The sequence below is a fragment of the Triturus cristatus genome, chromosome 8 (genome assembly GCF_964204655.1).
Source record: "Triturus cristatus chromosome 8, aTriCri1.1, whole genome shotgun sequence".
Taxonomy (NCBI): Eukaryota; Metazoa; Chordata; class Amphibia; order Caudata; family Salamandridae; genus Triturus; species Triturus cristatus.
This window is the reverse complement of record NC_140591.1, coordinates 1,441,982,353-1,442,126,531: the sequence shown is the minus strand read 5'-3', so window position 1 is coordinate 1,442,126,531 and position 144,179 is coordinate 1,441,982,353.

Genomic DNA, 144,179 nt, shown 5'->3' with positions numbered 1-144,179 from the left:
CCACCGCTGCAGTACTTTGAGTTTGATGGCCAACGCATAATTAGGCCCATAGCAACCTCAGAATGGCACAAAGTGCACAAGCAGCCTACCAGTTTCCTGTGCGTCACTTGTGGAGATATTACAAAGAAAACAGTCACAACAATCAACTGTCAAGACTATGGTCAGAAAGGAGATGCTGTACATTTAGCACTATTTTCGTAGCAGAAAAAGCATTCTCAAGTCCAATATCAACCTAAGGATAGATTTTGTGCTGCTAAAATAATGCTAAATGCAACAGAACATGAACAGCAGCAGAGAACCTTTGCTTGCTCTCTGTTCTTGTGCTTTTTTCCCAAATGACTTCAAATTATATAACCAGACACAATTGTCTACTTTTCAGTAATTTCGCTCCACAAAGAATAATATAAAACTACAGAAATTATGCTGATTATTCTGTCATAGGTAAAATTTCACCCAGACCATTTAGCACTTTGCCTCTTCCCTTTTTCTTTCATGGAAGGAGAGAAGAACCGTAATTTGTAGAGACTCTGCCCAAAAAGTAAGGTTCCAACCAAGACCTATTTTTTCATTGCTGCCATCCTTGCGTTGGGTGCTGTAATTAGTTGGCTAAGCAATGAAGGAGAGCACTATTACTTTTATTGACTTCTCAACAAACATGTGCACAAGTTGTCAAGCAGCAGAGTACATGTTCCTCACCTCACACTGGATCTTCTTCAGGGGGTGAAACAAAGCCTAGCTGTTGGTCTTACTGATGATGATGCTTTTTCAGGCATTCACCAGCATACAGCAGTTGTAAAGTTTTCCATGGAGAAATCACATACAACTGTCAACATAATTTAATACCAAAGTGTACGAATGGCTTCAACTTAGAAAACTCAGCACTGGATTCTATGGGCCCGATTCACAGAACTAACTTATGACAAAATCCTAAACTTACTACCATTTTGGTATTCACAGAAGGCACTTACTCATTTTGGTATTCACAGAAGGCACTTACTCATTTCGGTATTCACAGAAGGCACTTACTCATTTCGGTATTCACAGAAGTTAGGAGTCCTAACATTAGGACTCCTAAATGCTTTCTGTGAATACCGAAAGTCTTAAAATTAGGATCTTTCTCAGTTTAGTAGTAGTATAGTCAGGTCTCCTAACTTTAGGACTCCCAAATGCCTTCTGTGAATACCGAAAGCCTTAAAATTAGGACTTTTCTCAGTTTAGTAGTAGTATAGTTAGGACTCCTAACTTTAGGACTCCTAAATGCATTCTGTGAATACCGAAAGTCTTAAAATTAGGATGTTTCTCTATTTAGTAGTAGTAAAGTTAGGACTCTTCACTTTAGGACTCCTAAATGCCTTCTGTGAATACCGAAAGCCTTAAAATTAGGATTTTTCTCAGTTTAGTAGTAGTATAGTTAGGACTCCTAACTTTATGACTCCTGAATGCATTCTGTGAATACTGAAAGTCTTAAAATTAGGATTTTTCGCTATTTAGTAGTAGTAAAGTTAGGACTCCTAACTTTAGGACTCCTAAATGCCTTCTGTGAATACCGAAAGCCTTCAAATTAGGATTTTTCTAAGTTTAGTAGTAGTAAAGTTAGGACTCCTAACTTTAGGACTCCTAAACTGAGAAAAATCCTAACTTTAAGGCTTTCGGCTATTCACAGAAGGCATTTAGGAGTCCTAAAGTCAGGGCTCCTAACTTCTGTGAATACCGAAATGAGTAAGTGTCTTCTGTGAATACCAAAATGAGTAAGTGCCTTCTGTGAATACCAAAATGGTAGTAAGTTTAGGATTTTGTCTTAAGTTAGTTCTGTGACACTAACAATTGCAGTAATATTGACAAAGCCATGGCTGATGGAGGATACTTCAGAGTCTTGTGTTTCGAGCACTGCATCAACCAAATTGTTCAGGACTTCTTCTAAAAAGAAGATGTATTCAACAACGTATTGATCATCTATCATGAGATTTTCACTCATTTGTTCAAAGCCCAGAAGCAGGTGAGGGTTGGTTTGCATTATAATAGAATCCCTTTAAAAGGAAGTTACAAACAGGTTGCAACTCCACCCACTACATGCAGCAATGCCATTTTGAGCAGTATTGGCCTATCTATATTTGGGTACTGCAAAGGAGTAGGATGCAAATAACAAAGTCATGAAAATAAAGGTGGACAAATGGGGTCTAGTGGAGTGCTTGATCCAAATGCTATTGCCTTTTTGATCTGGGAAGTCAGCAAGGGGGACAATATCAGGAGTCAAGTAGTCTCATTGTTGCACCAGCTTCAGAAACATTTGCAAAAGTTGGAGAAAGTCTTTAGCAATGCCAAAAAAGAAGCAGGTAGCTTTTGTCAGTAGCTTAATCCTACGCTTGAAAAGAAATCAAAGGCTGCTAAAAGAATTTGTGTCCTCCCATGAATACATCTGTTTCATGATACTAGATCTACAGTACAATAAAAAACACTAGCCATTTTCATTGCTTTCTCAATATTGGATGTCTCACTTTACAAAAATTGGATCATCAAAAAAGTACACAATCTGGAAAATGAAAAAATTGAAAATTGAAGGCCATGGCAGAACTAAAGTCAGCGTTTAACCTCCAGGGAGGGTGGTGCTGTTGGCTGTGAGTTCTCCAGAAGTGTGCCATAAATGCAGCAGCAGCCTGCACCATAGCCGGCTACTACTAAACTGACTAAACATCTTTACTTCCAGCATTTGAAATTCATTAGTTTCGCATAGCAGAGATTAAATCAACTGCACTGGTACAAGCAACTCAGATACAGCAGGTGCCAACAATGACAGTTGAGAAGATGGACCAATATTAAGTGGATAAACAACAGAGTTATACCAGGATCAAGACCAATTGATTTACTGGCATGGGAGGAAGGAACAATGGCCAGATCTTAGAAGGCTTATAATAAAGTATCTAGCATGTTGATAGCCAGTGTAGCTTTAGAGAGAGTATTGGTACACCTTGGGCAGTTGTCAGAATCAGGAAGGCTAGTCTCTCTCCTCATAATATGGAGAGACTGTTGATGAGTAAAATTAATAAACATGTCATACCCAAAAATGTTACGGTTCTAGAGGAGACATCTGTAGATGTGGGTAACTGGTGGGATATCACAAGTGTGGCATGTGATCCTCCTCTGCACGATCGCCACCACAACCGAGTTCCAACCCCACCAACATAATGAACTACCTGCTCGATCTATATGTGGGCAGACCTTAAGTTGGGCCCCGGCAGAGACTACTCCATCTTTGCCATTTTTTACTGTCTTTCACTGCCAGGGTGAGGGACAGTAAAATGCAAATAATTCTCCCCCGCCATGGGAGATGGCTCCCATGCTGGGGCGAATATTATTTTTTTTATTTACAAAAAGAAAATCCAATTTCTGGATTCATTTCTATAAATAATAAAAGAATACTGTTGGGTACAGGGCTGTATCCTGCTGACATAGCCCTGTAGCAAAGAGTAAACTGCATTGTCAGGAGCCTGCCAACGCTTTTACAAATGACTGTGTGCTAGGTAATCATTTAAAATTAGGCAGGCAGCTCCTCTGTCATGGGAACGGCCCCTAAGACTCAATATCTTTTCATTTAATCAACCTTCACCCCCACTGGCTGATCTCTGGTGGCCGACACAGTTGAATCCCCCTCCTACCCCTGTCAGAAATTTAGGTTTCAAATTTGACTCAAAATTGTCGGCTAAGGCTCAGATTGGTCAAGTTTCCAGAGCATGTTTCTGGAAACTCAAAACCTTGCGAAGATTTCTTTATCTGTTGCCGATGGACTGCCAGGCCACTACAGTCCATGCCCTTATTACATCTCAGCTGGACTATGCTAACAGCTTGTACTTAGGTTTGCCAGCTTACCCATAGGCTGCAGACAGTCCAGAATGCCACAGCAAGGTTTATCAGAAATGTGCCCCTCCGACACCACATCTCCCCTCATCTGCGTAGCCTTCACTGGCTTCCAGTGAAAAGGAGTATTGCATTTAAGGCACTGTCTCTTGCTTTTAGAGCCACAAGAGATAGAGGTCCAGGATACCTGAAACAGAGACTTCAGAAATACCATCAGTCCAGGACCTTGCGTTCTAACTCTCAGATGCTTCTCCATATCCCTCGTTTCTCTAAAGCCAGGATTGGCAGGCAAGCCTTTGCAGTAACAAAAGCCGCTATCTGGAATGCCATGCCTTACCATCTGCGCAAAGCAGAATCTGAACCTACTTTTAGGAAGGCGTTGAAAACATGGCTGTTTGAATTGCCATAGTGTGTCTCTTCCCTCCCTTTCTGACCAATTAGCGCCGGGACACTGCCATTGGTGGTAGCCGAGCGCTCTATAAATTGCTTGGTATGCTATGGTATGGTATTTTAATTTAAACCTAAACAGGTAGATCTCTTTTTGGATCAAATGAAATCTGCAAGTATTGTTGAAACTATCCAGATGAATGAACAATGACTATCTATTTATATGGAAGCAAGAGGACTCAAAGAGTCATACTCCTGCAGATTGGAATGACATGTGTTGATTAGGAGAATGCAGACTAGTAGCTCAAGCGGCACATTCTAATTAAGTAGTTGTAGTCTACACATGTCACATGATGGGCACCAGTAAATTTGTGAATCATTCAAGTGATCAGCCCAGTACATGTAGTTAGCTGTCTGGCTGTCTGAGATCAGTAAGAGATTGACTCTTAATTCTCTGTATGTCACTGCACCAGTCTATGATTCACACTCTGACTCCTCATGTGCCATGCTTACCTTGACTTTCCAATATTGTCATTTATTTTTTACAGTTCACAGGCTTTCTCTTCTCCAAGGAACCTCCATGTCACACCAAATGCAGTTCAGCCCTGCACCCAAACAGGAAAATGCCAGAAGAAGATAGTTGCACCTTGCTTTTTTATACAATATCAATTTTCTTTTATGAGAAATATTTTTTTTACTGTGTGGGTCCTCCCTATTTTGCATTTGCTCTGCTGAGGTAATGCATTTCTAACTTGGGAGTCTGTGGCTGTTAAAGAGAAAGTCTATTTGAATTAGTGACCTGAACTGTCAACTTCCTTCTATAACAAATTCAACATGCTCATGGATATGCTGAATGGTGTATTTGTCTGTCTCCCCCTTTTTCTCATTCCCCCTACCAATCCCTTAATTCATCCCTAACTCACTCCCCATAAGTTGAGTGATATTTTTTACCACTAATTTAATTTCCACCTTGAACTGATCTCACATTTGGCGGGTAGATGTAGTTAAAGCAACACCAACCTTTAAAGGGGGAGGTTGCCCAAAATGCAAATCTGTCCACTCCTACCAAGGCAAGAAATGGACATGATAGTGCAGAGAACAAATTACAATAATGCTTGGCCAAGGATTGGTAGTGTTCACTTTTTACTGCTATCTGTGACCAAGGAAGTCTACTAAAGTAACCTGCCTCAGAGTCCAGTGAATTGAGAGTTTATTATACTTATTTAGTAAATTACTCTACAGAGAGGGCCTGATTCACAAAAGTAAACGTACACTTCTCTGTAAATTTATCTTTTTTGGTATTTACAAACAAATGATTTAATAGTGACTTTAGGACAGGCCTATCTATTTATGTGCCGAGGTCTCTGCCTGACTGCATAGTCTCCACAGTCCTATAGTTACTATTAAATTGTTTTTCTGTGAATACCAAAAAAGAGTAAACTTACACAAACAAGCAAGTTTATTTTTTGTGAATTTTGTGTATTATGATGATGTGAGAAAATGCAAATTTTTTTCCAAGTCAAGCCAATTTTTTTGTTGATTTTACTTGCTGGTTTTGAGACTCGCAGCTGTCCAGTACACAGTGAATGTTCTCTGACCCCTAAAATATAGAAACGTGGCTAATCTCTGATTGATATTTTTAACTTGACTATAAGACCATAGCATTGAAAGTTTAGTGTCACTTGTGGACTGTAGCACTCATTGTGTCAGCTACTAGTGTGACAGGGAAAACAAGGTCCTACCAGTGTAGCCTGTCTGTTGCAGTTTAAATAACCATTTTGACAGGGGGAAACCTGATATTTGAATATTAAGTGACTCCTATGTAGGCCTATGCGGGCCTTGTAGCCTACAAGTTAGGGTGCATAGTATCTGGAAATGGGACATTTAGAAATATAATGTTACCATGTCTCCGCAGTGACAACCCCAAAAACTATTTTTAATGTGGAAGGCTAAATTATTATCTTAACCCTGCTTTCTTGAGACCAACTACAAAAAATAATTACCACTCTTTTTTATAATCATTTAAAACCCAATTTAATGGTGAATGTTGATTTTTAATAAATATTTAGAAAAGCACATTTTAGAATGTTACTTTTTCCCTGTCTGAAACTCTTAGAGACTAATTTACATTACCTCTCCAGCAGCTGTCCAGCAAGAGCTTGACATTAATAAGCTCTGAAAAATGCTACCAAAGCAAGGACAATGGCTTGGGTGTGGGGAGATGTTTTTCTTCTCTTGTCAGTAAGATCAATTTGGATGAACTCAAGTACTTAGTCAAATTCAAAGGGGTCTGCCATGTCACAAATAAATGTTAGGTGACACCTGGAGAGGACCAGCCTTTGTACTTGTACACAGGCTGACACCAAGCCCAGTAGGAAAAGAGTTCTCCCCTGAACAGGTTTTGAATGACTGCAGAGGAGAGACCTGCTCATTACCCTGGCCACACTTCTGGTGGGTGTTGGACTGGGCCCTCTTTGCAGAGTAACCCTCAACCTTCTGCCTTCACCTCTTCTATGTTACTGAATTTGTTTTTAATGTCTTTAGGACTCTGTGCACTTTACCATTGCTAACCAGATTGACTTTCACCTTATAAGCATATTCATTTTACTTATAAGTCCCTGCTAAAGTGGTATACCACATATCCCTGGCCTGTAAATTAAATGAAATGCTACTAGTGGGCCTGCAGCACTCATTGTGCCACCCACTTAAGTAGCTTATTAAAGCTACTGACATTGCAGCCTGATTGTAGTTTTCAACTGCTAATTCAACTTGGTAATATAACCCCTTTGCCAAGAGTGATGATGTGTTAGATGAAGTGTTGATGCACCATGGAATGCAGCATTGTCATAAGTGTTGCATTCCATGAGTGTCAGTTATTCCTGCCTTAAACCCCCTATTTATTGCAAAGAAGTCACCCCTAAGGTAGGACAAAGAGAGCCCACAGGGTAGGGTGCATTGTAATTAAAAGGTTGGACATATACTGTTAAGTTTTATCCTGTCCTAAATACATTTTCCATTACTGTGAGGCCTATCTTTCAAGTAGGATAACATTAAGTCACTTTATTACATTTAATATGCTAACTTTGGTTGGGAATATGTAGACTTCTAGTGTCTGGGAAATTAATATTAACAGTCATCTTTAATGTAAAGTCTGAATTTAAATTACAATTTTGAAAATGCCACTTTCAAAAGTGCACTTTCTATTGCAATTTCATTTCCGCTGGCATTTTCCTGCCCTATTTGATGTCTGCTGCCTGTCCTGGGTGATATGACTGGGTGAAGCTGAGAGTTGAACTTTGCTTATTCCGCCCAGAAAGCCACATAATAGAGGGGTTTGTTGTGCCTGGATGGACCTTCAACGGACAGGTTGGGGGCAGAGCTGGACACAGCCAAACTTGCAGCTGAATAGGCTGTGCTTTGTCTTCACTCAAAGGACTTGTCACACCTACATTGCTCACGTAGCCAGGGTGGAGTCCGAGTAGGGGAATCTGGAAGCTTTGATCTTTTAGGCTGAAGTGTTTACCTTAAACAATGTATAACTCTGCTTCTACTAATTTAATTTTTGTTATGTTGGTGTCAAGTATTTATTATAATTTACTCTATTTTTCTAAATTGGTGTGGGATATTTCTTGTGCTATATTTTCACTTTATTACTGTATGAGTGCTAATAAATACTTTACACATTGACTTCAAAATTAAGCCTGACTGCTTTGTGCCAAGCTACCAGATTTTTAAGCACAGGTTAATTTAGTGTTTTTTGTGGTTCACCCTGGCACTCAACCAACAAGCCAATTACTCACAGTGTACACACCGATTCCCCAAACTTAGGGGCAGATTTACAAGCCCTTTGCACCACTTTTGCGTCACTTTTAACATGGGAAAAGTGATGCAAAAGTGGCGTAAGGGCCTTGTAAATCTGCCCCTTAGATTTTAGGAATAAGGTGCACTGCGGGATTGTTTGCAGTAGGGCAATCTGGACCTACTACAAAGGTGGATAGGGTTGTCCCTATGAACTTATTACCCATTAGTTAGAGAGGAGCCACAAGTCAGCCAAACTCGCTAGCTAGAGCCAACCATAAATGTTCCACCCAAGGCACCTTCCTCAGAACACTTTCTGGACCTGGAGAAGAACATTGGAATGACTGAACCTGTTACCTCTTGCACTCAGGAGAAAGAAATTGATTTCAATAGTCAGTTGGCTATGCTCCTTTGTGGCTACAGGGACACATCAAGCTGCAAGATGCCTTTTCCTGGAAGTATTTAGCTGACCAGTGGCACATGGACCGGATTTGTTGTCAGCCTCTGTCTGACACCCTGAGAGTCTCAAAGTGCCCTACCCTGAGGTCCTGAAAGCTTTAGCAATGTACTTCTGTGGTTGTTTGGGCCAAAGAAAAAAGTTTAGAAACTTTGAAGAACTTTTCCTCAGTAGCTTCATAGCTCTAAGGGGACCTGTGGTAAAGTGTATCCAACAGGCAGTTCCATGTGCGGAACTGAATTGCAGCTTCATCCTGGTCAAGGCTTCCAGCACCTCCGAAAAAAAATGATTGGGTCCCATTCGTAGTTAGTTGTTTTTTTTGTGAGAAATCCTAAACTCCACTGCTCCAGTGGGACTAACCTGCTTCAACTATCCAGCCTTTGGGTCCACCGTGTCATCTACAATTTTAGCTGTGGCCTAATCAAGCGGAATTTTTCTTCTCAAAAGAGTGACACAGTTCCTTTTTTCTTGTCACTTAGAGAAATATTGAACTTTTTGACTTCCAAACTTTCACCAAGACCACCCCCACCAGGGCTTCATCACGGTCAGCATGAAATTGCACCTAGGTCTTTGGTCTATCACTTCCTTAGACTATCATTGGTACTTTAAGCTTTTTGGCACTATGTCCACTTAAATCTTTAAAAAGTGATATTCCTAGTTCTCTGTACTGTACAATTGTCATTTTGGTAATGTTTTACACATACAATTTTTTAAAATATTTTAAAATTTGTTGTGGAGTTTTATTGTGTTTGATGGACTTTTTCTACTGAATACATACTGCTTAAATACTGTACTATTGCTTTGTAACCCATCACCAGGGATTGAGCAGAGGTTTAATTTATTTAATTTGTATGACAATAAGAAGGTCATAGGCTTAGTCTTTGAGGTGGACACTTGTAGGGAGGGACACGTCCCCTCTATTCAATACAGTCAAAACGTAATGGATGTCCCTTCAGAGGAGCGCTAAGCGTTTCTTAAGAAAGAGGAGTGGGAATCTTTGGTCTTTTTGTATATGATGGTTCATTTTCGAGTGAGATGCACTGGGAATTCCTATAACAACTCTGCAACCAACCCTTTTCTTTATATAACCCTCACTTTCTCTAATAGTGACATGATTCATCATTGGGCTCACCCCAACTCCTAAAGGTTGGGGTGGGCTCAAACATATTTCAAGGAGCACTTATGAAAAAGGTGTATGGGGCATAACTTTAAAGATAATATTCCACATCCACTCCTAAAGTATCCTTTGTTGTTGGAGTGGGAGGGAAGAGTAAAAACACTATAGTAGGGTACTGAGGATGTGATGGTCCTAAGACCCTAAGCTAGACACCAACATGTTTCAGTCCTTTCTAGTCTAGTGGCCTAAAAAAGTCCTGGGCTTTCATCAGGGTGGGATGCGAAGAGGTCACTTCCCCCAGAGACGTGAGTGCACTATAGGTACACAATTTGCATAAGGCAAATTCAATAATTTTGTATGAACAAGTCTAATTCTTGTCGCTGGTTTCTTAAGAAGATTTTCTTACAGAAAAGCAGAAACAAGAAAAACACATAGTACAAGTTGTAGTATCGTGCTGTAGAATAACAAGGCGTGTTGTTGCCTTTAAACCATCATTGTGTAATTCCCTTTGGGGAAATTCCATGGATGTGTTCAGTATTATGCGGGATTCACCCAAACTGGACAGTGTTTCCAGTCAGGTGATCATACGTGAGTCATGCTAATTCATACATCAAATCACATGCACGTCTGTTTCCTCACATGTGCTATGGGTTACAAATGTATGCATTCATTCTTCTACAATTAGCATACACATTTTGTGATTGTACATTTCTTCACAGATATACATTTACTCTCCTGGTTGATATAGATGGTATGAGGCTTTCACCCAAAGTAAACAGGGCGTCAGTTCCCAAGAGGGCATGGGGGAGGCCTTGTAGTCACACACTAAGGATAAATAAAAAGAGAGAAGCAGAGTACTCTGTGAGAGCCGACTTTCAAAGATAAGGAACGAAGGATGGTCCGAGGCAGTATAAATGAGTCAGCACCTCGGTTCAAAAAGGGATCAGACACTTACTTCATCAAAGGCCCTTTCCAGCTGCAACCTACTTTTTGCTCTGCTCCCATTCGTGTCTGAATTGTAAGTGGAGCCAGCATGCTACATCCGACGTGTGGGTGGCGATCGGCCACTCCTTTAGCTGCAAAGAGCTTAGGTATTGGGTGCAGTAGGGGGCTCGGCTCTCATGACGGCTAGAGCGCCCTGTCAGTTTTCCTATTAGTTTGGATTGGCCGATGCGCGAGGCGGCACATAAACGTCTGTCTCACACGTCACTGAATTAGCCCTTTGTCATTTTACAAAATAGGATTGCATGCTTTACCCCATAGATGCTCATATATATGGTGATATCAACTGCATATTAAAAAAGGTTTCTAACTCTTATTTATGTTGGTATGATGCCAGATCGTGGGGCGATCGGAGGATGGTATTTTTTCAGAAAAAGCATACTTTGGAACTTACTATGTGAATATGTTTCTCATGCGTCACTGGATTAACCATGTGCCATTGGGAAAGCCACAGTCTGTTTTTCTCCACAGAATGCTCATAAGAGGGAATATCACCTGTATGTTAGAATGGTATCTCACCCTTACTTATATTAGTATGATGCAGAGTAGTGGGGCGATCGGGAAGTGGTGTTGTATTCAATCGCAGATACCACATTCTATGGAATCATGCTGCACTACATTTTCATAGTTCGTTTTTTTATTCTGTTTTTTACAAACAAATTACATAAGTGGGGTTACCACATCGTTTAAGTGGGTCATATTAAAGGCAGTTGAGTGATGGCCCTAATGTTGGGATTTTCGTGAATCAGAGTTACCATATTGTTCCAGGTAGGTGTTTTTGGTGAAAAGAAAGGATTCAACTCATTCTGGGATACTCTCAGTTGGATGGGATCATATATTTACCATGACTGGGGCAGTACTGTTGAACACATGTGTATGAGATTTGCAGTTATATCATGACACCTGTGTGAAACCCTGATGGTGATCTGTTAAGGTTGTTGTGTTTGTTTCAAGGTATATCATCATTCAGACCCCTAATATGTGTTTGTAAGCGATGTTCTTTCAGGAGGAGTGTCTTATGTGCCCCATTGTGTGATGTGTTTTTTCTTTAATAGTCCACTGCATGTCAGTGTCTAAATGATTGGTTTCCAAAAAATGGGACCTCTGGTGGTAGTTCTTTTGCATTGGATGGTGCTACTGTGTTCGCTGATGCTGGTTTTTATTTTTCTGGTGATCATCCCTATATATCTCAAACCACATGGGCAGTTAATCATATATACAACACTTCCGCTGCTACAGTTTGTAAGTGACCTCTGTTCCCATGGGATTCTGAGGCCGAGATCAATGGTCCCAGTGTGTGAAGTAAGGGGACAAACAGAAAAATAACCACATTGGAAATTGGCACATGACCAGTAGAAGATTCCAAAGGCTGTTCTGTCTTTCTATTGTTCTGCTGGTAGTGTTGCTGTGAACCAGTCTGTCTCTGATACTTTGATTCCTTTTAAAAGAAAACATAGTTTTTTTAAATCCAGTTGATTTGATGTAAGTATGCGCCAGTGTTTGTTGATAGTCTGTTTTTATAAAATTAGAACCTGTACTGTAGGTGGTGACACATATTAGGCTGGTATTATACGGTTTGTTGTTTTTTCCAATAGGCTTTCCCTGGGGATGTTGTGTACTGTCTTTTTTGCTTTATTCACGATGCGGATGGGGTATTTGCGGTCCTGGAGTTTTTCTGATAGTTTTTCCGCCTCCTTTTTGCAGTCTTCTATCCTGGAGCAGTTGCGTCATATGCGCATGAATTGTCCTACTGGTGGATTCTCTCTGAGTGCTGTAGGGTGTGCACTTTCAAAATGTAGGAGGCTGTTCCGGTCTGTGGGTTTGGTGAACAAAGATGTACTGAGTTTACCATTGTCTTCAATGATGTTAACATCTAAGAATGATACCTTGGTGTTGCTGTGTGTCATAGTGAATTTGAGGAAGGCATTTGTTTCATTTAGCCATTCATTAAAGGAATCCATGGTAGTGTTATTGGCTTTCCATATGACGAGGATGTCACCAATATGTCTAACCAACAGTCGTATCTGGTTGGTATATGGGTTATTGGTCCAGATGTTGTGATCTTCAAACCATCCCATGTATAGGAAGGCCACGCTCGGGGCAAAGGTACTGCCCATTGAAGTGTTGTGGCATTGCAAATAGATCTTGTCCTCGAAGGTTAAGTAATTCTCAGTTAGTGATAATTTGGCCAATTGCATGATCCAAGCGATTGGTGCGTTCCATTTCCAATCTTGGGTTAGTAAAAGGTCTTAAATGACTTTTTAGGCTTTCATCTAGAGGAATACTCGTATATAGGGCCTCCACATCCAGGCACATCAGTGTTTCGGTATTTGGGTCAAATGCCATGTTTCTCAGGATGGTTAGGAGATGGGTGGTGTCCTTCACATAGGGTTTTGCCTTGGTAACTAGTGGCCTCAGGTACCAGTCTACAAATTGTGAAAGGGGTTCAAGGTTAGATCTGATTCCAGAAACTATTGGTCTACCATGGTAGAGGAGTTTGTCCCGTGTGTAATTTTGGAATCGTGTAGAATCGTGGGGTCCTAGGTTCCTTTGTGGCTCGAAATTCTCTCTCTTTTTTGTTGATCCAACTCCTTTCGCTGGCTTTGTCTAGTAGTAGTTCAATCCTGTTCTGAATGTTTTTTGTTGGGTCATTGTGGAGGATGGTGTAATTTTGTTCTTCCTGTAGTAGTAGTAGGCATGCTGTCCTGTAATCTTCCGTGTTCTGAATCACAGTGGCACCCCCTTTGTCAGCGAGTTTTATGACAATGTTGTCTCTTGTACTCAGTAGTTTGAGGGCAGCTTTTTCTCGTTTAGAAAGGTTGTGAAACGTATTAGATGTGGGCTGGTATTTTTCGATTTCTTTAATGACAGCATCTTCAAACGTAACAATCTCGGGAGGAATCATGGAGGGGGGCGGGCTGAAGGTTGATCTTTTTTTCAGATCTGTGAAGCTTCCTTCTGTTACTGGTTCAGGTCTGTTCATAAAGAAAGCCCTAAGTTAGATTTTCCTAAAAAATTCCGCAAGTTCACATCTGGTAGTGAATTTATCCATTTCCGTTGTAGGACAAATCCTAATCCCTCGTTGAGAACCCTTAGTTCATCGTCTGAAAGTGGTTCTTTTGACAGGTTAAATACCATGTTTACTGATTGCTTTGACCTGCTTGTGTCTGCTCCCTGGTACGGCTCCTGGTGTTGGCTCTTTCTGTTATGTCGTTGTGCCATTTGCCCCATCGTCCTCTCCGGTCTCTTCTCCCTCTCCGGCCACCGAACCCTAAAAAATGTTCATTTCGATGATTGGGTTGGAAAAACGGTATAGGTTGCGGCATCAGTGGTACCTGATATGGGGGAGGGATATATCCGCCTGCCCAGTACATCATCAGTTGGTTTTGAAAAGAGGGTTTAGCAAAGTTTCCTATTTGGTGTCTGCGGCATCCTCTTCTTGCCCTGTTGGATGTTGAATTGTCACTTGACCAGTCATCTGTGTCCGAGTGAGTTAATCCACTGTCACGTCTCCCTGAGGGTTCTGCTTCAGATTTGTCCTTTTTATTATAATCTTCTCTTGTGTATGGAGAATCACTTTCATGGGAGAATTTCGTAAGGTGTTTTGGGAGTTTGGTGATTTTGCTCTGGAGTAGAAATTCTTTGTGTTCTGAGATTTCTTTGTTCACTTCATCAATTTTTTTCTTAAGCATCGAGATCTTAATCTGGGTACTGAGGGCACCTTCGCCGGTTTTGATTTTTATCAACATGGCCTCTGAAATCCACTTTGCAGTGTTAATGATTAGTATCAGCTGATCCCAGGTACAACGCCACACGATTAGGGACCACTCTTTCCTAAATAGGGGATCTTATAGGAAAATGCGCAGTTCATTGGTTACAATGAGTCCAGTGGGGCTGCATTGCCGCACAGCTATTTTGTCATAATTACCCCATGTTATAGAGTCTTCCTTTGTTCTCTCTTTAGTTCATTAATTTCGTCCCAGTTCTGGGCCTGTGCCAGGCTCTGGGTAATGTTAGTGTCTGTGAGTAGAGAAGGAGCTGCTAATAGAAACAGACATGCATGTGGTTTGATGTATGAATAGGCATGACTCATGTATGATCACCTGATTGGAAAAACTGTCCGGTATAGGTTAATTCCGCATAATACTCAACACATCCATGGAATTTCTCCAAAGGGAATTACACTATGATGGTTTACAGGCAGCAACATGCCTTGTTATTCTACAGCACAATACTACAACTTGTACTATGTGTTTTTCATATCTATGCTTTGCTGTAGGAAAATCTTCTTAAGAAACCAGCGGCAAGTATTAGACTTGTTCATACAAGATTAATAAATGTGCCCCATGCAAACTGCGTACCTATAGTGCACCCACGTCTCTGGGGGAAGTGACCTCTCCGCATCCCACCCAGATGAAAGCCCAGGTCTTTTTTAGGCCACTAGAAGGGGCTGAAACATGTTGGTGTCTAGCTTAGGGTCCTAGGGCCATGACATCCTCAATACCCTACTATAGTGTATTTACTCTTCCCTCCCACAATAAACGATACTTTAGGAGTGGATGAGGAATTTTATCTTTAAAGTTACACCCCCATACACCTTTTTTCATAAGTGCTCCCTGAAATATGGTTGAGCCAACCCGACCTTTAGGAGTTGGGGTGAGCCCGATGATGAAGCCTGTCACTATTAGAGTGAGTGAGGTCTATATAAAGAAAAGGGTTTTTCTCCCTTCCCGCCCATACCCTACGGATTGGTTGCAGAGTTTTTATAGGAATTCCCAGTGTATCTCTCTGGAAAAAGAACCATCATATACAAAAAGACCAAAGGTTTTCCCCCTCTTTCTTAAGAAACGCTTAGCGTTCCTCTGAAGGGACACAAATTACGTTTTGAATGTTATTCTTAATTCTACATCTACCTTCTCCTCATTTCAGCTTATCTGTCCCTCTATCAATAATATTTCCTCTCCTGATCCCCCTTCCACCCTCACAGCTCCCATCAATGATTACTTTGCTTTCTCCCTTCCCAGTTAATCTCTCAATTTATTGAGGTATAATTCACTATGAATCCCTCTCCCCATACTTCCAAATAACCACTCTCCTCTCTAAGATGAGACTGTTGCCACCCCCTCGCTGCCCCATCAATTCATCTTTGTGTTCTCCTCCATCAATGTCCCTCCTGCTCCATTCTTCTCTCTGTTGGTTGGATCACAGATGATTCAGCAAGCCCCATTTTATGACCCTCTTCTCACTACGGTCACCTGCTTCCAGCTTCTCATCACCTACTACTAAGAAACCTCATCTCCTACATTCCATTCCTTTGCTCTTTTCCCTTATTCCAAACCAGTCCTTCTTCACATCACAATAACCTTTCGACATCAGTCTTCTAAGACGCCCTCTCTTACAATGTATTGGCTGGAAAATCTACCCCTCCTCTTTTTGTTTCTCTTTTTCACCTCAAAACCTCTCCTCCTGCAGACGTCTGTACCTTATCTATACCACCAATCCAGGACCTCATCTTTAGAAGAATGTTACAGCGCTACTTCTTATTCCTGGTGGTTTACTCCTGCTTTCACAGAACAACTGACAACTATAGAGGTTAGCCTCTGACCTCACCTGTTTTCTTCAAACTCCCTTGAGACCTATTCTAAGCTCAATCATTCCCTTACTTATCAAAACTTTCAATTACTCATATATATTAGTCCAACCTTTCCTGAGCCAAACTCTGGGAGTGCTATGGATTTCCATGACCTCTTGGTTTATCTGGCCTTGAAAATTGATCTTCCCATCAAGAGGTTCAATGGCGTTTCCAAATACCATGACCAGTGTCAAAGCTAACCCTTTCTCTTATAGCAGCCATATCGTAGTTGTAGGGTGGCCATGGGACTTGAAATGATGTCCTCCCACCTCCTGCTCCCAACCCTTGTCTTGACTTGCCCACTTTAGTTTTACCTCTACCAATGACCATTAGTCACGTACCTCCCTGTATCACACAGAACCAAGAAAGCGAATCACTTCAACTTGGTTAAGATTCCTTTTGAACCATTAGCTAGCCTTTCACCAGATTGGTGGATGCCTCTTTGCATAATTAGCCGCAAGTTTTTAAGCACAATCTGGATGTGGCTGACACCCTTATTCCTTTTACCTCAACCTCTTGGTTGTTACTGAAACCTGGCTGAATGATATATCTCAGGGCTTCATGGACCTCCGAATACTACCTAAGTACTCCATCATCAGAAGCAACCATGAAGAAGGTGTGGAGTCGGCATTTCTATTGTTCACAAGAGTTGATTTCAAACTGACCAGTGCTGCTGCTTCCGATACTGTCTCCTGGAAATGTGCTCATCTAAATCTCTTAAAATTAGCCTAAATGCAATGTATCATCCCCCAGATAATATCACCATTTTCTTGAAGGATTTTATGGATTTCTTCACATTTCTTCACTGACCAGTTGATGAACCCTGACTGTATTTCATGGAAACTTCAGTCTCAACTGGGGCAATCACAAGGACAGGATGACTAATTTGATATTCTGTTTCGTACAGTCCAGGTCAACAATCTCCTGTAAAATTGCTAAAAACAGACTCACATTGAAGTCATAATTCTTATTCTCATCATCTCCAAAGACTCTCTAGCGTTTTTGTGGGAGTGAGGTTCACACATTTTTGGTGGGGCCCAGGTCTCATGTCCCTATTATCAATATAAATTACCATGAATTATAGGCATGACAGAACTGTGTTGGGCATATCCACTTGTAAACAGAATTGTATCCATTTTAAAATCAAACTCACTTACTTATGCGTACTACCCCTCCAGGGGTATAGGCCATTAACCAGTACTCTCCAGTCATTTTTGTCCTGGACTTTTCTTTCAATCAGACTCCAGGTGTATTCTATCTTTTTGCAGTCACCCTTGAGGCCCGGCGCCCTGAGTTTCTTGGCCTTCCTCTTTTCCTTTGCCCATGGAGGTTCCAGGTCAAGATTTACCTGGTGGTGCCTACTGCAGGCCTAGGGAGACTCTGACATTTCCAGCCCCAATGTCTTTTCATGATTTCTCCATGAACAGGTAGTTAGAAAGTCTTCTGCCCTAGGTTGCTGTTGCTTATGGTATTTGGTCAGCAGATTTGGAGAATATTCTTAAGGCAGGTTTTGATGAAGGTCTGGACTTTGTTGGTGGTGGTCAAAGTTTCTGTTCCATACAGAATGATGGCTTTTAAGCTGGCATTAAAAAGCCTAATTTTTGTTTGCAGCATTAGGTCCTTTGAGCACCAGATCATCTTTAGCTGAATGAAGGCTGCACTTGCTTTCATGGCACTTCTCATGAGTTTGATATTTGTGTCACCCTGCTTGTCTATGACACTGCCCAGGTACTTGAAGGCCTCAACTTCTTCCAGGGTATCGCTTGCAAGAGTGACTGTAGTTGTACTTGGTGTATTACTCTTTAGGATCTTGTTTTTTTACCTATGGATGTTGAGGCCAAGTTGTGATGATGTGACTGATGCATTGTCAGTCTTCTCTTGCACCTGCAGATAGGTATGGGACAGGAGGTCCAGGTCATTGAGCTGCGTCCAAGGTATCCACTGGCTTCCATTTCTTCTCCCTGCTGTGGATGTCTTCATGATCCAGTCTATTGGCAGCAGGAAGAGAAAAGGTGAGAGCAAATGACCCTATCGAACTCCAGTCCTAACTTGGAGGCTTCTTTCAGTTGTCCTCCATGGACTAGTTCGTGAATTCCCTCTCCAACAACTCTAACCAAAATCTGGTCAAGTTCCAGTATAATATGGTGGCCATCGCAGATTGGAGGGCGACTTACTGCATGCAGCTGGATGCTCATAAATTAGATATCCTTCTTCTAGGAAGGGACACCATTATATAGAGCAATATTTTGTGGCCTGCCTCATTGGGCTCACCTCCTTTGCCTTAGGAGACTGTAAAAAATCTGGGTGTCTAGATAGATAGAACTTTGACTTTTCAGGCATAGACGAAATCTGTGGCTGGTGTCTCTTTTGGGCTTTTACGAGGATTTAAGCCTCTGCTTGGGTTCATTGATGTACAGACACACCAGATTATCATCCAGTCCACTATACGCTCTAGTCTAGATTATTGTAACTCTCTGTACCTGGGCATCAATAAAGCAGTGATCATTTGTCTTCAGAGGATGCAAAATGCAGTGGTGTGAACTGTATTCACTCTTCCGAAATTCTGCTCAGTCTCCAACTCTATTTGCAAGCTGCATTGGCTTCTGGTGGAGAAGAGAATCCACTTTAAGACACTGTGCATCTCACAAAGAATACTTAATTCTCAAGCATCCCCTATTCTATCTATCTACTAGTTCCTTTCGACCCCTGCCACATGCTGCACTCTGCAGATCAACATCTGACATGTGTTCCTCGAGTTAGAAGAGCACATGCAGGAGGTTGGTCGTTCCGTGCCTAGGCATCGGCCTCCTGGAAAACCCTCCCGGGAATCATTAGGAGTATCCAGAATCTCTGGGCATTTAGAAAGGCAGTAAAGACCTGGCTATTTCCGGCATAATCCTTTAGCCCCTGTCTCCCCTCTTGGTTTTGCGACCTAGAACCAGCGCTGGGACCCCTTGTTGCTGGGGAAGCCATGCGCTTTATAAATTTGGTAACATAACATAACTATCTTGCAGGTCATTTCCTCATAAGAGTTCCTGATGATTCTTATGACTGTATCTGGCAAGACATGGTGGCAGAGGGAATTCCAAACAGTCTCTTTGTCCACACTTTTGAATGTCTTCTCATATTCAATTAAGTTGGCATAGAGGGGAGTTCCATTCCATCAACTGCACAATGATGATGCACAGTGCACAATCTGGTCTATGCAAGATCTATCTTTGCGAAAGCCAGCTTGATGAGAGTTGACTTGTACCTTCATTCTGTTCAGGATGACTCTGTTGAACACTTTACCTGGAATTGATAGAAGAGTTGTCCCTCTCTAGTTTGCGCAGTTACTCAGGTCACCTTTCTTGGGGATCTTGATGAGATATCCCTCCTTCCAATCTGATAAAACAATTTCCTATTCCCAGATCCTGTAGCATGTCTACTGATATTTCAACATCTGCCTTCAGTGCCTCTGCAGGAATGTTGTCAGGTCCTGATGCCTTCCCATTTTTCAGATGTTTGATGGCTCCCAGATTCCTTCCTTGCTTGGTCTGCTGCAATCGATTGGCAAGTCCGTGACAGCTGGCTGTATGTCTGGTGGAGACTGTGACACGGACTGGGTTAGCAATTCTACAAACTGCTTCACCTGTCTTCCCAGCTTTGTCTTTAATAGATCTTACAAGCTTGCTGTGTCTGCCGGAGAGTTTCCTTCTTATGCCACAGAGTACTTTCAGGTTTTCATGGCTTGCTGCTTCCTGGGCTTCTGTGGCAAGATCATCAATGAATCTTCGCTTGTCTGCTCTTAAGCTTCTCTTTGCTTCTTTATTGGTTTGGTATATTCTCCTTGACTTTTCCATTTTGTTCTGCTCTTAGTCAGCGGTGTTGACTGCAGCTTTCTTTTCCTTTCTCCCTTGGATATTGTACAGATTCTCGGTGGAGATTCATTCTTTATGCTGGTGTTCTTAGGACCCAGTAAATACTAGCCGTTTAATGTCACTATTTCTTTGATCTTCTCTCACTTATTTTCTACTCGGACTCGGTCATCCTCTAGTTCCTGCAGGACTTGAAACTTGTTACTGAGGGTTACTGAGTATTCACTCCATGTCTGTGCATCTTTGAAGAGGGTGATATTACATCACTGGCTTTGGCTTGTCAGTTTCATCTATGCTTTCTTCAGCTTTAGCTTTAGCCTAGCCATGACACTGTGATGGTCTGATGACACGTCCACTTCTTTCAACACTCTCAAATCCTGCAGGGACCTCCTGAAATTCTTGCCACTGAAGACATGATCAATCTGATTCTCTTTTGAAGTGTCTGGTGACACCCACATTGTCTTGTGAATACTTGTGCGTGGGAATACACTCCCACCTATTACCATACTGTTCAGAGCAAAGAGATCTGTGATCTTTTCACCATTCTCATTTATGTCGCCAAGCCAACGGTTCCCATGAATTCCAATCTTATCATTGAAGTCCCCCATCAGTATGGTGATGTGTCTTACAAGACATATCTCTATGATGGACTGGAGTCTGTTGTAAAACTGATCCTTTGTCTCTTTGTTTGGCGAAAATATCGAGTTGGAAATATGGGATGTAGAAATATTGGTGAAAACAAATATTGTGACACAACAATATTGTGATGCAAAAATATCATTGTCAAGAACATTGATTTTTTTAAGTAAGCAATATATTTTTCAGGAATATCATTGCTGTAAATATCATTTTCCTCAGCATAGTTGTAAAATATATTGTTTACGCATGTGTGTGTATATATTAATTATTTGGGCTAATATTGTTTGTATATTGTTAATAAATATTTTTATATATACTTTGTGATGTTAAGTAATTGATAATGTTTTATTTAATTATAATAGTGATGTATATTGTCAGGCAGATATCTAGGTTTGTAGGGGTGTAGGGTGGGAAGTTAATTAAGTTGAATTAATTGATAAATAATGAATTATTAATGTATTATTTATTAATTATGTACATTGAGTACTAATTAGATTTCTTGAGTTATATATTAGGTGTGGGTTGCTGTGTTTGTAGAGGTATAGGGTGAGAAGTTAACTAAATAATAATTAATTACCAATTCATTAACAATGTATTAGATAATTATTTAATTAATTATTAATTATGTACACAATGTATTAATTATATATTTATACATTATTTATTAGGTGTGAGTTGGTTGGTTTGAAGGATTATAGAGCATAAAATTAATTATTAATTAATACTTTAATAACAAAATACTTATTTATTCATCAATTAATTAATTAATAATTAATGATTTAAATAATGCATATGTGTTCATTCATTTATTTATTTTAGTTATATTTTAAGTGTGTGCTGCTAGGTTTGTGGGGATATGGTGTAGTATGTTCATTAAGTAATAAATAATGGCCAATTTGTTATAATTGATAATTAGTTATTACATTTGTTGATAATCTGTTTTTAATATATATATATGTGTTTGGTTAATTAATAAAGTTTATGTTAAGAGTTTTATATTTTACTCAATTAATAGGGTTATGTTTCGTGTATGTAATGTGCTTGAAGTGAAGTACTTTCCCTACTGTTGCACAGACTGGGATGGGAATAGTAAATGTTACTACTCCGAAGTCCAGCTGATCCCCTACTGTTGAGTGGATGGGGAATACTAAACTTTACTCCTCCGAACACCAATGCTTTCCCTACTGTTGCAAAAACTGGAGAGGCAAAGTAAATTTTACCCCTTCGTGGTCCAACACTGCCCCTCATGTTGCAAAGACTCGAGTTGGAATAGTGAATTTTTCTTTTCCGAGATCCAACGCTTTTCCTACTGTTGCACAGATGGAGTGGTAATAGTAAATGTTACCCCTACGGAGTCCAATGCTTTCCCTACTGTTGCACAGAGTGGAATGAGAATAGTAAATTTTACCCCTCCAGAGTCCAATTCATTCCCTACTGCTGCAAAGACTGGTGTGGGAATAGTAAATATTACAATGCTGTAGTCCAACGCTTTAACTAACTTTACGCAGACTGGAACTGGAATAGTAAATTTAACCCCTTAGAGTTCCAACACTTTCCCTACTGTTGCATAGACTGGAGTGGGAATAGTAAATGTTACCTCTCCGGAGTCCAATGCTTTCCCTACTGCAGCACAGAACAGTAAATATTACCTCTCCAGGGTCTGTGACTTCCCTACTTTTGCACAGACTGGAGTGGGAATAGAAAAGTTTAAACCTCCGGAGTCCAACACTTTCCCTAATGTTGAAAACACTGAAGTGAGAATAGCAAATGTTACCCATCTGATGGCCAACAGTTTCTCTACTCCTACACAGACTGGAGTGGGTATAGTATATATATTACTCCCATATTGTAATCCTTTTTTTTTAAGTTGTTTAAATATGGATAAGATTATTATGTGTTTATTTGTTTAATTGTATATGTATTTATATATACATATATACGTGTGTGTATGCTTTCAAAAATGAAATACCACTCGCGCACTCAGAGTCTCCTGACGCAGATAAAACCAGACTTCGTTCAATTAAATTGGGGGTTTATTTCAATCATAAACCCGCCGTGATGCGTTTCGCCACCATAGTGGCTTGTTCACACACGTGGGTATATATATATATATATATATATATATATATATATATATATATATATAGATGTCTCTATATATCTATATATCTATATATATATATATAGATATTATCTACTGGCGGTCGCCAGTAGATAGTTATAGTTAGGACCATGTTTCCATAGGAAATCCGCAACATTCTATTTGGAATAACTTTGACGCCGGTTGACGAATCCTCGCAACATTTTCAAAACTAATGGGGCGCTACGCTCCGCTACGCTCCGCTCCTACCCTGAAAGTCTCGGGGTGATTCGTCAAGCGGGGGCTGAGAAAAAAGGGGGGTCCCAAAACGCGTTTTCCCCATGCATTTTTCCATAGGACCTTTAGACACAGCTACAGCCCGAACGGCTGAACAGAATTAATAGAAATTTGGCAGAGAGGTAGTCCGCAGGTCAAGGAAGTGCCTTTTGTAGGTCTGGTGTAAATCTGTTCAGTAGTTCCTGAGAAAATAGCAGTTAAATCAATATATATATCTGTAAGCGCGCTCCGTGCGCTTACCGTAAGCTTACCGTACGCGTACGGTGCCGTGCGCGAGCGCGGTTCTGATTGGCTGTTAGATCTTAGTAAACATTCGAATCGGTCGAAACCAGGAAGTGTCGGCCGCCATTTTCTCTCTCGCACTCTGAGGGGGGGAGGAAAAACAAAGTTGGATATCATGAAAAGGGGCAGGCTAGACAGCTTCTAACCACCTAGCCATGGTTAGGGTGTCCCAGAAGGCCATCCAAGTCTAAAAATTAAATGTTATTTTTTTTTTCAAAAACGCCGAATGCGCTTACCGTACGCGTACGGCCAAAAATAAATAAAAAAAAAACAAAATCCATATTTCCCCCCCCCCCTGTGTGCAAAAGGTGCCCGCAGGGCACCCTTTGTGCATGGCATATTATAAATTTGAACATTTAATAGATAACCTTTCACAACGAAGCTCATAATATGTCCTCTGTGTGCGGACGGTGCGCAAAGGGCATCGTGCGTACATGGCCCATCCAGCGTAACGTGGGCACGCGGTGCCCAACGTGCGTGCACGGCACTAACTGCGTTAAGTGGGCGCACGGTGCGCGAAGCGCACCGCGTGCTCACTGTGCGCGCAACGAACGTGGGAACGAACTGCGTGAAGTGGGCGCGCACGGCACGAACGGCGTAAAGTAACTTAGCATTTAAAAAAACATACAAATTCACTGAAAAAACCATAGGTTTCACACACGTTATAGTTAGGAATTAGCATTTAAAAAACCTTGCAAATTCACTGAAAAAACCATAGGTTTCACACATGTTATAGTTAGCTGGACATTTCACTCGTAAAAAACCAATGAAATTCCACGTTATAGTTAGTGCAGGCAACTATAACTCACGCGACCGCAATCCTCTGCTGATGCTAATACTGTATTTAGACACTTATTTGCCCATGTCTTCTTCCATTAAATTTTAGCTATACATATATTACAAATATTTTTTTTTCATAAAGACACATATGTCATCAGCAGAGGATTGCGGTCGCGTGAGTTATAGTTGCCTGCACTAACTATAACGTGGAATTTCATTGTTTTTTTACGAGTGAAATGTCCAGCTAACTATAACATGTGTGAAACCTATGGTTTTTTCAGTGAATTTGCAAGGTTTTTTAAATGCTAATTCCTAACTATAACGTGTGTGAAACCTATGGTTTTTTCAGTGAATATAGATATAGATATATATATATTAAGTTCTGAAATCATCCAAGTTGAGAAATGATGAGATGTGTTTCAGCCTTAAGCCTTTGTCAAGTTGACATAAACTTTAGTGCAAAATCACTTGGTGAGCCGTCTTATAATTTCTCAACTTGGATGATTTCTGAACTTGAAATATTGATGGATGTTGCTCCATTGACGGTATCGGCACTGTGAGGCTGATGGTGGCGTTGCAGCAACGTTGTTTTGGAAGTGAAAATATATATATACATATATTCTTTCTTCACATGTCCTACCTCTGTAGCCATAGTTAGAAACTAGCATTTGAAAAACCTTTGAAATTCACTGAAAAAAAACATAGGTTTCAAGCATGTTATAGTTAGAAATTAGCATTTAAAAAACCTTAGAAATTCACTGAAAAAGCCATAGGTTTTAGGGAAAGTTAAAGTTAGTTGGACAGTTCACTCGTACAACACCATAGAAATTCCCCCGTTATAGTTAGAACAGCTAACTATAACTCATGCCCCTTCAATGCACTGCTGATGACGTCACATATTACATCACTCATGACATGGTCAGTGACATCACTGATGAAATCTCAAATGACATCACTGATGACATCATCTGTGACTGTGTGTTTCTGTAAAGTTTAAATATTTATGATATATGTAGGGAAAGGCGTATTGAAGAATGAGTGGGTGTATACATGTCTGAATGGATGATTTAGTAGGTGTGTGACTGACTCTATAAGTGAGTGGTTAAACGTATCTTACTGAATGTATGGGTTAGTGACTAAACTGTGTGAATGTCTGTATCCGTCTGTCTGTTGGTGTGTAAGCAGCTGCATGGGTTTGTGAATAGCTACATGAGTGTCTATATGGGTTATTGATTGGTTGTCTGAGTATCTGTATTGGTGCCTGAATGTTTGTGTGGGTGGGTGGGGTGTGTGTGCATAGATGTGTGAGTGGGTGATTCACTGGGTGCATGGTTTCAAGAGTGCATCTGTGATGGACTGTATGGGTGGGTGAGTGTGAATATAGGTGTGTGATGAGTGAATGTATATCTCAGTGGTACATGTGTGAGTAACTACATATGTGAAAGGCAGTATTTATGTGTGTTGGAGTATATCAATGGCTATAAGTGAGAGTGTGTGATTGTGAGAGTGGCTGTATGGATGAGTGTGTGCTTGTATCAGTGGTTGTAATGTGCTAGTATTTTTATGAGTAATTGAGCTGGTGTGTGTATAACTGTATAGGTGAGTAAATGGCAGTGTGATTAATTATTTGCATGACTGACTAGGTGTGTGAGTACCTCTATGGATGAGTGGCGGTGTGTGAGTGTCTATATAGGTGTATGAGTGCATATGATAGTCCTCTACTGAGTGACCATAAATATGAGTGACTGTACGGGTGAGTGAGTGGATGTGTGTGTAAACCTAAGAATCAGTTTGTGTGTATGTAGTTATTGGTGATGGAGTGTCTATGGTTTTGAGAATGGCAGTAATTTAGAGTGGGTGTATCAAAGGTTATATTAGGGTTTGAGAAGATGCATCTAATTATCAGATGGATGATATCATCAGTGATGTCATTTGAGATGTCATCAGTGATGTCACTAACCATGTCATGAGTGATGTAATATGTGACGTCATCAGCAGTGCATTGTGGGGGCGCGAGTTATAGTTAGCTGTACTAACTATAACGGGGGAATTTCTATGGTTTTGTACGAGTGAAATGCCCCCCTCCCGGGCCTCTTCTGGCCCCAGAGACCCCATCCCTGTGGCGGCCCTATACGTTGGGGACCGTTGGGGGGTCCCCGATCCCCCATGGTCCCGCCAGCTCCCCGCGTCCTGCGGGAGCCGGCATTGCTTTTCCACAAGGGGAGCTGCTGGCATGCAGCTCCCCTTATGGAAAAGCAATTCTACTTTGCTTCATTGAAGCGAGAGAAGGTTTCCCTGCTCTCACTTCAATGAAGCAAAGCAGAGTTTGCAATGACAGGGCAGGAGCCGCAAGACTCCTGCCCTGTCATTGCAAACAGCAGTTTCCCGGGGGTGGGCACCCCGGGACACTGCAGGAACCGGCCCTGGGGGGTGGCGGACTCCAGGGCCATCACAGGCTCCAGGAGGGGGCCCGTGCGCCCCCTCCCATGCAATGTACAGCCCTGGGGAGGTGGTGGTCCCATTACAGACCCCCAAATTTAAATATTAGTGCCCTGGGGAGGTGGTGGTCCCCGGGGCATGTGGGGGGGCAGTGTACCCCCCGCAAATAATTCATGAAAGCCACGGGGGTGGCGGTCCCCAGGGCTTGGGGGACCATGTGCCCCCCGCAAATATTTTATCAAAGCCCCAGGGGGTGGTGGTCCCCAGGGCTGCAGGGGTCCCCCTGGGCCCCCGCAATTGTGTTTTAACATGCCCCCGGGACTTGGCCCACCTAGGGGCTAAATAATAGCTCTTCATTTTTTTTGATTTTCGCAGCCGGATCCTCCGCGCATCTCGCCGATTTGTTTTTTTAAAAATATGCTTTTTTGGGCCCCGGGGGTTCTGGTGGGACCCCCTAAGCAGGCCTAAGGGATCAGGGTGTCTCTACCCTGCCCCATTTTCTTGTTTTACGCATTTATTTTTCTGTTTTCTTGTGCCTCGGTTCTACCGAGTTACAAGATGGCTGCCAACACTTCCTGGTTTGGAGTGTTGACAGCCAATTAGAATAAAGCTCGTGGTCGGGAGGGTCCGCATATCCTCTGTGCCTCAAAATATCGAAACATTTATTTTTGATTTTCTCAGCAACTACTGAACGGATTTACACCATTTAAAAAAAGGTACCTTTCTGTGCCAAGCAGTACCTCTTTGCCAAATTTGAGTTAAATTCGTTCAGTAGTTCCGGCTGTAGCCTTGCATAAAGTTTCCTATGGGAAATTGATTTTTGACTCTTATTTTTTGATTTTCTCAGCAACTACTGAACGGATTTACACCATTTAAAAACAAGGTCTCTTTTTGAACCAAGGGCTACCTTTTTGCCAAATTTGGTGTAATTCCGTTTACAGTTCAGACTGTAGTCGTGTCTAAAGTTTCCTATGGGAAATAACATGGAGAAAACATGTTGTGGGACCCCCTTTTTTCTCGGCCCCCGCTTGCTGAATCACCCCGAAACTTTCAAGACAGCAGCTGACTAGAGCGGGCCATAAGTTTTGAAAATTTCGCGAAGATTCATCAACCGACGCCAAAGTTATTGGGAAAACAAAAAACAAGTTTCCTATGGAAAATAGGTCCTAACTATAACTACCTACTACCGACCGCCAGTAGGTAGTATATACCTATATATATATATACATATAACCATTTCTATTAATTTGTTTTTTAATATCTATAGTAATATTTTATATTTATTTAATATTTTGCTTTAGCTTTGTTAATTTCTTTCTGCTTTAAATAAATAAATGTATATAGATGTTTTTATAGTAGTATATAAAAAAGATATAATGTAAAATATACTTTTTAATAATAGTGCTTTATTATATATGTATATATAAATATGCCCAGAGATATACATTTAGCATTTATGTTTGTATGTTTAAATAAGTATATATTTATATATCTTGAAGATTTTCTATTTTAAAATATATATATATTATATATATATATATATATATTCAAAACCACAGTTGCCCAAGAGCGAGGCGCACTCCCCCTCGGCGTTGTCAGGTCAAGGAAGGTTGCAGGCAACACCTGCGTCTGCAGCAACCGACGCGTTTCAGGCTGACGCCCTTCTTCAAAGGTTAATGCTGCTCCCCACAGAATACCAACAAACAGAACATCCAGTGTACGCCCTTTATTATATCCACAATGTGACTCAGGTGAGTAAATGTTGCAATGAATTCTGGGACTGGAAGTTCTTTGTAAAATAACACCCAAGTGGGCTGTTGGCAGCTTAGAGGCAAATATCAAAGTTAATATCCAACGCCGAGGGGGAGTGCGCCTCGCTCTTGGGCAACTGTGGTTTTGAATATTTACGGCCGGTCCGGCCGGGAGGCGCACCGCCGCTTATGAGCGGTCCCGCTGCTGTTCTTGTGATAGCGCTGTGGGCCAAACAGGCGAAAGGCGGAATGGAGGAAGGAAGTGTGGACATACCGAGGATATTAACTTTGATATTTGCCTCTAAGCTGCCAACAGCCCACTTGGGTGTTATTTTACAAAGAACTTCCAGTCCCAGAATTCATTGCAACATTTACTCACCTGAGTCACATTGTGGATATAATAAAGGGCGTACACTGGATGTTCTGTTTGTTGGTATTCTGTGGGGAGCAGCATTAACCTTTGAAGAAGGGCGTCAGCCTGAAACGCGTCGGTTGCTGCAGACGCAGGTGTTGCCTGCAACCTTCCTTGACCTGACAACGCCGAGGGGGAGTGCGCCTCGCTCTTGGGCAACTGTGGTTTTGAATATATATATATATATAAAACTGCAGTATTTTTGTATGTTTTTAAACAATATTAGTGTAAAACAATATTTCTTTTAAATATTTTTGCTCACACCATTTTAAGGATCGGAGAAATGATTATTTTGTAATCTATATTTTTGGCTCAATTTTTATGTCCCTTGATATTGTTGTAATCGATATTATGTCAGAGATCATTTCTCCTCTTCTATGCTGTCATTTGTATAGCACTGGATAACATTCATGCTCATCCTCTTTTTTGTGGAAGGTTGCTGTGATGATTCTGGGACCGTGGGTGGGCTCAGTTGGCTGCTGGCATTAACACCAGTGCTACTCCTTGAGTATGTGGGGCGTTCACTTCCTCATGTCAGGAATATAGCAGCATTCCTCCTGGAGCCACTTTTTGTTGTTCGGACTGTGTCTATTTGGTTGTTGTGATGCCAAACAAGGCAATGTTGTAATTTTTCAACTCCGCTGCCACGAACGGGGTGTCTTGCCTGGCGCTGTCTTGCCTGCCTTGTACACGATCTTCACGTTGCATGTCCTGATGATGATTGTCTTGGTCAAAAACAGGTGGAAAGGCTTTGTGTCTTCCAGGGATTGCTGGCTTTCACCACAAGGCGTAATAGGAATCTGTGAAGGAGATTCCTCACTCCCTAAGGCTGGGATGTCTTCTGGTCTTTTCGTTGATGTTTCTGTAGGTAGGATTTTTTTTTACATGGTGGGAAAGCTAGGCCCATGCAAAAACCTCGCTCTTTTGCAGCTGGGCATGGGAGCAGCCACGGCGGATTTTGAAGGCTGAATATACCTGTTAATTTATTGTTCCCAATCTCTGCCCCTGCCACCTCAGGACACAGACTATCCTCTCTGCTGCTGCCCGATTTGCTTCAAAGTGGAGGCTGAAAGTAGAGGCAATTAATACTTGCCCTGAATTCCAGCAAGTGAAGTGAACAAGCAACATGGGTAAACCCCCATCCATTGTTTGCTATGGGTGCCCTCAGCCATAAGCCAAGAATTATAAACAGCATGCCACTGCCAGCTGCACAATTTGCCACTATAACACAAACTTGCACACACTCATTTTCACATGCAATTCATTCTCACAGACTCTAATGATTCAAATGCTCTTGTGGAGCAAAATTAAACTGTCAAAATCACCAAAATCCACACTGCAGGGAGTTCATGAAATTTGGGGTTCTACCTGGCTAGCAACAAACCACATGAACTGCAGGCAGGTCTGGGGACAGAGTGGACTAATGCGTCCACTGTAGGGGTCTACGTTCGACCTCATGATTACAGGTTCACATCCCAGCAAATCCACTAGGCCTTTCATCCTTTTAAGGTCAATAAAATGAGTACCATTGAGTTGTGTAGCAACAAACATCTGTTATTCAGCTCCGAGATACCCTTGGGTGAACGAAGGGCCAGACTGGCCACAACAGGCATCAGGTGTTTTCCCGGTGGTCTGGAAGGTTGTGGGCAGATTTTGGAGGGATGGGGTCATTTTTTAATACTGGGGGCCGGTATTGCAGCATTGCTGCAATATTGGCCCCCTGTAACAAAAACAGCAGCAGTGCTTCATACTAGCACCACCCCTTCCCCCCCTGGCACATGTGGCCCGTGCAGGTAAGAGCGGTGGGGCCGGGTGGGGGGCTTTTGACAGACGAGGGAAAATTAATTATTTACTTAATTTTCCCTTGTGGTCATCTGTCAAATCACCCCCCCAACCAAACTCCCCAACCCGGCCCCACCACCCCATGGCCAGCATGGGCTACGGATGCCCCCTGGGCCGGCCATACTGAATTGCCAGGGCTGGTTTGTGTTCTCAGACTGGCCCTGGGTGACCGTGTCATTTGCAAATACAAACATTATGTTATGCAGTGACTGGGACTATGAAAAGCACTGGGTGGGTGAAAGGCCTTTTACTCAAAGGTAAAGAGAGACACAAGGAGACAGAGCAAAAAAAAAGGTATCAGGAGCGTAATGTACAAAGCCATTGTGCAACTGCTAACCCTGCAATTGAAAAATCACAGAGTTTGCAACCGCAGAATAAAATGTAGGTATTTCATTAATCCATTTATTGAGTTGGCAAAGTCTTTCTCACTTGCAAAATGCGTGTAGTGATCCATACCAAATCACAATTAGGCTTGGTCGTGGGAGGGTGCCCCTAATTGTTCTTTGGTATCGCATGTAGCAATGGCTGAGCAATGGCTGAGCAAACCATTGAACATTACCAACACCTCAAAGGATGTGGTAACCGACTAGCAACTTGGGCACTTTCCCTATGTGAGTAGTGTCTGGTATGCTAATGAAGGATAGGCAGTGTTCTAAGGGACACTGTCTATCCCCTAGGAGGTTTTCCCAAACAGAAAACACTTTTTTTAAAGCACTGGTTCAAGTAAGGAAAATGGGTTGCTTTCAAAAGTAAAGGTTTGCAGTTTGGGAAGGCAAACACAGGAATGGTGGTCTGCTGTTCATTACAGGAGGACACCATTGGTGTGTTGTAACCAATCTCAAGGGTTTGCAAATAGTGACCTTCCTAATTAAGCAGGTGATTCTGAAGCCCCCAGGGACTAATCACTATGCAATGTGAACCTATTGGTGCATAAGTCACCACAAAATCAGAATCAGGTCACAAAATGTGTGCAATTTACGACCGCATCTTGCAACCAACCTCTTAGTAAACCTGCCTCCAAAAGTACAAAAGATATGGGGAAATAAAAAAAAGTAGCATAGAAAATAAACATTGCAAAAAAGCTAAAGAATTGTTGGTGCACTCGTATTCTGCAATGCGGCATTATGAGCTGCAAAAATTGCCCCTGCACATGCTGCCATTTGCCAACTTCGAAGGCATTTGGTACCATAGATGTGGTTTACTGGCATCCTATTTCCTTCTACCTTCACACTATCAGGCACAGAAGCCTCAGAAGAAGTGATAGGAAGTGCTATGAGTGGCGGAACTGAAGACGTGTAGATAGGCATATTCAGAATCTGCATTCAGAATAGCTGGAAAAAATGCACCACTTTCATGATTACAAAGGATCCAACAATAGTTGATGCATTTTTGTACCAATAATTTCCATTCTTGCCACTTAGTGAACATATTGTTTATGCATTATTCAGTGTGTGCAAACATTGGTACAAAAGTGCATCAGCAATTGTTAGATGCTGTATAATCAGGAAATAGTGGTGCCTTTCTAGCTATTCTGAATGCAGATTCTGAACAATTAGGAGGGCATCTTTTTAATTTTTCGTTTTACTTAAAGTGCGCTATGAAACGTATTTATGTATCTGGTCTTCTTTTTACTAAGAACTCTTTTCCCAAACACACAATAGCGTGGATTCACAGATTTTGATGATCCCAATCAATTGTCTAGCAAGGCAATGCCCTGTGAATCTAAAATGAGCAAAGATGTAGGTCTGAAAATCCTGTTTTTCCCTTAGCATCAGCTTGAGATATAATTTTCTTTGATTGTTGTTTATTTTATTTTCTTCCTTCCGGCTACCTTATCTGCTTGAAATATAATCCCATGTGAATATTCTCATATGCAAAAAAACAGTAAGTGACAAAACAAAGAATCATCCCTTTTCATTTTATCGCTGTTCTCTTGCAAAAATAAATTGCCTCCCTTCTTGAATTCTTGATCCTTGATCTCCAGCAGTCAAACATCATTCTCATTGACTGGAACTCTCTTCTGAGACAGGTGATAATTGGAATGGGACCTCCTGTCTTTTCTTAGCCGAAGGCCAGACCAACTTTGCAGCACTTTCTTGAGATGTTGTTTTATACAGTGTTACTTTTTGTCTGTGAGACTAAATGTTAAAAGCTAGTTTAAGGAAGTGCTGCGTATGCTCGATTTTTCTCAGCCCTGAAATCCCTCTTCAGAGGGAAGTTTCATATCAAACATTGGTTTCCACCACTAGGATTCTCTATATAGAATATTGATGTATGTAACAATATCGACGCCACAATATCGAACTACAGATACATTGTGACCATAATATCGAGGCCAAAAGTATATTCAAGGTAAGTGTACATTTGCGATTATTACTTTTCACTACAATAATATTTCAGGAAGTGATATTATATACTCTGTATCTCTGTGGTTCGAAATGTCGACCGTATTACTGTGGTGTAGCGCCCAAAATACCACTTTGTTAATGCAATGGATTTCTTTAATGTGACTTTTGTATGACAATTAATTATTATGAATTATGAAAATCCTACAGAAGGTGCAGGTAATTATACAGAAAAAAAGAATGCATTACTTGGCATATGCATGTACAAACCTATGATTTTAAGGTTTTGATTTGTTAATCAGGATTCCATTATGAACTGCAGACATTGTCCACCCCCTATTTAAATTCTGGTCTTGGATGACGCTGGAGTGAGTACATGCTTTTTGATTACATTTAATAATATTCGGCGGCTTTTGCCATGAAGGACCCTTCAGAAAAATATCTAGTTTATCAGAGTAGGCATTAATGAACTTTAAAGGTGATGGAGTGCTTTAATATGAGTGACATATTTTAGATGACTGTAAAGTCTAAGGTCCTTATTCCAGGGGAGTGGTAGAAACTGAAGTTTGCACCCGAATCACAGTTACAGTTTCTGCAATAAAACCATACTCCCTCCCCCAACCCTACGACCACACATATGTGAACATGGAACGCTTGGTTGCATGTGCAGGGTAAAATACCAAACAATATAATTTTTGCATCATAAAATTAGGGAACATATTCTATATCAGCATGATTTCCCTTATGACGAGGTGAGGAATTCAGATTGCTCCTGTTCAATTCCATATTCGGTCCTATTGGTTATTACAAGGTGCAGTATTAGGGTCCAAGATTTCAGACAACTATTAGTAGATGCTTTTGGGCATCAGTAAATGCAATTTCTTAAAAAGTCCTGCAGCCATTTACACTTTGTAAAGTTGCTTTCCACAATATTCTAAACTGCCTTCTTTGTTGTTCCTATGTTGTAACTTGCAGCACGGTTAAGGCCTCATAACAATAGTTATGCATTTCGTCTGATCATATCAGTAGTAAAACTCATTCTCAACACAACTTCCCTGATAAATCACTCAATGGCGTGTGGGCCTCCTACTTGAAAATGTGATGCTTCCTTTAATAACGAAGCTTACTATCACCTTTTGTTTTCCTCCAGCTGTCTGCTCTTCTCCTTGCTACAATCTTTTAGTACATTTCTCAAATGCCCTGTATTCAGTGGCGTTTTGTGCTATCGCAACCGCCACCAATCTGGTTTTCATGCTCTCCAATCTATCAAGAATGTCTTTTCTAAAATCTCCAACTTCATCTCCTCTTCTCATCATGACTACTTATTTTCCATGAATATCCTACTTGGCATTTCTGTAGTGTTCAACAAATCTGCCCACCCAACACCTGTGTGAAATAAAAGTATGGTGAAGGGGAACCACATACCTTTACCCGTACCCCCATTTATCACAACTGTGTGTGTTCAAGTTCCTAACTACTGCATTCTGCCATAATAACAGGAGTATCAGGGACACAATTAACATCAAAGAGATCAAAGGGCAATGTGACAACAGGCTATACCCAACACTGTATTCTACGTTATTAATATGCACATTTGAGTTTGAGGTACTGACATTGTGTGTTCTAGAACTCAATCTAAATTTAAACAGCCCTTAAGATGAAATTGTTTAGAGGTCAACTTTGCAAGCCATCTGCAGAGCTAAAATAAGATTTAATCAAAATATAGCAACTCAGTTCAGCAACAAAGATTGTTTTGCTCCATTGTAGTAGGGAAAGAGAGCAGTACAGAATCATATCTACTAAGATATGGTGTTGCTGCTATCTTCCCCAGCGCTCGCGCAAAACACACACTATTCCAACATAGTGCAAAGGTCTGTGTGTGATAGCCACTGTAGATTTCGCACTGGAAGGACCCCCTTCCAGTATAAAATACTCTTCTTAGACAAATGTTTAAAATGTTCACAAATTGTATACAGCAGTACAATGCAGAAAAGTTACAAGAACATTCCTATATGGCAATTGCCTCAAGCAGGCATTATTTGCTGTCACGAATCACAGTCTAACAATTTTTAGCATAAAAAATCATGGAAATGCCTATGTACCACCCATGGGACACACCTTGATGCAAATTAGCACAAAGAAGAGCAAAGCGCTATTTGCATTATTTTAAGGGCTACTGTCCAATGTACTGGAAAGTACATGCTTTATCTGGAGCTTTCGTTGGATTGTGTCACTTTTAGGCCTGGGCAAAAATTTCGTTCCGTTCGCGGAAATTGCGATAATTTGACATTTTTGCGTTCCGCGGAGAGCGCGAAAATGTCAAAAATTCCGGTTTCCGCAGCTTGGCGATAATTTGTTTCTTGCTCGCGCTGTAAAATGATACATTCTCGCGCGCGCGCGATCGCCTTACCTGAATCCCTGCGTTCGCCGACAAGTTTTCTTGATCCGGTCGCGTTCTCCATGAGATGTTGTATTGTTTTTAGCCATTTGCGCTGTCTCGCGACAGTTCGCGCCCGCAGTGACGTCATGCGTCGCGCGATCACGTCTTTCTTCTCGCGATCATGCACCGCGAGAACAACTCAAAACAAGATGGCCGCGCCCGCAAGCAGCCACATGGGTAAGTTGGCGACCCGCAACCATGCAGAAAATCGCGCGAACATGCCGGAAAAAAACTTCCGCATCTTCGCGATATTTCTGCTTGTTTGCGATAATTTTAAACATTCTCGCGATAATTTGCGAAGGTTAATTCCGCAAATTCCGCCCACCCCTAGTCACTTTGCATAGCTACCACCGGCTCAAAGGTTTTGTTAAATATGCTCCAAAATTTATTTAACTAGAAGTGAAGACATTGGTGCCGATCACGATCCGGTAAAAAACGGGTACGAACCGTCGGACGGAGCATATTCTCCGTCCGACGCGTACCCGGTCATCAAAATATACAAACATGGAATTACGATTCACACAGAAACACCATTTCCGTACGAATCGTACAAAACCCCGACCGACCAAAATAAACATACAAATGTGATCGGGAAAGCGCCGACGTGACGTCGGGACGCACGCAGCCTGCCATTCACGAACCAGGAATCACGATTCGCACCGACGTCATCCCGCACGGTGAATATTTTCCTGCTGCCAAAAACTGCCGGGAAATCAGGACGACGCGAACAAGGAGTACCTGTACGCGACGGACAGACATGGACCCGAACCTACGTGTCATCCCGGCCCTCATAGCAGTCGACCTCCTCTACAGGTTCGGACGCAGACGCCACAGAAGGTCAGAACAACAAAGGGAGGGGGGAAAGGGGGGGAGCAGGACCAGGGGCAGGCCACAAAACCCCCACCAAAGTCACACAGCACACATGCCCTGGACAAACCTGACCCCCAGGCCCTGGTCACTACGAGGGTGTGGGGGCGTGTCCAGCAAAGCCAGCGTCCGCCACAACGGAAGTGCTTGACGACGCGAACCGGCAACACAACAATACAGCTACGTCCCGTACCCACGCCTTAAGAGCGTGGGTACGAGTCGTACCCCGCCCACACCTACGTCATCCCAACAATGGCGGGATGGCTGTACCCACGTGGCAAAGGCCTGGGTACGGCCCGCACAAGCATCACATAGCGTGGGGACGCATATGTACGGACCGTACCCCCACCCCCGTATGCATGGAGCGTACCCCAACCGCAACAGTGTAAGTACGACCCGTACCCTCACCCGCGGACGTATGGAGCGTACCCCCACCCCAACAGTGTAAGTACGACCCGTACCCTCACCCGTGGACGTATGGAGCATACCCCCACCCCAACAGTGTAAGTACGACCCGTTCCCTCACCCGCGTACGTATGGAGCGTCCCCCCACCCCAACAGTGTATGTACGACCTGTACCCTCACCCGCGGACGTATGGAGCGTACCCCCACCCCAACAGTGTAAGTACGACCCGTACCCACACCCGTGGATGTATGGAGCGTACCCCCACCCCAACCGTGTATGTACGACACGTACCCCCACCCGCGTATGCATGGAGCGTACCCCCAGCCCAACAGTGTAAGTACGACCCGTTCCCTCACCCGCGTACATATGGAGCTTACCCCCCACCCCAACAGTGTAAGTATGACCCGTTCCCTCACCCGCATACGTATGGAGCGCACCCCCCACCCCAACAGTGTATGTACGACCCGTACCCTCACCCACGGACGTATGGAGCGTACCCCCACCCCAACAGTGTAAGTAAGACCCGTACCCTCACCCGCGGACGTATGGAGCGTACCCCCCCCAACAGTGTAAGCACGACCCGTACCCTCACCCGCGGACGTATGGAGCGTACCCCCACCCCAACAGTGTAAGTACGACCCGTTCCCTCACCCGCGTACGTATGGAGCGTACCCCCCACCCCAACAGTGTATGTACGACATGTACCCTCACCCGCGGACGTATGGAGTGTACCCCCACCCCAACAGTGTAAGTACGACCCATACCCTCACCCGCGGATGTATGGAGCGTACCCCCACCCCAACCGTGTATGTACGAAACGTACCCCCACCCACGTATGCATGGAGCGTACGCTCACCCCAACAGTGTAAGTACGACCCGTTCCCTCACCCGCGTACGTATGGAGCATACCCCCCACCCCAACCGTGTAAGTACGACCCGTTCCCTCACCCGCGTACGTATGGAGCGTACCCCCACCCCAACAGTGTAAGTACGACCGTACCCTCACCCGCGGACGTATGGAGCGTACCCCCAACCCAACAGTGTAAGTACGACCCGTACCCTCACCCGCTGACGTATGGAGCGTACCCCCACCCCAACCGTGTATGTACGACACGTACCCCCACCCGCGTATGCATGGAGCATACCCCCACCCCAACAGTGTAAGTACGACCCGTACTCTCACCCGCGTACATATGGAGCGTACCCCCACCCCAACAGTGTATGTACGACCCGTACCCTCACCCGCGGACGTATGGAGCACACCCCCACCCCAACAGTGTAAGTACGACCCGTACCCTCACCCGCGTATGTATGGAGCGTACCCCCACCCCAACAGTGTAATTACGACCCGTACCCTCACCCGCGGACGTATGGAGCGTACCCCCACCCCAACCGTGTATGTACGTCATGTACCCCCACCCGCGTATGCATGGAGCGTACCCCCACCCCAACTGTGTAAGTACGACCCGTACCCTTACCCGCGTACGTATGGAGCGTACCCCCCACCCCAACAGTGTATGTACGACCCGTACCCTCACCCGCGGATGTATGGAGCGTACCCCCACCCCAACCGTGTATGTACGACACGTACCCCCACCTCGTATGCATGGAGCGAACCCACACCCGTGTATGTTCTAAGCGTACATATCGTGAAATAGGAGGGGTGGTTGCAGAGTCCTCCCAGCAGTGCCCAGACACAGGAGGGGTGTGTGCCTATCATTCCCAGCAGTGCCCAGAGACAGGAGGGGTGTGTGCAAAGTCCTCCCAGCAGTGCCCAGTCACAGGAGGGGTGTGTGCCTATCACTCCCAGCAGTGCCCAGAGACAGGAGGGGTGTGTGCAGAGTCCTCCCAGCAGTGCTCAGACACAGGAGGGGTGGGTGCCTATCACTCCCAGCAGTGCCCAGAGACAGGAGGGGTGGGTGCAGAGTCCTCCCAGCAGTGCCCAGAGACAGGAGGGGTGTGTGCAGAGTCCTCCCAGCAGTGCCCAGACACAGGAGGGGTGGGTGCAGAGTCCTCCCAGCAGTGCCCAGACACAGGAGGGGTGGGTGCAGAGTCCTCCCAGCAGTGCCCAGACACAGGAGGGGGTGGGTGCAGAGTCCTCCCAGCAGTGCCCAGAGACAGGAGGGGTGGGTGCAGAGTCTTCCCAGCAGTGCCCAGACATAGGAGGGGTGGGTGCAGAGTCCTCCCAGCAGTGCCCAGAGACAGGAGGGGTGGGTGCAGAGTCCTCCCAGCAGTACCCAGACATAGGAGGGGTGGGTGCATAGTCCTCCCAGCAGTGCCCAGAGACAGGAGGGGTGTGTGCAGAGTCCTCCCAGCAGTGCCCAGACACAGGAGGGGTGTGTGCCTATCACTCCCAGCAGTGCCCAGAGACAGGAGGGGTGGGTGCAGAGTCCTCCCAGCAGTGCCCAGACATAGGAGGGGTGGGTGCATAGTCATCCCAGCAGTGCCCAGAGACAGGAGGGGTGGGTGCCTATCACTCACAGCAGTGCCCAGAGACAGGAGGGGTGGGTGCAGAGTCCTCCCAGCAGTGCCCAGACATAGGAGGGGTGGGTGCATAGTCCTCCCAGCAGTGCCCAGAGACAGGAGGGGTGGGTGCCTATCACTCCCAGCAGTGCCCAGAGACAGGAGGGGTGGGTGCAGAGTCCTCCCAGCAGTGCCCAGAGACAGGAGGGGTGTGTGCAGAGTCCTCCCAGCAGTGCCCAGACACAGGAGGGGTGGGTGCCTATCACTCCCAGCAGTGCCCAGAGACAGGAGGGGTGGGTGCAAAGTCCTCCCAGCAGTGCCCAGAGACAGGAGGGGTGGGTGCAGAGTCCTCCCAGCAGTGCCCAGACATAGGAGGGGTGGGTGCAGAGTCCTCCCAGCAGTGCCCAGACACAGGAGGGGTGGGTGCAGAGGCCCCCAGCATTGCCCATGGAAAAAAATAAGGGTGGAGTACCCACAGATCCAATTGCCACAATTGTCAGTCAGGTGCACAAAGACCCTGCAGTACATGTAACACATGTGTGCGAGGCTGGGAGTACACACATGCATACAGCCTAAAAGGGAACATGTCCACATGAAGTCATGTCAACAGACTACATACACAAGTACAGTGATCATCAAGGATGCCACGAATGATGCAGGTGGAAACATCGCTCTGCATGCATGGCCAAAGTTGAAGGGGTCCGTCACACACCCAGCTAATGTACACACAGCTCAGCGCTAAATATTGGGAACACCCTGCAGGGAAGATGTCAGGGTACACAGAGGAAGGAATACACCTTGGGACAATTTCACCATGCAGTAACTGCTTACATGAACAGAGAAACCTAGCTAACACCTTGTGATGGCACACAGATACCAGGGTCCCCCCTATGACCAGCACAATACTACATTTCCCACACACCCAACACATGATCACCACCCAAAATCATGTAGCAGCCCCACCAACAGCAACACCACAAAAGCAGTAGTGTTCTAAGGAAAAAAAGGCTTTATTCAGCATTTCCAAATAATGTGTGTGTGGATCAAGTTCAATATTTACAAAGCCCATAGGGCAGTCCATGAGTCACAGCTGGATGGGGGACACAGTGGGACGCGTGTCCCCTAGCTTGCCTGCACAGTCAGACTCCTTTGTCTTCCACAGCGGGGAGGGCATCATGTGGGGGGGAAAGGACCAGGCACCGCAGGGACATGAGGGCGAAGGGTAGGCGTCGTGGGTGCAGGGATGGAGGACTCCACCACAGGGGGCGGGGCAGGGCCAAAGGCGGAGGCCAGGATGTCGCTGCACACCTTAGCATGGTCCTCCAGTGTCTCCCCTGCACCCGAAGGAACCACAGGCCCCAAGGAGGGGGGGCCGAGGGATGGGTCGCAGCGCCACTGGGGGAGGGTGTGGACAGGGGGGGACTCAACCACCCTGACCGGGGACTCCCTTGACCGCTTGCGGGGTGGTGTCACAGTGGGGCTCAGGGACAGAGTGGCCATGAAGGAGTCCTTGCCGGATATGTGGCCAGGAGAGCTGAGGGGAGGGGATTTGGAGGGAGTGGATTGGGTGGAATGCGGACTCCCACTCTGGATGCGTGACTTACGTTTGCCCCCCGACCCAGTGGGTGTGCCTACTTCACCCTGTGTGTGCGTGCCAGGAGGTGTGCGTATGACCTTCCCTGCTGGTGTGGTGCGTGTGTCTGTTGTGGTTGGTGCATGCTGACGTCTGGGTGTACGTGGGACAGGCATGGGAGTGGGAAGTGTGGATGGGGCAGGGGTAGGGGTGGGACGTAGCGCTGCAGGAGACCCACTGCTGCAGTCAGTGTCGGGTCTATGGACCTCAGCAAGTTGCGTTGGTCAGCCTGCGATGAAAAAATGCCCTCCAAGTATGCCTCCATGTTGTGCAGCACTTGGCTGTGGCCATGGAGGACATTAAGGATCGCAGCCTGACCAACCTGCAACTGCCGCTGGATGTCCACAGACTCGGCATTGGCGGCAGCAGTGGAGACAGGGGCAGGGGGTGCGATGCCTGGCAGGAAGGAGACATGTGGTGACCGGGCATGCTGGGAAGGGACACGAGCAAGTGGGAGGCGGCTGATGGCAATGGAGGGGGCGGGGTGCGATGTTGTGCCGCTGTCAGCTGCTGGTGCAGCCTCCGCCCACTCGGAGAGATCATCCTCGGACCCGTCAGCTTCATATTCTTTCGTGCCAGTGGACAGGTCCTCGGCCTCACTCTCCTCCGCCTCAGTACCACTCAATGTGCCAGCCACAATGTCAACGCTGGCACTGGTGCTCGGTCCCTCCGCTCCGTCTGTGCTCATGTCTCCCTCCGTGTCCCCCGACGATGCTGTGGGCAAGGTGAAGAGACAGCAATTAATCACACACCTGTATACATATGTCACATGAGTCCAATCTACATAGGTTACAGTGCATAGCCTGCAAAGAAAGATCAGTAACATCTACAAAACAAGGTACAGATGTAGGGCATGCAACACACAGTTGGTTGACCCACCATGCCAATGAAAATCCATGGAGAGCATGACACAATAGCAAATGACATGAAATGGAGTTTGACATTGGAGCCAGGCCCTGGGGACAATCCAGCACTGCATCTGCACCACACAGCGTTGCCGAAAATAGGGATGAGGAGGGACCATGTCCATGAACTTGAGGCACATGCTGCATAGGTAATACTGAAAACATGCCCACCATGACTGGCTCACTGCACCTTGAGTGTATGTCCAGACAAACATCACACACTGGCCAGACCTAGCAAGGAGAATTCTGGTTTTGACATGTAGGCTTGGCCCGCACCAACCACCCCCTACATGAGACAATTTGTTGAGACACAGGTAGCACTTACATCTCTTAGTCTGGGTGAACTACACAGGGGCTGCATAAATGCAAGATTGGACGCCAAATACCCAAGGTGCGCCTGTCCAAATAATCATGTACAAATGGACATCATCAGATGATTGTAACAAGACACACAGGCACTGGCCACTGTGACTATGAACAAGGAAAATCAGGTCAGGCTGTACAGTGGACACTTGTACTACATTTCACGTCAATATACATGGTGCCAGGGGACAATGGCACAGAGCACAACCTATGCTGTAGACACTGAGAGTGTCCACGTTTTGTGATGATACACATGACACCTATGAAAATATGCCCCAGGGGACAGTAGTGGCCACACAACTCCATGGTCCTGAATGGGAATGACTGCCACACATGCCACCATCCATGCACTATGCGTATCGCACACTCATGCACATCATGTCACAGGCCACAACATAGGACATGCGCGCTGTAAGGCATGACACTTGAGAGACTAACTCCCATGTCTGGACTCAGAATCAGTGCCAACTGACATGGAACCCACATGTACAGAACTGGACAGGGCACAGGCAAGGTCCCCAAACCTGTTACACACCACCCCCACACATGATGCTACAGGCATAGTTCACGTGGAGAAAGCGCCAGCCTACATTACCTTGTGAAGGAGTGACTACACACAGACCAGGGAACACATTGAAAGGAGGGGAAGGGAGGCAGGAGAGCACAGCTATACTGTGGGTAACTGGATCTGCACAGCACCTTTAAACCCTGGCAGTGTATCCATGCAACTGTGCACTTACAAATGCTGGTGACACACAACAAACACACATGTACCTACCCCCTTCCTGCTGCTGCTTCTCCTGTAAGCACCTGTCCAAGTCTGGAAATACCACCGCCAGCACACACTTGTGGATGTGGGTCAGACGGCGGCGCCCGCGGTTCTTATGGGTCTCAGGTGAGTCCCCCAGCAGGACCCGTGCGATCCTCCGCGTCCAGCACCGGATATCCTGCCAGCGTTTCCTCACCTGGGCCAGGCGCCGCTTGCGACCATCCGCACTCCTCACGGCACTGACGGCGGTCAGCCATATCTGCTTCTTGGCAGAGGCGCCTACCTGTGAGGATGAACAAGTGACACTACATCAATACACCAGGCACATGTCACAGAGAGACATATTAGAACAAATTTGCTGTTTACAACAAGGCATAGTATGCATCGCACCTTTGTCATAGGGACATGATCCTCTGGGGAAGGGCAAAAGCAGTACGTGCCATTGAAAGTACACAGGTGGAATGAGGCCAATGACACAATCAATGATCCAGGCTCACACTGTGCATCACAAGCTACACCAGGATAATGTGCAGCACCTCTAAGCAGTCACATGCCACAGGCCACTGACGCTACTGCAGCAGAGTACACAGACACACACAGGCACAGGACATTCACCTGCCATTGCCAAATGCAGCGACAAACCTCACTCTGCACATGTGCCACTAGACGGGGGGGCTCACAGGTGTGGGGCTGGCTCTGCACGTCAGACACACAGCATTGCTCCATGCTCACATCACATGGGCAGGGTATATCCATCCCTCATGCAGCCCGGGTGCTACACTCCACATATGCACCCACCCACATGACAGGGGACTTACACACACACCGATGTCCAGGGTACGAACACATCATGTGGACATTCTCAGCACAGGTACACAGAACTAACACACATCTGTGGGTACAGTCACCTGTCACACTGGGCTGACCACATAATCACATGAGGACTGTAGAGGCTACATTCCCAGGAGGACAAGACAGGCAGAATGTGGCATGCACCATGCAGTGATTGTCACAGTAAACACAATGCTAGTGAGGACGGCAGAGATGCACCACAGCATGCTCTGGCTGGGAGACATCAGGCATTCCCCCCCTGGGACCCCCCCTACAGTACATAGCATGTGTGTCACACCTGGACACAATGGCAGAAGTCACACTCACAAAAAAGGGACACAGTCTGTGCTAGTGGACTCTGCACTCACCTGATACCCTGGTCGCCCATACAGCATGGGGTACTGTGGGAGGATCACATCCAGCAAAGCCAGGTTCTCCTCCAGGGTGAAAGGCTGTGACCTCTCCACAGACCTTGACATGGTTCCAGGGAATCAGTAGCAGCAGCTGGGTCGTCGAATACAAAGATGTGCAGGCAAGTGCTCCCTCATGGGACCTGGCTGCCTTATATCTGCCTTGCTGGCCTGTTTCATGCACAGGAGTACAGAGTGATTGGTCACTCACATTTGCATCCTATGTTTCCTCCAATCCCTTCAAACCTAGCACAGTCAGTGGGTTCTTATTGTGTTTTTTTCTTCAGCATGATGTCAACTCCAGAAGCACATTGCAACAAAGTAGTTTCATTCAAACTGACTACTGCTGTGCACCTGCTTACAAAAATTCAAACTTTAAACTTGGTCTCCATGACAACCAGCATGCATGTGGGCCTTTATACTTGTCCCTCATGTGTCCCCTATGTAATTTGGAGCTTCACACACAGGTACGGTGCGTCCCGGGGCCCTAGGGCACCCCAAATGCATATCAACGGCCCGTACAGGCGTGTGTACGGTCCGTATCACTATGGGTGTGCTCGCGTATGCGTACCCATAGTGATAGGGAGCGTACGCACACGTGTACGGTCCGTACCACTATGAGTAGGCATACGCGAGAACACCCATAGTGAAAGTGAGCGTACAGGCGTGTGTACGGTCCGTACCACTATGAGTACGCATACGCGAGAACACCCATAGTGATAGTGAGCGTACAGGCGTGTGTACGGTCCGTACCACTATGAGTACGCATACGCGAGAACACCCATAGTGATAGTGAGCGTACAGGCGTGTGTACGGTCCGTACCAGTACTCATAGTGGTACGGACCGTACACACGCCTGTACGCCCTACTATCACTATGGGTGTTCTCGCGTATGCATACTCATAGTGGTACGGACCGTACACACGCCTGTACGCTCACTATCACTATGGGTGTTCTCGCGTATGCGTACTCATAGTGGTACGGACCGTACACACGCCTGTACGCTCACTTTCACTATGGGTGTTCTCGCGTATGCGTACTCATAGTGGTACGGACCGTACACACGCCTGTACGCTCACTATCACTATGGGTGTTCTCGCGTATGCGTACTCATAGTGGTACGGACCGTACACACGCCTGTACGCTCACTATCACTATGGGTGTTCTCGCGTATGCGTACTCATAGTGGTACGGACCGTACACACGCCTGTACGCTCACTATCACTATGAGTACGCATACGCGAGAACACCCATAGTGAGACGGACCGTACACGCATGCGTACGCTCACTATCACTATGGGTACACATACGGCAGCACTCCCATAGTGATAGGTAACGTACACAGGCCCTCTTAGCGAAAGTACGGTGCCTTTCACACATCACAGTGGTGACAGGCAGCACACAGGAAGGAATAGGGCTGACATACTTGTCCATGGATGGACATCAAGGCATTGTTTGGGCAGTACTACATGTGTGGGGCACAGGTGTGAAAGGCTGTGATGTGGCACATTACTCCTGAGTGGAGAAGGCACCATATGTATGATGAGATGTGTACAGATATTATGTGTGATGGTGCAATGTGTGCCAGGCATGCCTTTAACTCCTTTGACATGTGTGCATGTCGTACTGCACACTTGGGATGAGCGTCACTGGCATGGCACGGTCAACAACACACGCAAGTGTCCCCTGATGCCCGCTACAGGGGTTACCACACCAGACATGTCACTACCCATGGTGCACGATGTGACTATGTCATGTATGTGTGGGGGGTTCCCATTAGGTTGATGTTGGAGCTCCCTCAAAAGCATCAGCTGTTGCAGCAACCAACATGTGTCTGTGTGTAGATGGACATGGCACACTGTTCCGCACACCTGGCCACATGTGGTATCGGATGTGAGGTGCGTATGTATGCATGGGACACGAAGTAGCGTAACAAGGACATGTCTGCATCCTCTCTATGAATGTGTGGTGAGTCATCACATGTACACCTTCATGGCAAGGTGTGTGGGCTGTCCTAGTGTAATGTCATGTGACCTGTGGCTCTAGTGTTCCGCTACCAGTCTCTGAAATCGACATCCTACTTCTGCTGATGTGTGGATGTATGTCACTCCTGTGTTGCGTCTGGCTGTTCACTTACACTGGGACACAGCTAATCCCATGCCATGGCATGTGGAGGTTCACATTCTCCGTTTGTAGCTGGGTCTTGGTAGGAGTGTCACCTGCCAGCCATACATGTCCAGGGCATGTGGCACATACCTGACTCCGTATGTCGCATATGTGTATTGACAGATTAACATGTGCTCAGCACCAAAAAATTGTTGTTGTAGTGCACTCACTCTTCCTTGTCACTTCCAAATTACTGCAGAGCGCCGCCTCTTCCCCGAGCAATTCCGGACTTGGCTGACATGCGGGAGAATGACTGTATCCGGTGCTACCGCTTCCCCCAACCGTTGATTCTGGAGTTGACGGCGAGGCTGGCACCACACCTGCAACCGCTGCACAGGTATCCTACGGCACTGACACCCAAGCTGAAGGTAATGGCAGCCCTACATTTTCTTGCCACGGGTACCTTTCAAAATACCATAGCTCATGTTGGTGGCATGTCCCAGAGCATGTTCTGCCGTGTGCTGCATAATTTCTTAGAGGCCATGTTGCTTCACCTGGATGAGTTCATCCATTTCCCAACCCCTGAAATGTTGACTGGTGTCAAGCGTGGATTCTATGCCCTGGGAGGGATGCCCCATGTCATTGGGTCCATAGATGGGACACATGTGGCTTTGGTACCACCACAGGCACAGGAGGTAGCGTACAGGAATCGCAAGCACTACCACTCCATCAATGCCCTTGTGGTGTGTCTGTCCAACATGGTGATTTCACATGTCTGTGCTCGTTTTCCAGGATCAGCACACGATGCCTACATCATGAGGCGTAGCAGGGTGCCTGAAATGATGACGCAGCTGCGCAACGAACGAGCATGTGCTGTTGGTGGGTACACTCTGTCCGTCCTGAATTTTGCGTAGACTTCCAGCACGACCGCTTCTCCTGTCCTACTTATGTCCATGTGGTTTCCATGTAGGGGACGCTGGCTATCCCAACATGCCATGGCTGATCACACCTCTCCGCAACCCCATCACGCCGGCCCAGCTCCGCTACAACACCGCCCATGGCCGGACAAGGCGAGTGATAGAGAGGACATTTGGCCTCCTGAAGAGCCGATTCCGATGCCTCCACAAGACCGGCGGCGCCCTCCCATATGCCCCGGCGAAGGTCTGCAAAATCTTCATGGTCTGCTGCATGCTGCACAACATGGCAGTTGAGAAAGCTGTGCCACTCATCGTGGATCAAGACGATCAGGACCATCCACCCGTGGAGGACGAAGGTCTTGGCAATGGGGCTAGTGATGTGGAGGATGTGGTTCCGCAAGAGGAGATCCGGACTCGGCTCATACGTGACTTCTTTGCTTAGTGGTGAGTACCAGTGTCTGTGTGTGCACGCATTGGTCCCCGTGTGGCATGTGTTGCGATGTGTGTGTCCATCTGCATTTATGCCACGTGAGTCAGAGGTGTGTGTGGATGTGTCACTGGAGTGATGGTGCCAGTGATGTGTATTTCCCCAGTCATAATTGTGACCTGGCATGTTGTCGTCCTTACATGTGTCGAGTACATGCACATGCAAGTGGCTGTGCTTTTTGTGGCTGACTTCTTGTGTGTCTCTATTCCCCAGGTACTTGCGCATGCCGTCTGCTGGTTGCATTGTTGTGGCACTGCTATTCCTCATGGACACGTCATCGTGTGCTGACTCAGCGTTACACGCACGGACAAGTTTGGAAGTCTCCTTAGGGTAAGGGATGCATCAGGGGTGTATTGGGTGTGGCAGTTGTTTACGATGTATGCACACTGCCCCTGTCGATGTTTGGTTCCTCTGCAGACATGTCGCATCACCATGGTACACATGACATGCAGCTGGGTACACCTGAATAGATGGTCAGACTTGTTGACAGTCATCAGTGATGGGATTGTGGAATGTGATGATGGCATCAATGTGTGTTACACTGCCCTCGGACACATACGGTTTGCATTGGCTTGACATGGTGTGGGACTTCCACATCAGCGGATCAATGGTGTATGGCAGTCTCTCCGTGAGCAGCAGGGGGTGTTTAGCTGTTATCCGACACTTGTGTGCCAGTTCCATGGCTATCACGCATTTGTGCTGCAGAAGGGAAGTGCCAGTGTTGGACCCACATATTACTCCACATGACCCGTTCATGTGTACTCCGAGTTGCCTCTGCAATCCCGAATACATGACTAATAAAGGTGTCCCTATGCCTCCAAGGTGCCTCTTCTCAGTCAATGCTGGTGTGTTGCCACGGTGCATCCGGCATGTCTGGCATGGTTTTGCGTGATAGTGGCTATGTGTCTATGTGTAGAGTAGCAAGATGCAAGCTGTTTGTGTGGGATTAGACTGTGTATTGTGCATGATGTCCATGACTGTGTGGGTATTGTGACATGTGCCATCCCCATGCATCCAACATTGGCCAGGCCACCATTCTCTGCATCCACCTGACTCAAGCTTGCAGGACATGGTTCTGCCACCTGTCCACACATACCTGGGTGCCCCACAGGACACTCCACATGATCCATGACCTCTGCGCATGGCTGTCGCTGTACTCAATATGTCTGTTGCCACGGTTGTGCGCCCCCCCCCCCAGCTGGTTGGGCCCATCACGGGTGTGTATGGTGCTCCATGTCTGTCTTGCCTAATACAATGTGACCCATGTGTGTTCTGTGCCAGACTCAGGCCCCAGGGTGTGGATGGTTGAAGTCAAATGAGAACTCAGGCATGGTTAGACTTTACAAGACACATGTAAGGTAATAATGCAATCAGTAGGCATCTTCTCTTTATGGTGTGACTTTTTATTTTGGTTGGGGTAGGGGGGGGGATTTGACATGAGGAGCTTTCCGGGTGTGTGGAATCCAAAGTTCACTAGGGGAGTTGGTGTCCTTGCCATTTGAAATCCTCAGAGTCCATGCCACAGTCTTTGTCAACATTGGTCAGACAGTGACCAGCAAGTCCATGTGGCAGAGAATGTCTTTTGCTGCTGTGCTGCTGTTGCTCCAGTGGGCCAGGTGCCAGGCCAGGTGTCCTGGGAGATGGTGCTGTTTCGCCGACCCTCACGGTATTTTCCGTGGACGACCCGCCCTCCTGCGGGGACCCTCAGAAGCAGGCCGTGACGATGTTTGGGATGCTCCGTCGGATGTCTCCTCCTCCTCCTCCTCCTGATCCCTCCCTGTGGGTGGTGATGTTCTACGCCTGATGGCACAGGGAGGGGTGCCCATGTTGTCGGCCATCCGACGGAGTGTACTGTGAATTCCCGTGAACACCGTCACGAGCTCAGCCTGTCTGTCCTCCATCCGCCGTTGGTGTCGCAGTAGACAGGCATGTTGCTCCGCATGTTGCTGGGCCTGCTGGGTCTTGATCTCCTCGAGGATGGACACAACATGGGCCATGCCCGTGGTGTCCTGCCGGTATGTGTCCAGGATGTTTCGGACATGGGAATATACCGGTTCCCCAGCCAACCGGGCAGGCTCGCGCCTCCGCCGTCCTCCACTCCCACCACCCCTGCCCACTTGCACCTGGCCTGCCCTTGTGGGCACATCGGGTCTCCGGGACCCCTGAGGGGTGGCATTGGCGTTGTCGCCTGCCTCCTCCTGGGTGCCCGGGACACCGTGTCCCTCCTGGCCAGCCTGGCTGCATTGTGGTGGTGGGGCAGGGATCCTGGGTGTCTCCTGGGATGTGGCAGGAGTGGGGGTGGTGGTTGGCCCAGTTGTACCTGACGCAGGTGCTGCAGGTCGTTGGACACCAGAGGGGCCAGGTTGGTCGGGGTCGGGTTCATCCACAGAGTGGTGAGAGTCGTCGCTGCCGGTGGCTCCGTCATCCCGCCGAGCCGGGTCCTGTGAGTCTTCCCCCCCAGTGTTGGGGGGTGATCCACGATGTTGACCTGTGTGTGAGAGAGACAATGTTAATTTTGTTCCATGCAACATCCATGTTTCATTGGTTTCAAAGTCGGCCCATTTCCTCTGGGAATTTGGAAATGTCTTGCATTCCACTCACAGTGCACTTGTGTATGGGTATGTCCCTTGGCCACAGCTTTTGCGACTTTACCTATGTGTGGCACAGTCTTACTTGCTGCGTCAATTGTGACTGCAGTCAGCAGTGGAGTGGGCAGGTGTGGCGAGCCATGCATTGGCGCCTTCCGTGTAGCACTGTACGTGGGCACATGGAGTTGTTCCACACACTTATATGATGCAGGTAGCTGTCGTTGTGCTCGTGCACAGGTTGTGACATGGCCCTGTGTTTTTCCATGGAGAAGAGGGGGGGTTCTGGCACTGGCCACCCTTGTCTACATTCACGCAGTCCACCTGCTGACGAGCAGACATTCCCACACACCACAAGGCTGATTTGCTCTCCCTGTGTGTCCCTTTCTCGCTCCCTCTCTGTCCCCCTCTCCCTCCCTCTGTGTGTCAGCCTCCTCCCTCTGTCCGTCTCCCTGTGTCTCCCTCCCTCTCTCTGTCCCCCTCTCCCTCCCTCTGTGTGTCAGCCTCCTCCCTCTGTCCGTCTCCCTGTGTCTCCCTCCCTCTCTGTCCCCCTCTCCCTCCCTCTGTGTGTCAGCCTCCTCCCTCTGTCCGTCTCCCTGTGTCTCCCTCCCTCTCTGTCCCCCTCTCCCTCCCTCTGTGTGTCAGCCTCCTCCCTCTGTCCGTCTCCCTGTGTCTCCCTCCCTCTCTGTCCCCCTCTCCCTCCCTCTGTGTGTCAGCCTCCTCCCTCTGTCCATCTCCCTGTGTCTCCCTCCCTCTCTGTCCCCCTCTCCCTCCCTCTGTGTGTCAGCCTCCTCCCTCTGTCCGTCTCCCTGTGTCTCCCTCCCTCTCTGTCCCCCTCTCCCTCCCTCTGTGTGTCACCCTCTGTCACCTCAGCCCAGCTTCCTGGGCACACACTGTTAGCAGATCTTTGAATGGCCCTTGGATTGTTGATGTGAGTTTGTTTCTGATCTCCAGGCACCCATTGGGTGTAGTGTCTGTGTCTGCACTGCTGCTGTGGTGGTGTGTGCTGCCACTCTTTCACAGTGTTGGCTGTTCATTAGCTGCTGTCATGTGCAAGAACGTGCCGTCACCCCCATGTGTTGATGCAAGGCGTCTGCCATTTGCTGGCGAGTCTTTCCTGTGTGGGGACACACTGTTTGTCTGGCTGTGACCTAGGCCATATGGGCAGGGGGCATTGTTGTCTGCTTCTGATTTGCACTATGTGATTTTTGGGGCCCACACTCCCGCCATCCGGGTTACCGTGTCATGTGTTGGTGTTTTCTGTGGCCTGTGACTTGACATTGTCCAGCTGGGTGCATGGGGCATGGTGGCGCCAGTGGCATGTGCGTGTTCATGGAGTGTGGTTGAGTCATGCGATAGCTTGGGGTGGTTGCGTGCCTGTTTGTGAGTTTGGTTGTGGATGACGTTCCCCCCATGTGAGGTGAGTTGTTTGTGTACTCACCCGGGTCTCGGAGTCCTTCTAATCCGTCCATTGCCACCACCGGCAGTATGGCCATCACTCTCTCCTCCCAGGGATGGTATTCTACGCATCTGCGGGACGGCCCTCCTCCAGTGACGTTGGCCTGGTTGTGTTCGTCGGTCATTTTGGCTCGGACCCTCCTCCGCAGATCGTACCACCTGGCTTGGCATTCAAGCCTGGTCCTTCTGGTGTCCGCAACAGCATTCACAGCATCGACGATGGTCTGCCACATGGCTGTTTTTTCTGAAATGCTGGTCTGTCTGACCAATGTTCCAAAGAGGTGTGGCTCAACTCTGAGGATTTCATCGACAAGGACCTCCAACTCTCAGCTAGTGAACTTTGGATTCTTGTTAGTGGGCATGGTGAGGGGTGTGGGTGTGGATGGGGGGGGTGTGGATGGTTGTGGGTGTGTGTGTGTGGTTGTGCAGGTGTGTGTGTGAATGTGATGAGGGGGTGTTTATGAAGGTGTGTGTGTGAAGGTGTGCAAGTGTAAGGTGTAGTAAAGGTTCTAGTATGGTGCTGTAGGTTGTCTGTGGGGTCTGGCAGCAGTGAGTCTGTTGCAAAGGCTCATGGTTTGTGTGTGTGGGCCCTTTTTATTGGTCCATTGGTGGGTGTGGCTGTGTTTGAAGTTTGGGTGGGTGTGTTATAAGGAGTGGTTGTGTTTTGGGCCTCTGTTTTGGATTTTGGCAGTTGCAGGTCAGTGAATGTGTTGTTTTTGTGGTTGTTGGACATGTTTTGTGGCTTTGTGCCTTTCGAATGGTGTATTCTTGTGTTGTTTTGCTTTGTCCTGGTTGTGTACGTGCGTTTTTAGCGTGTGTACGGTGTGTACATGGGCCATTTTGTTGTACAGTGCTGTCCTCGTGTCTGGCTTGGTACGACTCGTACATGCGCGATGTTGTGTGAAGGTGGTGATGTTGGGGCCTGGGGTGCGCTCCGTACTTAGAATGTTGGGGTGGGGGTACGCTCCATGCATATGCGGGTGGGGTGGGGGTACGCTCCATACGTACGCGGGTGAGGGTACGGTCCGTACATATACGGTTGTGGTGGGGGTACGCTCCATACATACGCGGGTGAGGGTACGGGTCGTACCTACACGGTTGGGGTGGGGGTACGCTCCATACATACGCGGGTGAGGGTACGGGTCGTACATACACGGTTGGGGTGGGGGTACGCTCCATACATACGCGGGTGAGGGTATGGGTCGTACATACACGGTTGGGGTGGGGGTACGCTCCATACGTACGCGGGTGAGGGTACGGGTCGTACTTACACTGTTGGGGTGGGGGGTATGCTCCATACATATGCGGGTGAGGGTACGGGTCGTACTTACACTGTTGGTGTGGGGGGTACGCTCCATACGTACGTGGGTGAGGGAACGGGTCGTACATACACGGGGGTACGACACGTACACGGGTGTACATACACGGGGGATACGACACATACATGGGGGTACGACACGTACACGGGTGTACATACACGGGGGTACGACACATACACGGGTGTACATACACGGGTGGGGGTACACCTTGAACGTACACGGGTGTACATACACGGGTGGGGGTACGACTCGAACGTACATGGGTGTACATACACGGGGGTACGACTCGAACGTACGGGGGCTGGGGGGGTGGCGCATACAAACGGGGGCTGGGGGAGGTCCACACCGTACATACACGGGTGGGGGTGCGACTCGAACGTACACGGGTGTACATACACGGGGGGTATGACACGTACACGGGTGTACATACACGCATGGGGGTACGACTCGAACATACATGGGTGTACATACACGGAGGGTACGACACGTACACGGGTGTACATACACGGGTGGGGGTATGACTCGAATGTACACGGGTGTACATACACGGGGGGTACGACACGTACACGGGTGTACATACACGGGGGGTACGACTCGAACGTACGGGGGCTGGGGGGGTGGTCGGCGCATATGCGGGCACATGTCTCCGTGGTTGATATGGGTGTTCGGTGCGGACGGTGTTTTTTCCATACGGTTGTAACATCGGACGCACGGGATGGATCGTGATTCCGCGGTCGGACTTCACTTTTCACATTTGTACGGTAAATCATCCAGGGACGTGTCGGACACATTTTCCGACCCGAGGACGTGTGGGGAATTATTCCCAATGCGATTCGTATGGTCTTTTTCCCATGCGAATCGTAATTGGCAGTTTGTACGGCACTTGTACGATTCGTACGGTAAAAAGACCGGATACGAGTCGTACGGGGAATTTTTTTACCGGATCGTAATCGGCACCAGAATTGGCAGACTACAAATATATAGCTCCACTCTCTTGGCGCTCTCATCATCACAAACTTCATCACTTGATTAAAAACTGGTTTTCCATCCTTGACATGTTTAATTGGTAGCTCTGAATTTCACTTTCTTTTGAACAATAGTCCAACTAGTGTGGCGATGCACACAAATCACTAGTTAAGAAACACTGTTTTCCAGTAGCTGCTTTGCTATTTATCAAATAGTATGATACAGGGAAAGTAATCATAATTCCCTATACCCTGGTTTTCTTATTTTCTAACAATGGGAATGTGTAGAGATGATTTGGTTTGCATTTGAGGCACTCAAGGCATAAATACCATCCCCTATGCAAAGCGCATGAGAAATGTGATGAGTCCTACTTCACAAACAATTGGAGAAAATAGGGCACAATTCTGGTTTTTACAGCATAATCTACCAAAGAAATAAGATAGTAATCTATAGGTTTTTAGAAACCATTCTGAATGGACATTTAAAGAATATTACATTATTTGTGGATCTGCCACAGTACCCTCAAGAATAATTTCTCGAAGTAAACCAATCATGTCTGTGCACCAAAGTAACCTGGTGCACAAAAGATAAATAATTGTGCCAACCGAAAAGTACTACATGATACTACATGTCCATTCTTCTTCCTTTGCAAGTTTTTAACCCATCAAAATGTGTGTCAGGAAATAAAATACAATCAGAGTTTAAGATATTGTAGATTAAATAATATGTTAGGATGTGGCCATCAATGCCAGATTATTTCCAATATTTTTGTGTTTTTTCAATAAAATCCAGAGCTGCTGAACTATCTGAAGGTACTGCTTATAACAAAATGCCCTAGGTCCCACATCTTTTGTTGGGGTTAATATAGAACGGCATACTCAGAAGGCGAGAGACACTGCTCAAACATGCCTTGATTGGTTTTTATTCATGGAGGGTGGGAGAGGTGTGGAGCAGCAGCCAGAGAAGCTGATGCTGGCACGCATGGATCACTGTTTGATCCCCGGCGGTGGTAACTCAGTTCAGCATCATGTGACTCTTGGCTCGCTTAATCACCCCAGCACCTTGAAACCTTAAGGGGTGATTTGTTTGTGCTTTACAAGTAAGGATTATTATTATTATGGAGGTGCTCATGCCGTTATTGCTTATCAATGTTATCCTCTCATGCAGGCCTGCCAAATGTCCAGTGACAAGAGTTATTTTAACACACTTTGGCCCAATACCTGAATCATCACAGACCCTACGATGAGGGCTCTCCGGGGAGTAACATGGGCCAGCAGGCCACATGGTGTGGGAGGGGGTCCAGGCTTCGTCTTCAGGGGCCGCGGGGGTGGAAAGGAGTGTTGGAGGGGCTCTCAGCTCCTTAATGGCTTAAAAATAGCAGCAGCTCCTCGAAGCTGTATTTCAACAGGGTGCAAATGTGCCCGTTTCATAGGTACACATTCTTGAAGGTCTTAGAAAAGTCAATGATTTGCTGATTGAAAGTCTTGAGATTGCAGACTGCCAGTTACCAGGCATTATAGGGGTATAGGCAAGGAAATTTGAATTATGTAGTAGGGGAGGGCCAAATTATACGGCAGTGTTGTGTAAAATATGCAGCAAGAAAAAGCAAATTATCTGGCATGATGCAACACATTTTCTAAATGTATTACTTCTACATGTTGTCATTTTTACACTTGATAACACTCTCTGGGGATTGGTTGCACCTTATTAGCACCAGATAACACCCATATATAGCAATAAGCAACAGAACGGTGACCAGTCAAGCTTTGAAAAGAACCTTCCACTGTGCTGCAACATGTGTTGCTGCGGGTTTAGTAACGTTTGAACAGTTTGAGCTACAAGCACCAAATCTGCAGATCATGCGACAAATGCAGCAAGTCTATAGTTATGTGAAAATGCTGCAGGCGCACAATTGCATAATTCCAGTGCCCATGGGTATACACCTAACAGCCAACTCAACTCCCATACTGTGACAAGCAGCAGTGCACGAGGAGAGAGTCATGGCAGAAGATGTTCTTTGACACAGAATCGACATCTGGTGAACACTCTGGCATGGAGGCGTCTACCAGAAGTCCTGTTTGAGGCCACTAATTAAAGGTCAGGGTAGAAACAACACTTTCAGCCAGCTACTGGAGAGGTGTCTGCTGCAATCTCAGTAGAGCTTAATTTGGGATGACAGTGGCACAGACTGGCACAGACTGCCTAGTTCTGGGCTACTTGTTGTGTTACCAAGGGTAGGTAAGCCATGGACCTTGATCGAGAAGGTAAAGTAAAAGCAACAGTTTAAATATTACAAACATGTGATGAGGAGGCATGTAGATGACATCTATCTGACGGAATTACTTTAACACTTGTGCAGGGGGAACAACATAATTGCGGGATTCGCCAATTTAGGCCACAAATTTAAATTTAAGAAATCTAAAATTGCCCATCTCAGCATCCTATTTTTGGGAGATGAGCTCTCAAGTGAAGGTAAGAGCCTGGTAGCCAACTTTATAGAAAAGTGCATGCTGCTCCAACCTCTAAAAACTCTCAAAGGTTTACAATCCATATTAGGATTTCTAAATTTTGGCAGAACATACATTCTAGATTATGCAGAAAGAGTAAATCCTTTCTACGACTTATTCAGACCCGATTTCCCAGCACATCAGTGGACACAGCAAAACACAGATACTCTCCGTTGAGTTCAGGCTGACATGATAGGTTCTAAACACTTGCACACATATGTACATTCTACAAACTTGTTGATCCATGTTTTCCCCAGTTTATCAGGATACACTTACATCACTTTCAATGAAAGTGAGACAGTCCTGATTGCAGGGGTGTCATCCTCGATGCAGAGATGGAATCCTTCGTTCTAAACCATTGGGTGAGGGGGTTAGTGCTTCCCTAGGGGTTTCTTGGCTGCCCATACACACATTTATACATATACATGCTACATATACAGATCTAGGCTAGGTACATTTAGGCAAATTACTTAGGGTGCACATTTTAGGAATATGCAAGTGCTATTGTTTTTATCTGAACTGCTTATGTTCATCTTAATAGCACTATGGTAGAAATGTATCAACTATTCACTATATTGGTACTAGCAATCCCTTTTGTATGCTTCTGTCTCCTGATTGTCGCAGCACATTTGTTTTACACAAGGCTGTTGATGAACCAATAGATACTTATTGAAACATCCTAATCGCCATCCTGTGTATTTTCTGAAAGAAAGCAAGCATAAGTGTCTAAGCGAAACATACTGTACTATTTTCCACGATCCCTGCGGAATCAGGGTTGTCATGTTCAATGGTTGCCAGAGATTACCTACACCATTGTAGAATACAGTGGGGTGGTAGTGGCCCTGTAGAGCTAGCTGGTCTAACTGCTGACATACCCTGTGTTGGTGTACAGGAAGCGGTCAGTTTAGGTCATCCAAAAAGCCCAGGTCCCAGGGGATTCCTCTGAACTATATGACTTCATCTTGATTTTATGTTCAAGAAAGTCCTCAACTTTTAAGTCTACCATTCTCTGACATCAATGGATATTGAACACAGTATGGGCTGCAGCCCTTTTGAGCAGTAATGTATGGAAAATATCCAAAATTAACAATTAATGAAATAGTAAAATAGGTGAATGTTTATAGGAAAGGTTAAGGAACAAAAGGGATACAGGGGACAAACAATAAACTACTGGGGAAGATAGAACATTGCGAGGTAAACAAATTCAATCCAATGCACACAGAGCATACAACTATTTAATAAAAGTAAACAAGCATCATTTTAGTTTATATTACCAGGTCAGAAATTGGGCGAGAGCGAGTACAAAAGACTAAGGGCCTCATTACGATGTCGGGCAGAAACGTTCCGCCCAAAACTGTGTCCGATTGTGGATCCGACCGACTCGCAGTCGGCAGTTCTTCCCAACCGATTATAATGCTTCTGAACACCGTTCAGAAGGACTCCCATTGACTCCAATGGGAGCTTGTTTTCTGACTCACAACACAGGCTACCAAGGAGAAAAAGGGCGTCTGCGGAAAACCTTGCTCCCTGTGGCAGGCACCCTATGGTGCCTGCCAAACTGTGCATGGTTTTAAAGGGGGGTCCCTTGGGTACCCCCAAAGCCCCCAACCGGAGGCCTCAGGATGAAGGGAGGCCTGCTATGCATTAGCAAAACAAAATGGACAAGTTTTTTGGTGATTTAGAGCAAACGTTTTTCGCTGTCACCTTATGGGAAATTTGAAAGGAGAGTGCACAACTGTTGTAGAAAAAAACCCTCACCCACCTACCTAGTAGGTGGCATGCTTCATCATTGGGGCCCAACTGGATTGCCTAATACAATCCAGCTGTGCTATGACGCCTGAGTTACAGCGGAGCAGGATTTTTGAAGTTGAGCAGAAAGTGACGTGCTATGTGGAGTGCTATAGGTTAAAAATGTCTCTAAGGAATGCCCTTTAGGAAAAAGTTTTATTGGAAGGGTCCCCGGACAAGTGTTAAAAATTATTCGGGATCTCTAATTAGGAATATTATTTTCCTTGGTATCCCTTGTAAATAAGGTCTACTATTTTCAGCCTACTAGATGTTTCTGGAGGCTTTCGTCAGGACCGAAAAGATGGTGACTGGCCGCAAAAACATGATGGAGGCCAGGTGAAGTGTAAATATCAGCACACACCGCTTTTGTGACTTCTATTTGCAACCACTGGTTCAATCAACTGCTGCCTACTTAAGAGATACCAAAGACCTACTGAACCAAATCAATAACCTTGCGTTCAACCCTACTACATCTATCCTAGTAAGCCTGGACATAGAAAGCCTTTATACCAGCCTACCTCAAGACGACACCCTCGAGGTTATCCGCACCTCCCTTGACAAAACGACCTGGGATTTCAATACTCCTAAATCCTTCGTAATGGAATGTGCTGAAATAGCCCTTAAAGACAATTTCTTTGAATATGAAGGCACCCTCTTTCTCCAACAATACGGTACATCTATGGGTAGCACCTTTGCTCCCAGTGTAGCGGGTCTATATGTGTCTAATTTTGAAGATCTATATATCCTCAACCATCAATCACCATATATCCAGGACATCACTTTCTACAAAAGGTACATCGACGATGTATTCCTGATATGGACAAATGAAAGCCAAAGACTCAGTGAATTCTTAAACTGGATAAACACACTCGATCCTAACTTAAGATTCACTCACACAACAAGTCGTACCAACATCACTTTTTGGACCTGGAGATTGAAGCACGAAATGGGGTACTCTCGACAAAAACCCATTTCAAACCAACGGCCAAAAATTCCCTTCTACATTTCCAGAGTTTTCACCCTAGGCCACTGAGGGACAATCTACCGTTTGGCCAATACCTTAGACTATGCCGAAATTGCAGTGAAATAAAAGAATTTAAAACACAATCAGAAGAATTGACAAAAAAACTACAAAACCGTGGATACCCTAATAGAATCATCCAAAGAGCGCAAAAAAGAGCAAGGAACCAAAACCGAGACAGTCTATTGGAACCCAAAGTGGATACGCCAACAACTATACCGCTCACATGTGTAACTACCTTTAATTCCATCTCAAACAAAGTAGCCAAACTCATTTAAAGCAATTGGAAAATGGTAACTTCAGGTAAACTACAATGGGACAAACCACTATTCTCCTACAAAAGGTCTCACAACCTCAGAGACAGTCTTGTGTCAACCAGACCTAAAAAAGTCCTGAATGCCCCCAATACAGTACGGAATGCTTGGGGTCTACCAGAAGTGACAGGCCACTACCCATGTGGCAACTGCAGCATCTGCCATCTTACTCAAACAACTAAAACCTTACATCTTGAACAAGGCAAAACCTGGACCATCATGAAACATACTAACTGCAATTCGGCAAATGTAATCTACCTCATTACATGCCCCTGCAAATTACGATATGTCGGGATGACCAGCAGAAAAGTCAAAATCAGAATCTGTGAACATCGCAGCAACATCCGTTGCAAGCGCAGCACGACAAAACTCACAGAACATTATCTAGCTAAGGGACATACCACCAACGACATCTCCTGGGTCATAATTGAACAACTTGAGTCTAATCAGACCAATATCCAGGAACGATTGTTCGAAAAAGAACAACGTTGGGTATATAGACTCTCAACCCATATCTCAGGACTAAACGATAACGTACCCTGGAATAGCATACATCGCTCATGAACAAATTCCAGAACCAATGTATGTAACACACGTTTTCACGGTTTCAACTGCACGTTCCCTAACAGACTAGAGGATATTTGCAGTTTGATTACCATTATAGACATATGCCCACTCTTAACTATACTGGCTTATTTGACACCCTGCCATTGGCACCCCAATCCCTACTCTCAGGACCCTATGTAGACGTCACTACGTCACATAAGTCCTCGTAGCATTGCCAGTTTCAATAATAATACATATACTGCAAATAAGTCCATGTAAATATTAAATTACATATCTGCGACCTCTCACTCCCATTTCCCGCCCGTTGCACTGGGACCATGGTGCTCACACAACCTGCGTGTAATTTCTACCTTTTAAGTTGTATTCATAAGTTAAATACACATAATAGGATTTTAATCTACTACACTTCGTAATACACATAACAGGATTTTAACCTACCAGAGTGTATATTCCCCGTCCTGATGCCTTGTACCGTTTGGTAACGCTATCACATCACACATGATCATATATATGATAGCCATCACCAAAACTTTATTGAGACACCCGAGCACTCTTTTAACAGGATAGCATCCAATTCATTCCTTCCTGTTTTATCCATCTCCACAACTTTATTGAGACACCTGAGCAAACTTGTAACAGGACGGCATACATTTTATTCCTTCCTTTATAGCCCATCCGGCTCGTGTTTCTTTACCAGATGATCCCCTGCACCGCAGCGGAACGACACACAAAATCTTGATCCATAACCACCTTGTACTGGACCGATCGTGTCATCCCCGTGACAGTTTCCCCTTCCAAGCACATCGCGCTCACGCATGCGCAGCTTCCACCCTTCGCAGTCACTACGCTCTAGTCTTTCAGAGCCGCCCACGTAACAGCCCACGTGACATCCCGCCTCTCTTCCGCTTCCTTCTTAGCCCCCTCCAACCATTAGTACGGGGCTTACCAAGCGGGCCCGATCGACGCTCTAGGTACTTCGGACCTGACTTTCCCTGACAAACGTGAGTACTTGGCTCCTACATGGAGCACGCCGGCATACTTGTTATCTTAGCCCCTTACAGAGGCTCAGACGAGCTCCACACATAGTAAGTGGCGCTTACACGCACAGAGAAAAAAAAACACGTAGCCTTTTATTGCTCAACCTTCCGATCTATCCATTATCTCTCTACTCCACTAGGGTCAAGAGGGGAATTCACACGTCGATCGGATACTAGAGGCATAACCACCTCGATACCCAAGTGAGATCGCTTTATCAGCCTTTATGTTGTCTGTCTTCAATGTTGTTGTCAGTGTGTTAGTCTTCACGCTAGTTTTACAGCAAGATACAACGCGCCACAAATAAACTAATGTTGAATGTTATTCACGCGTATGTCTCCAATATACAGCACTAGCCATTACGAGTGTCACCATTTGTCACAAAATAGTAGAGTGTGTCTCATGCAAGATATAATTGCACCAAACACACATACACTACCGATAGACGATAGAGATTATGATGAGCACTATGTGCCCTAGTATACTACGCTATTGACTCACCTGTTGTCTATCCACTTATGGACTCCCCGTGTATATCTACACCATTGGGGCACATTGTAGCCACGCAAGTTCTTTCTAGTGTTCGTGCATGCCCACCATGCTACAGGCATTAGACCACCAGCTACAAGTACAAAGGAGCATGCATTCTATAGCTGATGCATGTATACAACTGTTTTATGTGTCCTTACTAATTAACCTTTTATTTACAGGTACTCTCAAACGGAGATATTGTGAGTAAATCGCCACTACACTCACAGCACACTTTAGGGTGTGTGCTGATATTTACACTTCACCTGGCCTCCATCATGTTTTTGTTCGGCCAGTCACCATCTTTTCGGTCCTGACGAAAGCCTCCAGAAACATCTAGTAGGCTGAAACTAGTAGACCTTATTTACAAGGGATACCAAGGAAAATAATATTCCTAATTAGAGATCCCGAATAATTTGTAACACTTGTCCGGGGACCCTTCCAATAAAACTTTTTCCTAAAGGGCATTCCTTAGAGACATTTTTAACCTATAGCTACACTCCACATAGCACGTCACTTTCTGCTCAACTTCAAAAATCCTGCTCCGCTGTAACTCAGGCGTCGTAGCACAGCTGGATTGTATTAGGCAATCCAGTTGGGCCCCAATGATGAAGCATGCCACCTACTAGGTAGGTGGGTGAGGGGTTTTTTCTACAACAGTTGTGCACTCTCCTTTCAAGTTTCCCATAAGGTGACAGCGAAAAACGTTTGCTCTAAATCACCAAAAAACTTGTCCATTTTGTTTTGCTAAAGCTATTGGGGAAAAGGACAAGTTTTCTCTCTCTTTCCTCGCTCTCTTTTTGTTCTTATTTTTAGGCCTGCTATGCACCCAGAAAAGCAAGATTCCAACAGCCATTTCGTGTCGGACAGACCGAGTCGGAAAGGCTGTTGGAATCCGACATCGTAATTGGTTAGTCGGAAACACTGTACGAATTGGCTCCGAATGACACGGAATCTCCGAGAGCCATTTGGAACCGTTTGTGAATTTCCGAACGTGTTTCCTTCCGACTGCTTACATTGTAATCAGTCGGTCTGAATTGTTTCTGACTGAGTCGGGCGGATGGGTTCCGACACAGTCCAGGAAAATCCGACTGTCGGTCGTAGCCTTTCCGCTTGATATTATAATGAGGCCCTAAGCACACTAAGGGCCTTATTTTGAGGTTGGCGGTGAGGGAGCGGCCGGTCCCGCATCGCTAAACTCATAATAAGGCCAAACCCATGTGTGCACCGCCCGCCAGATCATTCCTTTTTTCGTCTCTGATCCAGGTGATTTTTTTGGCGGTCCCACAGCAGTGCCTATAAAAAAAGGCACAGCAATAGGAACACCAAAGCAAGTTCCTGCAGGGCATGGACTGTCAAGTCCATGCCCTGCAGGAACTGAGCATGCATGCAGACAGGGGGGCACACCATACCATACCCTGACCCAGAGGCAACCTTGGCTGAATCATCAGGAAAAGCAGCGGGTCGGCACAAAAAGTGCAAATAACACTGATTCATGAAAACCCCAAGTTTATTGCAATCCCCAAAAATCATTCTGGGACAGCCAAAGGAACTGGAACCGGTGTATTAACAGTAATGGCAACGGGTGTTGCACTACTCGCACTCTGACTACTTGTCCGATCAAACTGAAATGTAGCGGACCACCCCACCGTGAGTTTGGCAGTCCAATGGTCTGACAAGCTCATAAGAAGGCCCTAAATGGTCAAGGCCATGAATAAAAGGGGTGGCAAATGCATTTAATTTCCTAGCATTAAGAACGAGCCAAAAAATTCAGAGAATGTATTACATGCTGGAGGGTTCCTTTGCAGGTCCCACGCAGTGCCATAATGTATTGAGAATAATGATTTGCCACTGTGAATTAGCACCCAGTCAATAGTGAGACCCCACTTGTTTGAATCATTCCAGGAACACTCTTTGCTCTGATCCTTTCACAGCTCATGACACAAGATTTGGGGACATTTACAAGCATGATGTTTCTCGTGTATTCTATTAGGGCAATAATATTTTTGGTTCCAACCAGTGGGAGTTTCCATTTAAGGACGCCATTTCCTTTACAGGCACACTATCATTTTCACGTATAGTGCAACACTTACCATGCTCAAACCTCTATTTTCTGGGAAATGGGATTCTTGGAATTGAGAAAGGAAAACAGAAGAGGGGAGTAGGTTTTCTTGGGAGTTGGTATTATGGGTTACACTACTCCGTTTTAATTCTAACCCTTTGAACCTAATGTTAATTTCCATGGTGCAGATGACTTAGGTTACTTGGCGAACAGTGCCGGTCTGGTCTGGGTACAATGTACTATTGCAGCAAAGTGGTCAGTCAGTTCATCATAGATCGTCACCTTTTGAGTACTGGAAGCAGACCATTTATGAAGCTCTCCCTGGAATCACAAGGCATCCTACCTTTGCAAATCCACTATGGTTAGTAAATTTGAAAATGTTGTGGCAATTGTCATTATGAAGTCTATTAAATCAGGTTCAGCCCTGGACCCCTGCCCTTCCGCAGTATTTTCCATGGCGATGGACACTACCGCCCCTGTCATTACCCATGTCCGTAATACCATACTGACCTCTGGGATCTACCCCGATTGTCTTAAAAACACGCTGATTAAACCTCTATTGAAAAAACCCAGTCTTGACACGAAAGAGCTCAAGAACTATAGGCCCATAGCTAGTCTTCCCTTCCTAGCTAAGGTGGCAGAAAAGGCGATAAATCAGCAGCTCTCAGAACACCTAGAGACAAATTTGCTCCTGGATGACACACAGTATGGTTTCCGTAAATTTCATGGCACAGAAACTGCCCTCCTCAAAGCAGCCGATGATATTAGAACCACTCATGATCAGGGCATGACAGCGTTGCTTGTACTATTAGATCTCTCGGCAGCCTTTGACACGGTCGACCACAAGATCCTGGTCGACCGTGTCGGGAAGAAGGGAATTGACAACTTGGCTAGAGAGTTGCTCTCATCTTTTCTAGCAGATAGAACTCAGGTGGTCACCATGGGACCACATCAGTCAGCTAAGTTGTCGCTCCCATGCGGGGTTCCCCAAGGCTCATCCCTGAGTCCGACGCTATTTAATATCTATGTGTCGGACCTTGCAAGTATAATTAAGGCATCTGGGATGAGCCTAACTTCCTACGCTGATGATACACAATTGGTACTGGCCATTAAGGACAAAGGGACGGAAGTTGCAGAACGCTTTCAAAACACCATGGGCCTGATAGGAGAGTGGATGGCCGGCAACTGCCTAAAGTTCAACTCCGACAAAACGGAGCTGAAGAAAAATCATGCCAGTTCTTCCAGATGCTGCTGCCAAAACCCTGGTAACCTCCTTGGTCCTACCTTCCTTGTACTATTGTAACTCGCTTTTTCTTAATAGTCAAACCAGAGTTACAAAAAAATTACAAACTATACAGAATGCGGCAGCACGCCTCCTGACAAGAACACCCAAGTTTGCTCCCATCTCGGACACCATTAGGACACTCCACTGGTTAACTATCAAGAACAGGATCATTTTCAAATCTCTTTGTATAATTTACAAAACCCTACACGACCAAGGTCCACGCCCTCTTAAGGACCAACTTAAATGTTACAGACCAACCAGACAACTCAGATCCATGACTCTTAATCATCTATTTGTCCCACGCTCCAAAACTGCATCCTGGGGTGACCGCCGCATCACGGTAGCAGCACCCAAGATCTGGAATATGCTGCCTCAGCATATCAGATCCAGCAAATCATTACTTCAGTTTCGCAAGAGCATGAAAACATGGTTGTTTAACCAGTAATAACCCCCTGGTCCTTCCAACTATGAGGAGCTTCAGTTGTTAAGTCTAGCGCCGAGACGCCCACGGGTATTAGTTTGCGCTCTATAAATGCCAAAATAAATAAATAAATAAAAAATTGTGTTTAACAGAGTATTTTCCTCTTTATCCTTGGTGGCTGGTGTGGACATTTGCAGACGGACCATTTAATAACTTTTCCTTACTCTTTGTTTCAGAAATATAATCCCCCAGAGAGCTTTAGCCAGGCATTGGAATACCTAGTTCTAGGGGAGCCAGTAAAGTTCTAAAGTGGCTAGGGATATGAGACGAGTGACTCTTAAGGAATCTGTAGGCACATCCAATTCTCTCTGATGCTAATTAAATAGCACTGACACCTGTAGCTGGCTTTTTTTAACAATGCCATAAACAAATGCCACCTTCCCAAGGCTGTCTTTTCTTGCTTTTCAGTTTACTGGCTTTTCTCTTTCTGCTCTGGGCTAGAATTATCCACTGGGATTATCACAGGTGAGAGCCCAGAAACTGAAATCCCACCCACTTACATCCTAAGTAAAATGCTAAATGTTTTGGTTCAGATGTTTAGTTTTCAATGTCTGTTTTCAGATTCTGCACTATGAAAGACCAGTCTGCTAACACAGTGGAAAGTATAGCACGTATCACAAGCTGCTACGGTGCAAGCATTATATAGTCCCACAATCAGCAACTGTAAACATACTGCAGAGCAAGTGCACTAATGCTAACCGAGCCCTGTCACTAATAACTTCCTGAATCTGCCTTTGACCCCCAATGGGACGCTTTTGGATACTTAGACTGGCTTTTCTGACACCCACTGGGCAATTCCAGATCTGAGAGGAGCTGCAGGCAGTACTGCAGCCAGTGCCTCTCTCATTACCCCTCCCACACTGTTCCTCCCCCAGTAACAACATGGCTCTCCATGGCTCAGTTACAAAAGTCAGGGTGCTTCCAATGCCACCCAAAGGTCACAAAGGCTTTGACAAGAGGATAACAGCAGCCAACAAACACACAGTTGGATCAAATTGCATTGGGCAGTATTGCAGTGCATACAGATAAATCCCTAGTACAAGCAGCAAGCCGCAGCAGCAAGCCACACCATGCAGAATCACCAGAAGTGATGCTGTGGCCTTTAAAGGAATAGTATCAAGGAATCATTCTTATCACTTTGAATTCTCTCACCTTTGCCTCTCTCATTCTCTGACTATTATCTCGTTGGTTTTCCTACCTCATCCTCTGTTATTAACACATGCATCTACCAGTTTCTTTTATCCAACAGCCAGTTTAATGTCTCCCTAAGTTCCACTTATCTATACCTTGGCAGTTTTATTTTCAACTCACTAAATTAAGTTCATTTTTCTTCTCTCACTCCTCTCTAGCTCTATTTGCATGTATTGCACCTGCCCATCACCTTTCCGTCATCTCTCTTTCCCGTCCCATTTCTCCACTCACACTGTTCCATATCTATCTTCTCTCACTACTTTATCCACCTTGCACGGAATACCTCTGTGCCTCTTCCTCTTTCTGTTTGCCTTCTGCTTTTAGTCTCCAACTCGTAGGGCCCGATTCACAGAACTAACTTAAGACAAAATCCTAAACTTACTACCATTTTGGTATTCACAGAAGGCACTTACTCATTTTGGTATTCACAGAAGACACTTACTCATTTCGGCATTCACGGAAGTTAGGAGTCCTAACTTTAGGACTCTTAAATGCCTTCTGTGAATACCGAAAGTCTTAAAGTTAGGATTTTTCTGAGTTTAGGAGTCCTAAAGTTAGGAGTCCTAACTTTACTACTACTAAACTTAGAAAAATCCTAATTTTAAGGCTTTCGGTATTCACAGAAGGCATTTAGGAGTCCTAAAGTTAGGAGTCCTAACTTTACTACTACTAAATAGAGAAAAATCCTAATTTTAAGACTTTCAGTATTCACAGAATGCATTTAGGAGTCATAAAGTTAGAAGTACTAACTATACTACCACTAAACTGAGAAAAATCCTAATTTTAAGGCTTTCGGTATTCACGGAAGGCATTTAGGAGTCCTAAAGTTAGGAGTCCTAATTTTACTACTACTAAATAGAGAAACATCCTAATTTTAAGACTTTCGGTATTCACAGAATGCATTTAGGAGTCCTAAAGTTAGGAGTCCTAACTATTCTACTACTAAACTGAGAAAAATCCTAATTTTAAGTCTTTCGGTATTCACAGAAGGCATTTGGGAGTCCTAAAGTTAGGAGTCCTAACTTCTGTGAATACCAAAATGAGTAAGTGCATTCTGTGAATACCAAAATGGTAGTAAGTTTAGGATTTTGTCTTAAGTTAGTTCTGTGAATCGGGCCCGTAGTCTACTGCTTAAGCTCCTTTTCTCATTCTTCAGCGTTCCTCTTATTCACTGACTATATCCTTTCAGCTAGGGGTGGGCGGAATTTGCGTAATCGCGTTACGCAAATCTCCGCGAAACGGTAAAAAATCTCCGCGAACATGCAGAAATTCCGCGAACACGCGGAATTGCTTGTTCGCGATGCTTTTTTCCTGTTCACAGTTGCTGTTTGTGTGCTCGGGGAGAAATATCTAGCGAACACGCATTTTGAGAACGCGACCAAGAAAAAATTTCGCGAAGTCGCGGAAAGCAGAATTTTGGGCAATTTCGCGTTCTCCGCGGAACACGAAATTACAGAAATTCCGCAAATTCCGCGAGCGGAACGGAATTTACCGCCCAGGCCTACTTTCAGCCATCATTTCCTTTCAGTTCCTTCGTCCTGTTTCCTTGTTACATCTGTTCTATTTTTTTTGCCTGTCACTGGCTATTTCCGTTCTTTCAGCTATCTTCCCATTTTGCATTTATTTGTTGCTTCTACTTTTCTTACACTGCCTTCTTTCTTTCACTCTTGCTGTTACTGCTTTATTTTTATTTATTTTTCATTTTAGTTCTTCATATCCCTTCCACGTGTATTACATTCTGCTACTACTGGTGCTTTATTCAAAAGGTATCCGCAAACTCAACTTTCAGTCTAACAACATAAGCTTCTAAATGTTAAATGCAAAATGATTGAGGCTAAAAGTCTCTACCTAGGTTACATAGGATGCGGACAACACAGAACACTGATGGTACTTTTGATCTTTACAATGTTCGTCAAATGATTTAGGACCTGCCAAACTCATGGTGGCGTTGTTGCTACCGCTGCACCGGTGGTCTCACCGCCCTATACCAAGTAGGGTGGACGGACCGACATGGGATTGCTGCTGCCGCAAGAGATGTGCGATCCCTGGTGGTGTTGCGGCGTATTGAAGCCACAATATGCTTGGTGGGGCCACTGCAGCCCCACCGACCGAGTTTCCTCTCTACCACGGTTTTCAAGGCATTGAGCCTGTCATGAAAACCGTGGTGGAGAGGAAACAAAGTGGGTCCTACAGGGCCCCTTGTTGCCTCTGCGCCAGGGGATGCTTGCAGGGGGCACATGGTGTGCCCCCCCTGTCTGCATGAACCCCCATTTCCTGGAGGGCATGGAATTGAAAGTCCATGCCCTGCTGAAACTTGCATTGGCGTTCCCATTGCGGTGCCTTTTTTATAAACACCGCTGTGGAACCCCCAAAGCACCACCCCCTAATGATAAAAAAAGGTTGTGAGCTGGTGGAAGGTGCACACACGGGTTTGGCCAAACTCATAATAAGGCAGTTTAGTGTCCTGCAGGACGTTCATTTTAACATTTTGTCGAAAAAGGATCAATGAAACAATATTATGGTAAAAAATATCTGTGACAAACATATTGGGCCTAATTACGATGGCAGTGGGACCGCCATCCTCAGGCCGTCGGGGGCGTACCCACCGCCATTGGCCCCAGCAGGTCTGCCCACCGCATTAGGATGCGGCAGGCGGAGGCATCTGGCAGAGGGGCCGTCCGCCTCGCATCCGACGAGCTCAAGGTGCTTGTCAGAAGGTGCAGGGATGTTTACAAACATGCCTCTTAGCGGTGAGGTTTGTGCTGCATCACTTTTTCGGGCCGCAGCACAAGCCTCAATGCTAAGAGGCATGTTTCTAACCACCTCCATGGCGGGCAGATAGTAATTTGTCTGGAGGGACCATCGAACCCCTGTGGGCCGGTCCCATTCCCCACAGTATGGTGGTCGGACACTCGTCCGACCACCATCATAATCAGCCCCATTGTGTCAAAACCATCTTTTACCACAATATCTTGTTTCTATACATGTAATGAGAATTACAAAACTATCCCCCAAAAAAATCATGTATGTCATAAACATTGTGAACATTAGAATTGTCTAAAAACATGCAAAAATATAGCTGTTCTAATGGAAATACAGTTTAAAGTAGTAAATGTTAAATATTTTAATATATAAAATTAATATAGTGTACAATATACATACATATGTGTGTGTGTGTGTGTATATATATATATGTGTGTGTATGTAATTCATACACAAGTAAAACATGACATAAAAATATAAAGCAATTCAATAACTAAATCTAATAGAAATTCTCTTTCACCAACATTAGGAAAAGTGTTGGACTCTGGAAAGCTTAGATATAGTATTCTCACTCCACTTTAAACAACAGTAGGGAAAGTGTTGGACTTAATATGGGTTACATATTCCACTCCAGGCTAAGCACCAGTAGGGAAAGCGTTGGATTTTGGAGGGTTGAGACTAACTATTCCCACTCCAGTCTAACCAACAGTAGGAATCCCCGCACACCTTCTGAAGGGACTGCAGACCATTCAGAATGCAGAGGCTAGACTCATCCTCTACCTTCCCAGGCGGACCCACATCACCCATGACCCGAAGAAACTCCACTGGCTCCCAGTCCACAAGAGATCCCAATGTAAGATTCTGACTCATGCCTACAAAGCTCTACACAATAAAGGACAAGCATACATCAACCACCGCCTGAGCTTCCACCAACCCTCCAGACTCCTGCGATCTACCGCCCTCGCTCATACACCCCGCATCCACCGATGCAACAGTAGAAGACACTCCTTCTCCTACCTCGCTGCAACTTCATGAAACAGCCTCCCCCTCCATCTCCAGACTTCCCCTTCTCTTCAGGAGTTCAGAAGGGGACTCAAGACCTGGCTATTTAACTAATGCTCCAGAGCAGTTGAGATCTCAGTGCCTGGATACCCTTGAGGTTGATTAGCTGTGCTTTATAATCCTGTTCGATTGATTGAATTCAAAACATTACATATAGGATTGGTCCTATTAATTTAGTAACATTCATTAAACACTTTATTTAAAACATATTTGAACTATGGTGTATATATATATATATATATATATATATATATATATATATATATATATATATATATATATATATATATATATATATATATATATATATATATATATATATATATATATATATTTATACATATATATTATCTACTGGCGGTCGCCAGTAGATAGTTATAGTTACAACCTAGTTTCCATAGGAAATCTCAAAATTCTATTTTGAATAACTTTGGCGCTGGTTGACGAATCCTCGCGACATTCTCAAAACTAATGGGGCGCTCAGTTCAGCTCCTACCCTGAAAGTCTCGGGGTGATTCGTCAAGTGGGGGCTGAGAAAAAAGGGGGGTCCCAAAACGCGTTTTCCCCATGCATTTTTCCATAGGACCTTTAGACACAGCTACAGCCAGAACGGCTGAACAGAATTACTTGAAATTTGGCAAAGAAGTAGTCCTCAGGTCAGGCATGTGCCTTTTGCATATATGGTGTAAATCCGTTCAGGAGTTCCTGAGAAAATCAAAAGTAAAATCATATACATATCTGGGCGGAGCCTAACCACACATCTCATTGTGAGATCTGATTGGCTGTCAGCACTTCATCCAAGAAGTGTTGGCAGCCATCTTGGGACCAATATACATGATAGCACCTCATTAAAAAGCATTGCAGTTAATAGCAGGTTTTTAGACTTTAGTTACATTATAAATCATTTGTTGATGGTACCATACTCATTTTAGGAATTATAGTATGTTCTAAGGTGATTTTACCATGTGAAAAAGCCTTCTGCTGGGATATCATGAATCATGTTTGAGAGAAAACTATTTTCACATGCTTTTCCCACAGAGGTTTGGAAGGTGATCTATAAGCTAAACTGAGAGCATATTTTCTGTAAATTCACATTATCTTTCTCAGTCATGTGAGAATGAAGTCTGACATTCTCAGTAAAACATGTACATCCAACAAGGGCAGAGACTGTCAGTTGATTCCTTTGTGTTCTACTGCAGCTTCCCAGAGTGTTCCAAAGAACAACTAGAGCGCTAACAGTCTTACTTATGACAAAGGTATGGCACACCTGAAGCCATCTTGATTGGAATAAAGTGGTAATATTTAAAACATTTAATTTAAAAAGGAACAAAATGAGAGGGTTCATTTTGCCATAGAATGTATGAGCGCTACAGAAAGACAAAATTAGGGCACATTTTGAGTGACTTCTCAAATCCTCTTCTATTTCATTAAAGAATTCTGACATGCAGACTGAAACATGCACTTTCAATACCAGCAGCAGACTTCCCTGGTGAGCAGTAGCTTTACTACAGTGATCTAATGAGCAACTAGAGTGCTAACATTCTGAATTTATGGCAAATGTGTGACACATTGGAATGCCTTCTTCATTGAATCAAAGTAAAAAAACTGACAGTATGCCTACTGAGGAGACTGCAGTTAATGAGGAAATTAGGAAACTTCATAACAAGTCTCCCAAGATGGCCACCAGAGACAAAAGAGCCCAAATGTAGCACAAATATCACCGAGATGTAGCCCAAGTATAGCCCAATGACAGAAATCCCAGTGTATTTTGAAGAACAACTAGAGCGCTAACAGTCTTACTTATGACAAAGTTATGGCACACCTGCAGCCATCTTGATTGGAATAAAGTGGTAACATTTAAAACATTTAATTTGCAAAGGAACAAAATGAGGTGGTTCATTTTGCCATAGAAATTATGACTAGTGCTGCAGAAAGAAAACTTAGGGCACATTTTGACTTCTCAAATCCTCTTCTATTTCATTAAAAAGTTCTGACATGCAGACTGAAACATGCACTTTGAATACCAGCAGCAGACTTCCCTGTTGAGCAGTAGCTTTACTACAGTGATCTAATGAGGAACTAGAGTGCTACCATTCAGAATTTATGGCAAATGTGTCACATCTGAATGCCTTCTTGATGGAACCAAAGTAAACAAGTATTGAAAATGCAATAGGTCTCGCCCTCGTTTAAGTTAAAGCAATTCTGTTTGTAATTAGGTGGCTTTTTAGCTTTGCTTTTATTAGTGTTTTTCAAAATTTCATGTAAATAACATGCATATCTGTATATGTATGCATGCATTTATATTTGTATTTATATAGATATGCAGATTATATATATGTTTATATATGTATGTATATACATATATATACACATACATATATATAAATGCATATATGTGCATATGTGTGCGGGTAGAGAGAGGTAGAGAGGTAGAGAGGTAGAGGTAGAGAGGTAGAGGTAGAGAGGTAGAGGTAGAGAGGTAGAGGTAGAGAGGTAGAGAGTAGTAGAGAGAGAGGTAGAGAAAGGTAGAGAGGTAGAGAGTAGAGGATGAGTAATAGAGAGTAGAGAGTAGTGAGAGAGTAGTAGAGAGAGTAGTAGAGAGTAGTAGAGAGAGTAGCAGAGAGTGAGTAGGAGAGAGTAGTAGTGAGTAGTAGAGAGAGTAGTAGAGAGTAGTAGCGAGTGAGTAGTAGAGGGTGTAGTAGAGAGTAGTAGAGAGTGAGTAGTAGAGGGAGTAGTAGAGAGTGAGTATTAGAGAGTGAGTAGTAGAGAGTAGTAGAGAGTGAGTAGTGGCGACTGAGTGGCAGAGAGAGAGTAGTAGAGAATGAGTAGTAGAGAATGAGTAATAGAGTGAGTAGTAGAGAGTACTAGAGAGTGAGTAGTAGAGAGTAGTAGAGAGTGAGTAGTAGAGAGTAGTAGAGAGAGAGTAGTAGGGAGTGAGTAGTAGAGAGTGAGTAGTAGAGAGTGAGTAGTAGAGAGAGAGTAGTAGAGAGAGTGAGTAGTAGAGAGTAGTAGAGAGAGTAGTAGAGAGTAGTACAGAGTGAGTAGTAGAGAGTGATTAGTAGAGAGTAGTGGAGAAGTAGAGAGTGAGTAATAGAGAGTAGTAGAGAGTGAGTAGTAGAGTGAGTAGTAGGGAGTAGTAGAGAGTGAGTAGTAGAGTGAGTAGTAGAGTGAGTAGTAGAGAGCAAGTAGTAGAGAGTGTGTAGTAAAGAGAGAGTAGTAGAGAGTAGTAGAGGGTGAGTAGTAGAGAGTGAGTAGCAGAGAGAGTAGTAGAGAGTAGTAGAGTAGTAGAGAGTGAGTAGTAGAGAGTGAGTAGTAGAGAATGAGTAGTAGAGAGTAGTAGAAAGTGAGTAGCAGAGAGAGTAGTAGAGAGTAGTAGAGAGTAGTAGAGTGAGTAGTAGAGAGTGAGTAGTAGAGAGAGAGAGTAGTAGAGAGTGAGTGGTAGAGAGTAGTAGAGTGAGTAGTAGAGTGTGTAGTAGAGTGAGTAGTAGAGAGAGTAGTGGAGTGAGTAGTTGAGAGTGAGTAGTGGAGAGTAGTAGAGAGTAGTAGAGAGTAGTAGAGAGTGAGTAGTAGAGAGTGAGTAGTAGAGAGAGTAGTAGAGAGAGTAGTAGAGAGGGAGTAGTAGAGAGAGAGAGAGAGTAGTAGAGAGAGAGTAGTAGAGAGTAGTAGAGAGTGAGTAGTAGAGTAGTAGAGAGTGAGTGGTAGAGAGTAGTAGAGAGTAGTAGAGAGTAGTAGAGAGTGAGTAGTAGAGAGTGAGTAGTAGAGAGTAGTAGAGTAGTAGAGAGTAGTAGAAAGTGAGAAGTAGAGAGTGAGTAGTAGAAAGTAGTAGCGAGTGAGTAGTAGAGAGTGAGTAGTTTAATTTAAAAGGAACACAATGAGGAGGTTCATTTTGCCATAGAAATTATGATTAGTGAGGAAAAAAGAAAAATTAGGGCACATTTTGAGTGACTTCTCAAATCCTCTTCTATTTCATTAAAAAATTCTGACATGCAGACTGAAACATGCACTTTCAATACCAGCAGCAGACTTCCCTGGTGAGCAGTAGCTTTACTACAGTGATCTAATGAGCAACTAGAGTGCTACCATTCAGAATTTATGGAAAATGTGGGACACATCTGAATGCCTTCTTGATGGAATCAAAGTAAACAAGCATTGAAAATGCAATAGGTCTCGCCCTCGTTTAAGTTAAAGCAATTCTGTTTGTAATTAGGTGGCTTTTTAGCTTTGCTTGTATTAGAGTTTTTCAAACTTTCATGTACATACCATGCATATGTATGCATATATGTATATGTTTGCATGAATTTATATTTATATAGATATGCAGATTATATTTATATGTTTATATACTCACTGAAAAAACCATAGGTTTCACACACGTTATAGTTACGAATTAGCATTTAAAAAACCTTGCAAATTCACTTAAAAAACCATAGGTTTCACACATGTTATAGTTAGCTGGACATTTCACTCTTAAAAAACCAATGAAATTCCCCCGTTATAGTTAGTGCAGGCAACTATAACTCACGCGACCGCAATCCTCTGCTGATGACGTCAGATATTACATCTCTGTATTTAGACACTTATTTACCCATGTCTTCTTCCATTAATCTTTAGCTATACATATATTACAAATATTAATTTTTCATAAAGACACATATGTCATCAGTGATGTAATATCTGACGTCATCAGCAGAGGATTGCGGTCGCGTGAGTTATAGTTGCCTGCACTAACTTTAACGGGGGAATTTCATTGGTTTTTTACGAGTGAAATGTCCAGCTAACTATAACGTGTGAAACCTATGGTTTTTTAAGTGAATTATATATATGTGTGTGTGTGTATACATGCATACACATATATATATATACAAGTTTTTATGTAATAGACAATTAATAAACAAAGAAAATGAAAAAAGTATGTACAATTAAGATATTAATACTGATTTATTTAGTTCAATTAATACATAAAAAAATTAAGTACCAGATATCATTTCACAAACAAAATTTCACAAGCACTTACCATTAAAGAAATTACTTTTTTACCAAACTAGTGAATATAAAATATATATAATTGATTGCCAATTATTAAATCATTTATACATGCAAATTATAATAAAAAACTATAATACATTTATTTTCTTCGCAACCAACTTACCTAAAACAAATAACACAACACTTCAACATACAAATATAATAAACATATAAAAACTAAAATACATATGACTATAAATAAAACAATAAAATTACAAAGTCATTAATAAATTAATTGACATACATGATTAGTAATCAGATAACAATTAATTTAAAAATTGCATTAAATTATTTGCATTTAGTTTTATTTCACTTTCCACCCTTTCCCAACAAACTTGGCAACCAGCACCTAAAATACATTTTAAATAAATCAGTTTAAATGATTTACATAACTAACAGTCAATGAATTCAATATTGAATTCATTATTAAAAAGGTTACAATAATTTTAAATTATGTTTCACTTAATTTATTTCCCACACTATACTGATACAAACCAAATAACTCGCTACCTAAATATATCTTACTATTACAAATACAAATAAAAGAAAATGTAAATCTTAAATTGTAAATATAATATAGCACTTAAAATATTTGCATGATTCACATTCAATTAAAAAACTATTTAGCAATACAAAACAAATTAATATTAAAATAAGACTATTTCTCATCTACATAAAATTTCGCCCTATCCCCTTACAATTCAACAACCAGCTACAACATTACAACTCTATAAATTAGTAATAACAATTAAAAAAATACTTATTCACTTAACATTAGAAACTTTGAAAAAATGAATAACAACAATACCAACAATACTAACACATAAAATTGTTAAATTAACCAAAACACACTAAAATAATTAAAACATTATATTTTTTACAATTATATTACTAAAGTAGATATTTAATATATCAATATGCTTGAAAACTGCATTATTTTTTAAAAAATGATTGTAATAATGATATTGTATCTCACAACATTTTTCACTCATGATATTGTTGTACGATATTTCTGTTTTCTGATATTTTTAACTTAATATTTTTTCCAAACACAGTCAGAAAATAGGACAGCAATCAACATCATGGGGAGAGGATGTGGCATTACAGCCAGAACTGCAGACTCTGGAATTGAGAAACTAGATTTGAGTCGACATCAGCTCATTATCCTGTGGTTAAGGGAAAATCACTTAATCTCCCTGTGCCTAAAATAAAAAAATGTATGTGACCTTGTGTAATGTAACTGGTGCTCATTTAAAGCACTCCAAGACGTTTAAATTGAGTTTGCACTATATCTAAATATATCTATAAAAGACTACAAAAAAAGTTATGGTGCAAGGCATCAGGTCACTGGCTATGTTTATGAGCTCCTGCATTGGGCCTGGCACATGCCAAGCAACACAGACCTTTATCAGCACATAGACACATGAGAATGAGGTGAAGCAAGCAAAAGTAATTTGCTGGTGACACAAAGTTCACTTTCACCGAACATGGGTATTGAGCACCACTTCAGAGACTTCTCCCATTGCCCATTAAAGTCTACAGCCAGTACTGAGGTCTCTTGTAGTCCTGCCTAGTTTAGCAGGCTCATCCATACAGCGAGAACCCTTTGCCACTGATCATACTCTTGACTCTTAATAATATGAGTGTTAGCTTTGAACTGAAATTTATTTTTTTACTTTCAGGCTCTGAGTAGTTTGGCATCAGCCTTCTGCACACAGAACATTGGACTGTTAAAGAGAGAGTATCATAAAACCACTTAGTACCAAAATAAATAAGCTGAGAATGACAGATTCTTCTTATGAATATGGGGCTAGAAGGCCCCATACTTTGGTGGCTGCAGGTGTGTCTCATACACCCTTGTCTAACACTTTTTTAAACTCCCACCTCCGCTGACGTCATGAACACATCCCTGAGCTTGTTCTCCTGATACCTTGATGATCCCTTCTATTCTGCCTTTACAAAACACTGTCATTTATTTATTGGGTCATCTCTATACTAATAACAAACAAATATACTCCACCTTCCTGTTGATTTTTAATCCACCTCTAACCCTGCACCTTGGACAGTATAATAACTGCTTGTCAATGGCTGGCCATTCAATCGCTCACGCTAAGTTTATTCAAAACCTTGCTTCACTACCTTCTTGACACCACAGCACCACACTTTCTAGTTGACTCTGTATTGCTTCTTCTAGAGATCTTCAACCTCTCTTGCTCTAGCAGAAATTATAGTGCTGCATTCATCCCAACTAAGAGCAGTGAATTCCTCTTCTCCCACCACAGTGCAATAAGGTAGGAAATTGTGTTAGTTGTTGATGGGGGTGAAACCCTACTCAAGCAGCAACCACCACCCTTGTCAGGGTGATGTCACAAGAAAACCCTAAATTAACCAATGCTGAACCCTCTGGTAGCTTGAAACAGAGAAGTCAGGCTTCACTTAGAGCCAATATGTAAAGTATTTCTGCAGCAATTCACACAGAAATAAAGGGAAACAGACAGAAGAAAAATTCCACACCAATTTAGAAAAATAGAGTGAAATTAAATAAATAATGTAAGACCAAAATGACGAAAATCCAATTTTTAGAACCGGAGCTATGTGAAGCTTAGGTGATGCAGGGTCCTGGTGTAGAGGATGAGTCACACAGTGTCTGTTCTGGGGAGCTGCAAGGCTGTGATGTGGAGTCCTGCATCATTGTTGAGGATGCAGTCATAGAGGTGCTTGCGATGCGGAAGCCTGAGTGCAGCAGTAGTTCTGATGAGGCTGCAGGCTGCAATGCAAAGTCCTGAGTCGGTGATGCATCAGTACCCGGTGGTTCCGTTGAGGCTGCAGATTTAGATGAAGCATCCAGAGTTGACTATGCATCGGGCAGTGGCTCTGATGCTGAGTTTCTGGAAGGCAAGGGGATGCATTGCACTGCATCAGTTCCAGGGACCATATTTAGCAGAGCACCTTCAGAGCCACTTACAAGGGTCCAGGACTGGGGTGGCACCACTTGGGAGGGCAGGACTGACATATGGGAGAGTCACGGTACTCTGTTCAAGATGGAGCAAGCCTGTTCTGTCCTTGAGGCTTCGGATTCGGAGGATAGCTAACTAGCCCTTGAAGTCTCTCTACTGGTCCTGGGTTCAAGATGCAGAACCAGTCCCTCATTCAGGCAGCAGGGGAGCAGGGCAGTAAAGCAGAGAAGACGAGTGGCAGTCCTTCTTGCAGTAAAGCAGCAAATCAGTACTTCTTCTGAGTCTTCGACGAGTCCAGATGTATACTGTGGAATTGAGATCTGAGATTTAATATTTATACCTGGTGCCTACGTTGAAGTGGGAGAGGTTTCTAGAGGCTTCCACCCTGATGAGGTGTCAGGCATCCCCATCCTCCTTCCCTGGCCCCAGCTTGTCTGGGGACATAAAAGACTATTGACAAACCATTTGTGAAAGTGCTCAGGCATAGCCTTTGTGATGTACAAGTGCTATAGGTGACAGCTCAGCCACGCCATCAAGTCAGAGTGGCCCATCCTGCCAATACATATGTTCTTTTTTGTCTCACTGTCTAGAGCAACCCACAAACGCCAACTGTCAGCTACACCTAGTCATGTGACACAGGGACAGGCTGCAGGCACCAAATGGTTAGGTTAAGAAAATGCCAACTTAAAAAAGTAGCATTATTAGAATGTGACAAAAAATCAAAATCCACCTTTACCATTAAAGAGGGCTTTTAGTTATAATTCTGTAGACACCAAAATTGAACTGTCTACCTGCTCACAATTGAAAGTTGTCACTCATTAAATATAATAATGTTAACCCAATGTTATACTATTGGAGAGGTAAATCTTGCAGTAGTGACAACAAATGTAAGAGTTTTTCATTACTAGGACATGTAAAACTTAAAAGTACATGTCCAACCTTTATACTTCCCCCCAGCTCCCTAGGCTGTTCAGGGCCTACCCTAGGGGTGACAAATGTATTAAAAAGGAAGGTTTGGGCCTGGCGGAAGGTTTATTTTGAAAGGTCAAAATGTCAGTTTAAAACTGCATACATAGGCTGCAATGGCAGGTCTGAGACATGTTTGAAAATGCTACTTTAGTGAGTGGCACAATAAGTGCTACAGGGCCACTATTGCACTTAATTTACATGTCCTGGGTACATCAGTACCACTTCACTAGGAACTTACAAGTAAATTAAATAAGCCAATTTTACCATGTTTAAAGGAGAGAACACAAGCAATTTAGCACTGGAGAGCAGTGGTAAAGTGCACAGAGTCCTCCTAAGGCCAACAAAAATGAGATCAGCAAAAATAAAAGGGGTGAAGGCAAACATTTTGGGAGAAGACCACCCGAAGGCTCACAGGTCTAACAAATGTCCATTTATCCCTTCTCTGCTTTCAGTCTGAACACTATAGAGATAACTAAAAGCTCCAGTGCTGACTCAAATTGACTATTAAAAAAACCACAAGGTTGACCAATAACAGCATGCCCCTGATTATGGTGAAGAAGTGCACCACATGCACTGAATTCAAACTCCTTACCTAAACACTATTCTCCCAATCCCAACACCAATGTGGAATGGCTCTCACTAGGACTATCGTAATGCTGCTAACTTTGGAGTTCAAGGTCTTACACAGGGCTTCTCCCCAATACATTCCCTCCCTGTAACCTAAATTGTTAGATACTTGCACTCAACCTACATTATGATAAAGCAATTTAATAACAACCCTTAAACCACTGGTCCAGAATATGATTGTGAGACCTGTCATCCTTATGGTGGCTTTCCTCCATTTTGCCTTCTCCCCTGCTGTTTTGATGCATTTGTTTTTGTTGGTCTTATGACTTTGTGCACTTTTCCACTGCTAACCAGTGTGAAAGTGCTTTTGGTCACTCCCTAAAACATCGCAAAATTGGCTTACATCTAATTGGTATATTTAATTTACTTTTAAGTCCCTAGTAAAGTGCTATACCATATAGCTAGGGCCGGTAAATAAATTGGACTAATGGGCCTGGAACACTTATTGTACTACCCAGTATAGTAGCCCCTTAATACATGTCTAAGGACTGCCATTACAGCCTGTGTACAGTTTTAACCCCTTCGCTGCTAGGCCTTTTCCCCTCCTGTGCTAAGCCTTTTTTGGGCTATTTGGGGTAGTGCGCGCTTAGGCCCCTGTAACTTTTTGACCACATTAGGTATCCATGCCAAATTTGTGTCCTTTTCTTCCAACATCTTGGGGATTCTAAAGGTACCCAGGGTTTGTGGATTCTCCTACAGGGTTCCCAGAAATTAGTCAAAATACAGCAAAATTTTGTTTTTTTTGTGAAAAATTGGAAAAACGGACTGCAAATGAAAGCTTCTGGGTTTTTCTCTGCAAATGGTATCAAAAAAGGGTTTGTGGGGCTGAAATCACCATTTCTCCAGCTTTTAGGGAATGACAGAATTTTGTTAGAAAACCAACATTTTGTACACAGTTTTGGCATTTTTCTGGGACATACCCTATTTTTGCTATTTTTTGTGCTTTCAACCTCCTTCCAGTTAACGGTAGAAATGGGTACAAAAACAATAATGGATCCTGGAAAGCTATACATTTTTGAAACGTAGACAAAATTCTGAATTCAGCAAGGGGTCATTTGTGTAGATCCATCAAGGTTTCTTTATAGAAACTTACAGGTAAATATAGGAAAAATTAAAAAATTGTTGAAATAAGCAGCATTTTGAGACAACGTTTTCACCTGTAACTTCTTCGAATTATGACATCTCTTTGAAAGCAATGTACCGTTACATCCGGTGGACCTTCCTGGTTGTGGGGACATATAGGACTTGTAGGTTCACCAAGAGCCCAACGAACCCAGAGTAGAAAACTGCGCAGCATTTTGTAATGTTTTTTTTTTTGTTCCGGGTATATAGCAATTATTGTGGGAAAATGTATACATGGAAAAATCGGTATGAAAGACACCTATGTATTTCTGAAATGGGAACAAATTACAGAGTTTAGAAACAGTGCATATTTGTACATTTTCGAAATTGGGAATACTCATATTTGCATGACAATTATTGGTCATTTTTCAAAATGACTTTTCTTTTACACAATGTCTTTCATTTGGAAGGGAGAAATGCATCAAAAATCAATAGGTAATAACAGTTGCTTTACAAATCTGAACTACCCTAAGTCTCCCGATACAAATGGTACCTCACTTGTGTGGGTAGGCATAGTGCCCACGACAGGAAGTGGCTCAAAACCTAGGGCAAACGCACCACATTTTCACACTGAAAATTTACACTTTATTTGCGAAGAGTCTAGCTGTAGTTTTTGAACCCTAGCCCTGCCGGCACCTAGGGAAACCTAGCAAACCTATACATTTTTGAAAACTAGACACCCAGGGGAATCCAGGATGGGGTGACTTGACTGCCTCCCAACATGGTCTGTTACCCAGAATCCCTTGCAAACGTAAAAAATTGACAAAAAAAACACATTTTCCCCACATTTCTGTGATGGAAAGTTCTGGAATCTGCGTGGATCCACAAATTTCCACCCGCCCCGCGTTCCCCACAGTCCTACGAGAAAAATGGTACCTCACTTGTGCGGGTCGGCCTAGTGCCCGCGACATGAAACGGTGCAAAACGCAACGTGGTTTTGCAGTGAAAAATGACCCTTTTTTTGGCAAAGTGACTAGCTGTAGATTTTGAACCCTAGCCCTGCCGGCACCTAGGGAAACCTAGCAAACCTATAAATTTTTGAAAACTAGACACCCAGGGGAATCCAGGATGGGGTGACTTGACTGCCTCCCACCATGGTCTGTTACCCAGAATCCCTTGCAAACGTAAAAAATTGACAAAAAAACACATTTTCCCCACATTTCTGTGATGAAAAGTTCTGGAATCTGCGTGGATCCACAAATTTCCACCCACCCCGCGTTCCCCAAAGTCCTACGAGAAAAATGGTACCTCACTTGTGCGGGTCGGCCTAGTGCCCGCGACAGGAAACGGCGCAAAACGCAACGTGGTTTTGCAGTGAAAAATGACCCTTTTTTTGGCAAAGTGACTAGCTGTAGATTTTGAACCCTAGCCCTGCCGGCACCTAGGGAAACCTAGCAAACCTATTCTTTTTTGAAAACTAGACACCCAGGGGAATCCAGGATGGGGTGACTTGACTGCCTCCCAACATGGTCTGTTACCCAGAATCCCTGCAAACAGAAAAAATTGACAAAAAAACACATTTTCCCCACATTTCTGTGATGGAAAGTTCTGGAATCTTCGTGGATCCACAAATTTCCACCCACCCCGCGTTCCCCAAAGTCCTACGAGAAAAATGGTACCTCACTTGTGCGGGTCGGCCTAGTGCCCGCGACAGGAATCGGCACAAAACGCAACGTGGTTTTGCAGTGAAAAATGACCCTTTTTTTGGCAAAGTGACTAGCTGTAGATTTTGAACCCTAGCCCTGCCGGCACCTAGGGAAACCTAGCAAACCTATACATTTTTAAAAACTAGACACCCAGGGGAATCCAGGATGGGGTGACTTGACTGCCTCCCACCATGGTCTGTTACCCAGAATCCCTTGCAAACATAAAAAATTGACAAAAAAACACATTTTCCCCACATTTCTGTGATGGAAAGTTCTGAAATCTGCGTGGATCCACAAATTTCCACCCATCCCGCGTTCCCCAAAGTCCTACGAGAAAAATGGTACCTCACTTGTGCGGGTCGGCCTAGTGCCCGCGACAGGAATCGGCGCAAAACGCAACGTGGTTTTGCAGTGAAAAATGACCCTTTTTTTGGCAAAGTGACTAGCTGTAGATTTTGAACCCTAGCCCTGCCGGCACCTAGGGAAATCTAGCAAACCTATACATTTTTGAAAACTAGACACCCAGGGAAATCCAGGATGGGGTGACTTGACTGCCTCCCACCATGGTCTGTTACCCAGAATCCCTTGCAAACGTAAAAAATAGACAAAAAAAACACATTTTCCCCACATTTCTGTGATGGAAAGTTCTGCAATCTGCGTGGATCCACAAATTTCCACCCACCCCGCGTTCCCCAAAGTCCTACGAGAAAAATGGTACCTCACTTGTGCGGGTCGGCCTAGTGCCCGCGACAGGAAACGGCGCAAAACGCAACGTGGTTTTGCAGTGAAAAATGACCCTTTTTTTGGCAAAGTGACTAGCTGTAGATTTTGAACCCTAGCCCTGCCGGCACCTAGGGAAACCTAGCAAACCTATACATTTTTTAAACTAGACACCCAGGGGAATCCAGGATTGGGTGACTTGACTGCCTCCCACCATGGTCTGTTACCCAGAATCCCTTGCAAACGTAAAAAATTGACAAAAAAACACATTTTCCCCACATTTCTGTGATGGAAAGTTTTGGAATCTGCGTGGATCCACAAATTTCCACCCACCCCGCGTTCCCCAAAGTCCTAGGAGAAAAATGGTACCTCACTTGTACGGGTCGGCCTAGTGCCCGCGACAGGAAACGGCGCAAAACGCAACGTGGTTTTGCAGTGAAAAATGACCCTTTTTTTGGCAAAGTGACTAGCTGTAGATTTTGAACCCTAGCCCTGCCGGCACCTAGGGAAACCTAGCAAACCTATACATTTTTGAAAACTAGACAATCAGGGGAATCCAGGATGGGGTGACTTGACTGCCTCCCAACATGGTCTGTTACCCAGAATCCCTTGCAAACGTAAAAAACTGACAAAAAAACACATTTTCCCCACATTTCTGTGATGGAAAGTTCTGGAATCTGCGTGGATCCACAAATTTCCACCCACCCCGCGTTCCCCAAAGACCTACGAGAAAAATGGTACCTCACTTGTGCGGGTCGGCCTAGTGCCCGCGACAGGAATTGGCACAAAACGCAAAGTGGTTTTGCAGTGAAAAATGACCCTTTTTTTGGCAAAGTGACTAGCTGTAGATTTTGAACCCTAGCCCTGCCGGCACCTAGGGAAACCTAGCAAACCTATACATTTTTGAAAACTAGACACCCAGGGGAATCCAGGATGGGGTGACTTGACTGCCTCCCACCATGGTCTGTTACCCAGAATCCTTTGCAAACGTAAAAAATTGACAAAAAAAACACATTTTCCCCACATTTCTGTGATGGAAAGTTCTGGAATCTGCGTGGATCCACAAATTTCCACCCACCCCGCGTTCCCCAAAGTCCTACGAGAAAAATGGTACCTCACTTGTGCGGGTCGGCCTAGTGCCCGCGACAGGAATCGGCGCAAAACGCAACGTGGTTTTGCAGTGAAAAATGACCCTTTTTTTGGCAAAGTGACTAGCTGTAGATTTTGAACCCTAGCCCTGCCGGCACCTAGGGAAACCTAGCAAACCTATACATTTTTGAAAACTAGACACTCAGGGGAATCCAGGATGGGGTGACTTGACTGCCTCCCAACATGGTCTGTTACCCAGAATCCCTTGCAAACGTAAAAAACTGACAAAAAAAACACATTTTCCCCATATTTCTGTGATGGAAAGTTCTGGAATCTGCGTGGATCCACAAATTTCCACCCACCCCGCGTTCCCCAAAGACCTACGAGAAAAATGGTACCTCACTTGTGCGGGTCGGCCTAGTGCCCGCGACAGGAATTGGCACAAAACGCAACGTGGTTTTGCAGTGAAAAATGACCCTTTTTTTGGCAAAGTGACTAGCTGTAGATTTTGAACCCTAGCCCTGCCGGCACCTAGGGAAACCTAGCAAACCTATACATTTTTGAAAACTAGACACCCAGGGGAATCCAGGATGGGGTGACTTGACTGCCTCCCACCATGGTCTGTTACCCAGAATCCTTTGCAAACGTAAAAAATTGACAAAAAAAACACATTTTCCCCACATTTCTGTGATGGAAAGTTCTGGAATCTGCGTGGATCCACAAATTTCCACCCACCCCGCGTTCCCCAAAGTCCTACGAGAAAAATGGTACCTCACTTGTGCGGGTCGGCCTAGTGCCCGCGACAGGAATCGGCGCAAAACGCAACGTGGTTTTGCAGTGAAAAATGACCCTTTTTTTGGCAAAGTGACTAGCTGTAGATTTTGAACCCTAGCCCTGCCTGCACCTAGGGAAACCTAGCAAACCTATACATTTTTGAAAACTAGACACCCAGGGGAATCCAGGATGGGGTGACTTGACTGCCTCCCACCATGGTCTGTTACCCAGAATCCCTTGCAAACATAAAAAATTGACAAAAAAACACATTTTCCCCACATTTCTGTGATGGAAAGTTCTGGAATCTGCGTGGATCCACAAATTTCCACCCACCCCGCGTTCCCCAAAGTCCTAGGAGAAAAATGGTACCTCACTTGTACGGGTCGGCCTAGTGTCCGCGACAGGAAACGGCGCAAAACGCAACGTGGTTTTGCAGTGAAAAATGACCCTTTTTTTGGCAAAGTGACTAGCTGTAGATTTTGAACCCTAGCCCTGCCGGCACCTAGTGAAACCTAGCAAACCTATACATTTTTGAAAACTAGACACTCAGGGGAATCCAGGATGGGGTGACTTGACTGCCTCCCAACATGGTCTGTTACCCAGAATCCCTTGCAAACGTAAAAAACTGACAAAAAAAACACATTTTCCCCACATTTCTGTGATGGAAAGTTCTGGAATCTGCGTGGATCCACAAATTTCCACCCACCCCGCGTTCCCCAAAGTCCTACGAGAAAAATGGTACCTCACTTGTGCGGGTCGGCCTAGTGCCCGCGACAGGAATTGGCACAAAACGCAACGTGGTTTTGCAGTGAAAAATGACCCTTTTTTTGGCAAAGTGACTAGCTGTAGATTTTGAACCCTAGCCCTGCCGGCACCTAGGGAAACCTAGCAAACCTATACATTTTTGAAAACTAGACACCCAGGGGAATCCAGGATGGGGTGACTTGACTGCCTCCCACCATGGGCTGTTACCCAGAATCCTTTGCAAACATAAAAAATTGACAAAAAAAACACATTTTCCCCACATTTCTGTGATGGAAAGTTCTGGAATCTGCGTGGATCCACAAATTTCCACCCACCCCGCGTTCCCCAAAGTCCTACGAGAAAAATGGTACCTCACTTGTGCGGGTCGGCCTAGTGCCCGCGACAGGAATCGGCGCAAAACGCAACGTGGTTTTGCAGTGAAAAATGACCCTTTTTTTGGCAAAGTGACTAGCTGTAGATTTTGAACCCTAGCCCTGCCGGCACCTAGGGAAACCTAGCAAACCTATACATTTTTGAAAACTAGACACCCAGGGGAATCCAGGATGGGGTGACTTGACTGCCTCCCACCATGGTCTGTTACCCAGAATCCCTTGCAAACATAAAAAATAGACAAAAAAAACATATTTTCCCCACATTTCTGTGATGGAAAGTTCTGGAATCTGCGTGGATCCACAAATTTCCACCCACCCCGCGTTCCCCAAAGTCCTACGAGAAAAATGGTACCTCACTTGTGCGGGTCGGCCTAGTGCCCGCGACAGGAAACGGCGCAAAACGCAACGTGGTTTTGCAGTGAAAAATGACCCTTTTTTGGGCAAAGTGACTAGCTGTAGATTTTGAACCCTAGCCCTGCCGGCACCTAGGGAAACCTAGCAAACCTATACATTTTTGAAAACTAGACACCCAGGGGAATCCAGGATGGGGTGACTTGACTGCCTCCCACCATGGTCTGTTACCCAGAATCCCTTGCAAACGTAAAAAATTGACAAAAAAAACACATTTTCCCCACATTTCTGTGATGGAAAGTTCTGGAATCTGCGTGGATCCACAAATTTCCACCCACCCCGCGTTCCCCAAAGTCCTAGGAGAAAAATGGTACCTCACTTGTGCGGGTCGGCCTAGTGCCCGTGACAGGAAATGGCGCAAAACGCAACGTGGTTTTGCAGTGAAAAATGACCCTTTTTTTGGCAAAGTGACTAGCTGTAGATTTTGAACCCTAGCCCTGCCGGCACCTAGGGAAACCTATCAAACCCACGCATTTCTAAAAACTAGACACCCGGCGGCTTCCAGGGAGGTATGGCTTGCGTGGATCCCCCAACGTTTCCTTACCCAGAATCCCCTGCAAACCTCAATTTTTGCTCAAAAAATCACTTTTTTCACACATTTTGGGGTGGGAAAGTAGTGGCATCACCGGGCTCACACAAATTTACCACCACCCAGCGTTCCCCCAGGTCTCCCGGTAAAAATGGTGCCTCACTTGTGTGGGAGGCCCAAGTACCCGCGGCAGGCAAGGGCCCAAAACGTAGTGAGGCGACATCAAAATGGCCTATCGCAAAACCACCTGGTTTTGCAAGGGGGGTCACTTTGGTTTTTGGCCCGGTGCTCGGCAGCCATCTAGGGAAACCTACCAAAGCCATGCATTTCTGAGAACTAGACACCCGGCGGCTTCCAGGGAGGTATGGCTTGCGTGGATCTCCCAACGTTTCCTTACCCAGAATCCCCTGCAAACCTCAATTTGTGCTCAAAAAATCACTTTTTTTCACACATTTTGGGGTGGGAAAGTAGTGGCATCACCGGGCTCACACAAATTTACCACCACCCAGCATTCCCCCAGGTCTCCCGGTAAAAATGGTGCCTCACTTGTGTGGGAGGCCCAAGTACCCGCGGCAGGCAAGGGCCCAAAACGTAGTGAGGCGACATCAAAATGGCATATCACAAAACCACCTGGTTTTGCAAGGGGGGTCACTTTGATTTTTGGCCCGGTGCTCGGCGGCCATCTAGGGAAACCTACCACACCCACGCATTTCTGAATTTCTGAAAACTAGACACCCGGCGGCTTCCAGGGAGGTATGGCTTGCGTGGATCACCCAACGTTTCCTTACCCAGAATCCCCTGCAAACCTCAATTTTTGCTCAAAAAATCACTTTTTTCACACATTTTGGGGTGGGAAAGTAGTGGCATCACCGGGCTCACACAAATTTACCACCACCCAGCGTTCCCCCAGGTCTCCCGGTAAAAATGGTGCCTCACTTGTGTGGGAGGCCCAAGTACCCGCGGCAGGCAAGGGCCCAAAACGTAGTGAGGCGACATCAAAATGGCCTATCGCAAAACCACCTGGTTTTGCAAGGGGGGTCACTTTGATTTTTGGCCCGGTGCTCGGCGGCCATCTAGGGAAACCTACCAAACCCACGCATTTCTGAATTTCTGAAAACTAGACACCCGGCGGCTTCCAGGGAGGTATGGCTTGCGTGGATCCCCCAACGTTTCCTTACCCAGAATCCCCTGCAAACCTCAATTTTTGCTCAAAAAATCACTTTTTTCACACATTTTGGGGTGGGAAAGTAGTGGCATCACCCGGCTCACACAAATTTACCACCACCCAGCGTTCCCCCAGGTCTCCCGGTAAAAATGGTGCCTCACTTGTGTGGGAGGCCCAAGTACCCGCGGCAGGCAAGGGCCCAAAACGTAGTGAGGCGACATCAACATGGCCTATCGCAAAACCACCTGGTTTTGCAAGGGGGGTCACTTTGGTTTTTGGCCCGGTGCTCGGCGGCCATCTAGGGAAACCTACCAAACCCATGCATTTCTGAAAACTAGATACCCGGCGGCTTCCAGGGAGGTATGGCTTGCGTGGATCCCCCAACGTTTCCTTACCCAGAATCCCCTGCAAACCTCAATTTTTGCTCAAAAAATCACTTTTTTCACACATTTTGGGGTGGGAAAGTAGTGGCATCACCGGGCTCACACAAATTTACCACCACCCAGCGTTCCCCCAGGTCTCCCGGTAAAAATGGTGCCTCACTTGTGTGGGAGGCCCAAGTACCCGCGGCAGGCAAGGGCCCAAAACGTAGTGAGGCGACATCAAAATGGCCTATCGCAAAACCACCTGGTTTTGCAAGGGGGGTCACTTTGGTTTTTGGCCCGGTGCTCGGCGGCCATCTAGGGAAACCTACCAAACCCATGCATTTCTGAAAACTAGATACCCGGCGGCTTCCAGGGAGGTATGGCTTGCGTGGATCCCCCAACGTTTCCTTACCCAGAATCCCCTGCAAACCTCAATTTTTGCTCAAAAAATCACTTTTTTCACACATTTTGGGGTGGGAAAGTAGTGGCATCACCGGGCTCACACAAATTTACCACCACCCAGCGTTCCCCCAGGTCTCCCGGTAAAAATGGTGCCTCACTTTTGTGGGAGGCCCAAGTACCCGCGGCAGGCAAGGGCCCAAAACGTAGTGAGGCGACATCAAAATGGCCTATCGCAAAACCACCTGGTTTTGCAAGGAGGGTCACTTTGGTTTTTGGCCCGGTGCTCGGCGGCCATCTAGGGAAACCTACCAAACCCACGCATTTCTGAAAACTAGACACCCGGCGGCTTCCAGGGAGGTATGGCTTGCGTAGATCCCCCAACGTTTCCTTACCCAGAATCCCCTGAAAACCTCAATTTTTGCTCAAAAAATCACTTTTTTCACACATTTTGGGGTGGGAAAGTAGTGGCATCACCGGGCTCACACAAATTTACCACCACCCAGCGTTCCCCCAGGTCTCCCGGTAAAAATGGTGCCTCACTTGTGTGGGAGGCCCAAGTACCCGCGGCAGGCAAGGGCCCAAAACGTAGTGAGGCGACATCAAAATGGCCTATTGCAAAACCACCTGGTTTTGCAAGGGGGTCACTTTGGTTTTTGGCCCGGTGCTCGGCGGCCATCTAGGGAAACCTACCAAACCCACGCATTTCTGAATTTCTGAAAACTAGACACCCGGCGGCTTCCAGGGAGGTATGGCTTGCGTGGATCCCCCAACGTTTCCTTACCCAGAATCCCCTGCAAACCTCAATTTTTGCTCAAAAAATCACTTTTTCACACATTTTGGGGTGGGAAAGTAGTGGCATCACCGGGCTCACACAAATTTACCACCACCCAGCGTTCCCCCAGGTCTCCCGGTAAAAATGGTGCCTCACTTGTGTGGGAGGCCCAAGTACCCGCGGCAGGCAAGGGCCCAAAACGTAGTGAGGCGACATCAACATGGCCTATCGCAAAACCACCTGGTTTTGCAAGGGGGGTCACTTTGGTTTTTGGCCCGGTGCTCGGCGGCCATCTAGGGAAACCTACCAAACCCATGCATTTCTGAAAACTAGATACCCGGCGGCTTCCAGGGAGGTATGGCTTGCGTGGATCCCCCGACGCTTCCTTACCCAGAATCCCCTGCAAACCTCAATTTTTGCTCCAAAAATCACTTTTTTCACACATTTTGGGGTGGGAAAGTAGTGGCATCACCGGGCTCACACAAATTTACCACCACCCAGCGTTCCCCCAGGTCTCCCGGTAAAAATGGTGCCTCACTTGTGTGGGAGGCCCAAGTACCCGCGGCAGGCAAGGGCCCAAAACGTAGTGAGGCGACATCAAAATGGCCTATCGCAAAACCACCTGGTTTTGCAAGGGGGGTCACTTTGGTTTTTGGCCCGGTGCGCGGCGGCCATCTAGGGAAACCTACCAAACCCACGCATTTCTGAAAACTAGACACCCGGCGGCTTCCAGGGAGGTATGGCTTGCGTAGATCCCCCAACGTTTCCTTACCCAGAATCCCCTGCAAACCTCAATTTTTGCTCAAAAAATCACTTTTTTCACACATTTTGGGGTGGGAAAGTAGTGGCATCACCGGGCTCACACAAATTTACCACCACCCAGCGTTCCCCCAGGTCTCTCGGTAAAAATGGTGCCTCACTTGTGTGGGAGGCCCAAGTACCTGCGGCAGGCAAGGGCCCAAAACGTAGTGAGGCGACATCAAAATGGCCTATCGCAAAACCACCTGGTTTTGCAAGGGGGGTCACTTTGGTTTTTGGCCCGGTGCTCGGCGGCCATCTAGGGAAACCTACCAAACCCACGCATTTCTGAATTTCTGAAAACTAGACACCCGGCGGCTTCCAGGGAGGTATGGCTTGCGTGGATCCCCCAACGTTTCCTTACCCAGAATCCCCTGCAAACCTCAATTTTTGCTCAAAAAATCACTTTTTCACACATTTTGGGGTGGGAAAGTAGTGGCATCACCGGGCTCACACAAATTTACCACCACCCAGCGTTCCCCCAGGTCTCCCGGTAAAAATGGTGCCTCACTTGTGTGGGAGGCCCAAGTACCCGCGGCAGGCAAGGGCCCAAAACGTAGTGAGGCGACATCAAAATGGCCTATCGCAAAACCACCTGGTTTTGCAAGGGGGGTCACTTTGGTTTTTGGCCCGGTGCGCGGCGGCCATCTAGCGAAACCTACCAAACCCACGCATTTCTGAAAACTAGACACCTGGCGGCTTCCAGGGAGGTATGGCTTGCGTGGATCCCCCGACGTTTCCTTACCCAGAATCCCCTGCAAACCTCAATTTTTGCTCCAAAAATCACTTTTTTCACACATTTTGGGGTGGGAAAGTAGTGGCATCACCGGGCTCACACAAATTTACCACCACCCAGCGTTCCCCCAGGTCTCCCGGTAAAAATGGTGCCTCACTTGTGTGGGAGGCCCAAGTACCCGCGGCAGGCAAGGGCCCAAAACGTAGTGAGGCGACATCAAAATGGCCTATCGCAAAACCACCTGGTTTTGCAAGGGGGGTCACTTTGGTTTTTGGCCCGGTGCGCGGCGGCCATCTAGGGAAACCTACCAAACCCATGCATTTCTGAAAACTAGACACCCGGCGGCTTCCAGGGAGGTATGGCTTGCGTGGATCCCCCAACGTTTCCTTACCCAGAATCCCCTGCAAACCTCAATTTTTGCTCAAAAAATCACTTTTTTCACATATTTTGGGGTGGGAAAGTAATGGCATCACCGGGCTCACACAAATTTACCACCACCCAGCGTTCCCCCAGGTCTCCCGGTAAAAATGGTGCCTCACTTGTGTGGGAGGCCCAAGTACCCGCGGCAGGCAAGGGCCCAAAACGTAGTGAGGCGACATCAAAATGGCCTATCGCAAAACCACCTGGTTTTGCAAGGGGGGTCACTTTGGTTTTTGGCCCGGTGCTCGGCGGCCATCTAGGGAAACCTACCAAACCCACGCATTTCTGAATTTCTGAAAACTAGACACCCGGCGGCTTCCAGGGAGGTATGGCTTGCGTGGATCCCCCAACGTTTCCTTACCCAGAATCCCCTGCAAACCTCAATTTTTGCTCAAAAAATCACTTTTTTCACACATTTTGGGGTGGGAAAGTAATGGCATCACCGGGCTCACACAAATTTACCACCACCCAGCGTTCCCCCAGGTCTCCCGGTAAAAATGGTGCCTCACTTGTGTGGGAGGCCCAAGTACCCGCGGCAGGCAAGGGCCCAAAATGTAGTGAGGCGACATCAAAATGGCCTATCGCAAAACCACCTGGTTTTGCAAGGGGGGTCACTTTGGTTTTTGGCCCGGTGCGCGGCGGCCATCTAGGGAAACCTACCAAACCCACGCATTTCTGAAAACTAGACACCAGGCAGCTTCCAGGGAGGTATGGCTTGCGTTGATCCCCCAACGTTTCCTTACCCAGAATCCCCTGCAAACCTCAATTTTTGCTCAAAAAATCACTTTTTTCACACATTTTGGGGTGGGAAAGTAGTGGCATCACCGGGCTCACACAAATTTACCACCACCCAGCGTTCCCCCAGGTCTCCCGGTAAAAATGGTGCCTCACTTGTGTGGGAGGCCCAAGTACCCGCGGCAGGCAAGGGCCCAAAACGTAGTGAGGCGACATCAAAATGGCCTATCGCAAAACCACCTGGTTTTGCAAGGGGGGTCACTTTGGTTTTTGGCCCGGTGCGCGGCGGCCATCTAGGGAAACCTACCAAACCCACGCATTTCTGAAAACTAGACACCCGGCGGCTTCCAGGGAGGTATGGCTTGCGTGGATCCCCCAACGTTTCCTTACCCAGAATCCCCTGCAAACCTCAATTTTTGCTCAAAAAATCACTTTTTTCACACATTTTGGGGTGGGAAAGAAGTGGCATCACCGGGCTCACACAAATTTACCACCACCCAGTGTTCCCCCAGGTCTCCCGGTAAAAATGGTGCCTCACTTGTGTGGGAGGCCCAAGTACCCGCGGCAGGCAAGGGCCCAAAACGTAGTGAGGCGACATCAAAATGGCCTATCGCAAAACCACCTGGTTTTGCAAGGGGGGTCACTTTGGTTTTTGGCCCGGTGCGCGGCGGCCATCTAGGGAAACCTACCAAACCCATGCATTTCTGAAAACTAGACACCCGGCGGCTTCCAGGGAGGTATGGCTTGCGTGGATCCCCCAACATTTCCTTACCCAGAATCCCCTGCAAACCTCAATTTTTGCTCAAAAAATCACTTTTTTCACACATTTTGGGGTGGGAAAGTAATGGCATCACCGGGCTCACACAAATTTACCACCACCCAGCGTTCCCCCAGGTCTCCCGGTAAAAATGGTGCCTCACTTGTGTGGGAGGCCCAAGTACCCGCGGCAGGCAAGGGCCCAAAATGTAGTGAGGCGACATCAAAATGGCCTATCGCAAAACCACCTGGTTTTGCAAGGGGGGTCACTTTGGTTTTTGGCCCGGTGCGCGGCGGCCATCTAGGGAAACCTACCAAACCCACGCATTTCTGAAAACTAGACACCAGGCAGCTTCCAGGGAGGTATGGCTTGCGTTGATCCCCCAACGTTTCCTTACCCAGAATCCCCTGCAAACCTCAATTTTTGCTCAAAAAATCACTTTTTTCACTCATTTTGGGGTGGGAAAGTAGTGGCATCACCGGGCTCACACAAATTTACCACCACCCAGCGTTCCCCCAGGTCTCCCGGTAAAAATGGTGCCTCACTTGTGTGGGAGGCCCAAGTACCCGCGGCAGGCAAGGGCCCAAAACGTAGTGAGGCGACATCAAAATGGCCTATCGCAAAACCACCTGGTTTTGCAAGGGGGGTCACTTTGGTTTTTGGCCCGGTGCGCGGCGGCCATCTAGGGAAACCTACCAAACCCACGCATTTCTGAAAACTAGACACCCGGCGGCTTCCAGGGAGGTATGGCTTGCGTGGATCCCCCAACGTTTCCTTACCCAGAATCCCCTGCAAACCTCAATTTTTGCTCAAAAATCACTTTTTTCACACATTTTGGGGTGGGAAAGAAGTGGCATCACCGGGCTCACACAAATTTACCACCACCCAGTGTTCCCCCAGGTCTCCCGGTAAAAATGGTGCCTCACTTGTGTGGGAGGCCCAAGTACCCGCGGCAGGCAAGGGCCCAAAACGTAGTGAGGCGACATCAAAATGGCCTATCGCAAAACCACCTGGTTTTGCAAGGGGGGTCACTTTGATTTTTGGCCCGGTGCTCGGCGGCCATCTAGGGAAACCTACCAAACCCACACATTTCTGAATTTCTGAAAACTAGACACCCGGCGGCTTCCAGGGAGGTATGGCTTGCGTGGATCCCCCAACGTTTCTTTACCCAAAATCCCCTGCAAACCTCAATTTTTGCTCAAAAAATCACTTTTTCACACATTTTGGGGTGGGAAAGTAGTGGCATCACCGGGCTCATACAAATTTACCACCACCCAGCGTTCCCCCAGGTCTCCCGGTAAAAATGGTGCCTCACTTGTGTGGGAGGTCCAAGTACCCGCGGCAGGCAAGGGCCCAAAACGTAGTGAGGCGACATCAAAATGGCCTATCGCAAAACCACCTGGTTTTGCAAGGGGGGTCACTTTGGTTTTTGGCCCGGTGCGCGGCGGCCATCTAGGGAAACCTACCAAACCCATGCATTTCTGAAAACTAGACACCCGGCGGCTTCCAGGGAGGTATGGCTTGCGTGGATCCCCCAACGTTTCCTTACCCAGAATCCCCTGCAAACCTCAATTTTTGCTCAAAAAATCACTTTTTTCACACATTTTGGGGTGGGAAAGTAGTGGCATCACCGGGCTCACACAAATTTACCACCACCCAGCGTTTCCCCAGGTCTCCCGGTAAAAATGGTGCCTCACTTGTGTGGGAGGCCCAAGTACCCGCGGCAGGCAAGGGCCCAAAACGTAGTGAGGCGACATCAAAATGGCCTATCGCAAAACCAGCTGGTTTTGCAAGGGGGGTCACTTTGGTTTTTGGCCCGGTGCGCGGCGGCCATCTAGGGAAACCTACCAAACCCATGCATTTCTGAAAACTAGACACCAGGCAGCTTCCAGGGAGGTATGGCTTGCGTGGATCCCCCAACGTTTCCTTACCCAGAATCCCCTGCAAACCTCAATTTTTGCTCAAAAAATCACTTTTTTCACACATTTTGGGGTGGGAAAGTAGTGGCATCACCGGGCTCACACAAATTTACCACCACCCAGCGTTCCCCCATGTCTCCCGGTAAAAATGGTGCCTCACTTGTGTGGGAGGCCCAAGTACCCGCGGCAGGCAAGGGCCCAAAACGTAGTGAGGCGACATCAAAATGGCCTATCGCAAAACCACCTGGTTTTGCAAGGGTGGTCACTTTGGTTTTTGGCCCGGTGCGCGGCGGCCATCAAGGGAAACCTACCAAACCCACGCATTTCTGAAAACTAGACACCCGGCAGCTTCCAGGGAGGTATGGCTTGCGTGGATCCCCCAACGTTTCCTTACCCAGAATCCCCTGCAAACCTCAATTTTTGCTCAAAAAATCACTTTTTTCACACATTTTGGGGTGGGAAAGTAGTGGCATCACCGGGCTTACACAAATTTACCACCACCCAGCGTTCCCCCAGGTCTCCCGGTAAAAATGGTGCCTCACTTGTGTGGGAGGCCCAAGTTCCCGCGGCAGGCAAGGGCCCAAAACGTAGTGAGGCGACATTTGGGATAGGCAATGTTGATGTCGCCTCACTACGTTTGTTGTCCTTGCCTGCCGCGGGTACTTGGGCCTCCCACACAAGTGAGGCACCATTTTTACCGGGAGACCTGGGGGAACGCTGGGTGGTGGTAAATTTGTGTGAGCCGGGTGATGCCACTACTTTCCCACCCCAAAATGTGTGAAAAAAGTGATTTTTTGAGCAAAAATTGAGGTTTGCAGGGGATTCTGGGTAAGGAAACGTTGGGGGATCCACGCAAGCCATACCTCCCTGGAAGCCGCCGGGTGTCTAGTTTTCAGAAATGCATGGGTTTGGTAGGTTTCCCTAGATGGCCGCCGCGCACCGGGCCAAAAACCAAAGTGACCCCCCTTGCAAAACCAGGTGGTTTTGCGATAGGCCATTTTGATGTCGCCTCACTACCTTTTGGGCCCTTGCCTGCCGCGGGTACTTGGGCCTCCCACACAAGTGAGGCACCATTTTTAACGGGAAACCGGGGGGAACGCTGGGTGGTGGTAAATTTGTGTGAGCCCGGTGATGCCACTACTTTCCCACCCCAAAATGTGTGAAAAAAGTGATTTTTTGAGCAAAAATTGAGGTTTGCAGGGGATTCTGGGTAAGGAAACGTTGGGGGATCCACGCAAGCCATACCTCCCTGGAAGCCGCCGGGTGTCTAGTTTTCAGAAATGCGTGGGTTTGGTAGGTTTCCCTAGATGGCCGCCGCACACCGGGCCAAAAACCAAAGTGACCCCCCTTGCAAAACCAGGTGGTTTTGCGGTAGGCCATTTTGATGTTGCCTCACTATGTTTTGGGCCCTTGCCTGCCGCGGGTACTTAGGCCTCCCACACAAGTGAGGCACCATTTTTACCGGGAGACCTGGGGGAATGCTGGGTGGTGGTAAATTTGTGTGAGCCTGGTGATGCCACTACTTTCCCACCCCAAAATGTGTGAAAAAAGTGATTTTTTGAGCAAAAATTGAGGTTTGCAGGGGATTCTGGGTAAGGAAACGTTGGGGGATCCACGCTAGCCATACCTCCCTGGAAGCCGCCGGGTGTCTAGTTTTCAGAAATGCATGGGTTTGGTAGGTTTCCCTAGATGGCCGCCGCGCACCGGGCCAAAAACCAAAGTGACCCCCCTTGCAAAACCAGGTGGTTTTGCGATAGGCCATTTTGATGTCGCCTCACTACGTTTTGGGCCCTTGCCTGCCGCGGGTACTTGGGCCTCCCACACAAGTGAGGCACCATTTTTATCGGGAGACCTGGGGGAATGCTGGGTGGTGGTAAATTTGTGTGAGCCCGGTGATGCCACTACTTTCCCACCCCAAAATGTGTGAAAAAAGTGATTTTTTGAGCAAAAATTGAGGTTTGCAGGGGATTCTGGGTAAGGAAACGTTGGGGGATCCACGCAAGCCATACCTCCCTGGAAGCCGCCGGGTGTCTAGATTTCAGAAATGCGTGGGTTTGGTAGGTTTCCCTAGATGGCCGCCGCGCACCGGGCCAAAAACCAAAGTGACCACCCTTGCAAAACCAGGTGGTTTTGCGATAGGCCATTTTGATGTCGCCTCACTAAGTTTTGGGCCCTTGCCTGCCGTGGGTACTTGGGCCTCCCACACAAGTGAGGCACCATTTTTACCGGGAGACCTGGGGAAACGCTGGGTGGTGATAAATTTGTGTGAGCCCGGTGATGCCACTACTTTCCCACCCCAAAATGTGTGAAAAAAGTGATTTTTTGAGCAAAAATTGAGGTTTGCAGGGGATTCTGGGTAAGGAAACGTTGGGGGATCCACGCAAGCCATACCTCCCTGGAAGCCGCCGGGTGTTTAGTTTTCAGAAATGCATGGGTTTGGTAGGTTTCCCTAGATGGCCGCCGCACACCGGGCCAAAAACCAAAGTGACCCCCCTTGCAAAACCAGGTGGTTTTGCGATAGGCCATTTTGATGTCGCCTCACTACGTTTTGGGCCCTTGCCTGCCGCGGGTACTTGGGCCTCCCACACAAGTGAGGCACCATTTTTACCGGGAGACCTGGGGGAACGCTGGGTGGTGGTAAATTTGTGTGAGCCCGGTGATGCCACTACTTTCCCACCCCAAAATGTGTGGAAAAAGTGATTTTTTCAGCAAAAATTGAGGTTTGCAGGGGATTCTGGGTAAGGAAACGTTGGGGGATCCACGCAAGCCATACCTCCCTGGAAGCCGCCGGGTGTCTAGTTTTCAGAAATGTGTGGGTTTGGTAGGTTTCCCTAGATGGCCGCCGCGCACCGGGCCAAAAACCAAAGTGACCCCCCTTGCAAAACCAGGTGGTTTTGCGATAGGCCATTTTGATGTCGCCTCACTACGTTTTGGGCCCTTGCCTGCCGCGGGTACTTGGGCCTCCCACACAAGTGAGGCACCATTTTTACCGGGAGACCTGGGGGAACGCTGGGTGGTGGTAAATTTGTGTGAGCCCGGTGATGCCACTACTTTCCCACCCCAAAATGTGTGGAAAAAGTGATTTTTTCAGCAAAAATTGAGGTTTGCAGGGGATTCTGGGTAAGGAAACGTTGGGGAATCCACGCAAGCCATACCTCCCTGGAAGCCGCCGTGAGTCTAGTTTTCAGAAATGCGTGGGTTTGGTAGGTTTCCCTAGATGGCCGCCGAGCACCGGGCCAAAAACCAAAGTGACCCCCCTTGCAAAACCAGGTGGTTTTGCGATAGGCCATTTTGATGTCGCCTCACTACGTTTTGGGCCCTTGCCTGCCGCGGGTACTTGGGCCTCCCACACAAGTGAGGCACCATTTTTACCGTGAGACCTGGGGGAACGCTGGGTGGTGGTAAATTTGTGTGAGCCCGGTGATGCCACTACTTTCCCACCCCAAAATGTGTGAAAAAAGTGATTTTTTGAGCAAAAATTGAGGTTTGCAGGGGATTCTGGGTAAGGAAACGTTGGGGGATCCACGCAAGCCATACCTCCCTGGAAGCCGCCGGGTGTCTAGTTTTCAGAAATGCATGGGTTTGGTAGGTTTCCCTAGATGGCCGCCGCGCACCGGGCCAAAAACCAAAGTGACCCCCCTTGCAAAACCAGGTGGTTTTGCGATAGGCCATTTTGATGTCGCCTCACTACGTTTTGGGCCCTTGCCTGCCGCGGGTACTTGGGCCTCCCACACAAGTGAGGCACCATTTTTACCGGGAGACCTGGGGGAACGCTGGGTGGTGGTAAATTTGTGTGAGCCCGGTGATGCCACTACTTTCCCACCCCAAAATGTGTGGAAAAAGTGATTTTTTCAGCAAAAATTGAGGTTTACAGGGGATTCTGGGTAAGGAAACGTTGGGGGATCCACGCAAGCCATACCTCCCTGGAAGCCGCCGTGAGTCTAGTTTTCAGAAATGCATGGGTTTGGTAGGTTTCCCTAGATGGCCACCGAGCACCGGGCCAAAAACCAAAGTGACCCCCCTTGCAAAACCAGGTGGTTTTGCGATAGGCCATTTTGATGTCGCCTCACTACGTTTTGGGCCCTTGCCTGCCGCGGGTACTTGGGCCTCCCACACAAGTGAGGCACCATTTTTACCGGGAGACCTGGGGGAACGCTGGGTGGTGGTAAATTTGTGTGAGCCCGGTGATGCCACTACTTTCCCACCCCAAAATGTGTGGAAAAAGTGATTTTTTCAGCAAAAATTGAGGTTTGCAGGGGATTCTGGGTAAGGAAACGTTGGGGGATCCACGCAAGCCATACCTCCCTGGAAGCCGCCAGGTGTCTAGTTTTCAGAAATGTGTGGGTTTGGTAGGTTTCCCTAGATGGCCGCCGAGCACCGGGCCAAACGCTGAGTGGTGGTAAATTTGTGTGAGCCCGGTGATGCCACTACTTTCCCACCCCAAAATGTGTGAAAAAAGTGTTTTTTTTAGCAAAAATTGAGGTTTGCAGGGGATTCTGGGTAAGGAAACGTTGGGGGATCCACGCAAGCCATACCTCCCTGGAAGCCGCCGGGTGTCTAGTTTTCAGAAATGTGTGGGTTTGGTAGGTTTCCCTAGATGGCCGCCGAGCACCGGGCAAAAAACCAAAGTAACCCCCCTTGCAAAACCAGATTAACTATTGTTACTACAGCGTGAGAATTTTGGAATAATACTGCAAAGAAAATGTGGCAGACAGTTTGAGGTTTACAGGACAATGGGGATAAAAAATATTTTTCAATTCACTAGAGAGACATCACCATGAACTCCCAAGGGTTTTCGACAATATCTACAGTTGGTGGGTTATTCTTACATGGAAAGTGTACCTTGGCAGAGAAACTAAAGACAAAGATTCCTGCACAACCATCTATTCCTCAAATACACACACATACTGGTTGGATTTGGCACGAGGGCGAGTCATGGTTCAGTGTATTAAATTTTATTAACAAGAGATTTCACAAAAATGAAATGTACTGTCAATAATTAAATTCACAAAAAACCAAACCAATGACTCGCAGCTCGTGAGCTGTAAAGCCACGTCAAGGCACCAACCACTTTACAGGCCATTCACACACCTTTCATACGTGATACAAACAAGACCATTCGCACCACCAGGTACAAAAGCAACACAGTACAAAAATCACCAAAAAGGGACAAGGTACACCCTGCTTCAGAAAGACAAATATTACTGCACAGCCATCTAACCCGCAAGCACACACACATTCTGGTTGGATTTGGCACGAGGGTGATTGATGGTTCAGTAGATAAAATTGTATTAGCAAGTGATTTCACAAAACATGAAATGCACTGGTAATAATTGAAAGGGCGAGAAACTGAACCATTGACTCACAGCTCGTGAGCTGTAAAGCCACGACAAGGCACCAACCTCTTTACAGGCCATTCATACACCTTTCATACGTGTGAGACATACAAAACCATTCACACCGCAAGCCGCGGGCCCATCACATAACAAAACTCACACCAGCACACAGCGCCATTCAAGGGCCCATCACTTTCACACGCCCACAATCCAGACACAGCAACTACACAGGCTGATGGATTGCGTGGAGTGGCACTCAGCTAGCAGTGTGTGTAGTGACCAGCAGAAAGTCACTACTCACACACAGCCAGCCGAGCACCAGTCCACACACACCGCTAGCCAAACGCCAGTCCACGCACACCGCTAGCCAAGCGCCAGTCCAGGCACACCGCCAGCCAATCGCCAGTCCAGGCACACCGGCAGCCAATCGCCAATCCACCTACACCGCCAGCCAAGCTCCAGTCCACGGACACCACCAGCCAAGCACCAGTCCGCACACACCACCAGTCCACGCACACTGCCAGCCAAGTACCAGTCCACGCACACCGCCATCCAAGCACCATTCCACGCACACCGCCAGCCAAGCTCCAGTCCACGCACACCACCAGCCAAGCTCCAGTCCACGGACACCACCAGCCAAGCTCCAGTCCACGGACACCACCAGCCAAACACCAGTCCGCGCACACCACCAGTCCACACACACCGCCAGCCAAGTACCAGTCCATGCACACCGCCAGCCAAGCACCATTCCACGCACACCGCCAGCCAAGCACCATTCCACGCACACCGCCAGCCAAGCACCATTCCACGCACACCACCAGCCACGCACCAGTCCACGCACACCGCCAGTCCATGCACACCGCCAGTCCACGCACACCGTCAGCCAAACACCATTCCACGCACACCACCAACCAAGTGCCAGTCCACACACACCAACAGCCAAGCGCAAACCTACACACACCGCCATCACATTTAGGATTTTTTTAGAAAAAAATAAAAACACAAACAAATTGCAAATAGATACAAATCTTCTAACAGAAAATCAGCAACTAAATACATTGCACTAACACCAACCTTGAAACAGAATCATATTTTCCAAAGAATACAGACCAGGCAGTTCACTTTACCACTCATGAATGTTCCCAAAAATTTTTTCGCGTGTGGTACGCTCTGAAACAAGCAGGGAGACACAGTGCAGGATGAGAGGGACAATCGGGGCAGTACATACGACTCTCCTTCCGCAAACCTCTTCGCCAACAGACTCTACATCTCCTACTGGGAAAATCTTTTGCGGGTGTGGGAGGAATGTGATCTGGAAAGTGGCGTTCTTTCAATCTAGCAACATCCTCCACCACTCCAACTCTAGGAACACTTGCCTGTTCCACTACAACAAGGCTGCCTATTACAGACTCCTGAAACTTAGCAAAAGTCATCTTTGACTCAGGGCAAGAATCCTGAAACACAACAAAAGCATTAAACATTGCCAAGTGGAAAAGATGGATAGCCAACTTCTTGTACCAAATGTAAGCCTTACGAAGAGCAGTGTAAGGTTCCAACCTCTGATCTACTCTGTCAACACCACCCATGTGCCTATTATAGTCTAAAATGCACACAGGTTTGCGCACTTCAGCGACCTGACCCCAAACAGTCACAGGTGCAGTGCTTTCATCATGGATGGAAGTCAGCATGTAGACATCTCTCCTGTCTGTAAACTTCACAGCAAGAAGCTCCTGGCAACGCAACGCACTGCACTGTCCCCGCACAAGCTTTTGACAAACAAGTTCTTTCGGGAAACCTTTACGGTTAGAGCGGATTGTGCCACAAGCAAAAGTGTCCACTTTGGCCAATTCCCTGAACAACCGCACACCAGTGTAGAAGTTATCTACATATAAATGGTGGCCTTTGTTAAAAAATCCTCTACCAAGTTCCCAAACAATTTTCTCAGTCACTCCAAAAGTGGACGGACAACCAGGGAGGTTAAACCTAGATTCCTTACCGGTGTACACCCTGAAACTAGAGACATATCCAGTCCTACTGTCACACAGCATATACAGCTTTATTCCATAGCGTGCCCTCTTACTAGGAATGTATTGCCTAAAAACCAAGCGGCTCTTGAACAACACCAAAGACTCATCCACTGCAATTTCTCTACCAGGGGCATAAATCTCAGAAAATCGATCAACAAAGTGATCAAGGACAGGCCTAATCTTAAAAAGACGGTCACAATCAGGGTGATCTCGTGGCAACGCTAAACCATTATCAACAAAGTGCATCATCCGAAGCAGAAGCAAATACCTGTCACGACTCATGACTGCCGGAAAAATAGACGTTGCCATCAAGGGACTGCTAGACCAATATGAAGCCATTGATGGCTTCCTTAGCAAGCCCATCAAAAAAGTTAAACCCAAGAACTTCTTCATCTCTTCAACATTTGTGGGAGTCCACCGGGTAGCTCTAGAGTGTGGCTTAAGACTGGCACTGTTGTCCCTCAAAAACTGTTCGGCATACAAATTAGTCTGCTCAACAATCTCTGCCAAAAACACATCGTCCATAAACAACTGAAAAAAATTTACAGGCAAAAAGTTTTCAGTATTCACTCTAGACCCTGGAACACCAGTAAACTCTGGCAATTCCGGCTGCACCATGCCAGGGGCAACCCAGAGTTCATCACTTTCAACGGGAAGCCTTGCAGCCCCAGCCTGCAGCCCAGATGTCTCTTGCCGCACTACACCAACGGGAAGCCTTGCAGCCCCAGCCTGCAGCCCAGATGCCTCTTGCCGCACTACACCAACGGGAAGCCTTGCAGCCGCAGGCTGCAGCCCAGAAGCCTCTTGCCGCACTACACCAACGGGAAGCCTTGCAGCCGCAGGCTGCAGCCCAGAAGCCTCTTGCCGCACTACACCAACGGGAAGCCTTGCAGCCGCAGGCTGCAGCCCAGATGCCTCTTGCCGCACTATCGGCACATCAGTCTCCTCCTCTAACACAGGCACTTCATCCGCACTAAGAGTATCTTCATCATCCGATGACCCCATACGGAGAGAAAACTCACTGCCAGAATCGTCCCCTGCCTCCTCTCCCTCAGATGCAGAGTCAGTCTCTGAACCAATATCAGAGGAAGACTCAAACAGCAAACCAACAACCTGCTGAGCAGTAATCCTGCGGCTAGCCATTATACTTACTAAGATAGAAGACTGCACAAACAAGTCAACAACAACCAACAATGTGCACACCAAGTAAGTAAAGAAATGTGTACCTTTATCACAAAGATCAATGTACTCAAAAACTATACAATCCAATTACAAGAGACAGCTGCACTCACCAGAAACAAACTCTGCAGTGACACAGCAAAAACCAACGATATCAAACTAGAAAGAAGAAAAAAAAACAAATTACTCACAAGACAACAAAATACACATCGAGCACCAATGCAAAAAGTTTTTGACACTCAAAAACCAAACATACTGCTATTATTACACCATTTGCAAAAAAAAAACAGGCAGAGAAATCAAACACATTTACATTGTACAAAAATAAGTCTCTTACCAAACTACACAAACAGCAGAACCACCAGTCACAAAACGGCAACGTGAAAAGAAGAAAAGCCTTCACCTAGAACAAAAAAGTAAACAAAAAAAAAACGTTACAATTGGAATTCACAAAAAATATAACAATAAACATTATAACATGCTATGTCACTACCCAAATGGTCAATCGGGTTGTGTGCCAGGTGGGGCAGATTGCACCCTGGAAGCGAGGGGTCACTTCTATTTTTATTTGAACTAATTCCCTGGGGTCTAGTGGGCTTTTCTGCCCCCCGTGGGAGCAGAAACGGCGAAAAAATAAAACCGATCTGCCCCCAGAGGGGGCAGAAAAGTCTTCAAAAAATTTAGGGGCCCAAGGAAGCGACCCTTGCCCAAGGGGTCGCTTCCTACAATAATATTTATATCCCTGGTGTCTAGTGGGCTTTTCTGCCCCCCCCCCCCCCCCCAGGAGCAGAAATGGCGAAAAAATAACACCAGTCTTCAAATATTTTGTGGGCCAAAGGAAGCGACCCTTGCCCAAGGGGTCGCTTCCTACAATAATAATTAGATCCCTGGTGTCTAGTGGGCTTTTCTGCCCCCCCCCCTGGGAGCAGAAACGGCAAAAAAATGACACCGATCTGCCCCCAGAGGGGGCAGAAAAGTCTTCCAAAAATGTGTGGGCCCAAGGAAGCGACCCTTGCCCAAGGGGTCGCTTCCTACAATAATAATAAGATCCCTGGTGTCTAGTGGGCTTTTCTGCCCCCCCTGGGAGCAGAAACGGCAAAACAATGACACCGATCTGCCCCCAGAGGGGGCAGAAAAGTCTTCCAAATATTTAGGGGCCCTAGGAAGCGACCCTTGCCCAAGGGGTCGCTTCCTACATAAATACTGATATCCCTGGTGTCTAGTGGGCTTTTCTGCCCCCCCTGGGAGCAGAAACGGCGAAAATAAAACACCGATCTGCCCCCAGAGGGGGCAGAAAAGTCTTCCAAAAATTTGTGGGCCCAAGGAAGCGACCCTTGCCCAAGGGGCCGCTTCCTACAATAATAATAAGATCCCTGGTGTCTAGTGGGCTTTTCTGCCCCCCGTGGGAGCAGAAACGGCAAAAAAATGACACCGATCTGCCCCCAGAGGGGGCAGAAAAGTCTTCCAAATATTTAGGGGCCCAAGGAAGCGACCCTCGCCCAAGGGGTCGCTTCCTACATAAATACAAATATCCCTGGTGTCTAGTGGGCTTTTCTGCCCCCCCTGGGAGCAGAAACGGCGAAAAAAAAAACACTGATCTGCCCCCAGAGGGGGCAGAAAAGTGTTCAAATAATAAATGGCCCCAGGAAGCGACCCTTACCCAAGGGGTCGCTTCCTACATAAATACAAATATCCCTGGTGTCTAGTGGGCTTTTCTGCCCCCCCTGGGAGCAGAAACGGCGAAAAAAAAACACCGATCTGCCCCCAGAGGGGGCAGAAAAGTCTTCAAATATTTTGTGGGCCAAAGGAAGCGACCCTTGCCCAAGGGGTCGCTTAATACAATAATAGTTAGATCCCTGGTGTCTAGTGGGCTTTTCTGCCCCCCCTGGGAGCAGAAACGGCAAAAAAATGACACCGATCTGCCCCCAGAGGGGGCAGAAAAGTCTTCCAAAAATGTGTGGGCCCAAGGAAGCGACCCTTGCCCAAGGGGCCGCTTCCTACAATAATAATAAGATCCCTGGTGTCTAGTGGGCTTTTCTGCACCCCCTGGGAGCAGAAATGGCAAAAAAATGACACCGATCTGCCCCCAGAGGGGGCAGAAAAGTCTTCCAAATATTTAGGGGCCCTAGGAAGCGACCCTTGCCCAAGGGGTCGCTTCCTACATAAATACTGATATCCCTGGTGTCTAGTGGGCTTTTCTGCCCCCCCTGGGAGCAGAAACGGCGAAAATAAAACACCGATCTGCCCCCAGAGGGGGCAGAAAAGTCTTCCAAAAATTTGTGGGCCCAAGGAAGCGACCCTTGCCCAAGGGGTCGCTTCCTACAATAATAATAAGATCCCTGGTGTCTAGTGGGCTTTTCTGCCCCCCTTGGGAGCAGACGGCAAAAAAATGACACCGATCTGCCCCCAGAGGGGGCAGAAAAGTCTTCCAAATATTTAGGGGCCCAAGGAAGCGACCCTTGCCCAAGGGGTCGCTTCCTACAATACTAATAAGATCCCTGGTGTCTAGTGGGCTTTTCTGCCCCCCTTGGGAGCAGAAACGGCGAAAAAAAAACACCGATCTGCCCCCAGAGGGGGCAGAAAAGTTTTCAAATAATAAATGGCCCCAGGAAGCGACCCTTATCCAAGGGGTCGCTTCCTACATAAATACAAATATCCCTGGTGTCTAGTGGGCTTTTCTGCCCCCCCCTGGGAGCAGAAACGGCGAAAAAAAAACACTGATCTGCCCCCAGAGGGGGCAGAAAAGTCTACAAATAATAAATGGCCCCAGGAAGAGACCCTTACCCAAAGGGTCGCTTCCAAAATAAATAAAAAAACACATCCCTGGTGTCTAGTGGGGCATCCCTGCTCCACGATCGCGGCGCTGTGCGCGATCGTGGAGCAGGAATGCCCTGTATTGAGACATCAGGGGAGAGGAAATACTCTTTCCTCTCCCCCGATGCCTCAATACACTCTAAAAGGCCCCCGCCACCCCACCGGAGCAAACAACACTCACCTTCCTCTGTGGACGCCTGGAAGCAAATGGCTTCCAGGCGTCCGAGCACTTCCTGATGACGCCAGCGCGCGCTGTGCGCGCTGACGTCACCAGGAAGCATGGGGGGGCTCGGGGGTGGCAGCGGAAACTCTTCCGCTGCCATCCCCGTCTGTGGGGGCACGATCGATGCCCCAGGGGGGGAGCGCCAGCGCTTCCCCCAGGGGCTGTCCTCATGACGGAGCGGTTCCGTCATGAGCACAGCCCAACTGATGCTCATGACGGAACCGCTCCGTCATGATCATCCAAGGGGTTAAACTGCCAGTGCAACCTGGCAAAACAAACTATTTCCAGGCCCAAAACAATCTCTTAATACATATTAATCACCCCTAAGGTAGGCCCTAAACGGTCCATAGGGCAGGGTGAAGTGTATTTAAATAGTTGGTCATTTACTTTTAAGTTTTACATGTCCTGGTAGTGAAAAAACTCACAAATGTGTTTTTACTACTGTGAGGCCAATGTTATCCCCTAGAATAACATTGGGTTACCCTATTAAATTTAATAAGGGATAACTTTTGCTTGACAGCAGGTAGAAAGGTCATGTTTGGTATCTAAAGAATTGCAATTTAGTCACATTTCTGAAAATGCCACTTTTAGAAGGTTAACCCAAGGAGATGATGGACAGAGCACTGAAACATTTTAGACACTCACTATTAGTTCTGGGTTGAATTCATCATCGCTCTTTAGCTCACTTCGCCACCCCAGTTCAGGCCCAGCCATATGCAAATCAGTCTTGACCCTGCTCCTCATGGGAACAGTCCTGCCCGAACTGCCAAGCCAGGTCTTCCCTGCCCCAGAAACAAGCATTCTAGAACCAGTTTTGGGGTAATACCCCTCAGCCAGGCTAGTTTGAATCCAGTGGAAAAGTGAGTAAGGGACCCACGTCTGGACATACCCTGCCAACTTAAGAAGAACAAAGCAAACACAAGAAAATGATGGACAGAGCGCTGAAACTTTTCCGACACTCACCCCTAGTCACTATTAGATCTGGGTTGAATCCATATTCATTCTTTAGCTCACTTCGCCACCCCAGTTCAGACTCAGCTATATGCATATCAGTCTTGACCCTGCTCTGAGGTAATTCAGTTTTAACTCCATTCTGTATTCTGTCGCCATTTTGTTGCCCTCACTCAGGCAGCACAATGAATGAAGTTTACTGCTGATCTTAATGCGACGTGTCAAAATAACCTCCTGCCTCTGTTTAAGAAACTAATGTCAGGGACTGGCTGAGTCCACTAATCCTCGTCTGGTTTGACTAAACCCTTTCTCGACAGTCTGTTGGTTCGCACCATTCTTTCCTGACTTTATCTTATCTTCTGGCCTTCGCTATTCTCTACTTGTATTCTCTCATTTCACAACTGTCCTCCAAAGCATACAAATATGTCCTGCCACCTGCAAGTTGAGTTGTAGACACTACCACTGATTAACTTGTGGGGAGGGGTGACAAAAACTGTTGGAAGAGAGGTTTATTTGGGTTACTTGATATCTTGTTTTCAAACTTTTCTCATTGCTTATATCTATATCTTGTTTTCAAACTCTTCTCATTGGCTAACCATGTATGCATTGGGAGTGTTCTTGGTGAATCTATGCGCTATAAAAGATTGTGCGCCATGGAGTAAAGTGGCATTCTCCTAAGAACATACCGAGTGTACTTCTGGGACAACTGTACTTAGCTGCAGCTAATAAACCTGAACTTCTACGCTCAACAGAGTGTCCTGTGTCTCTGTTCAACAAAGCAGGTGAACTCAGGAGATTAAGGCGTGCCCTGCGCCGCCAGGCCCAGAAGGCCCTGGTTCTTCAGCTCCTCATGGGAACAGTCCTGCCCAAACTGCCAAGCCAGGTCTTCCCTGCCCAAGAAAAAAGCATCCTGGAATCGGTTGTCTGTGCTAGGGTTAATGTTTGACATTGTTCAACATTCTGTCCATCAATTGTTCTTTTTGCATTTGTCACCCTGAGTGGGACGGGTATGTCCGGTTATGGCTCTCCATACCACTGGAGTCAAGCTAGACTGGCTGATGAGGGGGAAACCCCAAAACCGGTACTAGGATGCATGTTTCCGGTCTAGGGTGGACCTGGCCTGGCTGTTCGGGCTGGACTTTTCCCATTGGGTGGAAGGTCAAGACTGATTTACATATGGCTGGGTTTAAACTGGACTAGCATGGGGAGCAAAGAAATGATGGATTTGGGCCCAGATCGCTGTACTGGAGTGAATGTTTGACATTTATCAGCATTCTGTTCATCAATAGTTCTTGTTGCATTTGTCACCCCGGGTGGGATGGGTATGGCCAGACTTGAGTCCCATGCGTTTCATGCCACTGGAGTCAAGCTAGGCTGGCTAATGAGTTGTGAAACCCCAAAACTGGTCCCAGGATGCTTGATGACCTGGCCTGACAGTTTGGGCTGGACTTTTCCCATCAGGAGAAGGGTCAAGACTGATTTGCATATGGCTGGGTTTAAACTGTAATGGTATGCAATGGGGAGCAAAAAAATATGGATGTAGGCCCTGATCTCTGTACTCGGGTGAATGCTTGGCATTTTTCAATATTCTGTCCATCAATTGTTCTTTTTACTGTTAGAAAGTTGGCATTTTCTCGTCCTAACCATTTGGTGCCTGCAGCTTGTTTCCTGGGTAACATGACTAAGTGTAGTTGGCAGTTCATGCTTTGTGTATTCCTCCCAGACAGCCACACAAAAGGGGGACTGAGTATTGGCAGGATGGGCCATCCTGACTAATTGGGAGACGCAGAGCTGTGAACAGATTTACTTGTGCTTCAAAGACACTGCCTCAGCTCACACACATAGAACTTCCCACTAGACTTTTGTGCTCCTAGACATCCAGGGACCAGGGCAGGGAGGAAGGAAATTAGAACGCCATCTGTGAGGGGAAATAGCTAGCTGTTTCTTTCACTTTAAAGCTGACACCAGATCTAAAGTAAGGACCCTCAGACCCAATCATCAGTTCACTTATGGACCTACAGAAGACTCTCAGAGGACTGCCCTATTCCATGTTAACTGCTGTGTACTTCATAGGACTGCCCTGCTACACTAAGAGGACTACCCTGCAGCCTGAAGCCTGTCCTGTGCCCCCAGAGGACAGCCTTGGTGATTGAGACAACTGTTTCTTCTTGAACCCAGGACTACCAGAGTGACTCCAAGGGCTGATTGTCAGGTATCCTGATCAGAGCCTTAGTGACTTTAAAAGCTGTAACCATTTTCAACCCACACCTGGACACAGCCTGAGTGAGTTTTGACCCTTCAAGTGGTGCCCCTCCGGTCCTGGACCCTTAAAGTGGTGTTAAAGGTGCCCAGATAGCCCAAATCCAACATTTTCAGCCAAAGAGTGCTCTGAGAACCTAAAGGAGACTGGGACCTACCTGCTCGCTGATACGCCTAAGGTGCATTGCCACTTGGCCTGAATTCAAAGCAGCTCCATTTACATTCTTCTCCGCAGCAGAAGATTCTGTTCATCGGCTCCTCGCAGAATGAGTATTCAGATTCATTTAGCCCTCATTGGGTACAGTACAACCTACAGATTTGTCCCATTGGAGATTTTCAACTTCGAAAAGAAAAGAGGCTAAGTCCAAACATAGTCATGTTCACCACGACTTTGTCCAGTGTCTCTTCAGTGCCTCCTCCTTTAACACCTCTGGCTGCCTTGTCCCAATGATCTTTACCTTTTCCGACAATGGTCCAAAAATAATTATTCTAAGTCTGAAGTTAAGTGGAGACCGGTCCCAATCCACTTTAAATATTCAAACCACACTCCATCGTGGTGGGCCATAACTGTTACACGATCATCAACTTGTGCATTATTCAAGATCCCCTCACACACACTACCATTCCCATAATGCATCACTACTGAAGACAGGGTTGTGTACCGCCACATGTCTCCCTCGAACGAGCTCATTGGTCAAGGAGATCGTTTAAACTGAAGCCCCTCCCTGAGTTCTTCGCTTGGCTTCCGAAGCTCTTGTGAACCTCGTTGGAACCCTGCCTCCCCTTGAACACTGTGCTGTATTTTCTGCGCAAAGCTGGACCCGTCTATCTGGAATACCCGTGTTCTGCATCTTGCCTATTCTTACTCCAGCCGTGATAACATCGTCGTCTCTGGCTTAGGATTGGTCGTGCACCTTGGATTTGAAAACTCTCGTAGCAAACAATTTCCTGCCTTGAACCCCTCCCCGTGTGGACCATCGAGGAGCACGCTCGCACAGACAAGTGCAGATTTCTGTTTCCTCGCAACGCCGGCAAGTTCCTGTGGCCGGATCAGAACTGGTGTTGCCTGTATTCGTACCTGAGTTTACCGACCTTGAAAGGAGACGCGCCACTCACACTGCTACGGGTACGTTACACGCGCTGCTCGCGTGTCCATCTTTTTCCTTAAAGCTTTTCCTCTCTGAACTTTCACCAACTACCGCATTTTCGGGTATTGCGGTTAACGATGTCATCAATGCCTCTCTATGTATAATTCTCCACTACTGTTTTCTGAGCCGACAGTTCTTTTTGCACTTTGAACTCTTTGGAGAGAATTATCAAGCATTTCCTTTGGATAAAAAAAAAAAAAAAAAAAAAATCCGATTGCCAGCACTCTGCTAGTCCTATCAGCGTGTTGCCCCAAAGAATTGTGGTCCATGAAGTAGCGTCGGCGGGTATGCCTATGCCAAAAGTTTAAAATGAAAATGAGTGTCGCGTTAGCCATCCCTGGACACGTGTTTCGAGGTAGTTGCCTCTCGTCAGCAGGGAGTAGGTATGTGTGTGGGGTTGCTGCGTAGGCTGCCAAAAAATATTCTCAGGTAAAGTACCACTCAAGGCGCGCAGGTGTGTAGCCATGGGCTTGTCAGCCCCACCGGCTCAAGGGAGCCTGAATATAAACAAAAATCTAATTGGCCGCACTCTGCTAGTCCTATCAGCGTGTTGCCCCAAAGAATTGTGGTCCATGAAATAGCATCGGCGGGTACGCCTATGCCAAAAGTTTAAAATGAAAATGAGTGTCGCGTTAGCCATCCCTGGACACGTGTTTCGAGGTAGTTGCCTCTCGTCAGCAGGGAGTAGGTATGTGTGTGGGGTTGCAGCGTAGGCTGCCAAAAAATATTCTCAGGTAAAGTACCACTCAAGGCGCGCAGGTGCGTAGCCATGGGCTCGTCAGCCCCACCGGCTCAAGGGAGCCTGAATATAAACAAAAATCCGATTGGCCGCACTCTGCTAGTCCTATCAGCGTGTTGCCCCAAAGAATTGTGGTCCATGAAGTAGCGTCGGCGGGTCCGCCTATGCCAAAAGTTTAAAATGAAAATGAGTGTCGCGTTAGCCATCCCTGGACACGTGTTTCGAGGTAGTTGCCTCTCGTCAGCAGGGAGTAGGTATGTGTGTGGGGTTGCTGCGTAGGCTGCCAAAAAATATTCTCAGGTAAAGTACCACTTAAGGCGCGCAGGTGCGTAGCCATGGGCTCGTCAGCCCCACCGGCTCAAGGGAGACTGAATATAAACAAAAATCCGATTGGCCGCACTCTGCTAGTCCTGTCAGCGTGTTGCCCCAAAGAATTGTGGTCCATGAAGTAGCGACGGCGGGTACGCCTATGCCAAAAGTTTAAAATGAAAATGAGTGTCGCGTTAGCCATCCCTGGACACGTGTTTCGAGGTAGTTGCCTCTCGTCAGCAGGGAGTAGGTATGTGTGTGGGGTTGCTGCGTAGGCTGCCAAAAAATATTCTCAGATAAAGTACCACTCAAGGCGCGCAGGTGCGTAGGCATGGGCTCGTCAGCCCCACCGGCTCAAGGGAGCCTGAATATAAACAAAAATCCGATTGTCCGCACTCTGCCAGTCCTATCAGCGTGTTGCCCCAAAGAATTGTGGTCCATGAAGTAGCGTCGGCGGGTCCGCCTATGCCAAAAGTTTAAAATGAAAATGAGTGTCGCGTTAGCCATCCCTGGACACGTGTTTCGAGGTAGTTGCCTCTCGTCAGCAGGGAGTAGGTATGTGTGTGGGGTTGCTGCGTAGGCTGCCAAAAAATATTCTCAGGTAAAGTACCACTTAAGGCGCGCAGGTGCGTAGCCATGGGCTCGTCAGCCCCACCGGCTCAAGGGAGACTGAATATAAACAAAAATCCGATTGGCCGCACTCTTCTAGTCCTGTCAGCGTGTTGCCCCAAAGAATTGTGGTCCATGAAGTAGCGTCGGCGGGTACGCCTATGCCAAGAGTTTAAAATGAAAATGAGTGTTGCGTTAGCCATCCCTGGACACGTGTTTCAAGGTAGTTGCCTCTCGTCAGATGGGAGTAGGTATGTGTGTGGGGTTGCTGCGTAGGCTGCCATAAAATATTCTCAGGTAAAGTACTACTCAAGGCGCGCAGGTGCGTAGCCATGGGCTCGTCAGCCCCACCGGCTCAAGGGAGCCTGAATATAAACAAAAATCCGATTGGCCGCACTCTGCTAGTCCTATCAGCGTGTTGCCCCAAAGAATTGTGGTCCATGAAGTAGCGTCGGCGGGTACGCCTATGCCAAAAGTTTAAAATGAAAATGAGTGTCGCGTTAGCCATCCCTGGACACGTGTTTTGAGGTAGTTGCCTCTCATCAGCAGGGAGTAGGTATGTGTGTGGGGTTGCTGCATAGGCTGCCAAAAAATATTCTCAGGTAAAGTACCACTCAAGGCGCGCAGGTGCGTAGCCATGGGCTCGTCAGCCCCACCGGCTCAAGGGAGCCTGAAAATAAACAAAAATCAGATTGGCCGCACTCTGCTAGTCCTATCAGCGTGTTGCCCCAAAGAATTGTGGTCCATGAAGTAGCGTCGGCGGGTACGCCTATGCCAAAAGTTTAAAATGAAAATGAGTGTCGCGTTAGCCATCCCTGGACACGTGTTTCGAGGTAGTTGCCTCTCGTCAGCAGGGAGTAGGTATGTGTGTGGGGTTGCTGCGTAGGCTGCCAAAAAATATTCTCAGGTAAAGTACCACTCAAGGCACGCAGGTGCGTAGCCATGGGCTCGTCAGCCCCACCGGCTCAAGGGAGCCTGAATATAAACAAAAATCCGATTGGCCGCACTCTGCTAGTCCTATCAGCGTGTTGCCCCAAAGAATTGTGGTCCATGAAGTAGCGTCGGCGGGTACGCCTATGCCAAAAGTTTAAAATGAAAATGAGTGTCGCGTTAGCCATCCCTGGACACGTGTTTCGAGGTAGTTGCCTCTCATCAGCAGGGAGTAGGTATGTGTGTGGAGTTGCTGCGTAGGCTGCTCAAAAATATTCTCAGGTAAAGTACCACTCAAGGCGCGCAGATGCGTAGCCATGGGCTCGTCAGCCCCACCGGCTCAAGGAAGCCTGAATATAAACAAAAATCCGATTGGCTGCACTCTGCTAGTCCTATCAGCGTGTTGCCACAAGGAATTGTGGTCCATGAAGTAGCGTCGGCGGGTACGCCTATGCCAAAAGTTTAAAATGAAAATGAGTGTCGCGTTAGCCATCCCTGGACACGTGTTTCGAGGTAGTTGCCTCTCGTCAGCAGGGAGTAGATATGTGTGTGGGGTTGCTGCGTAGGCTGCCAAAAAATATTCTCAGGTAAAGTACCACTCAAGGCGCGCTGGTGCGTAGCCATGGGCTCGTCAGCCCCACCGGCTCAAGGGAGCCTGAATATAAACAAAAATCCGATTGGCCGCACTCTGCTAGTCCTATCAGCATGTTGCCCCAAAGAATTGTGGTCCATGAAGTAGCGTGGGCGGGTACGCCTATGCCAAAAGATTAAAATGAAAATGAGTGTCGCGTTAGCCATCCCTGGACACGTGTTTCGAGGTAGTTGCCTCTCGTCAGCAGGGAGAAGGTATGTGTGTGGGGTTGCTGCATAGGCTGCCAAAAAATATTCTCAGGTAAAGTACCACTCAAGGCGCGCAGGTGCGTAGCCATGGGCTCGTCAGCCCCACCGGCTCAAGGGAGCCTGAATATGAACAAAAATCCGATTGGCCGCACTCTGCTAGTCCTATCAGCGTGTTGTCCCAAAGAATTGTGGTCCATGAAGTAGCGTCGGCGGGTACGCCTATGCCAAAAGTTTAAAATGAAAATGAGTGTCGCGTTAGCCATCCCTGGGCACGTGTTTCGAGGTAGTTGCCTCTCGTCAGCAGGGAGTAGGTATGTGTGTGGGGTTGCTGCGTAGGCTGCAAAAAAATATTCTCAGGTAAAGTACCACTCAAGGCTCGCAGGTGCGTAGCCATGGGCTCGTCAGCCCCACCGGCTCAAGGGAGCCTGAATATAAATAAAAATCCGATTGGCCGCACTCTGCTAGTCCTATCAGCGTGTTGCCCCAAAGAATTGTGGTCCATGAAGTAGCGTCGGCGGGTACGACTATGCCAAAAGTTTAAAATGAAAATGAGTGTCGCGTTAGCCATCCCTGGACACGTGTTTCGAGGTAGTTGCCTCTCGTCAGCAGGGAGTAGGTATGTGTGTGGGGTTGCTGCGTAGGCTGCCATAAAATATTCTCAGGTAAAGTACCACTCAAGGCGCGCAGGTGCGTAGCCATGGGCTCGTCAGCCCCACCGGCTCAAGGGAGCCTGAATATAAACAAAAATACGATTGGCCGCACTCTGCTAGTCCTATCAGCGTGTTGCCCCAAAGAATTGTGGTCCATGAAGTAGCGTCAGCGGGTACGCCTATCCAAAAAGTTTAAAATGAAAATGAGCGTCGCGTTAGCCATCCCTGGACACGTGTTTCGAGGTAGTTGCCTCTCGTCAGCAGGGAGTAGGTATGTGTGTGGGGTTGCTGCGTAGGCTGCCAAAAAATATTCTCAGGTAAAGTACCACTCAAGGCGCGCAGGTGCGTAGCCATGGGCTCGTCAGCCCCACCGGCTCAAGGGAGCCTGAATATAAACAAAAATCCGATAGGCCGCACTCTGCTGGTCCTATCAGCGTGTTGCCCCGAAGAATTGTGGTCCATGAAGTAGCGTCGGCGGGTACGCCTATGCCAAAATTTTAAAATGAAAATGAGTGTCGCGTTAGCCATCCCTGGGCACGTGTTAGGCCAATCGGATTTTTGTTTATATTCAGGCTCCCTTGAGCCGGTGGGGCTGACGAGCCCATGGCTACGCACCTTCGCGCCTTGAGTGGTACTTTACCTGAGAATATTTTTGGGCAGCCTACGCAGCAACCCCACACACATACCTACTCCCTGCTGACGAGAGGCAACTACCTCGAAACACGTGTCCAGGGATGGCTAACGCGACACTCATTTTCATTTTAAACTTTTGGCATAGGCGTACCCGCCGACGCTACTTCATGGACCACAATTCTTTGGGGCAACACGCTGATAGGACTGGCAGAGTGCGGACAATCGGATTTTTGTTTATATTCAGGCTCCCTTGAGCCGGTGGGGCTGACGAGCCCATGGCTACGCACCTGCGTGCCTTGAGTGGTACTTTATCTGAGAATATTTTTTTGCAGCCTACGCAGCAACCCCACACACATACCTACTCCCTGCTGACGAGAGGCAACTACCTCGAAACACGTGCCCAGGGATGGCTAACGTGACACTCATTTTCATTTTAAACTTTTGGCATAGGCGTACCCGCCGACGCTACTTCATGGACCTCAATTCTTTGGGGCAACACGCTGATAGGACTGGCAGAGTGCGGCCAATCGGATTTTTGTTTATATTCAGGCTCCCTTGAGCCGGTGGGGCTGACGAGCCCATGGCTACGCACCTGCGCGCCTTGAGTGGTACTTTACCTGAGAATATTTTTTGGCAGCCTATGCAGCAATCCCACACACATACCTACTCCCTGCTGACGAGTGGCAACTACCTCGAAACACGTGTCCAGGGATGGCTAACGCGACACTCATTTTCATTTTAAACTTTTGGCATAGGCGTACCCGCCGACGCTACTTCATGGACCACAATTCTCTGGGGCAACACGCTGATAGGACTGGCAGAGTGCGCCCAATCGGATTTTTATATCCTTTGGATTATTTGTGGATGTTCGAAAACCACGAACGAAGCCACACGAACAGTGTTTTTTTTATTATTTTTTGTACAACAAAACTTTATTGGTTCAGTCCTGCTTCAGTATCCACTGCTGGGTATAGACTCCTCACTATATGTTCCTTTTGTATGAAGCCACTTCCTTTCTCTGAATAGAGACTTGCCTCAGTTACCCAGTGGGGTGGAGTACATTTTGAAGATATCCAAGAGGAAGAATATCCTCTCTGTTCTAATGTGAGTCTGTGGAGGTACGCAACCATTCTTTTTAGATAGAGGTGATACACTGTCTGTTTCTATTGTCAGTTAGTCTTACCTGACCAGGCTTAACTATTACTTTCTCTTCTCTCCCTGTTTGTTATTTTTCTCTCCTGCAGTACTGATTCTTATTCCCCTACACCTTCCTCCCGAAAGACTTCAGCCTCCCTGGTGGGCTTCCCTGAGGTCCCTTGCTTGTCCCGGCTCTTCCGTGGGGTATTATTCATCTCTCAGAGACATTATCGTTCTGAAGATGGTCCTACTCTAGGGGAGAGGTGAGATCCTGGTCTTCGCTCCCGTGGATGTTGGCAGTCGCCCTAGACTTATGCAAGTAAGTCAAGTAGCAAGAGTGACAATAACTTTAGACTTTGCCCCTGTCTTGTGCGACTAGACGTCCACGGTTGGCGCTTTGATCTTTAAGGTGCTATTTTACACTTTAAACTCTTAAAATTAATAACTCCCATCCTACTGATTGGATTTTTGTTATTTGATGTCATTTTATTATATCTTTCTCTGTTTTTCTAAATTAGTGTGGGTGTTTACTTGTGTTGTGTCTTCACTTTGCTGCTGTTTAAGTGCTGCATACATACTTTAGACATTTTAAGTTTGACTTCTTTTGTGCCAAGCTACCAGAGGACTAAACACAGGTTAATTTAGCGAACATTTGTGGTTCACCCTGAAAATAATTGTGGCTTTTGCTTGAAAGGACTCACACCCCCCTCAACCAACATCCCTATTTCTCATAAGGATGCTAGAGGACATTGGTGCAATCAAATTTAGACTGTTCAGTACATATAGTAGCTTGGAGTTTTTGTGGAAAGCCTAGATGGGGGACCATACATTGCACAGTTTTCATAGTAATGAAGCTTGATCTTGCCAACTTGTCCACTTGGACATTTATTGATAATTTTGAATTCATGGCAATTCCAAGGTTTCGTACTTCTTCAGATACTTTAGGAGGTGCCCCAAGATCATCAGGACAGGCGCAGAATGGTTGACATTTTTTCCAATTGCCCCATGTGAGCATTTTTCAGTCTTGGATGCATTAAATTTGAGGTGGCTCCATGTCATCCATTATTGGAGTGTTTGCATGTTAACCATATATATGTTTGTATTTGATAATCCATTTGTGGTGTTATATATTGTACAGAAAGCTGCTTTCCTAATCCTTCTTGACACAGCAAGGTGGAGGTGCGTGAACAGTTTTTTTCTATCTACAATGGGAAATCATTTTTAGGCCTTATCTCACACAACATAGAAGTGCATGCATTATCACCCCAAAGTGCCAAATGCGCGTTTCCTCCTTAGAGTGCCATTCTGGTACGTCTTCTCAGTGCAGAGTTGGTGACATCCAAGAAAGACAATTTTTTCAGAAAAAAAATGTGCTGCTTTCATTTTTTCTTTGTTAATAATGACATGCTCATTAATTAAAAATAAAGTAAATAATCGAGTGTGCATTGTGATTGTAGTGATTTCTCCCAATTTGGCACTCGAAGAACAGCTTAAAGGCTTACACATACAAAGGCCTAGTTTAAGCTAAACATCCACCAATATTTTACACTATATAGAGTATGTAACTGACCCCTTTCTTTGTTTGCTGTCACATTACTAATGCCAGCAAGTTGACAGGAACTTCTCTAAAAACCTTGCCATTTCAGCGTAGTTCATGAAGCATTCAGTCTCGTGTTTTTTTTAATATTACCCTACTATATATCAGAGGTGAAACCAGGTGTAGTCAAAGGGGGCTCTGGCCTAGACCAGGGATTGTCAAAGGCTCCTTGTTTAGCGTGACCAGCCTTCTGCTGCTGCCATTCATGATAGGAATAATTTGAGTGTGAATTTGTTTATATGAGCAGTGTCCTTGCGGCAGACCCTTCTGTGTGAGTGGAACCTGCTCTGTTGTGTACAAATGTATAAGCAAAGCGTTATGTACTTAACACGTTTTTAGGTCTCTCCTGAGACAGCGCATGCGCTGTCTCTACGAGACATTTAGTAAGTGGCTTTTAAAAGTGCCACCAGAGGCGTTTGCTGGCCTCAAGCTTGCGTTTATGCGCGCGCGCGCAGCCGCCAGCTTTCAGCACCCGAGGCGCCATCTGGAGGGCGAGCACTTTCACAGGCACGAGCAGAGGTGCCATATGGCTTTCCTCTCGCTCGGCTAAGCGCACGCACTTCGGTTCAATGCCCCGCCCCCTCCCCGACCTTTCCTATCCTTCCTCTCCGCCCCACTCCGTCACAATTTCTCACTCTGCTTACCCGTCTTTAGCCCTTTCACTCACATTTCACTGATTTCATCTGTCATTTGCCCTCCATAGCCTCTTCCTCCCCGTTCCTTTCTAACCCCAGCTTCAGTTTTCACTCCTATCACCCTTTACATCTACCCCACGTCCACATAGCCCCCAGTCTGCCTTTCTATTCTCTCTCCCACTCGTCTTCTTAGTTTCCTCCCTTTCCCACTTTTCACGCTCTCCCCCTAAACCTCTTTCCCTACTGTATCGCCATTAGCCCAGCCCTCTCCTCTCTTCACACTTCCTATCTTTATCACCTCTCTGCCCTTCTCACACCCATCCTTTTCCTCGTGGCCTTTAACACATTCTCTCTCCTTGTCTCGCAGCCTTGGCTCCCCATCCCTTTAACTCCTTTATTTCTCTAATTCATCTTCGCCACCCCCTCTCATCCAATAATCTCCAATCTATCCCATTTTCCTCCCCATCTCTCCATTCCTATTTCTACTTTCTCCCTCTTTAAGTTCCCTTCCTCCCCCTCTCTAACCTTCTCCATCTCCCTCTTCTCTTCTCTCCTTCTCTTGCCCCCTTTATCCTCTTTCTCCACTTTACATCCTTCTCTCCCTACCCCCCTCACCCCTTTCCACTTTCTTTCCCTTTTCTCCCATTCATTCCTCTCTCTCTTCGTCTCCTCTCCCCTCCCCTCTCCCTCCCATCTCCACCCCACTCTCTTTTTGCTGAAGATGTGTTGTGATTTCTTAGTGATGCCTAAAAATGCTGCTTAAGTGCCTGAAATAGGCAGATCAAAGGAGCTCTGTATATAGCATTCAAGCCTTATTTCTGTGTTTCATTATTCCTGGTGACTGGGTTGTAATTGGAAGCTGTGTCTGACAAGTGCTTTTCTGGGGACCTGTGTTTGTGCCGAAGGTAAGAGGCGGGGATGCTCAGGGGCATTTGTTCTTAGAATGTGCACATTTCAAGGAGTTGGTCTTTGCAAGGCGGACTGCACTCAGCTGGAAATCTTTCACGCAGTTAGAGCAAGCTTCCTGTGATCACTGGCAGTGGAAGCCCCGCCCCCAACCCACTCACTAACAGTGGAAGGTTACCCCCTGCATGGCGTGCGGCAGAGGTTTGCAGCCCTGGGTTACAGGGTCGGAGAGTGCAGACACATTGCAGTGGAAGCCTGGAAAAAGTGAAGTATAAGGATAAAGTTTATGGAAGCCCATAGCAGATTTTTGCACTGTAAATTCAAACATATTTATTAAAGTACCCAACTGAGAAGCTAGCCTGTTGCTAGGCACCCGGGTGTCATGAATGGACGGTTGATGGCTCAGCATCTTCTCTGATTGCCTCAAGGCAGTCACCCTTTCATCTAGTTGTCATTCATAATGGGCGATGGGTGTTTACTTTTCTTTCCTTGATGACAAATGGGGTGAATTTTATAATGTGAAATAAGTGAGAGTCTTGCAGGAGTGGAGCGAGTATTGATAGAAAAGCTGCAGAATGTCACATGTTCTCTAACACAATAAAATGTAATGACCTTTTCAACCATTCCAAAATATATTGACAGCAAGAAAAGTTCCATTGAGACGCATTGTTGTATTTGTAATTCTGAGGTAAGAGGGAATTTTAATAGGATCAAAACGAACCAAGACACTCGTGTGATGCAAAAATGATAAATACACACACAGAAATACGATTTCTGCGCATTGTCGTTTGTACCTAGGTTTATCAGTAAAGGTGCATGGCATGCTAATCGAATGGCCATTTCAGTTGAAAATATGCTCTGTAAAAAGCAGCACCCTAGCACACCATGTTTAGTCATATATTTGGGACAATGAGCTGCACAGTGCACCACTGGCCACACACTACTTGTACACCATTCTTGTGCCGAAGCGCGTGGCTCATTTGCTACACTTTGCATAACACTTGGTTTTTTTACAGCCCCTACACTTCAATGCAGGGCTCTGAGAGTGCTTGTTGGACTGGAGCTGTCAGTTCTCATTCACAAAATTAAGTTGAATTGAGGATTTCAACCCTCAAATGGGTTATTTGAAAAGTACAGAGATGTCTCCACAGAAAGTAATTCTAAGTCAAAAGACATTTAATTCAGTCAGTTGCAGTTTGAACACCATCAGGCTACTTTATTGGCAAATAAATGAATGAATAATTAAATAAAAACAATAAATACATCTCCATCAGCTTTACAGGTCTTGGGCAATAATTTTAGTCCAATCTAATAATTTAAGTTACGGGTCCTGCATGTATGATGACATTGGCATAGCCAATAGGTCTCGCCTTTGGGACCTTATAAGTGTTTAGCCATGCAACGGTTGATGTTGTTGCACAAAGGATATTGTGCTGCATAACTAATAAGGTCCCAAAAGCGAGACCTATTGGCTATGCCAATGCTTGTTCTTCTTAGTGTGGGTCCTTTACAAAAAGACAGAACATTCTCATGATGTAAGTTCCCAAATTAAGATGAAGGTAACTATTATACAAGCTACCTCTTCCACACGATTTGCTTCTATTTATAGTTAATTCACAGGACGTTTTGAGTTTGAATCGGCATTGAGACACATTGTTGTTGCCTTTAAAAGCTTTCTATAAAACAAGGCTCATCTCGCACTATATCTAATATTAAACATAAATAAACACATTTAGGGACATAGCTATCAAAGGTGCAGCAGGAACTTACATTATTTTTTTTATATTGTATATTTCGAGCTTTAGGCATCCTATTAGATGACATTAAGACTTTGTGGTAGCTAACAACTTGGCATGAGGTGATTGACCCGACAGCAAATTAAAATGGCCCTTAAAGCCTCCGCTGCTTTCATGTGGGATCATAGCATTGCCTCAACCCCATGAGAGCCATTCATGGAGCTCTGCCCTGTCATAACTAGGTATGTGTTGTCCAGACAGGCCGCGTCCCAGGACCTCCAGGAGACCCAGAGGACATTCCACCCAGTGCGCTGCAACAGCTGGTTGTCGGTGTACACAGACTGCTTGTAGGACATAGATGACAAGCTAGAAAAGAGTACTGGTCCCTACTGCTCTACCAGGTATTTCTTCAGAAAAAAGCTCTCTCACTGGCCTTTTTTGATGAACTTAAACTGGACTTTGCTATCATTGATCCCGCAGTGAACCTACTAAAATATTCAGAATTACCTAGTCACACTAGACTTCGGGTAGATCCTGCTTTAATCTCCTTTCTCACTTTGCAGTTTTTTCCGATATGTTTTGGGGAGAGGGATTTTCTGGGCACAGGAGATCTGTCCAGTTGGGTCACACTCTGCCATTGTATTCCCTATTGAGCCACAGCTTGTAATACCTATTTCTCTTCAAGCAGCATAATTCACAAGTTACAGCACTTACTTGTGCCATCGCTCCACACACTAGACAAACTAGCCATAGGCAACTACTGAGGGCCTTGTGCGGCAAAACCTTCCAAAACCTTTGGTAGAACATCTCTGGTAGCCAGTTTGTGTGCTGGTAAGATTGCCGCTTGAATGAGATCCTCCTTGGGTGCAAGGACCATCATTTAGGAACATAAGTACTAGAACCCTAGGGACCTCCTCACTTCTCCCTATGCTTGAATCTACACCTGACCTGCTCCTACAGTCCCAGTAGCAGCTGTGGTCTGATTGCTCTCAGTCAAAGCCAGGCCTCTTCATAGATATATAACTGTAACCTAGCAGAGGGTGCACAAATAAAAGAGTAAATAGGTGTACGGGTCCTAAAATAGAAGAATATGTGTAAGTGCCTTAAAAGCTGAGCATTAGGTGCTTGACATCAGCTAAATACGCCTCGAACATGTGTAGACTTTTCTCGTAGCCCATTCCTCCCCTCGCCCCCTCAGTTTGCTGCTCTCGATGTGCCCTTTTGTTCTATGTTCGCTTGTTAGCACAGATTGGGAAGAAACCAAACACTTTTCTCCTCCATCTGGGTCTATCGTGCAGCATTAAATCCTGGCACACAACACCCTCAGTTCAGATCCCCTTCAATCTTGCCTCACTCTGGTTCTATGGACAGAAAACCTCAGGATACTCAGGCAGTGAGGTCAATGATGGCGATGGTGCAGAGGGATTTGCACAGCCACCAGCAGCAGTTCCTCCAATAGGGCGGAGGAGCGTCACCCACCCTGCTGCCAGTGCAACAAACATGCAAAATAAAATGGTAATAACATTATTTTATAGTGCAGCCAGCCAGCCCGAGTCAAGTGTTGGCGCTAGGCCATTACTGTGCTGACTGGCAGCAGGGGAGGAGTGTCACTTTGGCCAGCTGTCTTGCGACGGCCAGATTCACACCGACACTTTAAAACTCTCCAACCCCAGCTATCTTAGACAGCTGGGTAGAGAGCAGGTACAGGCCTCCAGTGTAGGAGCACTGAGCCAGCCCGATCTAACCAACCCTGGCGCTTCTCTCATGCTGGTTAACAGCATGAGAGCATCACCTGAATTGGTTAGGGCAGTTGCCTCTGGGACTCCTTGCTGCATTTTTGCCAAGGATTGAAGAAGAATAGGTAGGTACGTTCTTTTAATTTAATATTGTTGTATATATTTTTATATCCTGCCAGACAGTGTGAGAAACTCGTACTGCCTTCAGCCTCCAATCCAAGGCTCTTAATCATGGCCCCGTAATAATCACTGATTATAACAGACCACTATTGAGAGCTTTGCGGTCGATCATAAGGGCATTCCTGGAGTGCCTGAAAGTGGGTTGATAATATCTGGCTGATCGCAGCACCACTTTCAAACAAAACCAGCCGCCACTGGCAGCCACAGCAGTTCGGAGCCCAAATCATGTGTCTGCTACACATGATGTCTCTGTGTCCCCTGCTGGTCTGCATGCCTGCGTGCCTCGGGTGCCCCTATTTGGTATTTTTAACTTTTGTGGGCATTTTTTGGAAACCAAACAACAGAAAAGCGTACTCAGCTCCAACAAAACACTTTCACATCATCAAATGATAAATTATTAAATGCTGAAGTTTTCTGACTGGAGTCCTGGGAACATTGCTATAAATGGACTGCAAGCTTTTTCTATAGTTATTTGCTGAACGTACAATATATATTAGCAGAATTGATAAATAACTTATTGTTTGGTTCTCACTAAATGGACAGTTTAAATAAAAACAGGAACACAGTTTCCCCCTAGGCTTACGCTGCTGAATAATCTCCAAAACATCCATCCAATGCTGCACTAATTTAAGTTTAAATACTGTGTGCAAATAGAAATAAAATTCAACAATTACTTCAGCAACTACCCAGACCAATTATCAGCAGCATATGTTATAAAGCACATTTCAGCCAGAACATTCTGGAGAGAAGGCATTTTTGTGACTTAATAAAATCAACAGAATAAAGTGGAACACAATCTGGTACTATTTCTAAATTGAGTGTTACAGTTATACTAAAACAAATTCTATAATTAAATGCGTTACTGTCGTATCTCCATCAACCACCATATGGTCCAAAGAAGAACATTGTTTTTTTGCAATTGCAAAAACAATCCTTTTGATGTTTTTTTTCCACTGAAAAGAGCATCCTGCAGAACGAATACTGTTTTTCTACAAACTGCGCCATTGCTACATCTTTATGGTTATCTTACACTAACTTCGTATGACGCTGATCTTTGGGGGTGATCTACGCAAGGTTTTCACCATAATCACGTCCTATGGTAATTATATCAATTTAGAATAAACAATGACTTCGATGATTTACACGCAATTGGATGACATGTATGTAGGCATGTTTCATGTGGATATGCTTAAAATTGTGCATACATGTTAGCCCTTGATCTACATTGGATTAGGGACGTTTCTATATAGTAGTCAAAATTGTGCATTGTTAACAACGTGCAGAATATTAATATACATTCAAATATATACACTGACATGATGCTATTTCTTTAAAAACTTTTTTGATTTGACCTGCTAAGTGCATTTTCCTGGCCTATGCTGATTAGGACTTTGTTATGCCTCAACTACATTTTGTTCAAAATGCATGTCATATCACTCACTAAGAACCTCCCCCTGTTTCTCAGATGAGGCATGGGAAGCCTTTCCTCCAACCTTATTCTGTCTGTTTCACCTTAGAACCCCTCTTACTCTGCTGGGCAGGACTTAAACCACTCTTCTTGCGGCCAGACCCATGTACCTTCATATGCAACCTGGTTCTGAGCCAGAGGTCTGCTTGCCTTCGCAAGCTGCCTGGATAAAAAGAGCTTGGTGTCTAACAAGTGTTGGTACAGCTCTGTAAAGCAGTTACTGAGCATGTGCTCTCTTACAATGAGGTAATACCACCCAACAACATCACTCACATTGTTACTGTAAGAAAAGTCTTTTGGTCCCATCAATTACAGGAATAATGAGCAAACGGCAAAATCCAACTGGAGTAGAAGTTTATTCGTCTTCACAGCTCCGTGTACAATTATCAATGCCTTAACGTTCCCCCTAACGCTCACCACCACCCGAGCCCCAGTGTTCAAAACACAACACTCCGCGTGGTCTCCACGAGCAAGATACAAGAATGCTCGTGGAAACCACACGCCATGAACAAGATGCAAAGCCACACAGTAGAATATATATACAACACATCTCCCCCCCTTTTTTTTTCCTTTTATTATTTAATGAACTAATCCATAATATAATCCTTAAACCTTCCCGGACAATGGTGTTCACGTTTTGCTATAGAAAAATCCCTTCTCCAATGAGAACAACCTGGTTGTTGATCATACCTCATTTCATTGTGCACATTATCCAATCGTGTGTCATTTGAAACATTCCTAAATGAAATGTCATTGCTTACATCGTCTAAACACATGTCATTGGATACATTCCTAGATGGTTGTATAGGACCCTTAAACACAGATACTCTGTTCAAATTCCAAACACTTCCACCCTCTATTCTCACCGCATTACTAAAAACTTGTACAACTCTTTTTGGGTCTGACTAGCTTTGGGATCCCTTAAGGACATTTTCTTTCTTCTTTATGCGAACCAAATCACCAACCCCAATTTCTTGTGTGCTCATTGAACCTCTCTTCTGGTCCATAACTTCTTTCATTTTTTTTTTATACTCGTTGACCCTTTGTCTAACTATATCATAATCAATAGCAATCAACTTCTTGTCATCCATACCTTTCTTTAACCACCACGGAACCAAACAAGTACTGGGTTTCCGTCCTCTCAAAAGCTCAAATGGACTAATTAAAGTTACCGAATTAGGAGACGTCCTGTATGCTAGTAGCATGGACTGTAAGGCATTGCTCCAATTAAGTCCACTATTAATAGCGAGTTGAATCGCTTCCTTCACCACACGAATAAAACGTTCCACTTGACTGTTAGACCTGGCATCATTGGCATGAGTCTCTCCTCCATTTTTTTCTGTTTGCCTCCTCTGTTTACGATGTTTTTGCTGGTTTATTGCTTTGGGCACCGTGCCACTGCTGATCAGTGCCACAGTGCAAGTGCTCCCTATGTTAAATTGTTACATTGATTGGTGTTACCATGATTGGCTTGGTTGACTTACTGTTCAGTCCCTAGTCTAGTGCACTGCGGGTGCCAAGGGCATGTAAGTTAACTGCTGCTGGTGGGCTTGCAGCACTGGTTGTGCCACCCACAGAAGCAGCTTGTAAAATGTGTCTCAGGCCTGCCATCGCAGCGCCTGCGTGCAGTCCCTGACTGCCATGTCGACTTGGCAAGGAAACCTACTTGCCAGTGTCTAAAACCTTCACTTTGCCACATTTCAGACACCTCTATGGTAGGCCCTAGGGCAGGGTGCATTGTTGGTAAAAGGTAGGTCATGCCCTGATGTGTGTGGCATGACCTAATAGTGAATTACAGCCATTTTCGTTTTTCACTACTGAAGGGCTACCTGCCTCCAATAGGCCAGACTGGGCAGACTGATTATTAACTCCATTATAATCTATCTGACTCAGGGAGCATGGTAGCAGGTCGAGTTTAGTATCCCTGAACTCAGAATTTAATAACACACCCTTTAGGATGGATGGTTTTTAGATTCTGTGTTTGAAAATAGCCCTTTTAGAAAGTGGCTATTTTCTTGTCCAACTATCCACCGGTCTCTGCTGGTTTGGTGTGTGTGTCAGGGGCTGGGTGGCTCCAGAGGTCTGAATGAGTCAGTGTGGGGTGAATGAGGCATTTACACATAGAGTGAGGGAAGAGTAGCCTGCCCTGCCTGACACAATACTGGCTCCACCCCCTGCTGGGCGACTGATAGCCCTGCTCCTGCCAGTGACAATACTGGCTCCGCCTCCTGCTGGGCGGCTGAGGACTCTGCCCTGCTCAGTGAATAGGCCAGGTGCCTCTGCCTGGCAACACCCACAACGAACCTGAGATGGGGGGAATTTCCCTGCTTGGACAAAGGGAACAAAGGAGAAAAGGGGTATAAGAGAAGGACCCCTGAACCAAGAACTCAGATCACTTCTGACAAGGAAACCTGTACCAAGGACAAGAAGCCTGCTGATCTAAGGACTTGCCTCCCCTTTCTGCCAGAGTGCTGTTTTGCTGTGGAGGAACCTGAAAGCTGCTTCTTTATTTTTGCCAAGGAACAAGGAGAGAGGAACTTGGTGTGTACTCTCTGAACACTTGCTAGGAAATCTCCAAGGACTGGAAGAGTGCCAGTCTCCTGTTGAAGTCACAGGGCCCAAGGACTTCACCATCTACTGAATTGCTGAATTGCTGGAAAGTGTTGTTTCCAGTACACAAGGGAAAATCTGCAGTCTCGACGCCGCCGCCGCCGCCGCCGACGCCGCCAAATCCAGCTCGACATCGTGAGTAACGGCTCCAGTGTCCCGAGCCTTCGACGCCGGCCGCCGGGCCCGATCGACGCCAGCAGCAACGCCAGTGAGCAGTGGGTATCGGCCCCGGCTCCAAGTGACCCCGTCTTGACGCCGGTATCGAAGCCAGTGAGGAGTGAGTATCGGCTCCACCTCCAAGCGACCCCGTCCCGACGCCGCTGCTGATCGCATCGACTCGACGCCCTTCTCGACGCCGTGAGCGCTGCTCCGGCCCGACATCCCTCGACGCCGCTGCGGATCGACCCGAATCCGAGGCACGATCGACGCCGACCTCGACGCCGACATCTCGACGCCGTGGATCATCGTTTTCTTCATTCCCAAAGGTACTGTGTTTGTGGGGTCTGTTGCAACTCCAGGCTCGACGTAGCGCTCCTCGCGGTCGACGCCGAACCTTGGGAATATAGTAGACTCGACGTCGTGTGACTCCTGTGGGGGTTACATTGTTGCCAAAGAACTGTGCTCAGAAGAATACTTAATTTTGTTGCTAAAGAACTATTTGCCAAGAAGAAACCTTACTTGAACTATTATTTTTCCTTCCAAAGAGTATTTATTAAGACTGTGGTATATTTTTGTCGTTATTTGGTCTTGTGCTAAACCTTATATAAAAATCCTATTTTTATAATAACTTCTGTGTCGTGTCCATCTGTAGTGTATTCACTTTATTACTGTATGTGGTCATAAATGCTTAACACACTGCCTCTGGGATAAGCCTGTCTGCTCTGCCAAGCTACCAAGGGGGTAGCAGGGGTTATCTGAGTGTGTAATCCCCTTGCCCTGACTAGAGTTGGTAGGTCCCTATTTGTCAGAAGTGTATACCTCTGCCAACTAGAGACCGCCGGTTCTAACATTGGTGGTCAGCGGTGAGGATTGAACTTTGCATTTATGACTCATGTGCAGTGATTAGTGTACGCTACATAGTGAAAGCAGACCATAACGCAGCCACAATCTGTTTTTGGTAGGATATTCTATTTTTGTTCTCCGCTTTCCTGGAGCTTATTTTTTAAACACTGCCAGTTTTGACCATGGAGGATGCCGGAGGTGCTGCCCCTTCTCTTATTGTTGTGGAGAAATTTGATAAGAAATTGATAAATAAGTACAAGAAAAAGGAGCTAGAGCAATTTTGCAAGCAGTTTCAAGTTCCTACCACAGGTCTCAGAGTGAGAGACGACTTCCTTAAAGCGCTGAAGGCCTGGTTAGAGGCCAGAGATCCCTCTGATCCGGGGGTGGTACCGGAAGAGGAAGAGGAAGAGAACCTGAATGGGCACGTGTCATCTCCCGGCAGCAGTGTTTTCTCTAAGAGCCTTTCTCCTGAAGAGTTGGAAGACAGGGAGAAGGAGAGGGAATACAAGTTAGAGATGGCAAAACTTAAATTAGGAGGGCAGTTGGAATTAGAGAATGCAAGAAGCAAGAGAGAAGCTGAAATGGAGAGCAAAAGATTAGATTTTGAGAGAGAGAAGTTAGCATTTGAACGTGAGAAGATGTTGAGGGAGATGGAACTTAAAGAAAAGAGTTTAGAGTTGAATCCCTCTGGTGGCAGCGCTCCATCTGTGCCTGCAGAAAGTAGGTTTTATTTTCCTAAAGATGTGATCAAAGATTACAGTAAGAATGAAGATATTAGCCAATGGTTTAAAGCGTATGAGTTAGCATTGTTTGCCCACAGGGTCCCTGAGAAAGATTGGGGAACGGGGTTGTGGAGCCGCTTTTCAAATGAAGGGAGAGATACCTTGTTGAGCATGCCTGAAGAGGAGAGGGCATCTTATACTCATATGAAAAATGCTTTAATGCTGAGATATGGCTTAACTCCAGAAAAGTACAGACAAACCTTTAGAGAATGTAAGAAGTTGCCTGGTACTACGTGGGTTGAATATGTGTCTTTTTTTTGCAGAGCCATGGATGGTTGGATAAAGGGTAGCAAGGTTGATAGTTATGATGCTCTTTATGATTTGTTTGCTTGGGAGCACTTGTCTAATAACTGTTTTCCAGAGCTACGCCAGCACCTTGTTGATAGCAAGATATCTAACCCTAGAAAACTTGCCGAGGAGGCGGACCGCTGGGTCAGTACCAGGGTCCACAAGGGTCCAGTGGGAGACTCAGCCAAAGGTGGGCAGGGTCCCCAGCAGAAGAGTGGAGGGGACAGGGGTAACCAGAGGGAGTTCCAGAAAGGGCCCCAAAGTAATCCCCAAGGGAACCAAGGGAAGGGTTCCCAGCCTCCCCCTGTAAAGAAGCCAGAGGCCCCGACAGGTAAACCTGTTCACAGGGGCCCCATGACCTGCTATGTTTGTAAGCAGGTGGGACACCGTTATTATGATCCCCAGTGTCCCATGAAGGATCCGAATGCACCGCCGCGTGCACCCCCTCGTCAGGTAGCGAGTGTAGCCCTGGGAGGGAATGAGATGGGTGCCCCCGGTGGGTGGGGTCCAGCAGAAATGTCCCTGGTCTCTTTAGGAGACGTGGAAATGGTCCCTCCAACCCCTCTGCCTAGTAACACTAAGAAATATAGGCAGTGGGTGACCATTAATGGCCATAGGGTGGAAGCTCTCAGAGACACCGGAGCAAGTGTGACAGCTGTCAAGTATCACTTGGTGTCCAGGGAGCAGGTGGTCCCTCATGCATTCTACCCCGTTGTAGCTGCTGACAACTCACAGAGTCAGTGTGAGGTAGCTCAAGTTCCTTTTGAGTGGGGGGGGGTCTCAGGTACTCTTCAGGTTGCTGTGAGGCCCGCCATGCCTGTTGATTGTCTCCTGGGCAATGATTTGGAGGACTCCCCTTGGGCTAAGGTGGAGAGAAAATCGCATCTGGAAATGTTGGGTCTGCCTGAGTGGGTGTGTGCGACCACCCGGTCCATGTCAGTCAGTAAGGGTGTTGATGGGGCCCTGGAGCCTGAAAGTATGGCCCAGGTCCCAACCGTGAAGAGAAGAGGCAGGGGGCGCGGGAAACCGTCCCCCATCGTTCCCGCGGTCCAGGAGGGAGCAGACCCTGAGGGGGATGCCCTGGAACCGACAGGAGAACAAGAGGCCGAACTGGGAGACCTGCCCGAGCTGACCCATTGGCAGCAGGATGGTGGTCCCTCCAGGGAGGAATTTTGTGCTGAGCAGAAAGTGTGCCCTTCTCTTGTGGGTATGAGGCAGCAGGCCTCAGCCCAAACGACAGGTGATCAGTCAGGATCACATTGGATCTACTGGGAGAACGACCTCCTGTATAGCGAGCCTAAGGCTGCTGAGCCTGGGTCAGCCCGTGTGCTGGTGGTACCCCAGCGCTTCAGAGTTTTCCTACTGGGGTTGGCTCATGACGTTCCGTTAGCTGGACATCTGGGGCAGGACAAGACCTATGACAGGCTTGTCACCCATTTTTATTGGCCCCAGATGAGAAGGGATTCAGATATCCATTGTAGGACCTGTCAAACTTGCCAGGTAAGTGGGAAAAGTGGGCGGAAGCAGAAGGCTCCCCTCCAACCTTTTCCCGTCGTCAGTACCCCCTTTGAGCGAGTGGGAATTGACATTGTGGGGCCACTGGAACCCAAGACAGCCATGGGCAACAGGTTTATCCTGGTCTTGGTGGACCATGCCACCCGGTACCCGGAAGCCATCCCTCTCCGCACAGTGACGGCCCCCGTGGTGGGACGGGCACTGATGGGTGTTTTCTCCCGCATGGGGTTCCCCAGAGAGGTGGTGTCAGACCGGGGCACCAACTTCATTTCTAATTATATGAAGTCTCTGTGGAAGGAGTGTGGGGTAACCTACAAGTTTACCACTCCTTACCACCCTCAAGGTAATGGGCTGGTTGAGAGATTCAACCGGACCCTCAAAGGCATGATCATGGGTCTTGAAGAACCAATGAGGCGTAAATGGGACGTCCTCTTGCCATGCCTGCTGTTTGCTTACCGTGAGGTGCCACAGAAGTCTCTAGGGTTCAGCCCCTTTGAGCTCTTGTATGGTCACCCGGTAAGAGGACCTTTGAGTCTGGTCAAAGAAGGCTGGGAGCAATCTCCCAGGAAACCTCCCCAGGATGTATATAGTTACATGCTGGCCTTTAGGAACCAGACTCGGCGCTTCAGAGATCTTGCTCAGGCAAATCTGGAGGCCAGCCAGGAAGAGATGAAGCGGTGGTACGATAAGAATGCCACTCTGGTTGAGCTTCAACCTGGTCAGAAAGTTTGGGTCATGGCCCCTGTGGAACCTTGTGCGCTCAAGGACAGGTGGACTGGACCATTTGAGGTTGTGGAGAAAAAGAGCAATGTCACCTACTTGGTGGACTTGAAGTCTCCCAGGAACCCCTTAAGGGTCCTGCATGTCAACTGGTTAAAGCCCCACTTAGAAAGGTCCGAAGTGGGCATGCTCCTTGCCACAGATGCTGGGATGGAGGAGGAGAGTGAGCCTCTTCCGGACCTCCTGTGTGCAAAAGAAAAAGATGGGTCAGTGGATGGTGTTGTCCTCTCTGACACACTGACCCCTGAGCAGCAGCACGATTGTCGCCATCTGTTGGTACAATTCCCTGATCTGTTCTCCTTAATCCCTGGTGTTACTCAGTGGTGTGTCCATGATGTGGACACTGGGGACAGCACTCCTGTGAGGCACAAGGCCTACAGGGTGACTGAAAAGGTCAGAGCATATATCAAGGAGGAGGTCTCCAAGATGTTTGCCTTAGGGGTGGTTGAGTCCTCTAGCAGTCCTTGGGCCAGCCCAGTGGTCTTGGTCCCAAAGGCTGCAGCGCCTGGTGCTTCACCAGAACTTCGGTTCTGTGTGGATTACCGAGGACTCAATTCGGTCACCAAGACTGACGCGCACCCCATCCCCAGAGCTGATGAGCTCATCGATCGGTTGGGGGCTGCCCGGTACCTTAGTACGTTTGATCTAACGTCTGGGTACTGGCAGATCGCCTTGACTGATGGGGCAAAAGAGAGGTCTGCATTCTCCACACCAGATGGGCACAACCAATTTCGTGTGATGCCCTTTGGGATGAAGAATGCCCCTGCCACATTCCAGAGGTTGGTTAACCAGGTATTGGCCGGGCTGGAAGATTTCAGCGCCGCCTACCTGGACGATATAGCAGTGTTCAGCGCCAGCTGGGAGGAACACTTGCGCCACCTCCAGGAAGTGTTGTTGGCCCTGCGCAGAGCAGGCCTCACAATGAAGGCCAGTAAGTGCCAGATTGGGCAGGGTTCAGTGGTGTACTTGGGGCACCAAGTAGGGAGCGGCAAGGTGGCCCCCCTGCAACCCAAGATAGATACCATCCTGGCTTGGGAACCGCCCAAAACCCAGACTCAGGTGAGAGCCTTCTTGGGTCTCACGGGTTACTACAGGAGGTTTGTCAAGGGGTATGGCAACATTGTGCACCCCTTGACCTCGCTGACTTCCAGGAAGCAGCCGAGACTTGTGATCTGGACTGACGCCTGTCAGAACGCCTTTGACACCCTGAAAACTGCAATGTGTACATCACCGGTCCTCCAGGCACCCGACTTTTCAAAAGAATTCATTGTTCAGACAGACGCTTCAGAGCATGGTGTGGGGGCTGTTCTAGCACAGATGAATAAGGAGGGCCGAGACTTACCTGTAGCCTTCATCAGCCGGAGGTTACTTCCCAGGGAACAAAGGTGGAGTGCGATAGAGCGTGAGGCATTTGCTGTGGTCTGGGCGCTGAAGAAGCTAAGACCCTACCTGTTTGGGACTCACTTCCGGGTTCAGACAGACCACAGGCCCCTCAGATGGTTAATGCAGATGAGGGGTGAGAACCCAAAGCTGTTGAGGTGGTCCATTTCCCTACAGGGGATGGACTTTACGGTGGAACACCGCCCTGGTACAGATCACGCCAATGCTGATGGTCTGTCCAGATTTTTCCGCCTTAGTGATGAGGACTCCCTGGGTGAAGGGTAGTTCTCCCCACATTTCAGCTGGAGGGGACACGTGTTAGACCTGGCATCATTGGCATGAGTCTCTCCTCCATTTTTTTCTGTTTGCCTCCTCTGTTTACGATGTTTTTGCTGGTTTATTGCTTTGGGCACTGTGCCACTGCTGATCAGTGCCACAGTGCAAGTGCTCCCTATGTTAAATTGTTACATTGATTGGTGTTACCATGATTGGCTTGGTTGACTTACTGTTCAGTCCCTAGTCTAGTGCACTGCAGGTGCCAAGGGCATGTAAGTTAACTGCTGCTGGTGGGCTTGCAGCACTGGTTGTGCCACCCACAGAAGCAGCTTGTAAAATGTGTCTCAGGCCTGCCACCGCAGCGCCTGCGTGCAGTCCCTGACTGCCATGTCGACTTGGCAAGGAAACCTACTTGCCAGTCTCTAAAACCTTCACTTTGCCACATTTCAGACACCTCTATGGTAGGCCCTAGGGCAGGGTGCATTGTTGGTAAAAGGTAGGTCATGCCCTGATGTGTGTGGCATGACCTAATAGTGAATTACAGCCATTTTCGTTTTTCACTATTGAAGGGCTACCTGCCTCCAATAGGCCAGACTGGGCAGACTGATTATTAACTCCATTATAATCTATCTGACTCAGGGAGCATGGTAGCAGGTCGAGTTTAGTATCCCTGAACTCAGAATTTAATAACACACCCTTTAGGGTGGATGGTTTTTAGATTCTGTGTTTGAAAATAGCCCTTTTAGAAAGTGGCTATTTTCTTGTCCAACTATCCACCGGTCTCTGCTGGTTTGGTGTGTGTGTCAGGGGCTGGGTGGCTCCAGAGGTCTGAATGAGTCAGTGTGGGGTGAATGAGGCATTTACACATAGAGTGAGGGAAGAGTAGCCTGCCCTGCCTGACACAATACTGGCTCCACCCCCTGCTGGGCGACTGATAGCCCTGCTCCTGCCAGTGACAATACTGGCTCCGCCTCCTGCTGGGCGGCTGAGGACTCTGCCCTGCTCAGTGAATAGGCCAGGTGCCTCTGCCTGGCAACACCCACAACGAACCTGAGATGGGGGGAATTTCCCTGCTTGGACAAAGGGAACAAAGGAGAAAAGGGGTATAAGAGAAGGACCCCTGAACCAAGAACTCAGATCACTTCTGACAAGGAAACCTGTACCAAGGACAAGAAGCCTGCTGATCTAAGGACTTGCCTCCCCTTTCTGCCAGAGTGCTGTTTTGCTGTGGAGGAACCTGAAAGCTGCTTCTTTATTTTTGCCAAGGAACAAGGAGAGAGGAACTTGGTGTGTACTCTCTGAACACTTGCTAGGAAATCTCCAAGGACTGGAAGAGTGCCAGTCTCCTGTTGAAGTCACAGGGCCAAAGGACTTCACCATCTACTGAATTGCTGAATTGCTGGAAAGTGTTGTTTCCAGTACACAAGGGAAAATCTGCAGTCTCGACGCCGCCAACGCCGCCGACGCCGCCGAATCCAGCTCGACATCGTGAGTAACGGCTCCAGTGTCCCGAGCCTTCGACGCCGGCCGCCGGGCCCGATCGACGCCAGCAGCAACGCCAGTGAGCAGTGGGTATCGGCCCCGGCTCCAAGTGACCCCGTCTCGATGCCGGTATCGACGCCAGTGAGGAGTGAGTATCGGCTCCACCTCCAAGCGACCCCGTCCCGACGCCGCTGCTGATCGCATCGACTCGACGCCCTTCTCGACGCCGTGAGCGCTGCTCCGGCCCGACATCCCTCGACGCCGCTGCGGATCGACCCGAATCCGAGGCACGATCGACGCCGACCTCGACGCCGACATCTCGACGCCGTGGATCATCGTTTTCTTCATTCCCAAATGTACTGTGTTTGTGGGGTCTGTTGCAACTCCAGGCTCAACGTAGCGCTCCTCGCGGTCGACGCCGAACCTTGGGAATATAGTAGACTCGACGTCGTGTGACTCCTGTGGGGGTTACATTGTTGCCAAAGAACTGTGCTCAGAAGAATACTTAATTTTGTTGCTAAAGAACTATTTGCCAAGAAGAAACCTTACTTGAACTATTATTTTTCCTTCCAAAGAGTATTTATTAAGACTGTGGTATATTTTTGTCGTTATTTGGTCTTGTGCTAAACCTTATATAAAAATCCTATTTTTATAATAACTTCTGTGTCGTGTCCATCTGTAGTGTATTCACTTTATTACTGTATGTGGTCATAAATGCTTAACACACTGCCTCTGGGATAAGCCTGTCTGCTCTGCCAAGCTACCAAGGGGGTAGCAGGGGTTATCTGAGTGTGTAATCCCCTTGCCCTGACTAGAGTTGGTAGGTCCCTATTTGTCAGAAGTGTATACCTCTGCCAACTAGAGACCGCCGGTTCTAACATTGACCATTTGACTCTGGATGGAAGACTGAGATTCTCCTATGAGTTATGCCACATTTTCATAAAAATGACTCAATTTCTTTGCTAATAAACTGGGGACCATTGTCTGTGACAATCTCCTGTGGATTGCCTTCCCTACAAAATATGCTATCTAGAAATTCAATAACACTTTGCGAAGTAACTTCCTTGACCATCTTGATTTCAGGCCACTTTGAAAAATAATCAATTCAAGTCAAGTCAAGTCAAAACCACTTTATTCGATTACTTAAAATCATAAAAGTATACTACACAAATAAATACATAAAATCATGCGATTCACAAATCTACAGTTAAAAACAAGTCCTAATAAAAATTCATAAAAGACCATAAACAACGTGCAATCAATAATACAGAATCAAATTCCATATATCAGATAGGCTCCACATCCTGTATAGGTTTTAGTCTCACCCTCCTTTCTCTAACAGCTGCCACCAGAAAACTAGCGACACAGAACATAATTAATGGACAATCAAGCATGCTTAGGAACAATAAAGCTGGTTTATACTGAGTAAAATTCCTACTCTTTAGCAAGGGAATAATAAACCTCTTCCTGGCATGTTTGAAAAAGGGGCAGAATAACATAAAGTGCGTAGTGTCTTGTGGAGAAATATCATCGCACTTGCAAGGTGCAACATTTTCAGGCTTATGCCAGCCAGCCACATCCCAAAGTACAAGGTGTAATTGGTTGAACCGGAATTTGGACAACAACCATTTGTGAAAGGGATGGGTTACCACTGTAAGATATAAAGACAACCCTGAGGATTGAGATACCAGGACGTGTCCCCTGACGGAAGGTTTACGTAGTTCAACTTCTTCCCGCTCGGCCTCCCTTAACTTCGTGAAATTGGATTTTACCCAGTCAAGATCTGCCTTACAGAGAGTGTCAGGGCTAGAAAAAATTTCCGGTCTCCCAATGTAGGCAGATAACCTCTCGATATTTGACAGCCATGGAATTTTATTCATGTTGTCAAGTCGAGTACAGTCCTTTAGTATTTTATGGTTTAGAGTAAGTTTCGGGTTTAGCCAAATTTTAATCCATAGCAATAATGGGGCTAATTTAATCATGTCTGCTATGTATCCTAACCCGAGTTCCAAATGGACTGAGAAAGAAGCAGTAGATTGTGGGAGGCCGAGGAGGGTGCGAAGAAATTTATTTTCTTCCGTTTGGATCGCATCGTGTTTAATGTAACCCCAGATTGGCGCCCCGTACCTTACAATGGAAACTGTTTTGGCTTTGTAAATTGTTAGTATTGCCTCTGTCGGTTTACCCCCCAGCCTTTTTGCAAAGCCAAGTACAGCCGCAGTTGAGATTTTTATTGAGTTTATCTTTATAGAGAGCTGGGGGGACCATGAGCCCTTGTCGTCAAAGACTACTCCCAAGTAGGTGAAAGTCTTTACTCTTGAGATTACGGCTCCCCTACAATAAAAAGGCTTTACCTTATTTTTCGCAAGGCCTAACGACATAGCGTGAGATTTGCCGTTATTAACCACCAAGTCCAGGCTATGCATAAAGTCCCCGAACGAGTCCAGCAATCTTTGCAGCGCCAGGGGAGTCCTAGCCAGCAGGACAGCATCGTCCGCGTATAGGAGGACCGGTATCGGGGTACCTCCCATGCGCGGGATGTCCTGCGTTGCGGCCAGCAGATTTTGTTCCAGGGAGTTTATGTATAGGGTGAACAGCATGGGCGCAAGAATGCATCCCTGTCGTACCCCTCTACTAGACTTAAAGCTGGCCGTACACTTCCCATCCGTCGTCATCCTTATCGATGCATTCAAATCTTGGTGGAGCTCTGAAAGGAAATACACAAGTGGGGGGTCGAGTCCCAAATCCAAAAGCATTGTCCACAGCTTTGACCTATTAACAAGATCAAAGGCCGTGGACAAATCCATAAAGCCCAAGTAAAAAGAGCCCCCGGCCACCCTAGTATATTTATCTATTACTAATAGGAGGTTCAGACATTGATCCTCCGTGCTCCGGCCAGCTCTGAAGCCATATTGAGCATCGGACAAGATGTTATTGTCCGAGGCCCAATTGGTTATCCTAGCAAGTATGACTTTCCCCAGGATTTTTATAGAGGAGTCTATCAAGGATATGGGCCTATAGCACTTAGGGTCTGCCCTTTGGCCTTTCTTGAACACCGGTATTATGGTAGAATGGGACCAGGATTTAGGAAAACCTGCGATAACCGAGGAGTTAAATACATTGGTTAATATATTGGCCCAAAAAACCGGATTTGCCTTATACAGGTCGGTGGGGACCCCATCCGGTCCGGGAGCCTTCTTACCCGCAGAGTCTTCAATTGCTTTTAAAACTTCAGTTAAATAAAAATTAACTGGAATTAAAGTAGAAGCCGAATCTTGCCTGTTTATGGGTTCTAAATCTAAGTCGCTACCATATATAATTTTAAAGTGGCTTAACCAGTCCTTCTCTGTTATATTAGTATCCAACACTCCATTTTTAACATCAGAGAATAAAGGAGTGTTGATAATAGACCAAAATTTCGCACTGTCTTTTAGAGTTGCCTTGTCCATAAGATCGGCCCAGGCGTTAAGTTTAATTTCTTTTTTCCGGACCAACAGTGCTTCTTTATAGTCGCTCCTTAACTGCGACACTAAAATTTTATTCCTCGGGCTGGCCTGAAGTGCAATTTTAAGATTGTTATGAGCTTTAGTGCAGTTATGGTCAAACCAGCCGGAGACTACTTTAGTTTGTACTGGTCTACTTTTACTAGTTAGGTCCTTTGACACTAGGAAACATACGGCTTCAAACGAGGAGATTACTTCCTTCCCTATAGAAAGTTGGTCCCCACAGATTTCCAAGTCTAGGGCCGCCTCTAGCTTTATTGAGTTAAAAAAATCCTCTGGAACTACCTTAGACCAATTTAACCTTCTACCCTGATCCTTTGCCCTAAGATTATTGTCCAACATGGGTGAGGCAAGGGAATTTAAGAGAGAGAGGCCATCTAACATTTCGATTACCACCGGATTGTGGTCACTAAAAATAGATGGAATCGCGTTATAAAAACATACAAATTGTAAAAGTCCAGATGAAAGAAATATGTAGTCAATAATGGTGTTACTGTCCCTTCCAATAAAGGTGGGCACCCGTACGGTTTGTTCGTGGAAGCCTGGTTGATACAGCTGGTTTTCAATAAGAAGATTTTCCAGAGCTTCGCCCTTACTTGAGTGCTCAAAATGTTGGGGTGATGTCAGATCAGGTCCATCAATATCAGTTAAACAACAGTTATGACTACATAAATGTACGTTAATAATCAATTAAAACAATTCCAAAACATCTATCCTTGGGCAAAACATGAAATGGACCAATGATGTTGAGCCCTAGTTTCCACTATGGCCCAACAGGATACTCAACAGGACAAGATTCAACTCTTAAAGGCACAGCAGATTTATCACTATTCGAACATTTATCACATTTGCGTACAAAATGTTCAACAGCAGAATCAATACCAAGCCACCAAAATGCCTCCCTTATTCGCCTTCTAGTGAATGAAACTCCTAAGTGTCCCTCATGACCAATTTCCATAATGGTGTTCCTAAGAGAAAAAGGAGGAATTATTCTGTCCATTCTCATAACCAACCCATTCTCAATAGCTAATTCATCATGAATCTTGGAATAGCTCATCATATCACCAGATAACTTCCTTACTGCCGGCCAACCTTGCACGATGTATTTCTTAACAGTGTTCAATTCATTATTGTTTCTCATTGCTTCCATCCAAACATTCTCATCGAGACTTGCCTTATCACCATGTATAAGATTGATATCATGTGTCATGAAAGCGACCTCACAATCATCCTCTTGATAATCTTTATCACTATCCAAAGGTAACCTGGACATGCAATCCGCATGCATATTCGCTTTCCCCTGGACATACTCAATGTGAAAGCGAAAAGATTGTAATCTTGATGACAATCTGGCTAACCGTGCAGACATGGATCTACCACCACCAGGAGACATTAGAAATACCAATGGTTTGTGATCAGTTTTTATTATGAAATCAGTTCCCCACAAGAAACTTCTAAAATGTTCTGCTCCCCATACGCAAGCAAGTAACTCTCTTTCAATGACTGAGTAGTTCTTCTCTGCATCTCTTAAAACCCTGGACGCATATGCTACAATCCATTCACTGGAATTATCTTTCTGTAATAATACACCTCCAAGACCTAGATTACTTGCATCTACCATAACTATGCATTTTTTTCCCGGAACAAACGGTCTTAAACAAGGTGCATTAACTATAAATGCCTTCAATTTCCCAAAAGCTTCAGTCATGTCACTTGTCCACACAAATTTTGCATTTTTTTTCAGCAAACACCTAAACGGTTCAATCTTCATAGAGTAATTAGGAATTAATTTAGCATAAAATTCAATCAATCCAAGGAAAGCAAACAACTGTTCTTTCGAGGTCGGTAAAGGAGCATTGGTAATACTCTCAATGTGCTTATGTTTGTGTTTAATTCCCTTCCCACTGATTGTGTGTCCTAAATATTCCACTTCCTTTGCTTTTATTTTGCATTTATCTAACCGAAGAGTGAGGCCTTTTTTTGCTAAAGCTGCAATGACGTTATGCAAGTTCTTATCATGCTCCTCATCATTCTTCCCATAAACCAAAATATCATCTTGGAAAGCGATGGCCCCTGATAGCCCTTCTAGGGTTTCTTTCATCAACCTCTGGAAAACAGAAGCAGCACTGGCGAACCCAAATGGCATACGACAATACCTGAATAGACCTTCTGGTGTAATAAACGCCGTATAATTTTTTGAACTGTCAGAAAGGGCTACCTGGTGGTACGCACTTGCTAAATCAATACAGGAGAATACCTGCGCGTCAGATAGAGTGGAAACCATCTCATGCAAGTTAGGAAGAGGGTGTGCATCTACCCAAATGACACGGTTCAAACTGCGCAAGTCCACACATAATCTGAGTTCCCCTAAGGATTTAACTGAAATCACAATGGGAGAAACCCACGGGGAAGACTCTATTGGTTCAATAATGCCATCGTTGCAAAGATTTTTTAACAAATTTTTCAATTTATCTCTGTATGACAACGGCACATTTCTTACTTTTTGACGTACAGGGATGGAGTTCTTATGGAGTTTAATTTCATGTTCAAACCCTTCGTATTTCCCAAGCTTCCCACTGAAAACACTAGGGAATTCCTTAATTAGCTCATCGACAATGACCGACCCATGGTGAACTTCAGGTTCAACAGCAAATACAGGAGGATTAGCTCTGGGGTCAAGCTTGATGCTTAATTCATGTTGATGTGGCCACCCTAAAAGTGATTTTCCTGACTTTGCCACATAAATTTTACTGAAAGTGTGGCGTCCTGCGAATTTTATAATCGCATAAAAATAACCAATTAAGTCAATTTTGTGCCCCGTATAACCCCCTGGGGAAACATCAGGATCAATAAGTTCCCTATTAGGCCAACTTTCATGAAAAACCTTCAAAGAAATGATAGAATACCAAGCACAAGAATCAACCAAGAATCTCAAGAAGACGCCATCAACACTGATGAGACAGGAAGGAAATTTCGAAACTTTGTCATCACCACATACATTAATTACAGTATTGATTTCATTTTCATCATTGTCATAGGGCGTTTCATAATCATCTGAAAACTGTATATAATTTATTTTCTTTGTAGCTGTTTTGCAAAACCTACTAAAATGACCTTTCTTATTACATTTAGAACAAACTTTCTCAATAGCTGAACAGCCTTTAAAGTTTGCTAGATGACTGTTGCTTCCGCACCTAAAACAAAGTAATAATGAATTGTGTCTTTCAACCCTAGGATTTGGATACTTGAATTTGTTCCCATTTTTTGCAAAATTCTCAGATCTTGGAGTAACATTTTTTTTTTTGTTTGTCACCATCTTTTAGTTTTAACTCTTTGTTGACACTGAATACATCTGTTTTTTCATTGCCTCTAATTTCTTTCACGAATTCTTCAGAGTGTTCAATGGATTTTGCAATGTCAATAGCCGCATTTAATGACAAATCAGATGTGGACCATAGTTTTTCCTGAACTTTCTTGCTGTTTGTACGCATTAAAATTTGATCTCTCAGTACTTGTTCGTATGATATGTGTTCAAATTTACAGGATGCTGCCAAAGACCTGAGTGCTGAAACATAATCTCCAATAGATTCATCGCTGCGTTGTTTACGAGAATAGAAGATAAATCTTTCCATCACTACATTTTTCTTTTTCCCAAAACGTATATTAAGCTGTGACGAAGCATACTGGTAGACATTAATTCTCCCAGGACTGATTAGAGCAGGTAACGTTTTAAATTCTTTTAGTCCAAATCCACCTAAACAATGTTTTAATAATGACAATTTCCTTTCTGGTTTGCAATCATCGCCTTCTAGAACCTCCACATATGCCAAAAATACTGGTTCCCATACTTCCCATGGCATGGGAGGATCACCAGATGACGATAGAAATGAGGGAGGAGGTACAATGCCAGACATGTTGCACTATTAGCAATACAATGAACTATATATTTAATATGCAAAATAGTTATTATTTTCTAAATAAAAGTAATAAAACTCATGGCACTAAATAAAACTAACAAGGTTATGTTAAAGTTATTGTAACTCACAAGTTGTTTGTAGATCTTGTAGGTTCTTTTTTCATTAATGTGACCAATTAATCACACCAAAAAAAAAACTCCATCCTCTGAAATACATTCAAACCTTCCTTTCTCTCAGTTAAACTAATACTGACTTAAAACACGTGAATATTTTGATGAATCAGGCAATCCCGGTTTCTGTGTTGAATCAGGCAATCAGGAAAGAAGGATGTGTTTGCAATCCTGAAGAAACAATGTGACGCGATGATGCAATGCGCGCATGCGCATTAACGTTGGGAAAGGAATCGGAGTCAAAAGAAAACAGGTTCGAAAATTCCAGTGCAATGGTGAGTGAAACCATTCGTTTTGGCCTCAATTTCCCATTGAATGAAATCTCTGCTGCTTCCTCTACGCTGACTAACTGCTTCCTTATCGCGTTTTTCCCAAACAGTTCAAAGTTGTACTCCGTGAACGTCAGACGGCATTTCCCATTAAGTGCTTGCTCCAAGATTGCAGAATCACATTTAAAATTTCACACTTGTAATCCAGTGACTTGAAATGTATTCGTTAAATTGATAATGCTGTCCTCTTTGAAATCTTTCCCTTCCGATATCAATTTCAGACGGCGTTAAAGCGGAACTAATTCTTAAAATTTTAGTGCTTAAATATGCGTGGGCGGGTCCGTGCCCGATCGTCGCCAATGTAAGAAAAGTCTTTTGGTCCCATCAATTACAGGAATAATGAGCAAACGGCAAAATCCAACAGGAGTAGAAGTTTATTCGTCTTCACAGCTCCGTGTACAATTATCAATGCCTTAACGTTCCCCCTAACGCTCACCACCACCCGAGCCCCAGTGTTCAAAACACAACACTCCGCGTGGTCTCCACGAGCAAGATACAAGAATGCTCATGGAAACCACGTGCCATGAACAA